The sequence below is a fragment of the Gopherus evgoodei genome, chromosome 2 (assembly GCF_007399415.2).
Source record: "Gopherus evgoodei ecotype Sinaloan lineage chromosome 2, rGopEvg1_v1.p, whole genome shotgun sequence".
Classification (NCBI taxonomy): Eukaryota; Metazoa; Chordata; order Testudines; family Testudinidae; genus Gopherus; species Gopherus evgoodei.
The window spans coordinates 17,813,919-17,931,478 of NC_044323.1; the positions used below are offsets into that span (position 1 = coordinate 17,813,919).

Consider the following 117,560-nt stretch of genomic DNA (forward strand, 5'->3'; position numbering starts at 1 on the left):
TTTTAGAATTGGATTCTTATAATCAAGAACATTGCACTATTCTGTGTTCTCACTTAATTGTCATGATGGCAACTGCAAGCCTAGTGACAAAAATGGACAGAGGCTGCACTAGCAGAACTTTTCAGTGACAACTGTTAACTGTTACAAGGTTAGTGTAAATTGTGGAACCTGTCTGTCAAATTTTTGCTCATGGCAAGTAACTAAATATAAATGATAATATTTTCATTGTGTTCTGTCTGTTAGAAATGTACTTCTCTACCTTGGGTATTAAACAACCTGCCTCCAACAAAATCCAGAATAAAGGATTCCATTCACTTGTAAATATCACCCTTTCCTACCCTCTTCCCTCAGAAAGACGGGTATTCACCTTTAAGTCAGAAGAGTCAAAGAAAAGCTTCTTCCAAAGCAAATGCAAAGTCCCTTGTGCTTGGCCAGTAGAGAGCATTTGGTAAGTTTTTACCTTTTCTGAGCCTATTGGCACCACACTTGTATAATCACAGCGGTGCCTACTTGTCTTGTAATAGCTAAGTGCCTGTGCATTAGTATTTCCATTAACCCCTCAGCTTTCTGGGATTTATGAACTTTGCGTCATCAAAATTCACAATTGACTCAGTCAGTTCTACAAGTCCCATTAGGGAGAAAATTATGTTATTAAACAAAAACTAGCTGGGAAATTGTATTGTCCAGTGTTGATGGCAGGGAACTGTGAGCCAGTCAACCTGAGTTTTTTCTAGTCACAGGCACTGATTCATTAGTCCTCTCAACACAAGGGATATTGTCCACAAATTTATCAACTTTCTTAAATTAGTTCAACTCTCGTGATTGCAAAGCTGCGAGCATTACTGTAGACAGCCACCTATAGTGTGACTGTAGGTAAGTAATTTAAACTTTGTCCATTAGTTTCTCCATCTGTAAAACGGGCTAACACTGATCCACCTCATACACTCGTTGTGAGAATTAATTAGTGGATGTAAAGTGCATTTGTATCCCTGGATTAAAGTGACTCCATCAATGCACAAAAGTGAGCAAATGTTATTTATTTATAAAATGTAAACAAGCATATTTGGTCATTTTTAGATCACAGGAGCATGTCAAAATAGATGTCTGAACTTTCATAAATGACATTTTAATTTTCAAAGTCCTTTATATGCCCTTGGTAATCAAAATAATTTTCTTTGTACATAGAGATTTGATAGCCCTTAAAACTATAATGATTTTGAAACTTTTTTCCTAGATATATTTTCCTAGATCTGCTCTAGGAATTATTTTGGGGAAGTTCTATGGCCTGTGTTACACAGGAGGTCAGACTAGATGATCACAATGGTTCTTTTTGGCCATGGAATCTGCAAATCTATAGAACTTTGGACAAATTTTAAATATCACTTATTTTGTTTAGATAAGTAGCCATTAGGCATGTATAGTAACTTATTTTTAACAAAACAAAATACAAAAAATATCTATAGGCTAAAAATACCTTGCAGAGCACTTTAGATGGCATTTTTTTATTTGTGATCCTCAACTCACTTTACAAGCACTAATGAATAAAGCTTATTAACACTATAGTGAGGTATGTAAGTATTGGATTTCCCATCAAATAGATGGGGAAATGGAAGCACTGATAGGTAATTAGACTGATTCTCACTTACACTAAGGATTTTTTACACTGCTCTAGTAGTGAAAATGAGCCTTAAAAGTGAATTTACAATGCTAGAGTGGTGTAAAAAGGCCCTAGTATAAATGAGAATGTGACTTGAGGAAAAAGAGCCCTAGAACAGTGTTCCCCAAACTTTTTCATCTGACGGTGCCAGACGATGAGCCACGGAGGACCGTGGTGGCAGAAGAGCATCCACTGAAATGCCACTGACAAGTGGCAATGTCAATAGGCTTCATTGCCGACAAGCAGCGTCATTCAGAGGCATCGCCGCCGAAACGCCGCCAAAAATGCCACCCCTGGATGTAGCTGCTTGTCAGAGGCATTTTGGTGGATGCTCGTCCACCGGCCAGTAGGCGGGCGCACTTCGATGACCTGGCGGGTGCCATGGCACCCGCAGGCACCACGTTGGGGACCCCTGCCCTAGAATAACAAAGTAACCACTAGTCCACAGTACTTTCCATTATGTTTAATCTTACCTAGTATAGCACACACCACATTAACTGGTAAAAGTGAACAAGGGGCGAGAGGTTTGTTGCAGATAATTCTTCAAAAAAAATTAACATTTTGCATTCTACCCTATTTTTCTTATCCAAGTTTCATTTGCCCAGATTTTAGATACTTCCAAACTATATGTGCATGACCCTGCTCCATTTTAATTCTACTGATTTCAGTTGGATAATGTACAACTTACAGTGGTGTGAGAACAGAATCATGTCTTGTATATTTAAATGGAATGCTAGGGCCATATCCTGCAAACACTTAAACACATGAGTAAAGAAAGGCACCAGGTTAAGCATCTGAAGGATCAGAGCCTAGTACAACCATTGGGAGGGGAGCTTTAGGTTTATTAGAAACTGGGGAACCTTTAGGGAAAGGAGGAGCCTACACAGGAAGGATGGGTTCCACCTAAACCAGAATGAAACCAGATTGCTGACATATAAAATTAAAAAGATCATAGAATAGATTTTAAATGAAGGGCTGGGGAAAAGCCAATAGGTATGGAAGAGCACACGGTTTGGACAGAGACACCCCTTAGGAGAGAATTTATTAAAGGGGATACTTATATCCTAGTAAAAAAGAAATGATAGGAGTTGATAAAGTACAGGTAGGAGCTGAGGAAAAACTGTCTAATGAAAAAGAGTCCTATTCAATGATATCACATGAAGGAAGTGTACTAAATATTGGCACATTTTATAAATGCTTGTATACCTGTGCTAGAACTCTACATACTAAGATGGGTGAACTGAAATGCTGGGTATTAATTGAGAATATTAATATAATAAGCATCACAGAAACTTGGTAGAATGATTATAATCAATGGGACATAGTAATACCAAGGTATAAAATATGTAGGAATGACAGAGTAGCTTGTGCTGGTGGAGGGAGTAGCACTATATGTAAGGAAAGCAAAAAGTCAAATATAGTAAATATCTTAAGTGAATCAAACTGGCTAAATCAATCATGCATAGTGTGATGCTGGCAGACCAGATCCCCATGTCTCAACTGAACACTAACAAATACATAGCTGGAATCAATCTGGCTCACCTGTGTGTTAGTTTTGTTAAAATGGATATTAGAATGATAAAAATGTGTTTAGACTTTACTGAATGCTTGTAAGTTTCTGCATGCCTTAACCTCACTTATAACGTCTGTATCCCATATTGTAAGGTAATATTTGAGCTGTTGTATTGTGAACCTCTGTGATTGCATAAATCACCAGACAGGAGAGAGACATTAATTAGTGTGAAGGGGTGATCTTCAACAGAAAGCGTTACATTCTTCACAAAAGGAACGGTCCATTGATACCAGATGTTGCAACTGGACTTTCCATATGTACAAGAGGACAAAACACATTTGTTGTTCTCTCCTCCTTCTGAAGATGAGTCATGCAAGTGGAGCTCAGAGCACAATGCCGGAGGGGGATAAAATATCCAAACAAAAGGGACTAGGTATCTCTAAGCTGCTTGGACTCTAGAGGGCAAAGAGTTTCTAGGCTTAAGCAAGAGATCCTTTGTGCTTAGCCTGAGTTAGTCCAAAAGGACATATAGAGCTGGCTAATTCTAGAAGCTTCTATTACCCTTTGAAACTTAAGATTGTAACTCATTCATGTATACGTGTTTACATGCTTTAACCTTGTTAAAAAATCTCGTTTCCTTTTCCTATTTAATACACCTTTAAATAGTTTGTTTTAAGATTGGCTACAAGTGTTGTTTTTGGAGTGAGATTTAAGGGGCACGTGACTTAGGGTAAGTGACTGGTCCTTTGGGACTGGGAGTAACCTGAATATTACTGTGATTCTTGGTGTGAGGGCCAGCTATCACAAAGGTAAGTTCACCTGGATGGCAAGAAAGATCAGAGTACCCAAGGGGACTGTCCGTGACTCCATATTAAGGTTGTAATAGTGCCTGAGGAGTTTATACTTGATAACAGATTGGTGACATCTAAAGTATAGACCTCACAACCAGTTTAGGATTTATGCCCAGGTTCCTAGCAGTCTGTTTTGAGGTTAGTATTCATGCTCTTCAGTCACTGCAGGCAGTGTTACAGATAGAAATTCCATGCTTGAATAATAAGAGTATAGCAGTAGGAATATACTACTGAGCACCTAATCAGGATGGTGATTGTGAAATGCTCAGAGAGATTAGAGAGCCTACAAAACCAGAAAACCCAATAATAATGGAGAATTTAAACTATCGCCATATTGACTGGGTACATGTCACCTCAGGATCGGATGCAGAGATTAAATTTCTAAATGTCATTAATGACTGCTTTTTGGAGCAGCTAGTCGTGGAATCCACAAGTGGAGAGCGCATTCTTGATTAAGTCCTAAACGTAGCACACAATCTGGTCTATATAGCTGATCTGTTTGGTTACAGCAACCATAATGTAATTAAATTTAACATCCTTCTGGGGGGGAAATACCAAAGAAACCCACCATAGTGGTATTTCTCTTCAAAAAGAGAAACTACACAAAAATGAGGGGGCTAGTTAAATGGAAATTAAAAGGAACATTCACATGAGTGAAATGCCTGCAAATTGCATGGAAACTTTAAAAAACTCCACCATACTAGCTGCTCAGACTAAATGTATACCCCCCAAACAAATAAATAAATAAACAGTATGAGGACCAAAAAATGTCACTATGGTAAACAGCAGAGTAAAAGATGCAGTCAACAGCAAAAAGGCATCCTTTAAAAATTGAATATCAAATTCCACAAAGGAAAATAGAAAGGAGCATAAAATCTGGCAAGTCAAGTTTAAAAGTATAATCAGGCAGGCCAAAAAATATTTGAAGAACAACTAGTAAAAGACACAAAAACAGCAATTTTTTAAAGTACATCAGAAGCAGGAAGCCTGCCAAACAGTCAGTGGGGCCACTCAATGATCAAGGCGTAAAAGAATAGACCCATCAATGTCACTTAGCCAAGATGGTCAGGGATGTAATCCAATGCTCTGAGAGTCCCTAAACCTCTGACTAGCAAAAGCTGGGATGGAACACTCGATAGCTGCCCTGTTCTGTTCATTCCCTCTGAAGCATCTGGCATAGTCCACCGTTGGAAGACAAGATACTAGGCTAGATGGACTATTAGTCTGACCTAATATGGCCAGTTCACCCTCCCTAAATTTGTGAATGCTTATCTGAATCCAAAATGACCAAGTTACATCTGAGGCTGAATTTGTTATCCAGCTGTGCAGTGTTTATCATAATATCTATTCTCCCTTAGAAGCACACATACCTCAACTGCTGTCTGTAGCTCCAGTTACCCTCTTCCATATAAAAACCAGTGGGAGAGGGCTGGCCAAAGGATAAGCTGACATCCTCCCCCTTCTGCCCAGGGAGCTGATGCTGCATCACTGACATCCTCCCCCTTCTGCCCAGGGAGCAAGAGCTGCACATGGAGGCTTCCCTCCACATGCGGATCTTGAGGGACAGGGCCAGCTTTAGCAATTTCGCTGCCCCAAGCACGGCGGCACGCTGCGGGGGGCGCTCTGCCGCTCGCCGGTCCTGCGGCTCTGGTGGACCTCCCTCAGGCGTTTCTGCGGAGGGTCTGATGGTCCCGCGGCTCTGGTGGAGCTGCAGCAGGCGTGTCTGCAGGAGGTCCACCGGAGCCGCATGCCACCCTCCCAGCAACCGGCAGAGCGCCCCTCGCGGCGTGCCGCCCCAAGCACGCGCTTGGCGCGCTGTGGCCTAGAGCTGGCCCTGTTGAGGGATCAGGCTGGAGGGAGGGAGATCTAACAACAGACTGAAAATGCTTTCATAATAATGGTGCATAAATTAGATTTACCAGTGGGAAAGCTCTCACTTGCATTCTAACAAGCATATTTCTAATATACACAAGAGCTGCTATGCTAAGATTATGATACAAATGCATCCTAACAAATAATTATAAAATGCTTTTACAAACATATCAAAGTGTCTAGAAAACTACAGCAGTCATAAAATTTTAATTATTTAAAAAAAAAATTTTTTTAGCACATTACATGCTGGTTTATTGGCTGTGTAAATGTTTTAAATTCTCACTAAAACATTGGGGATAATATCTATATTTGGCGACAAATAAAAAAGCAGCTGTGGAAAGGACTTTTTGAGATGATCCTTTTTTTCTGTAGGGAAATATTTCAATAATAACCCGGTTCATATAGTCAAATTCATATAGTCAAATTATTCATATAAGTTCATATAGCCAAATTGTGGAGTTCTGACTCATGTTGGTTGTCACTAAGGATATTTTTACATTTGCTATTATTTTAGAAAATGGTGAATGGTGTATTTCTTATTATCAATTTTTTCATCATGATGTGTTAAGATCAAGTTTGGATGGAAATTAAAATTCAATTAAAAATGTACAGAAGTAACATTTCTTTATTAAAAAAAAAACTACCTTAAATGTGTTGGACACATAAGGGGGAAAAGTTTTTCAAAATATATTTTGCATTTAAAACTAAATGATTAATTAAACAAAGGAAGTATTTGGTATTGATGAGAGGTGAAGACCTCATAGAAGAACTGGTTGTAGAGGACAGCCTTGGTTCGAGTGATCATGACAGGCCGACCCACAACATTTTGGCACCTGAGGCAGGGAGCTCAAATGACACTCCCATGCCCCCTCACTTGGGCCAAAACTTTGTAAGGTCTCAATTCTGCCTTTCTCCTGTTCTACTCCTCTCATAGTACTGCTTTACTACCTACCCCAATAAAGGATAACTAGCAACTTAAAATGCCTTGTTCAAAAATTTTAAGTAACAGATTAGCAGAGACCCTGGTTGTTTTTTTTTTGCCTTGCTCTGCAGCATGGGGCAGAGGACACCTATAGGTTTAAATCAGTGTAAATTCTTGATCCCCTGTAGTTTGAAATCTTTAAATCATGATTTGAGGATGTCAGTAACTCAGCCAGAGGTTAGGAGTTTATTTCAGGAGTGGGTGGGTGAGATTCTGTGGACTGCAATGTGCAGGAGGTCAGACTAGATAATCTTGATGGTCTTTTCTGACCTTAAAGTCTATGAGTCTGTAATTAGTGAATTTAATTGATTATAACTGGCCACTACACATGTCCTTCAAGATATTAGAATTAGTAGATCTCATCCTCTCTCGCCTAATTTTTATTCATTGATTGGATGAAAAAAACAAAGTCTCCTGATTTTTCAACTCCCAATTGCTTTCTTAACACTGAATAAACTGAACTAGTTGAATAAATTGAAACGAAGAAAATATTCTCTTTGCACCTGCGAAAGAGGCTACTGCAGTCAAAAGCTGGTTTAGCATCACACTCTGGTTGCAGGTGCTTATCCAGTAATTTCTTCCAGTTCAGTGGTTTGACTTTTAAAATAGGGCAGGAAATGTGTACTGATTGTTTTTTGTATTTAATTTCAATGATTTTAATAGATTATAATAAGTTTAGGCCTTAACATAGGTTGTCACTTTCAAATTTAATTTTAAACAGATTTATTTAAAAAAATAAACCCATAGCTAGTTTATATTAAAGAAACTGTGATTAAATTTAAAAAAATAGATTTGTAATTAAAAAAATATTCAATTTTTTATCCACCCTGCTGCACAATCTGGCTGATAATAAGTATTTTCAAGCAAGAGATATTGCTTATTTATATATACGTTGACTGTATAAATATACAAAAATATATACTGATATTGTACAGTTTACTCCTCTCAAAAAGAAAACTAAACATTAACAGTAATGGACCAGGTTTTGATATACTTCCTCATGGTGAATAGTACTTTACTCAGAAACAGGCAATGCGACAACCCATGAAGTTTGACACTACTATGTTTGGGTAAGGGTATCAAAAACTGGTCCAATAATTATGCAGTTTCAATAATCAGATAATGGAATGTGAAAAGGGATTGGGGGAGAAGTTAGATTTTTAAAAAAGAAATCAGATGTAACATAGGGTGGCACTAGAAAAATCGGTCTAGAGCAGGACTGCTCACTTGGGGGTCTCTCCCCCATTCACTGAAACCAATACAAGTATTTCCATTGGATTCAACGCACATTTTGATTAGGTCCTTGGGGCTTACTTCTGCTCCCATAGAAGTCATTCAGAGTTTTATTGTTTTGAAGACAATGAGTGAAAAATTAATCTTAGACTCATCAGCTGTAATTTACAGAATGATTCTTTATTATGGGATACACACCAGTGGTGTAGCTAGAAATAGAAATTAGGGTGGGCCCCAAATTATGGTGGATGGGCAATGACCAAAGGTCTGCTGTTACAGCAAATCATGATTTAAGACAATTAAATCCCAAATTAATTAAATATTGCCCCAGTACATCCATTTAATACAGTTTAAGTAGACAAAAAAATAGATTTTACATAAATTTTCAGTAAAAGTATTTTAAAAAGCTAAACAGGCAGCATCACCAAACCATCAAAAACATAGTAATTTTACCCATGCCTGCCAGTGGTTACACCCCTGATAGACACTCTTGAGAAGAGAAAGAAGAGAAATGTTAGTCTTTCTCTGTCTCTTTTTCTCTCTCTTTCTCCTTGTGATATTGATAATAATTTCTCATCCAATTATGAGCTTTAAGAGGCATGAAGAAGTGGATGGTTATCTGAAAAACATCCATGCCATTTTTATTTTCCAAAAGTGAAATTACCAGAAAGCTGAGCCAAAAAGTTACACTTTTATTTATATTCCCAGACAAAAAACTCCACCTCAATGTAGCAGTTTTTCTTAGGGTGCAGGGAGAGAGTGATCTGGATTTATTTTTTTTTAATTTTAAAATTTCCTACATGGACCCTAAACAAGCAACCCAGTGAGAGTTCTACCATGGATATTTCCAATGATTTGAAGATATGTAATTGTAATCTTTATATATTTTATTTTAAATTTTAAGGACATATTAATCAGTTCAGCAGAGCATCGCAAAGCAGCTGAAATGTACTGATGAATCTGCTCATTAATAACAATGGATAGATTCCTTCAGAAGCCCATGTTACCTATACTTTATCATTTTAACTATATGGAAAGTTTGAAGAGTCTATATTATATTCCATTGTTAAAATAATTCAAGTCAAAGTAAAGGCTGATAAAAATATGAAATATTTTAAATGACACATTTCAGTTAATAAGCTACAAAAGGTCCTGTGGCACCTTATAGACTAACAGACGTTTTGGAGCATAAGCTTTCGTGGGTGAATACTTACTTCGTCAGATGCATCTGATGAAGTGAGTATTCACCCTAGAAAGCTAGTGCTCCAAAACGTCTGTTAGTCTATAAGGTGCTACAGTACCTTTTGTCGCTTTTTACAGATACAGACTAACACGACTACCCCTCTGATATTTCAGGTAATTTAACTCATAAGTTAATTAGAAAATTTACTTCTACAGTCGCAGAACATTCATTATATACTCAAAGATTAAGTGTAGTAAGTTTGAGGAGGAGATGTATTTTTCATGCATAAAAAGAAGTTGCTTTAAGTGCAAAATGCAACTCAGCCTGAGTTAATGGAGTCACAACTGGTGCCTCTATAACAAAGAGTCTTGTATTACTGGTAATACTTTAATAAATGTTTGAAAGCCAAATGCTGCAATATTGTGCTTATGCTGGAGAAGCAGAAAGTGAACTTGACTATAAACAAAAACTGTCCAAGCTAAGTGAAGTGCAAAAAGTAAACAATCAGTATAAATGCTGTAAAGTCTTTTCAGTTTTTAAAAATTCCCCCAGTTTTCAGAAGCTAAAATGTTATTACTATAGGAAAGGAAATTTTGTTTAAAAAGAACCCTGACAGTGTCCTTGTGTTCAATGGGGTAGAAAATCTGATATATGAGGAAAGATCTTGTATATCAAGTTTCCTTCTGGAGCAGATTTACACAGCACAGATCCAAACACCTGACATAGGATCTTGCAATTAAAGCTTTGGCATAACTTTAACCATTAGGGGATGATTTCTAAAGAATCTTCAGTCCCAAATAACATTTATTATTCTGTAATATACTTTTCCAACATGATATACCTTATCCATGATGCTGGGACCACTATGTCAGGTAGGACTTTTAAAAACTGTTATTCTGGACTGCAAAGTTAAGAGGTCAGGTAATTTAACTAGTGTTGCTTCCCTCATAATTTTTACCCCCTTTTACATTCTGTCACCAATTCCAGTTAGAAATGCATTTAGTTTCCTTTAGAATTCCATTTACTCTCACTTTGTTAAACTGTAAACACTATAGTTCGATTTAACAGTAGGATGGTGTAGTGAGGTTATACTTTGCTAGACCATCATTATGTCTTTAAAAATAGATTACTTCCTATTTACTAGTATAGAGTGAAATACACTTCCTTCAGCTTTTTCGGCACATTTTTTCTGACTCTATCTTTCCAGCGTCAGTCCCACGCTCGTGCCAATATAATAAAATAAATTTATAAAAATAAGAAAATCAATCGATTACATTTGTTAAACAGAACTAAAATGATACATACAGTGGAAAACCTCATGACCTTCTATTATGTATATCTGCCTACCATTAATCACAATCTTTATCAGTTGTCATGCCTCCTTGCGCCACTTTTTACTTAACTTAGGACTTGATCCTGCAACATTTACTCTTGTATTAATTCCATAGATTCATAGTTCATAGACTCTAGGACTGGAAGGGACCTTGAGAGGTCATCGAACCAGTCCCCTGCCCTCATGGCAGGACCAAATACTGTCTAGACCATCCCGGATAGATGTTTATCTAACCTACTCTTAAATATCTCCAGAGATGGAGATTCCATAACCTCCCTAGGCAATTTATTCCAATGTTTAACTACCCTGACAGTTAGGAACTTTTTCCTAATGTCCAGCCTAAATCTCTCTTGCTACAGTTTAAGCCCATTGCTTCTTGTTCTATCATTGGAGGCTAAGGTGAACAAGTTTTCTCCCTCCTCCTGATGACACTCTTTTAGATACCTGAAAACTGCTATCATGTGTCCGTCCCTAATGCAGGTTCGGTGACTTTTTTAATTGAGAGAGGAAAATTAAGACCAGACAAATGTAAACCTCAAAACACCACATGGCCGTTTATTAACAGGGAGAAAAATCACAACTTGGGCTGGGGAGGAGCACTTTACCAACTAACAGTACTAGTGGAACAAAATATTTACACAACCTGAAGCAATCTATTTACATTCATTAACAAGAAACCAAATGATTCAAAATTAACTGCTCTTTAAAAATTAAGCAAACGAATACACCAAATAAAATAAACTGCATGCACACTAGCCAAATACTATTATCAAATACACCAGTTAACTTCAATAGCAGTTATTACAAAGACTCAGTTTTTATATACCATATATACACAACTTTACATCAGATACCAATATATGCAGTTCTGTACCAAATAAGAGAGGGGAAAAAAGAGGAGACTAAGCAAAGCACAGACAGAAAAATTAGAAAGCAAGTACCGTATTCCAGGCACAGCTGACCAGCAGAACAGACACCAGAAGCATACCGAATCCGTAGAAGAAAACGTTGAAAAAGCAATAAAACGACACGTCCCGAGCCGGCTATATCCGGAGGAGACCCCTGACCAAAGGGTTGATCAGGTCCTTTAGTCAGTACGTGGATACTCCTGCAGATCCTGGCACGAGGCATGGTTTTATTCAAAGGCCCTTTTTACACTTGTCAGGATCTGTTTGGTCCCTAGCTCCTACGCCCTTCAGGTTCCGAGCTGTTGACCCCTACATAGATAGAATTTGCACACGGCACACTAGAAGTTGCTAGAAGCTGCACCCAGCACACTAGCATAGTTTTGCACACAACCCTAACCTGACTGTTTGAACTGAACTACGATTGGTCAGATTGGATCCCTTTGCTCACGGCACACTGGTGTTATGCACACAGCACTAACCTGACCCCTGGGTTACCAGGCAGAAGAGCAGGAGACTGCACACGACACTAGCCTGACCCCTAGGTGACCAGGAAAAAGAGCGGGAAAATGCACATGGCACTCTAATGTTGCACACCGCACCACGGTGTTGCACACAGTACCAGTGTGACCTTTGGATGACCGACAATTGGCCATACAGACACCATGTTGGAATAAAGACCTTAGGGCTGCAACATCATGTTCCCTCTCAGTCTTCTCTTTTCCAAACTAAACAAACCCAATTCTTTCAGCCTTCCTTTGTAGGTCATGTTCTCAAGACCTTTAATCATTCTTGTTGCTCTTCTCTGAACCCTCTCCAATTTCTTGACATCTTTCTTGAAATGCAGTGCCCAGAACAGGACACAATACTCCAGTTGAGGCCTAACCAGTGCAGAGTAGAGCGGAAGAATGACTTCTTGTGTCTTGCTCACAACACACCTGTTAATGCATCCCAGAATCACGTTTGCTTTTTTTGCAACAGCATCACACTTCCAGGGGATCTACTGATGACTGCAATATCTTATCTTCAAGTGGCCTGTGCACAGCATATCTAGAAGATCATCTAAAGCTCCAGGGTGAGGAATGTGATCAACAACTCTGTTCCTCGCACACAATGGAACTTTCTATCATAAGGGTAAAGCTTATCTGTGTGACAGACATAGCTTTCTTGGTGGCTAGTCTGACACTGTGGAAAGAACTTTTTGCCTTCTCTAACACAAACACATAGCAGCATGTACATTTTAAATAAACAAAAAACAAAAGAAAACAGTACCAAAACAGAACACTACAACTCCCTCCCCTTCCTTCAGGGAGAGGATCAGAGAAAGAACACACCACACATGGCAAACATTAGTCACGTTGTTTAATGCACTATTGGAAAGCACTAAGGCCCAGATCCACAAAGCTACTTTGGTACTCAAATTGCAGTTTTAGGATCCACTGCAATCCACAAAACTCCAGTTCAGCTGCCATCTAACTCTGTAGGCATCTACATTCACGTGATGCCAAAGTTTTCAGGGTAAATGTACCTCGGCACCTAAATTTCTGCCTCTAGGCATATGCACGGTTACCTCATTCTTGGCATCTGGATGCCTATCTCCAAGCTAAGCCTCAGTGTGATCCACAAACTGGGGGAAGATAGGCAGAGGAGCACCTATCTTGCCTTTAGAGCCCAAGTCAGTAGGTGGGCTCAGAGACGGCATACCAGAACAGATCCCATTCAAAATGTGGCTGGAAGAGTAGGTGCCAACCTTGTAATTTTTAGTCCAATGGTTAAAGCACTCACCTGGAATGTGGGAAACTTGGATTCAATTCCCTCCTCTGGGAACAGGGGTCTCCCACATCCCAGGTGAGTGTTCTAATCACTTGGCTAAACGTTACAAGGTGGGCATCATCACCGCCTTCTCCAGCCATTTTGTGTGAAGAGAGGCAGGCACCTAACTCATTCTCACAAGAAATGACTTAGGTGTCTAAGCTGCCTGACTCCAGGAGAGGGCTTCCTTTTTGTAGATCCCAGGCAGTGACAGGTGCCTCCCAGCAGCCCAAACTTAGGTGCCTAACTCTTTGAGAAGAAAGGAGCTCAAGACACAGCCCTCTCATCAGCATCTCCCATTGTCTAGCTTAGGCAGCTCCCTGCCTAGTGTGCTAGCTTTTGTGGATTGCATTCTAAGATGCCCCCTTGCCCCACACATTGTATAGAAGCCTAGGAACCTAATTCAGGCTTTGTGGATTGCATTGTCGTTCCAGTGATTTTCTAGGCATCCAAAGTTTTGGCATTGGAATGCTTAGCGTCGCAACAGCTAAGCCCCTTTACATAAGAACATAAGACCGGCCATAATGGGTCAGACCAAAGATCCATCAAGCCCAGTATCCTGTGCTCTGATAATGGCCAATGCCAGGTTCCCTAGAGGGAATGAACAGAACAAGTAATCATCGAGTCATCCATTCCCATTCTGAGCTTCTGGCAGACAGAGGCTAGGGACACCATCCCTGCCCATGCTGGCTAATAGCTACTGATGGACCTATCCTCCATGAATTTATCTTTCTCTTTTTTGAACCTGGATATAGTGTTGGCCTTCACCACATCCTCTGGCAAAGAGTTCCACAGAGTGACTGTGCATTTGTGTGAAGAAATACTTCCTTTTGTTTGTTTTAAACCTGCTGCCTATTAATTTCATTTGGTGACCTCTAGTTCTTGTGTTATGAGGAGTAAATAATACTTCCCTATATACTTTCTCCATACCAGTCATGATTTTATAGACCTTTATCATATTCCCCCTTAGTTGTCTCTTTTCCAATCTGAAAAGTCCAAATCTTATTAATCTCTCCTCATACAGAATCCGTACTATACCCCTGAACCTTTTCCAATTCCAATATATCTTTTTTGAGATAGAGAGACCACCAAGGACAGCAACTGTGAGTGGGGTGCAGAGAAGGGACAGGCATGTTAAAGGGACTATTGGGTTGCTGGACTCTAGAACCTGAGAGGGAAAGGACACTGCCCAATTCATGGTTCATGTTTATGAATCCTAGTTGAGGTGTTTTCCTAAATTAATGCTGAGTTACTTCCCTCCTTAAAAGTTTTTCTCTTATTAAAAGTTTTTGCTACACTCAGACTCTGTGCTTGCGAGAAGGGAAGTATTGCCTCTTAGTTGCACCCAGGGGATGCTGTGTAATTGTCCCAGGTCACTAGGTGGGGGCTTGAGCCAGTTTGTGTTGTATTGGCGAACCCGGCCCTAGATACCAAACCCTGCCCTTCTTGTTGCCGACTCTACCTGGCAGAAAACTGACCATTTCTTCCTACTCTCTGTTTCCTATCTTTTAACCAGTTACCAGTCCATGAGAGGACCTTCCCTCTGTGGAGCTGGACCTGAGGTGAAAGTAAAATTGAAAACTTACCGGTACAGGGGCTGGCTCTTCCCCCGTCCCCAGGGCCTCAGGCAGAAGGGGTGGGGCTGGGGATCAGCATCCCCTAGCCATCCCATCTCTGCTACCTGGTCTGCACCGCCTGGGGCTCCAGAGGCAATTTAAAGGGCCGGGGTCCTTTGCCACGGTAGCACTTTAAGAACCTTGTTTTAAGGACCCTGCTTTAAGTGCTGCCACAGCAGAGCTTTAACATTGTTCCCCCTTTTGCGCTCCCCTGTTGGCGGCCGTGCCTCTAGGCAGTGCTGTAAAATAAGGTGGTAGGAGCTGGTACTGGCAGCCACTTTGTACCGGTATGCCGTATTGGCCCATGCCACCTTACTTTCACGCCTAAGATACTATGGTAAGAAGGGTGGTATAAGAACTTGAATAGAAGAGAACTCTTGTGTGGGTAAGCACACCTAGGCTCCAGTCCCCCGCAGCCCTGCGCTGGTCACACCCTGAGCTCTGGTGCCCCCCATCCTTGCGTCTGTCACACTCTGAGCTCTGGTCCCCTCAGCTCTGCACCAATTCAACTGAATGCCCAGTTGAAAAGGAACCCTGGCGGCTTTGGTCAGCGGCACAGTGAGGGCCAGGGCTAAGGCAGGCTCCATTCCTGCTGTAGCGGCACATGGATCCCAGAAGTGGCTGCCAGGTCCTTGCAGTCCCCAGGTGCATGGGCGGCCAGGGAGGCTCTGTATGCTGCCCTCGTGCCCGCAGGCACCGTCCAAGCAGCTCCCATTGGTTGCAGTTCCCGGCCAATGGGAGCTGTGGGGGAGGCACCCGCAGACACAAGTGACTGCTTCCTGGGAACAGTGGTAAATGCTGCTGGGACCCTGCACCCTGAACTCCCTCCTGCACCCCAATGCCCTGCCCCAGCCCAGACCTCTCACCCCCACTCCAAACCCCTCATCCCCAGCCCCACCTCAGAGCCTGCACCCTCAGCCAGAGCCCTCAGCCCCTCCCTCACCTCAACCCCCTGCCTCAGACAGGTGAAAGTGAGAGAGAGTGGGGGAGAGCAAGCGAGGAGGGTGGGATTGGCTCTTGGAGAAGGGGTGGGGCAGGAGTGTTCAGTTTTGTGCCATTAGAAAATTGGCAACCTTGCACCGGTCCCACTCTGAGTTCTGGTACCCCCAGCTCTGCGCTGGTCCCACCCCAAGTGCCTGTCACACCCTGAGCTCTGGTCCTCTCAGGCCTGCACCGGTCCCACCCTGAGCTCTGGTCCTCCCCAGTCCTGTGCCACTCCCACCCTGAGCTCTGGTCCCCCCAGCCCTGCATTGGTCCCACCCTGAGCTCTGGTCCCTCCCAGCCCTGCACCGGTCCCACCCTGAGCTCTGGTGCCCCCAGTCCTGTGCCAGTCCCACCCTGAGCTCTGGTCCTCTCAGCTCTGCGCCAGTCCCACCCTGAGCTCTGGTGCCCCCAGCCCTGCATTGGTCCCACCCTGAGCTCTGGTCCTCTCAGCTCTGTGCCAGTCCCACCCTGAGCTCTGGTCCCCCCCAGTCCTGTGCTGGTCCCACCCTGAGCTCTGGTCCCCCCAGCCCTGCATTGGTCCCACCCTGAACTCTGGTCTCTCCCAGTCCTGTGCAGGTCCCACCCTGAGCTCTGGTCCCCCCAGCCCTGTATTGGTCCCACCCTGAGCTCTGGTCATCTCAGCCCTGCGCCGGTCACACCCTGAGCTCTGGTACCCCCCAGTCCTGTGCCAGTCCCATCCTGAGCTCTGGTCCCCCCAGCCCTGTATTGGTCCCACCCTGAGCTCTGGTCCTCCTAGCCCTGCGCCGGTCACACCCTGAGCTCTTGTCCCCCCCAGTCCTGCACCGGTCCCACTCTGAGTTCTGGTCCCCCCAGCTCTGCACCGGTCCCACCCTGAGCTCTGGTCCCCCAGTCCTGGCCAGTCCCACCCTGAGCTCTGGTCCCCCCAGTCCTGTGCCAGTCACATCCTGAGCTCTGGTCCCCTCAGCTCTGCGCCGGGCCCACCCTGAGCTCTGGTCCCTCCCAGCCTTGCGCTGGTCTCACCCTGAGCTCTGGTCCCCTCAGCTCTGCACTGCTCCTGCCCTGAGCTATGATCCCCTCAGCTCCCTCCCCATGGTTTCCTACTGCCAGCATGGTGCCAGCTCCCTCATCTATAATTCCTCTCAGCCCAGACCCATGCCCCACCTTCCTGGTGCCTCCTGGTCCCCCTCACTCCCTTCCCCCATGTTTGATCCTGTTTCATGGTAGGGGATGGGGATGGAGCTGCTGGGCAGAAGGCTGGCAGTTTGTCTCCCCGTGGTCCAGCCTTAGCCACTTTGGTGTGGGAGGGAGAGCTGAGCCATCTGCCCAGCTGGGGGAGGTAGAGTAGCCCCTAATGCAGGAGGCTGCATTGCACCTTCCACCTCCCTGACCAGCTGCCAATCAACCAGCTGTTCAGTGGGAGAGTGGCAGAGCCCTGAGCACAGCTGGTCAGAGCAGCAGCCTTAGATTCCTTCTCTGGTTCTGCTGCCTCCCTTCTTCCTCTGCAGATGGGGGCTGAAAATTGGGGTGAGGTGGTGGGGGAAATTACACCCATGATCTCCCGTCTCCATTCACATTTGCTCTATCTCTCTGTCTGTCTTCTCTTCTCCCCTTCACTCACACATACATGCAGTGACATCTCCGGGTATGTCTTCACTATGGAGTTAACTGTTACTCCAGTGTGGACCCAACGTCCTGCCCCTTTCTACCCTTCCTCCCCCAAACTTCTGACCTGAGTTTGGTGGTGCTTTCAACCCTGCACAGCTGGCTTTCCGAGATCCGAGGGTAAAACCCAATGGAGGTGTTCACTCAAGCACTTTGCAGCGAAGATATCAGCTGAAGCACTTGAGTGCTGATTAGTCCTCCACTGCCTTCCCAAATTCCCTTCCCCTTCCTGTGCCCTGAAGGTTAGGCAAATTCTCCCACAATTCACTGGAAAAGACTCAGAGCAGCTCAGTTTACTTCAGCACAAAGAACCATGGAATATGCTGCCAGAAATCATAGTGACACAGGCAGGTGAGCGCAGCACCAGTGAGGTTACAGTAACTCCAGTTGGGTTTTGTAGTGTGACTGCTCAGATCTAGACTTGGCTAGATGCTCAGACCTGTGTGCCAAATGCCCAGGTTAACTCTTCAGCGAAGACACGCCTTAAGTCTGTTCCTTCTCAAAACCCAAACCAGGCTTCATTTTACCCCCCACCTCATTCCATCTCCACAAACACCAGACAGGATGCTTCAGACTTCTCCCCTGCTTCGTCCTCCCACTCAGTTGTCTCTTGTTTTTTCCGGTCCGGGTACTAGTGCCAACTGCATGTAATTCTGTCTGACCCTGCTACCTTGGTGCTTGATTGTTGCATGTATCTCCTGTCTATTCTTTCCTGTTCTCCTGTTGCAGGTGAACATGCTACCATGCTATGCATTATGGACCATTTCAGATGGTGTCTCATGATGCATGGCATAGTGTGCTCTGTGCAAACAAGAGGGAACAGCAAAGGACAGACAGGTCTAGGGATTAAGTACGCTGCCATCCTGTCTCATCCAATTCTTACTTCCCTGGCCACACATGTATCTATTTGCAGGGGCCCTTCATGGAGCCATAGATCCAGGCTTTGTAGGTCCATGGGCACCTTCCAAAACCAGGGGTCTGGATACATCTTAATCTATCTCTGTTCACTGATCAGTCCTGCCAGACTCTGAATTATTTTTATTGTTCTTCTCTTAATAATTTTCAGACTGTCCCTATCTTTTTATGTGGTGCCATAATTAAATACCAAAGGTGCCATTGCAGCAGAGCCATACACCGAGGGTTCATTACCTTCATGGTCTGTGATGTGATCTCTTCAGTCCAAGATCAAATCGACCTTTTTCTCAAGGCAAACTCATGTCTAATTTACTCTTTACTATCATCTCTAAATCTCTAAGTGATTTGCTGAATAAGGATGACTATAGTAAAGCATGTGTTCAAGTGCTGCATTGAACTAGGGCTTCAGGCCTCAATTCTGCAGCTTACCATACGAAAAAGGTACCATGTGTTTTTACAGAGCCTCTCTGCAGTCAGTGGAGTTCTGTGTAAGTACAGGGGTTCACCTGCACATTGTAAATTGCAAGATTTGGCCTAAATCACGACCTAACATCAATCCTTTAATATGCCACTCAACATTTCTCCAAAGTCAGTACATTGTAGGGTTGCCAGTCCTCCAGGAGCCCCCAAGAATTAGAGATTAATTTTAATTAAAGATTATGCCATGTGATGAAACCTCCAGACTGTGGCCAACCAAAGTTCGCAATCCTGGTACATTGCCATTCATCACTTCTCATTGTTTACAATAATTTTCCCATCCATTGTTTATTGCATAGTTAATCTCAATTAATTTTAAGAGTAATATTTTGAGAGGTTGCAGTAAATGTTCTACTAAAATCCAATTGTGCAGTCCTTAGTTGTGCTGGTAAACATTTATTCATACAAGTAGGCCCATTTGCTTGGATGGTGATACTTTAATTCACTCATTTTTAATTCTACAGAAAGGAAATCAAGTTTGCCTGGCAAGATTTGTTCTTCATAAATCCATAGTGTTTATCTGTAATACTGTCTGGTAAGTGCCTGATCCTGCACCCATTGAAGCAGGTGAAAAGACTCCCATTGACTCTCACTGACATTGGATCAGGCTTTAAGAACTTGATAACACAGTAAAATTGACCAGAACGGCTATTATGGAATAAACTAAACCACAACAGGTATTCTGGAACTGCTGTCTGTGTGGGGACTGTATTCCAGAATAAAAATAATTTTATTTAAGAATAATTATTACACTCACAGAGCACATTAATCATTGCAGAATAAAATTACCTTTATTCTGGAATAGCGTGTTTACAAGTGGAGCTATTCTGGAATAGCTACTGAAGAACAGTTTACTCCACAATATTTATTCTGGTCAATTTCCTTTTATAAACATGCCCTTAGCAGTGTTTTTCTTTTAATATTTGTTCCATTATATGATTATTTTAACAGATACAGTATAAAAATTAAGCTCACGGGATGACAATTATGAAAACCGTTCTTTTCTTTTTGTCAGTGTTGGTAACACACTGGTTTTTTCTAATCTTCCCGGAGATCCTCAGTTCTCCCAATAATTGTTAACATTTTGGAGATTTGTTAGCTAATTCCACTATCACCATAGGAGAGGAATGCAATCCAGATTGTTAACTTCTATATGTTCACATTTTCCAAAACTGCACTTTTGTTTGTGAATATCTATTCACATTTTTAAATTAATCCACTTCAACCATGTTCACTTTCTGCACATATTCCAGTGAATAAGTTTGCTTGTAGGAATATTTATGAAACAGCAAATTTTAGGCATATATGAGTGAGTATTCTAGGAAAGCAAAAGTGAGTGCAAATGTGAGTATACACATTGGCAGCCTGATTCTAAGAGTTATGCTCTTCAGTCAGGTAATAGATCAAATTTTATATTTCTGTGTGTTCACTGAAAACTAATTAGGACCACTTGCAATAAAGTGATCATGAACAGTATACGACGCACAAAGAACTCAGAGTTTTCTTGCCAAATTTTTAATAATGAATATATTTTAGATAAATGCAAACATCTCTGATAATCTTAAGAAACCCAACCAAACAAAAAGGAAAAATTAGTTGAATAAATAACTAGATTTAAAAGTTTCCAAGTGTTCTTCTTTTCTTTGATAGTAATTATTTTAAATCTTCATTCCATCCTACTTCAATTATCCAAACTTCTTTCCTTTTTCTTATTAAAGACAGATTTAAAAAAGAAGTTCAGTAGCTCTGCCATTTTTTAGTCACCACTAACTTATTTCCTCTCCTTATTCATTAATGGCCTAATGTCTCTCCAGAATTTCTTTTTCCTTTGATATAGGTTTAAAAGCCATTTTCAACCTCTTTGGCTAGCTTTTAACTTCTCTTTCGCCCACCCTTACTATTTTCCTATAATCCTTAACCAAACTGGAATATGCTAGTTTGATTTCCTTCCACGCCCCCTCTTGCCTTACCATTTCAAGTACAGTCTTTTTTTAATTAAAAAAAAATTAAAAGCCTCAGATCTTTGAACAGTCCCTTATGAAGCCACGTTGGCTGTTTCTTGTCCTCTCTGTTCTTTATTTTTAGAAGAACTGTAGCTTTTGCAGCTTAATTGTGGGTTCTTATAAGATTCCCCCTGCTTCTTCTCGCTCTGGGGACTCATACAGTATTCCTCATCTCCAGTCTGCTGCTTTTTTAAAAAAATACAATGTGTACCATATATGGTTTTGGTTTTTTTTAAGACTTTCTTATTCTTACTTTGGACAATACCTTTTGGTAATATAAATTTACTCTGCTGGCATATACTTGTGGACAGATTTTTTGCTGTCCGTTGGACAGACTATTTGCTTCTGCTACCAAAGCTGCTTTTATCATCTTCCTTATATTGCTGGATTAAAGATTGTTGTTCAGAAAGGACAAGGAGATAGTAATACTTTTATTATTTTCAACACTGATTAATTCTTTATATTCCCGCAAGTGTGCGAAAAAGACGGCTCTTGATACAAAGTGCTGTGGCCAAAGTTCTTACACATTTTACATTAATGAATCATATTACTCCACTTTTGAAATCAAAGACCAGATCCACAGCTGGAGTAAATCAGTGAAGTCTATTGATTTCAATGTTGCTAGGCTAATTTACACAAGCCCAGGATCTGTCTTGAAGTTGCTAATGAAGTGTGAAACTCATCTCAAAGCTGGTAATATTGGCACTTCCAGATGCGAATTTCCTGATGGCTTGATTTTTATCATTTATCATTTCAACATTTAGAAATGTTGAGGTCTTCAGTGTTTTAGAACTTATGGCTTGTATTTATGGACTCAATTCTCAGTTTCTAGTCTATTCAAATTAATCTGTTTCAGTTGAAATAAGATGAATTTGTTCAAATAAAAGAGGCAGAAACAACAATATGAATTGTGTTTGGATTGTAGCGCACCCCATTCATTTTTGGTACTGCTGCTCCACAACTATTTTCAACAATTATTTCTGTTCTTAGGTTTTCTCCTTTATTCGCATATATCTACTGTTACCTTTTTAGCTCTTTTGTTCTGGCATCTGTAAAACCCTCCTCGCCTGGTGGTGGGACTGAAATACTATAATGTGTGGAACTCCCTTTTAAGGTAGGCATTTTAAAAAGGAAGGTTCAGAATATTTCTCTGCTCACTGTTCTTGTCTTCCAACTGCTTGCATTCCTGTTATGGGTTTTTTCACATTGGTTAGAAATTTATTTGGATTTGTTATAATTTGTTTTACTTGATTTGGTTAATTTTAAATGATGATCTAGTTCCTCAGTTGGTGTAAATTGATTAGTTCTGTTGGAGTCAATGAAGTTATGCCAATTTACACCAGTTGAGTGTGGCCTAATGAGTTTAATACCAGTTTTTTACATTTTCACTTTTTTAATCTTACTGGCCTGGCTGTTTTAACACCAGCTCTCATCCCTTTATCTTTGGGAGTTTTGCCCTGCAGTTTTTGGTGAGCTGCCTTTTATGTCAGTAGACTTTGGACATTTATTTGTTCATTCTTGATAGACAATCTTTAGCAGTGCTGAGATTCATTTCCTCTTGTCATGACAATTGTTTGGACTGTTTGCCACTTACCGCTTGGATGATTTTTTTTCTCTCTCTCTCTGCTGCCTGTAATTCCTCGGTTGCCTTTCAGCATTTTGGCTGCTAGTCATTGGCTGAGACACGTACCAACAACTTGCTGTTTTGAGTTATTCTTTGGTGAGATTTTCCTCTGCATTTTCAGCATTTTTTCTGCCATTTGTTCTTGCATTTCTCCACTGGTGTCTGGAGTTCTGTTACAGAGAGTCAGTGTCATGTGGGCTACCTCATTATTGACTTTCAGTCCTTCACGACTTTTATTTTGTTTCATTCGGTGTTAGCATTAGCTGGCAACTGAATAAAAAGCCCTATTCAGGTTACGGCTGTCGTCTGTGGTACTGAAGGGCTCCATTCCCTGGTCTGGGTAAAAGTCTTTCATTTAAAAGAAATACCAGTAGAGAGGTTGAAGTAACATCACGGCTAATGCCTCTAATGTTTCCCTTTTACCTTTTATTTCTGGTACAAGAAAGGTAGGAATGAAATGACAGTATGTTTGCCAAGGATTCACACAGGCAATACTGATGATTACATGACATTTAGCAGATGCAGTTTTTAATTTGAACTAATAATACAATCACAGCAAAATTATGGAAAAATCAGCCTTTCTATAATCAAAACACCAACATGTTAGTGTTTGGTTTTGTTTGTTTAGTTTTAGTTTTAGTAAAAAGTTGAAATCCCTCACTCAGTTGAAAAATGCTTTGGGTGACTAAATGACACAAAAGTCTAAAGGTTGGATTCTCCTAAGTACCTAAGTGACTTAGGAACACAAGTTGCATACTCACATATGTAACTTCCCTCATATGAACATTCTCTTTGTATTCAGGATAAAGTTACTTCTGTGCATATGTGGTTCAGTACCCGGCCCTAAGGCGATTTCTTCTTACTGAAAATATACTGAGATGAGTGATTTTTCTGACAATTAATTTCAAATCATGCAGCTGCAATGTCTGTTTTCACCTATATAAGCAGAAACTTTCTACCTATCTGTCACGGAGTGTGGGGGAGTCAGGGCCCTGCACCCCCTACTTCCTGCGATTCACCGTGACTCTCAGCCAGCCAGTAAAATAGAAGGTTTATTAGACAATCGGAACACAGTCCCAAACAGGGCTTGTAGGTACAGCCAGGACCCCTCAGCCAGGTCCCTCTGGGGGCAAGGATCTTAGACCCCAGACTTGGGGTTCCCTGCATCCTCCCAGCCAGCTCAAACAAACCAAAAAGCCCTCCAGCAGGCTCTCTCCCCCTTCTTTCCTCCCCCTCTCCCTTCCTCCACTTTCCTCGGGCAAAGGTGTTGACTTGGTCCACTCCCTACCTGGCTCAGGTTACAGGCTCAGGTACCATTCCTCACCTACAGTCATCCCCTGCTCTCCCAATCCCCCATGCAGACAGCCTCAGTAAAACTAAATGACATTCCCAGTCAATCCGCCCCACTCACTACTGCGTCACACTGTCTATCTAGGTCCTTATGTGGCTCATATCACTGTAGTATTTGAGTACCTTGAAAACATCAAAGGATTTATCCACACAACAGCCTTATAGGTAGGGAAGTACTATTAGCTCCATTTCACAGAGGGGGAAATGAAGGAACAGAAAAGTTAAGTGACTTGCCTGAGATCACCCAGGAGGTCTGTGGCAGGGCTAGAAAATGACTAGACCTCTCCTGAGTCCCAGACCAATGCTAGTTTTTGATGATTATTTTTCTGTTTCTCTAGGGCCTGCTTCCATCTGCAGAAGAACAAGCCTTACTGTGTCCTAGCATGACTAGTTTTCAATGCCACCAACTGAGCAGACTACCAAAAAAAGCACACATCCACCTCGGCAAAAGTGCTGGCATGTGAGTTCCAAAGGGTCTGAGAGTGAGGATAAATTTCTAGACGTTGCTCTCAGAAAATCAAAGTTATCACTGGAGAAGTTAGAGGTAGACAAGAATACTAGATCTATTAGATCAGCCATCTCACTGCAAGTGCAGAATTGTCCCTTACACTAAACTACACTGTTTGTGGAAGACCAAAAAAGCAGAAGCAGCACTTACAGGGTTTCTGTCAGAACAAAGCGCATATCAGAAAAGCAATTGTGAGAGTGGAGCAGATGGTTTAGAGCCCCTAAAGTGGCCAACGTCACTGCTGAGGGAACAAGTTCAGCATCACTTCACTTGAGTTAGTGGGGGTGGTTAGGGTGGCTACCATGGAGACTGGTGTGGGATGGCTGCTGGGCCTGCCAAGGATTCCCAAGGTGCAGTAACCAACAGCCACAATCCAGCAAGAAGGAGAAGCTGAAGGAAGAAGTAACAGACTGTCCACTAAAGAAGTCACAGCTCCAGCTCCAATGACTGAGAAAAGAAGAATGACAAAGTCTATGCTGTGGGCTGTCGTTCAGAAGATCACAAAGGTGGTTTGTCTTCAAATGTTGGGCATAGCTGAGGACAGATGGCATGGGGAGCTAGCTCAATATTGCCAATGCTTGTGACAAAAGGGGAACAGTAGCATCAAGGGATTCAACTGAAGGGGCAAATGGACAGCAAGAGTCTACGGTGCTGTACAAGAGGTTCCTGCCCTAAAGAACTTACAATTTAAGTTTAAAAAAGAGGCATGTGCATACAACAGACAGAGGGAGTGCAAGATAACTATGGGACAAAACTGATCAACATGATAAGCTGTGGTCACAGCACATCAGCTGTATATTAGTGGGTTTTTTGTAGGCATCATGGAAGAGGAGAGTTCTAAGCTGGAATCTGAAGAACAATGAGGTGGCCTTGCTGATATTTATGGGATGCTGTTCCATGCATGAGCTCCAGAATAACCATACTGTGATACACCCACTGATAAACCCATGGACAATGTTTGCTTTAGGTGAGACTCCCTATGCATAAGTAGAGAAAGTTCCACATTAGCCTGTCCCTTGGGTTTTTAGGGGTGGTTACACATGGAATGCAAAGTAGGTGTCAGTGCATCCTGCCCCACAGCTGGGAGTGTCCACAATGAGAGTTTTAATTCAAGTATCTGGGACTGGAGGTGGCCAGATCATACAAGATATTAGAGCTGCTGTGCTGAGGGAGGTGGCAGCATGTAGTCTGAATGGTACCGATAATCCAGCAACTAACAGTATGGGCATGTCTCATCATTGGAGAAAACTGAAGCAGATCTGCAGTGGTCAGTAGTCTGGAAAGTGAGGCAGTGAAGAAGTGGGTGTTGAATATATGGATGCTCCCACTGTAGTTCCACTTGCTGGAATGGACCAGAAAGGAGGGAAATGTGGACTTCTAGGATGATTTTCTTGATGCACCACAGAATGATAATGAAGAGCACAAGACTGATAAAGATGGGATGCTTTGCTCAGAAAAGTGGTGATGGAGCAACTGGATAGCTGGATGTCTGCAAATCTTATTTGTGTAACTGGGCTGTGTGAAGAATATTCCGTTAGGTGCAAAGCAAAATTCCAGCATAAAGATCTCAGTGGTAGATGGGGTGAGATGGTTGCTGGCTAAGGTATGATAAGGAGTATCAGCTGTGCACAGTAGCTGGCTCCAGCATGTCCTGTTAGTATTTTTGGCTAGCCCAGAAAGTCTGGCCTTTTGTCTTGGAAATGGATCGCTCCACGATCCATAGATATCTTTGCTTTTGGTACCTCCATACTGGACTTCCAACAGGAAGCTTCAGCTGGTGCAGAATATGTCTGCCTGTCTTTTATAGGATGGGCTAACATGGGCACAACACCAGTGCTGTGTTCTGCTTCTCAATTTCACTTCTAGTTTCAGTTCACAATGCAGGTTATTCATTGATAAAGGACTGGATTCTCTGAGATCTGGCAATCTCAGAAACTGATTCTCTCCTCCTACCCCATTGCAGTAATCACAGCCAGCTGGAATGCTCTTGCTGTTGTCTCTAGTGGTGAGCTTCCTGAGGTTGATGGCATGGTACCCTCACTGGAGAAGCCCAGCACTGGCAATCATTCTTTGATGCCAGGTAGAATCCAATTTGGATAACTTTTAGGATAGCACAAAAGAGGAATTAATTCACTGTAGACCAAATTCCTAGGTGTTGTAACTGATTTACTCTGCTGCTTTCAATAACACTACCCCAATTTACACAAGCTGAGCATCCAGCCCTCAGTTTTACTTAATATGTTCCAACAGATAGGGCTATTTATCTTGTCGATGAATGTAGGAGTTGGAGATAGCTGGGTCTGAGTGACAATAGACAGCAATGGTTGCTTGTAGTAAATTTTGAAGCATGCACCTAAATATCAGAGAGAGGTGCAATATAAATGAATAATTAAAAGCATTTCCTGTGGCAAGAAAGCGAATACTCAGAGCTGTGGTGACAATGGATGGCTCTACTTGACCTGCAAGGCACACACCCAACACACGGCAGATACTATGCAGACTGTTGGTTCCCTTCTAGCCATCAACCCAAAAGACACAGGACAGTTGCTGTGCTGGGTGTTCACTGAGAGGTGATGTTTTCATCCTCTCTTTAGCCTACAATTAAATGTGAATGTTCACACCATAGCAAGTGACTGTATGCACATGTGTCACAGGAGATCTGTTGTCCAAAGGGACAGTCTATAGCCGCGTTAGAGAATGGAGTGGGACATAATTCAAGAGCTGGAATGCTGGAAGGAAATGTTCTGTCCCAGTAGTGGTTCTATCATTACATTTTAGGTCGTGCTGTATGGATTATACAGCAACCTACGAGTACATTTGATCATTATAGACTTTCCTGACGCAACATGTAGTTGTGCTGTTCCTGGAGCAAGTAGGGAACAAATTATGATGGAGAGTCTCAAGTCCTTACCTGCTCCCCCTGTGCTCTGGGCAGGAAGCAGGTTGCTTCACCTTTTCATGGCATAATTTCCCACTGTGCTCTGGACAGCATCTCAGGCCAATTAGCGGCAAAGCCATGTCTTCTCTAACCCTAATATTTGCAGTGGGAAGCAGCCACTGCCTTTCCCCTTACCCTTCTTGGCTGGAGTCTTAATGTGACTGGGGCTAAATAAAGGAGGAGTTACTCCCCTGTGTTTTTGAGTAAGGGGTGTGATGATCTAGCCCTAAGGGAGTTAGGGATGACACTTCAAAATATGTAACACAGAAAACGTCCTATTGAGGAGTATTTTAGAGTACAGTCCTGGAGTCTGACACAAAGTTAACTAAGGTGTGAGCTCCATGAAAGTAGCTCACAAATAATAGGTATTAAAGGAGGGTTTAATTATTGGAAGCACTGCTTGTATGTCAGCTATGAAGCTCCCAGTGACTTTAGTGGGAGTCAGACGGCTAAAAGGTCTACTTCCAGCTTCAAAAACCTACTCCCAAATTCTAAACCATAATACACCAGACCCTTGCCTATGACAGAGGAACACATGGGAGGTTAGAAGGGGAGGGAATGCACATGCCCACATACAAAGGAGGCATAATCCCTCATCCTTGGGCTGCTGTATACAGGGATGGTCTCCCAGCGGAAATTGTACTACTGAGAGCTACTCTAATTTATGTTGGCTACTAAGTTCTGGAGGGTCCCAAAACCCACAACCAGGGATCAGTGCAGTGTGTAAGTCTCAGCCTTGTCCAATTTCTTCCAGCCATGTTTTCCTGTGGCAGCATCAGGCTAGGAGGTGGCAAGAACCACAGCATCACCGACAGTATCAGAAAACTGGGGAATAACTAGAGAGCCAAGGTGGGTGAAGTAATATCTTTTACTGGACCAGCTTCTGTTGGTGAGAGAGACAAACTTTCAAGCTTCTTTAGCTCTGTGGAAGCTCGAAAACTTGTCTTTCAGACTCTCACCAATGGATGTTGGTCCAATAAAAGATATTACCTCACCCACCTTGTCTCTCTAATATCCTGGGACTGACACAGCTATAACGACATTGTATGTATTACCAGTAAATTGGTTTGAGTAGATCCCTCACCTCTGGAAAAGGAATGCACCGTCTGTGCTGAGACGTGACATTCTGGAGAGCAGTGACCTTTGGGGCCACATAGGGTGACCAGACATCCCGATAAAATCAAGACTGTCCTGATTTTTAGGATTTTGTCCCGCATCCCAACCAGAGTACAGTCGGGATGCCATTTGTCCCGATATTTTGTTTCCTGGTCTTCGGCGGCAATTTGGCGGAGAGTCCTTCAATTGTGGATGGTCTTCGGCGGTATTTCGGTGGTGCATGCTTCTGTCTTTGGCGGCAAGGTTTATTATCCACAGTCGAAATACCGCTGAAGACCGTCCGTGACTGAAGGGCTCTCCGCCAAATTGCCTCCAAACTCCTGGACAGGTGAGTGTAAAAAAAACAAAAACGCACCCCCTGCGGTGGTCCCGATATTTTCCCCTTAACATCTGGTCACCCTAGGGCCACACAATCTCCCTTCATACAATGGAATATTTGATGCTAGGTTTTAAAAGGCTCCAACCCCACCTGACTTACTTATCAGAATTCAGTAGAGTCTCCAAAGCAGTGAGGAAGCATGGGTCCGTACTGACAATCTACTTAATTATCATCCATATAGATCCCCATCTCCACAAGATTAATTTGCAGTAACAACCTCAAAAGGACTGAGCATTGTCAATGAAACACAGATTGCAAAACTGCTCTCCTAGAGTGGGACCCAGGTTCCATTGCTAAGGTGAGTGTAATGTTAAAATCTAGCCTTATATGTGTCTGCGAGAGAGAGATGCCCCAGACATGCTTTGGACTTAGTAAAAGTGATCTAAGGTACTGTGATACCTGTAAGATTATGAACAGGATTATATGCAAAGTCTGATTTACATATAAAATCCCTCAGAAATCTCTGTCCATCTCTCTTTCCCACCTTGGACTTCCCTCTGGGCTTATGTCAAAATGGCACAAGCTCTGGGAGACTTGAATTAATTGTATCATGGTACTATTTAAGACCTATTTTAACATCTAGACTATGCAACCTAGCTTCTCCTGGTAGTGTATGGTATAGGGCAAAACAGAGGGAGATTTACGGATTGAGTCAGATGGAAGTTAGAAATCACCTTAGTCAGGAATTTGGGGTGTGGACATAATGCTGTCTTGTTCTTGTCAAAACACTATATAGGGAGGAGTTAGCCATAAAGGCTTGGATCTCACAAATTCTCTTAACTGATGCAATATCTGTTGAAAATGGCAGGTAATATGAGATGCTTTTCCTTAAAATGATTTAAAATGGCAATTCCATCTTTTCCCATAAATACCACATTAAAGTCCAAGAAGCTAATGACTCATGGGAATATATGAATTAGTCCTTTCAAGAACCTCCTGCTTAAGAGTGCAAAGGATGGTATATTAATATAACTGTCAGATGCATCTTGTCTGAAGTCAACAACAGTCAGGAGTAATAACAAATATCCCACAGGCAAAGAGAATGTTGAAGTCAGTGGAGCACTCCCACTGTTAAGACACTCATATCAGAATCCTTTTCCTCTTTTAGACATAAGACTTTCTTGTGAAAGGCTTCAGATTTTCCAAAAGGATCTGTGGAACTTCCCAGGAACAAGTAAAGTTGGAAACATGCCATGAACCATACAGTGAGGCTGATGGATTTCAGATCTGGATGAAGTAATTGGTCCTCATATCTGTTATATGAGATCCAGAAGAGTTGGAAGTTCTGATGCCAGGTTTGCGAGACTTGAGAACCAGAACTGACTAGCCCAAGTAAAATATCACAGGAATTCTGTCCTGTCAGATTATTCTAAGATTCCAGTTTAGTAAAGACATGGGAGGTCTTGGTTACACTAAAGGGAAAAGTCGATCTAAGCTATGCAATTTGAGTTATGTGAATAGTGTAACTCAGATTGACATAGCTTAGATCTACTTACAATGGGGTCCACACTATGCAACATCAATGGGAGATGCTCTCCCTTTGACTCCCCTTACTCTTCTTGAGCAGGTGGAGTACAGGAGTCGACATGAGAGTGATTGACAGTTGATTTAGTGGGTCTTTACTAGACGCGCTAAATCAACCGCCAATGCATCGATCGCTGCAGTGTCAATCCTCCAGTAAGTGTAGACAAGCCTGGAGCAAAGGGACATAAGAATTCTTGCCTCCAATCCAGAAGGATGATGTCCATCAAGAAACTAGGATCGCTGATGTTCTAGAGCAGAACTGAAAGTACGCTATGTACTCCTTCCTGGAAAAGAGATCTAGTTAAGTTATTCTCCATCTCTGAAAGAAAGACATAGCCAGTGTCCAAGAGAGATGACTCATGCTGTGCACTGTAGTTCTAGCTCAGTTTATCAGCCAAGTTGTTGTCCTTGCCAGGAAATGCTAGAGAGATGATTTGATGCTGGATGCATCTTTCCGTAAACTGGACAGCTTCCTGGCACAGAGACAAGCCTGCTCTTGAAGACTATTGGAAGATATTGCACATTACCTGGGAGTGGTCTGTAAAGAACTGTACTGACTTGTTACCAATCTGAGGTAGGGAAACCCTGAAAGCCCAATGAACTGCCTTCACCCGATGAACTTGTTTTTCAATAAATTTGAATTGTGAGATGGTTTAAGAGGGCTCCCAGTGTCTATCTGAAGCATGTCACATTCACTTCCAGTGGCAGAGAAGGCCTGAGTCCTTCCAAACAGAGAGACTCAAATCACCTGGGGTATGGTTTAAAGAAACTGCCTGTTGTCTTGCTGAGGCTGATGTGCTTCCTTGAAGCAGGTCTGCAAAGTTCTCATTCTGAATCTGGCAAATGATGATATGCAAGTGGAGGAAGCAATGAGATTCAGAAGTCTCAGGAAGACTTGTTTAGCATTTGGATGCTCAATTATTACAGAGTATACAGAAAATTGGTCTCTTGTTAGTAATCAGTTGCAGATCTTGGGCCCAATTCTTCTGTCACATGGTATAAATCAAGAGTAAATCCACTGAAGTCAATAGTGTTACACTGATATGAAACTGGTGTCAGGGAGAGGAGAATCAGGTTTCTAATATCTAGAAGAGACATTATGAGTAAGGCTGTGAGTTTGTCATGGAGATCACAGAAGTCATGAATTCCAGACTTGTGCAGCAGCTGAGTGGCTGGACCACGGGCCACCTGAGCAGCTCGGGCAGCCCCTGGGCCACTTCACCCCTCTCCCCCAGAAGCAGCAGGAGTTTGGGGGTGTGTGGGAGGTGGCTTAGGTTGGGGGTTGGGGCACAGGAGGGGGTGAGGGCTACATGCAGCATTTACCTTGGAGGGGGAGTCCCTGAAAGCGGTGACATGTCCCTCCCTCAGCTCCTAGCTCCACGTGGTGCCTCTGCCCACAGGCACTGCCTCTGCAGCTCCCATTGGTTGCAGTTCCCGGCCAATGGGAGCTGCGAAGACTCAGGGGCAGTGTGCGGAGCTAGGAGCTGAGGGAGGGACATGTTGTTGCTTCTGGAGAGCCAAAAGGAACCCAGTAGGGGCAGGGCCAGCTCCAGCTTTTTTGCCGCCCCAAGTGGTGAAGAAAAGAAAAAGAAAAAGAAAAACCCAACTGAGTGTCACTGAAGAGGAAGGGAAGGAGTGAAGGACCCGCTGCCAAATTGCCGTCTCAGACTGAAGCTGAGGAATTGAGCTGCCGCTGAAATGCCGCTGAAGAGGAAGCGAAGGATTGAAGGACTCGCTGCTGAATTGTCACTGGAGACCTGAATGTGCCACCCCAATAACAGACAGAGTGCCGCCCCTTTCTATTGGCCACCCCAGGCACCTGTCCCCCCACTCCATCCTGGGTGACTAATATCCCAAAGTGTTCAGAGGGGTAATTTTTGGAGCACTACTGACTTGCATAGAGTGGGAGCAGGAGCAGGAGGAGGAGGTCAGCTCACACAAACACATACTGTAGAGTGGGTTCATGCAGATTGCATCCTTGGAACCCAGCCACTTGGTGTGAAACCAGAGTCACTAGCTTTGGAGGAATCAAGGCACTTGAATCTGACACATGTCCCATGTGTTGGTCTCTACAGGTCTGAGAAAAATCTCAGCACTGAGTACTCTTTAAAGCTGTTTCTCTTTCAATCTGAATGAGAACAGGAAGAATGCTCTGATCTATGGCACTTCTCTTCAGGCACCATAGCCTCTGATTCCTGAGAGTGCACAGGGTCAGCAGCTAACTTGGATCCATCTCACTTCTCTCTCAGGCCTTGTCTACACTACTCAGTTTTGTTGAAAAAACTCAGGTTTCATCAACAAATCAGTGGAGATGTACACACTGCAATGCTACTTCTGTTGACAAAACTCTCCTGCTTTGCCAACAAAATAAAACCACCTGCATAAGAGACATAGAGCTTTTTGCAGCAAAGTTATATTGACAGTGTTAGTGTAGACATTGTGCTTGGTTATGTCACTGTAAATGGCATCCAGAAGGTGTCCCACAATGCCCGTCCTGACCACACTGGTCAGCAGTTTGAACTCCGTTGCTCTGGACCCAGGTACAAAGGCATCCACTCTTCCCCCATTAAAGACCCAGGAGTTTCTGAAATTCCACTTCCTGTTTGCTTGGTGTGGAGGGCTCCAATCACATCTTCCCAGCTCACCCTGGTGGAACCACGCAGCAAACGCTCTCCCTCTTGGAGCACATCTGAGTTGTTGGACCTGCTGGCACTGTGGGGAGAGGAGGCCATGAAGTCCCAGCTCCCTTCCAGCCATAGGAACTTTGATACCTACAGTCAGATTTCTTGTGGCTTGTTGGATAAGGGTTATGAACAAGACACACATTGGTGCCATGTGAAGATAAAGGAGCTGAGACAGGGATACCAGAAGGCAAGGGAGGCAAACTGTCGCTTTGGTGCTGTGCCAAAGACCTGCTCCTCCTATAAGGAGCTGGATGCCACCCTTGGTGGTGACCCCACCTCCATCACCAATAGCCTGTGGAAACTTCAGCAGGGCTGGAGACAAGAGACAGTGGACTCAATCCCAAGGACGAAGTTGGAGGACAGTGTGAAGCACATGGCAGGGTCATCCAGTGGCATGGCAAGTCAGGATCTCTTTTCCACTCCAGAAGGGTCTAGCCAGTCCCAGCAGTCTGCCTTTGGTGTGCATGATGCAGGCGAGGAAAGCCCTGGTAAGTGCTTTTTTTGAGTTAATGCTGCTTGGCTATATGAGGTAGAGCAGTCCTTTGCTCTGTATGTTCTACAAGAGGGTGAAGGGACAGAAACGTACAAGACTAGCTGTTTTTGGGTGTATTCCATGTTCCTTTGTGCATCTAAGCAGTGTGGCGGAACAGTGTGTTAATGCACACTGAGATTTCATGGGAAGCCTCCTGAGAAATCTCTAGGAAACTTTCCTGGAGGTACTCGCCAATCCTCTGCTGAAGATTTCTTGGCAGATCTGATTTGTTCCTTCCCCCATTTTAGAAAACTTTCCCACACCAATCAGCAATCACTTGTGCAGGGATCAAAGTAGCAGACAGGCGAGCAGCATAGGGGCTGGGTCTGAAGCCACATGCATGCAGGAGACGAACCCTGGTATCCTTGCTTACCCTCAGGAATGAGATATCAACGTCAATGACCCCCCCACCTGTGGAAAATGGTGGCAAAATTTACAGTATTGTACCTTGTCGCCTGCAGTGATCCTCTTAAAAAAACACCTAGACCCTTTGCCCCCTCTTGAGTGCTCACTTGCACCCCCACCCCAGACTCACCATTTTTAGGGTGTTTTCCAAGATGTGTGCTTGCCAAGGGACAGTGAAAAAATGATTCATATGTAAAAAGAGGTGTATTTTACTATAATGATTCAGTGCTGTGCCTGCACTTACAATCATTCTTCTGTGTATTTTTTATTGTCTTTCTGCAGATGTGGCCTTCAGGGGAACCCCCTACACATCGACAGAGTGTTTCCGCCAGATAAGGAAGTGACCAGGTCAGAGTCATGTTCCGAGACATGCTCCAATCCTTAGAGGCCGAAAAAAGAGAACATAGGGAGTGGAGAGAGACTCTGAAGGAAAAATTTAAAATAGAAGGGCAGGACAGAAATGAGAGTGAAGAGTGCATGGTAAACAGTCAGGAGTGGATGGTAAAAGCGATGGAGGAGCAAACAGAGTCCCTAATCATGCTCCAGGCAGAAAACATGCATGCTTGTCTCCCACCCCTGCAGCTGATACAGAACTGCTTTCCCTGCCCTCGCCAAACTCCTCCCACACATTCCTTGCAACTTCCCGGAATGTCTCAATACCCCATTCACTCCACCCCTTCAGACAGCTTCCAAAATGATAGCTGGACTTACACACAGCTATGAGAGCCTACATTGCCCTGCCTTCTTATCTCCCTTCCCACCAAGCCTTTTGTGTGTCTTGTTAATTGGTGTTTAATAAAAATAAACTCTCCGAAAGATAACCAATCTTTATTTGTCTCCTACACATGGTGGTTGTTGGTGGTAGTAATACATAGTGGCAATTTGTTCGTTTGCTGACTAGAAATCCCATTCTGAAATCATCACAATTTTCATGCAAGTCGGCAAGTTAACAAAGCATGGCCGAGTGCTGTATGGAAAGACCCATAAGTGGTGCTCATTGTCAAAATGTTGCCTTAAAGTCTCCCTGATTTCAATAGCCCCCCATTGTGCCCCTCTAATAGCCCTGGTATATGTCTGCTCAAATTCAGCAGCCAGGTGATCCACCACCATGCTCTACTCTGGGGACAACTTTTCACCTTTAGCCTCACAAATACTATGGAATGTGCAGCAGGCTGCTATGACCACAGGAATATTTTCCTTATTTAGGTCTAAACTGCCATAAAGGCAGTACCAGTGTGCTTTTAATCTACCAAAGGTACATTCAGCACCTGCTCAGCCTATTGTTGAAGCACTTCTTGCTGCTGTCCAGGTTTCCCATGTAAGGCTTCATAAGTCATGGGAGTAAGGGGTACACTGAGTCTCCCAGGAACCCTATGGGCATTTCAACATCCCCCACTGGAATCTTCAAAGAAAATCCCTGTTTGGAGCTTTCTGTGCAGGCCAGTGTTCCTGAAGATCATAGAATATCAGGGTTGGAAGAGACTGCTGGAGATCATCTAGTCCAACCCCCTACTCAATGCAGGACCAATCCCCAGCTATTATTTTAGCCCCAGATCCCTAAATGGCCCCCTCAAGGATTGAGCTCACAACCCTGGGTTTAGTAGGCCAAGGCTCAAACCACTGAGCTATCCCTTCCTTGGAATGTGTGCTTCATGTACCTTCTTGGACCACCCAGTGTTAATTTTAGTGAAACACCCACTATGACCCATAAGTACCTGCAGTGCCATAGAGGAGTAACCCTTTCTATTGAGGTACTCCATCACAAGATGGACTGGGGCCAAAATTGGAATATGCGTGCCATCTATCACCCCTCTGCAGATAGGGAATCCCATTGCCACAACGTCATCCGTTATTTCACACACATTGCCAAGAGTGAGTCCTTCATAGCAGGATGCAATTAATGGCCCTGTATGCTTGTGTTACTGTAGCCCCAATAATCATCTTCCAGACTCCAAGCTGATTCACGACCGATCAGTAACAGTATGGAGTCACCAGCTTCCACACAGCAATGGCCACACGCTTCTCCACTGAGAGGGGCACTCTCATTTTGGTCTCCTTGCACCGCAGTGCTGGGGTGAGCTCTGCACACCGTTCCAGGAAAGTGGCTTTCCACATCTGAAAGTTCTGCAGCCGGTGATCATCATTCCAGACCTACATAATGATGCAATCCCACCACTCAGTGCTTGTTTTCCGAGTACAGAAGTGGTGGTCCATCATGTTCAGCTGCTCTGTGAATGCCAAAAATAATCTGGTGTTGTTTCTTTCCATGGCACACAGCCAGGCAGGCACCTTTGATTCCTGTTCAGATTGGGAGCTCATGATATACTGCAGGACCATCTGCGATGTGTTCATAACAGTGACCACAACAGAAGAGAGCAGTACAGGAGCCATCCTTTTGGACACAGATGGTAGGTGCACAGTAAACAAGGGCCATTGAAAAATGATGCAAAACGCAGTCGGAAGCCCACGGAATGCTGGGACAGAGCAAACTGCATCACAGGAAATTGAGCCCACACCCATGATGCGCTGTGATCCACTCTGCCTTCCTACCACTCCTAGCTGCAGAATCTGGCAAGTAGCAAAGCGGGATAGCTACCCACAGTGCACTGCTCTCACTGTCGATGCTAGAGCACCAACTGTGGACTCGCTCTGCCGACAGAAGGAGCATTGTGTGAACATGCAATGTAATTATACCGGTTTTTGATTGTCGGATAACTTTTGTGTAGTGTAGACAAGGCCTCACTCTCACTTGTGCTGGATCTAAGTCACGTCTTCACCTCCTCTGAGTCTATTTAACAGCCTCTTCATTGAGGTAGCTATTGGTGCAGAAACTCTTGAGAAAACTGCCTTAAAGTGGGAGCATAGTCAGCAACTGTGCCTGAAGAACCTCCTCCACCAGGAAAAGCTGCAGCTTTCTCATACCTTGCAGGCTTGAGGTGCAAAGTATACACAGGCCTTCAGTGTATGTCCCTCTTCTAAAAACAAAAGGCAGCAGATGTGCTGAGCTGTGTCAGGCATTGCAGCATAGACACAGTTTGCAGCCTGAGCACTTTAGAGCCCATCACAGGGCAATAGAAGCAAAACTATGGGAAAGACAATGGGAATCCAAACAGTGGATAAAATATTAGGAGTGGAATCAGACAAATCATGTAGTACAATGCCACTAACTGTCACAGAGAGTCACAGAGTTAGTGATGGATGGAGTGGCCTCCAGGTAACTTGGGCCAGTCTTATCAAGGACTCTGAAAAGGAAGACTGAAGCCTTGAATTTGGTGTAGCATTGTGCAGGGAATCAGTAAAGGAAGAGTTTCATAAGGCTAATGTTCTCCTGGCTGCCTGTAATGCTGAGCAGATGGGGTGCTGTGTTCTGGTCAAACCTAGGTAGCTGGAGGCCATGAATGTGTGCATTATTCCGACTAAGTCATTTTAAGCAATGTGGTGCAGTGGGTAGGGCACTAGACTAGGAGTCAGGAGAAATGGGTTATATTCTCATTTCTTCCACTGAATCACGGTGTGACTCTGCCTTTGAGTGCCTTGGTTTCTCCATCTTTGTAAAGTGCTTTGATAGCCTCAGATGAAAAGCATAAGATGAATGCTATGGATCATATAAAGATGACATGGGGCCACAAGCTGCCAAAACTCTTGAATTTCTCCAATGGCCTAGGGTGGGTTTACAAACCCAGGCCTTAAAAAAAGGGCCAATTCCCGTCTCCAGAACTGTATGGACACCTCATTGTTCTCCCACCTCTTACATTTTTATCTTGGTTCCAATGTTGAGCTGCAGAGGGGGGTGTTACCACAGTTCATACTTAGTAAGCAGCCAGATGCCAGACCCAATGATTCGGGATGTATGTAAACCAAGACTGTGAGGGAGAAGTGTCATGCTGCTGCTTTCCGGGGCTTGTAGAGGAATGGGGCAGGGCACTGTAAGCAGGGATTTGATGGACTAGAATTAAAACCATGGGATTGGACAGAGGAAGATCTTTGGACGGACAAGGTCTACCAACCTGAGGCAGCTCAGTTTTATATTCTGAAAATTTGGCGAAAGAGGGGAATTAGGAGGGGTAACTCATACTTTGGTGTATTCATTTTCAAAGCCTAATATGAAGTATGACCTTATCTCTCCCTACCTTCAGCTATTTAAGTACAAAGCACCTGGGGGCTCCCACAGGGCTTTCTGGTGCTCTTTGCATGCATCAGTTTAAACATAAAATCTGCTCGTACTCTGTTTCCTTTGTTAGCCAATGCTTTGTCTGAGCCTAACAAGATAACTGTGGTGTTTTTCCTCAGGGATCCATATTGACTGAGCCAAATGGAGGAGAGCGCTGCTCAAGGGCACTACAACACTGAGAGAAAGACCACGTCCTACATGCCAAGGACAAACCTGCACACAGAAAACAATTCTAAGTGGGCATCGACAGCAGCCCTCCTTTGGCTTGCCAAGAGTGGGGCTGTATCTGTACCTCTCCTATCCGTTCTCATAGCCATCTGAATGTGTCAGACAAAACCTTCAAATACACTAGCAGCAGTCATACATTTCATGGACTGTGAATTATACTGGCTCGTTTATCTTCCAGAGGAGCCTAGAACTCTGTCTTGATGGGGGTGTGTTCCCTGCTGATAAACATGTTAGCTTAAACACAATTGAAATACCCCATTAAAATGCAAGCAAGCATGTTTGGAGCCCTGTCCTTTCATATCGGGAGAACCTAGGCTATAACACAGCCAGCTAACACGGTTTCAGATGTGTTACCGTAACACACTTGAAAAGCCCCGCTAAGATGTAGGACATTGTTTGAGCATTGAGACATAATTTAAGGTGGTAAAGCAAGTTAAAACACTAGACCTTGAGTTCTTGGGTAGCAGTGAACATGCAGTTGGTAGCTGCTCTTGATCTTAAGTGTATGTTTGTCTAAAAGACAAAGCCATATAATTCATGTTCTCTGTTCAGGACAGGAAGGATGGTTGTGCCAATTTTCAAATTGCCAACTTTCAAATTGCACGAAACTGAACACCTTTGCTCCTCTACCCTGCCTCTTCCCCAAGGCTCTGCCTCTGCCCTGCCACTTCTCTGAGATCCCACTCACTCCAGCCCCCCTCCCTCCGTTGCTCAGTCTCCCGCACCCTCACTCACTTTCACTGGGCTGGGGCAGGACGTTGGAGTGCGGGCTCTGGGCTGGGGCTGAGGGGTTTGAGGTGCAGGAGGGAGCTCCAGTCTGGAGCCAAGGGATTTGGAGTGCGGGAGTGGGCTCAGGGCTGGCGTACAGGAGGGAGTGTTGGGTGCAGGCTCCAGGAGGGAATTTGGATGCAGGAAGGGGCTCAGGGCTGGGGTAGCGGGTTGGGGTGTGGGAGGCAGTTTGGGGTGCTGGCTCCATGAGGGATTTTGGGTGTAGGAGGGGGTTCCAATCTGGAGCAGAGAGTTGGGGTGCAGGTGAGGAGCGCAGCCTCTGGGATGGAGTTAGGGTATGGGAAGGGGTTCTGACCTGGGGCAAGGAGTTGGGTTGTGGGAGATGGGTCAGGGTGCAGGCTCCAACTGGGCAGCATTTACCACAGATGGCTCCCAGTCAGTGGCTCAGCAGGGCTAAGGCAAGCTCCCTGCCTACCTGGCTCTGTGATGCTCCCAGAAGTGGCTGGCATGTCTGGTCACTATGCGGAGACATGGCCAGGTGACTCTGCATGATGCCCGCACCCACAGGTGCTGCCCCCACAGCTCCCATTCGCTGCTGTTCCTGGCCAATGGGAGCTGCGGAGATGGCATTGGGGGCAGGGGCAGCACATGGAGTTTCCCTGATTGCCCCAGTGTGTAGGGATTGCAGGGACATGCCAGGAGCTGCGCGGAGCCAGGACAGGGACAGAACCTGCCTTAGCCCCTCTGCGCGGCCACTGGACTTTCAATGGCCCAGTCAGTGATGCTGACCAGAGCTGCAGTCCCTTTTCAACCAGGCAGTCTGGTCGAAAACCAAACACCTGGCAACCCTAGTTGTGTGGTTAAGGCTCAAGACTAAGGCCTGGTTTACACCTAACCCTAGCTACATCGCTTAGGGGTAAGAAAAGATGTAGTTAAGCCCGAGCATAGTCACACTAGGTCGATGGACAAATTTTCCTATCGACATAGCTACCACCTCTGGAGAGAATGGATTAAATACAGCAATGGAAAAAAACCCTCCTTTGCTGTAGCCTGTGTCTACACTAGAGTGCTATAGGGCACAGCTGCAGCACTATAGCTGAGCTGCTGTAATATCTGTAGTGCAGACAAGTCCTACAACTCAGAAGTCCTGGGTTCAATTCCCAGCTTTGCTTGTGACTTCAGGGAAGTCACTTAACCTTACCGAGGTCCCTAGCTATAAAAATACTGCTATTCCCACATTTTCATTGTCTACTGAGATTGTAAACTTTTTGGGACTGAGATCATCTCTTACCCAAGCACAAGGAGATCCTGATTCTGGTTAGAACCTATAGTCACAACTGTAATACAATTAATAATGATGACAAGAGCATATATTATACACATTAAACATGAGGTATTTTGGTTATTGTGTGAGAAACTTTACTCAGTGCTTCTCCTTTATTTTACACGGCTCTAGCCAGCTATTACCCCCTCATTTTTATGTGTCCCAAATTCACACTGAAAACTATTTGCCTATATTTGGCTCTATTAAATAGTAAGTTGCTGTAATTGGGTGTTTACTACTGAACAGTTGACAGAGTTTTAGATTTATTTGGCCCTCACCACAGATCTGAGCAGTGGCATCTCTGTGCTGCTTCAATGCTTATGTGACATCAAAACTGGCTGGAGTTCAATTCCAATAGACCAGAGGTTCTCATTAGCAGAAAATGCAATTGATCAACTCCCTCGCTCACGCAAAAAAAGAAGAAAAAAGCCAAATACAGACACTAGTATTCAGTCCCTGCTAGACACTGAGTCATTCTGAACTCTCACCTTTCTTTCCTATTGCATTTAATATGAGAGTGAAGAATTTTTACCACTTGAGAAACAACCGTATTGAAATCTTTTCTTTCTTTCTTCATTAATGCCCGTGTAACCTCAAGAGTTGTTATGATTCTTTATTGGCTGCCCTTCCAGAATGTGGGCTAAGGAAACGTTAGCTGATTTAGCATGCTGCTATAAGGTCAGCTAGCAATATCAAATGGCATGAACACGCTGGATATACACCCATCTGCTCCTCTCCCACCAAACCAGCTTCTCATAAAGTTTGAAAGTGATATTAATATTTAACTTTTAACTCACAGGATCCTTCATGGTGTCAGCTCTGCTTAATTAGCTGACATTTAGCTCCCTGTATTCCACAGCACACACCTAAGATTCCTTAGGTACTCGTTTATTAACATTCCCCAAAGTAGATTGGAGCAGGCAATTCCCAGACTCTTTATCAATTGCTCCTGAAGGCTATGGAGTTCATTGCTGAGTGCCATTAGATCAGACAATTCTGTAAATATATTTAAAGGCATGAAGATGTCCTTGTTTTCAAAAGCTTTGTAAGCAGTTTAAATGAGATTTGTGAATTGTTATTTTAAACACAAAGCCTTCTTGAGATGCTCCTCAGGAAAGTCAGTGTATTAACCTAGGTTGTATTATACACAATTCTGCTGTTAATCAACATTTTTACAGCAATATGTGATCCTATAACACTGCTCAGGCACTTAGGTCCGTGAAAGCCATTAAGTGTGGCAACTCCATCTTGTATTTATTTTCTAACCCCCTTGCTCTCTCCTTACTGAAAGCCCCCCCTGCATCTTTTGTATGATCTCATGACGTTCTGGATTAGACACTTTAGGGTGTATGCTATTTTTTAAATTTACATTTTGCTCACAATAGAAGAACATAGCAAGGTAATTTGATCATTTTTCCTCTCATGCCCTTTTCTAACCTCTTGGGAAAAGGCTGTCTCCTATTCCATCCCCTCCTCCCCTAGGTGAAAGCTACAATTCTGAGCAGTGCCCACCTTACCTGGCTCAGTGGTATAATTCAAGTAAATCTTACTTGATGTATATCTGGATTTACCTTCAACAGCAGCATATTAATGTAGGAGCAGTTATTAGAGACTAACATAGCTTAAGCTATCTAGCAACTGAATAATCTTAATACTAATTATCTACTTAGCTACCATAACAAAATATGCTGCATAGAAATGTGTATAATATAATTGCAGAGCATTTCATACAGCTCACTATGTAAGAGCCATTAATAGCATTTAATTAAATTTAGATTTGGATGCCCTAATTTGTGATAAACTTAATGTGCGTTAGGAATACCATACAAGTTAATATTTTCCTCAGAATATTTTGACATAATTACACCTTATGTCAATAAAATACCAAAATACTGCAGACTAACAGGCATTTTCTAAAACTGTATTTTGATGAAGCTATTATATGTGTAAACAAAAGTCAGACCACAGAGACACATATGAATAGAAAATATGACTAGTTACTGAACAGCCTTGTTTTTAGGGCTTATCTTAGAAAATAATGTATTGATCTTTCCCATTTGCCACCTTGGTTCAATTCCACTTTCCATTCCTAAGTGAAATGAATGTAGTGGTTTCAGCTCATTCATAGCAAACAGTAATCCACATTAAAACTAAAATCTGTCACTGCAAATTTGTTCTTTGCTGGGTAGACTTGACACGGAGAATGAAATAAACCATGCAAAAGCAAATGTATAACTTTAATGGTGTCATCATCACTTTAACAAAAACTTGGGGCCCAGAACCCCAGTTGGGTCAAATGGACATAGATCCATTTGAAGTCAGTAGAACTACCCTCAATTACACTAGCTGAGAAACTGGCCCTGGATTCTTCCAAACAATCTCTATGTTTTTGTTGAACTAATAAGAGGCCAGATTCTTCATGCAGTCATACTTGTAGAACCCACTGACTTCATGACTGTAGGATGATATAAATAAGGATGGAATAGGGTTTAAAAAAGAAAAGTATCAGGATTCCACTTCCCCTGAGTTTTGAGTGAATATTCATGTATTGGAAAAGTAAGAACCTATCAGAGCTGTATACCAAAATTCCTATTTAGAACAGTGGATTACTTTTTATTAGCTAACTATTAAATAAGCAGCAATATTTCACTTGGCACTAAGATATCATGGTGAGCAGTGTGGTAAAAATACCTAGATAGATGGAATCCCAAGTACACTCAGGATGTCTTTTACGTAATATGTTAATTTATAAAAGGCAAAATGCATGCAGTATTTTATTAGGCACAACACTTCTCACTGAACAATAATTAAGATGCTTTAGAGAAAGCCTCAAAGATTAAGTACATTTCTCAGTACCTAGTAATTGCAGTAACAAAACAGTACTAGCATGAGATGAAAATTCACACAAAAGTCTTTCCCAAGATGGTCACAGAAGATATTGGGTGTGATCCACTACTGTGTTACTCCATTTTTACAGTAGAGCAACTGGACTGATTTCAGTGGAGTTATGCTAGCGTAAAACTGGAGTGATGTGGTGGTGACTGTGGCCTACATTATATAACCAACATACTAAAGTATTGATATGAAAGGCTCCCAATATTGTTTTCACTGTGAAATAGAAAAACAGGGTTCAAATGTGCAGAAAGATTCTTTATTGAAGGGTCACATACTGGTACTACCTTCTAGATGCAGCAGAAATCACACTGACCTCAGTGGTTATGTGCAAGGATTGAAGACGGCATATGGCCGTTGATGAATAGTAAAACACTCCAGACGGATAGTCAGAATTTCATTCATAACCTGTAAATACACGGCACTATCACAAAAGATTCTCAGTGCTTAGGCAAGAAAGTATAATGCAGCATCAAAGTTTTAAAGGGGCATGAAAAAAAAGTCTGAAAATATTTATTACAAGCAACACCTACGATTAATGTAATTGAGAAAGATTTGAGGAAAATATTTCCTCTGTTCCTCTACTCCATCCCTCAATTTGTTTACTTTATTTTAAAAGAAGTGCTGTCAAATACCTAATCTGTTGGTTTGTATCTCCTGTATAATCAGTTTCCTTTGCTTTTTGTATGGGTCTTTCACACATTAATGGAGAGAGAAATAAATTCTTATTTATTTATTTAAGAGAGAGGAAAGTGTGATTGTCAAATCCCCCAAACTGGCAGGGTAGCTAGAAGGTACTATTTTAAACCACTTCTGACTATTTTTTTAAAATAGATGAGATTCCACATGGACTGTGTGTCTCTTTATTATAATATATTAACACATTTCTTTTTAAAAACACACTCGGAACCAAATTCTGCCCTTACCATCCCCTCAAAAAAATCAATAGGATTGCATGGAGTGTAAACAAGGGAGGAATTCGACCCTTTCAATTTAATTTTATTCTCAAATATGGCTAGGCGGCCTTTTTCTTACTGTATGAGTCTAAATGAAATTAACTGGAAAACTAACTGTTTATGGTTCATATTCAGAGTGTTTGCTAAGCAAATCAGTTTATTATGTCCTCAACCTGGTAAAAGTTGACCAATTTTGCACTTTTGTTGAATAACATAATAGAAATGTAGTTTAAAGTTTAATGTAACTTTTTTGCTCTCGATGGAATGTTTATATATACATGCAAGCTTATAGTTCAACTATATTATTGAAAAATGAGAAATGTTCTTTAACTATGGAAAATGTTTCCCATTTACATAGTACTATCGCTTTGCTGTATTCAAACTGTAACTCTTGCTAATCTGTTCCATAACACTGAACTGTCAATAGGAGATGGCAGAAAATATTTCACATTTAAAAAAAAAAAGTAGAACACTTTTAAAGAACATTAAATCATGCAACATATCCCATAACTGTATGGGGCCAGATCCTCAGCTGGTGTAAATCACCATAGCTCTATTGGCTGCAGTGGAGCTATGCCAATTTACCCCATTTGAGGATTTGTGCCTGGCTTTATAAATACTCCATTTCGTAAACTTCAATGTTTGTAAATAAGCTTAAGAAAGAAACTTTCACAGACACTAATACTTTCTTTCAGTCACTATGCATGATTTGTTTGCATAATACTGCATGCCGGTTTATATACCTTAGATGGTAGTCAAATTGCAACTATGGTGACATAAATTTTTAAGAACTCTTTTTAAGTTAAAACAATCTCTTTTTCCTCTGAACATTCCACTGAACCTTCATAATGTTTTGGATGAGCTATCCTGGTAATTTCAAAAACACAACTAAGTTGTTCAGTCTTTCAATATAATATTTTCACATGATATTTGAGACTTAACCAAATATTCTCATACAGCGTCCTATTGGGAATATTCCACACACTAAACTCCAATTTACAACCATTGGTGTTCTGTGTGTGGAACGACTGCACAATGAGCTGATGTATTTTTAATAATCAAAGACAAATAACTTTAAGCAGAATTTTTCAGAAAGTGAACAAAAGATTTTGATAGCTAGATTATCAATATATCCCATAGCTATTGGACTAGACAATTTTATGATAAAATATTGAGAAATATAAAGAAATACTTTGTGTTAGTAAATACCTTGCACTAAAAACAAATTACTAGATGCATTTTACCTGTGTGGAGCATATTAAGGGTACTTCCATGTTTCTTCATTCGAAAAGCTGGTTTAAAATCTGAATGCCATTACAGTAATTAAGTATCAGAGGGTAGCCGTGTTAGTCTGGATCTGTAAAAGCAGCAAAGAATCCTGTGGCACCTTATAGACTAACAGACGTTTTGGAGCATGAGCTTTCGTGGGTGAAGTGGGTATTCACCCACGAAAGCTCATGCTCCAAAACGTCTGTTAGTCTATAAGGTGCCACAGGATTCTTTGCTGCTATTACAGTAATTATTAATGTTAAATAAGATCACATTTTAATATCTTTTGATTGCAGACTTTCTGAACACTTACAGAGTGCATCAGTAGTGCTTTGCCACCAGATTAAATATTTCAATGCTTGTTCAACTTTTCATTGTACATAAAGTTCTGAAATTTAGGATTGGAAATTTTAAGGGAATGGCTTGTTTTAAAGAAATCATGTGTGCTTCATTAGCTTATATAATTTATAAGGGAAAGCATAAATATTTGGAAAGATTCTCACTTTCATCCATAAAGAGAATATAAAGCTAACAAGTACTCAGAACTATTTTGTAGTGAAATTTGCTCATGTATATTTGGAAGTACACTGGAATCAACCATTTGTTATAACAGAGGACAAATGCACAAGAACAGTAATAGGTTTACTTAAATTGTATAAGGTATTTGCTTCAGTTAAACAAGAGCCATAATTTTCACACTCAAGTAGTACTTTTTTTTTTTTACAATCAGACACTGGTTTTGTCAAAATTAACATGGCATGAATATCTTGAGACGTCAATTGTTTTACCTATAGAAATGGTCAACAATTCATTACATGTTAAACCTAAGATCCTTGCCAAAACCATGCAAACTTCAGTTTAAATATTTTAATATGAAAACATAAAAGGAAATAAACAAAGAGAAACTTACTCACATGTAAAAATATAAATGTAAAAAACAAAAGACATTACAGGGGCAAAAAAGGCAGAGAATCACTATTTGATTACACGGGAAGATTTTTTTGTGGTTGTCATCTTACTTGACTCTGTAAAATTCATAGTTTATCGATGCTATGGCTCAGTGTGAGTAGCAGATTCTTCACAAAGACCTGAGGAGAAAAAGAGTTACATATCGTTATAAATGTTTTAAACAGTTACATTTTGCTAAAAACACAAAACTTTTGAATAAATGACAATAAACCAGTGATAAGTGGGTGTCTGAAGGATAATACTGAGGCTTTGATACCAAGCCTGTATTTTTCCTGGATACCGATGATCCATCCCTCTTTAACACAGAGCAACCAGGCTTTTTACAAAGTACTGTAAAACTACCAGGCTTTGGCCCCTGGTTTTCAGATATGTTAAGTTAAAGTATTTTAGAGGCCAACACTTCTGTTACATGGTATGAATATGAGCCATGCAAATGTATGTGGGGTGGCATCTTTGCAAAATGTTTTAAATGCTATGAAATAAGCTGTGTGTTCCTCGTAATTCAACTGTTATCCCATTATGAGCTATGCAACCCTTAATTATCACATCACAAAAACATAGATGCATATTTTAGTGAAATACATATTTAAACACTTCAGACTCAGGAAATGCCCAAGGTTTCCACACACACTGAGCACACAGATTTCAATCCGTTCTCCAGCTATTTCCATGTACTTGCTGAAGTTGACTGAAGTTACATGTGGATCTCTGAGGGTAGAACTGGACATATTATGTCCTAAAGTTACATTGAGCAACATTAGTCATAGTAGAAAATTTCACTACTATGCAATGTGAAGAGTTTGGGTTAATATGAAATGTAATTTGTGTATCACCTGACTTCTGAGGGTTTAATTGTAACCTTAAGGTTACATTAAAATATGGTTCGAATTAATTTTTTTTAAAAGTAAAAGGAGATTATGGCCCCAATTTTGCAATAAGATCTGCCAGCATGTACCCTTCTATCTCTGTAAAGTGTTACTGAAGTCTGTGCTAACAGATTCCGTTGCAGGAAAGGAGCCTAAAACATAAGTCTCTGTATTGACTGTGAATTTCCATTGCTGCATGGTCAAAAACAAACAAACAAACAAACAAAAGTGAAACTATGGAATTCCACAGTGAAATATCAACACAATATCACATCCATATAACCAATGTCTGTGCTTTATTTCATAACCCAGTAAACAGTATCATAACACTTAACCTAGTAGAAATGTAACATGCCACACATACACAAAAGAGGTATTTTCATTGCTTATCACTGTTACATTTTTTAGCTTTGGCAAACTGTCCTGGAGTTTAGTTCTCAGTGAGAACTAGCAACCTAGAAAGTATCAACTTGCAAAACACAACTGTTTGAGTAGTACAACTGCAGAAAAAGTCTTTTTAAAGAAGAAAAGGGTTCCCCCCCTTGCATAACTCAAAAATGGGTGAATAGAATCTGCTCAAAATTTCATAATTAGTAAATGAATAATTAAAGATCACCTTTGGGATGAGACCAAGAATGGAAAATTTCAGCCAAAAAGAATAATTTTGCAGCATTATGAGCACGTAAAAAAAGGATTGTAATAGAAGTCTCACTGTCACTTTAATGATAGCTTTCACTGCTAGTGCTTGTATTGTTTTCCACTGACAAAACAACTGACACTAGACTATACACTAATATAATCCACTGTTGGCTAGTTTCCTATTTCTCATTGGTTTAAATGCACTCTATCATAATTCAGTACAAAATCTGAATTAGAAACAACTGATATGCCAGTGTTCCAGAATTATCACTCTGTGTGTGGTGGGGGGGGGAGCAGGGTATGAAAACTTTTGGACAACACTTTTTAATTCAGGATACATCAGTCTGACTTTATTTATCAAACATGTTATAATTTGATTGACCTTCCTGTTTGTAGCCTGAAAAAAAAAGGTAATGTGTTTGAGAACTAACTCCTAGACTCTCAGGCATGTGACAAATCGTGGAATATCTAAAGGCATGTCTCAGCACTTTTGATCGCTTGTCTATGGAAAGGGCAGCATAGAGATTTTTTTTGTGTGATCAAAGAATAGGTGTGACAGAAAACAGATCTATGATTACAAATATCAAACACTTTGATCTTTCTAAAACACTTCACTGAAATTTTTCCATTCCTTAATCGAACAAGAAACACCTGCATATAACATCTAGAATAGAGATGTGACTAAAAAAAGAAGTACTAAACATGTCTTGTGAGTAGTTTCTTCTCAGTGTGCATGACTCCTATTAGCATCATGTTTATGCATTGAGAGGATACTGTGCCCTTTAATATTTTACCTTAGCATGGATTAGTAGGGCTATATTGGGTTATACTGATCATAAGACGTTTGTTATAGGTTACCAGCATAAGTCACATTCACATCCTTTGCTTTTAACAAATTAACATTATGGAGGTTAAACCATCTATTTTGATTTTCCTTTAAGATGAAATGCATAACAGTAAAATCAATTATTTGCCCATAGCAAAACTTTATATAAAGTTTGTCCATGTTGGTCACTCTGGTATGATAATTTTTGCACCCACGATGTTTAAAATGGTATCTTGAATTCACACATACAACTATGGATGCAAAGTGCCAAAAGTTGACAGTAAGAACAGAAGTCTATAATATTACTTTAATTTTACATATGAATGAAGTATACTATTGTAATATAGACAAAAGTCACTTTTAATTCTTATCAGCTGTACTCCTTTGTAAGTTGTGTATAAGGGTTTTATACTTGACACACATCTTTACACAATGATTTTCAGAGAATTGCAATTTCCATTTTCTCAGGAGTTTGATGCCAAATTCCACGGAAAATTCAGACACACATTTTCCTACCACTCAGGTATCACCCTTTTCGTCAACCAGCTGCTAGCCGCAAGATTATTTGTGGCATCTTGCTTTCACTGAATTTCACTGATGTGTAATAAATACCTTTTTATCCCTTTTCATGGCTTATTATATTAATTAATTTAAAAAATTGTGCATAGTGGCTTTTAAAAAAAAGTCTTCTTATGAGTTATCGATTTTCTTTTTCCTTTAACATAATGACTTTATTTTCTTGTAAAATCAGATCATACAAAGAATGGCAGATTAATTTATTTCCCTCTGCTTTTCTTCACAGTGTTAGAGAGGTTTTCTTTTTAGCGTGGCTATGGTTTTTGCAGCTTCTTGAATTTGCAATGGCAGCTATTTGCATTGTTTTGCTTATTAAATGGCACCTTATTTGTCTGTGCTAATTGCTGGTAAGAGTAAAGAGTACAAAACTTTTTCTCCCTTCTGCAAAGAATTTTTGCTATTTCCTCAGTCACGCAAGTTCCAAGCCCTGCTCTCCCTACTCATGTAGACAGCCATCTACTTCAATGGGGATGCTCATATGAGTAAGACTAACATGTAACAATGAGAATCTTTTCCACTGTAAATTAGGGAATTGTTTTATCAAAGTTATAATGAATATGTGCAGAAAATATGGTCATACAGTTGAGTTTAAGCCCAACAAAATGATTGTAAAAAAAAAAATTAGGGCATCTTGTTAATGAAGAAAGATATTTCAATAGGTTGGTTTTAAGTGAAAATATTTTCTGTGCAACTTAGCCTATTATCTAAGGTGTAGAAAACAGCAAAGTTATTTTACACCAGGTTTACAGGCAATTGTGACAACAGCCAGCAAGGTGAAGAAAGCTACCCAACTTATTTATTTACGAAAAGCATATTCATTATTGTTTTTCTACACTGTCCTTTCAAGGTCTTTATTTTTACCTCTAAATTGCCTTTTTCTTTAACAAGCACAACAGCAAAAACAATACTGTACATTTTGAAGGAGCTGAGGTGTTTTGAGAATTATTTGTGCTAATCTCTTCATCTACTGATTATTAAGACCAAATATAGCTCTATAACTATAGCATAAATTATTTTTTTAAATGTACACATTATTGGAAAATTCTGTTTTTTAAATGATTTGTCTGTATGGTTGATAAAAAGAACTTTAAACTTTATAATAATGGATTTTTCCCGCCCTCTAGATTGAACTTTTTCAGCATATGTTAAAATACACACTAACATGAACAAATTCTATATTCTTATTTCTATTAACTTCTATCAAATCAGCTTTTGTACTTTTATTGTATGTGCTACATATTAAAGACTTTGAACCTTTAAACACATACTAATATTACATACATTGATTCTAAGATCAATATTTCAATGCATATTCTATCATTTTTCAGTATAAAAAGCACATCCAAAAAGGATGGTCCTGCCACATTTATAATTTTACGATACGATATGCATTCAGTGATGTGCTTCTTGGTTTTAAAAATGATTACATAAAATAAAATCACATTGAAAACATGACCGACAAATAGCATAACGTATGAATTTTCTTAAAAAATAAACTAAATGTTATTTATCACGGCATGTTTTTCCTAGTTTCAAAGTTTTAAGAGGCATTACATTTTTGAGAGGAATATATTTGACATAGGAATGCCAATGTATTTAAATGCATTTTTTCTAACAAACATCTATAGCATGCCAGCAGTTTTAAAGTTTTAAGCAGAACTCCCCACTGATGTCAATGAAGAGTTCTGTTCACAAATTGATGGCTACATGTTAATTCTAGCTTGTAACATGAACTATGAGCAATAAACAATTAAACTTAAAAAAAGAGTCCCCATCCCCCCACCCCTCGATTTCATTGCAAGAGGTTATTTTCGTTCCTTGCTTTGGGATGGCAAAACAAATACACAGAGTAAAAATGTGCTGACCGTGTAACACTAGGAGAAAAACACCCTTCATTACATGCAGAATGCTGAAATTATGCTACGTTCAAATGTGCAAAAGAATTAAAAACGGATGTTAAAATCTTTCTTTTAAAAGAATCATTTAAAAAATAGTTATGTAGTGCTGTTGCTTATTCAGTTAACACTTCTCCTGCAAAGCGGTTTGTTGCACCCAAAGCAGTACACTAGGTTTCGGGGTGGAGGGAGGGAGAAAAAAATGCTGTAGAGAGAGCACATGTTACATCAGACACAGTACCTGATTTTTCACTGCATAGCTTGTCAGCTAGATAGTCTGCCTCCTGGGTGATAAGTGAGAAAATTTCATCTTCATACTCTTCTATAATACTTTCACAGTGTAAGACTAAAACAGGAACATATATATTATATATACATACACATACACACAGAGACAGTACCACTCCAGCAATGAAATAAACAAGATTGCTAACCAGAACTGTAAAGTAAGACAGTGGACAGGGGAACCTTATTTGGGTTTGCACTTCCTGTTTTGTACAAACAAATGATTGCCTGTTAATTTTCAAAATATTCCTTAAGATTTAACTATACGCTCTCTCTGGTTGTCTTTTTAAAAATACACTAACTAGGATAAGAAATCTCTTACAGATCACATTTACTTGCTTTTGAAAGAACACCTTTCAATGTCAGTCACTATATTCATGGAATAGTCACTCAAAAGTTAAATTAAATAATAATCCATTTCATGTTATTACACTAGTATTCACAACATGCAGATAAATAAAGCTCTCTGATCAAACTAATGCATCTTTGGTTTCACTACAGATAACAAAATTGACTTTAATCTACCAAATGGTCTCTTTTCAATGTTTTAAATATTTTAAAGACTATCAGTAATTTGACTTCACTTATAGAAAATGGATTTCTGATGTTTTGAACAGGGTTCAACACTACTGCTGAGGCAGAGTCTTGGTGGAGTGTGTCTAAAGAGACATTTTGTTCAGAAGAGCTGTATTATCTGGAGTTATCTTTTGGCAATCCTGAGCACAAATTAGGAAGGGCAGAAAGTACTTTCCCAAAAGCCCAGACTACGGTTTAATCATTAAACAAGGGTAGAAGCCCCATGAAATGGATTGCAATTAAAAAAAAAATACACCAAGGAAAACTCTGATTTAAATAAAGAAGTCATAACTCTACTACCAAAAAAAAAAAATAATCTCTTGTATTTCTCGAAAAATTAGCTCTAGAATGTGCCATTGCAAGAATACGATTTTTTTGCTGTTTTAAGTCAACATTTCACAGCACTCGACATCTTTGAAACTCAGCCATTAACTTTACTTCTCAGTGAAAATGCAAGTCACTAAATGTGCACGCTGGCTTAATTTCATGGATTTAATAGTCTCACAACATTGCTTTTGTGGTGTACTGAATACATGTGGAATCACATGCAGCATAACACTGCCCTAGACACTCTTTTATATATTGTGTGTTTCCTGACACTAGAAAGATACTTAATGCATAAACAAAACAAAATTATATGATGTACCTGGCACCTAAACATTTGTTTAACTCAGCCTAAGCCAGCATTCTTGATTAGCTCACAGAAATTTGTCTCCATTCAACAAGGCCTAAAGAAAAGATGACACTCCTACTGCCTCTGTAATCCAACTATAAATATTAAAATTACAATAGTATTAATTTGGATTTTTACCCAACACAATAACTCCCTATTTCCTGCACAGAAATTAACAAATATACTTCCTTAGTAACACTGATTTGTATTTAATCACTTACAAAAATTCCCCAAGTAAAACATCATTTGAATTGTTCCAGTTTGGGAAATTTGTACCATGTAAACTGAGAACACACAGTATAATCCATGGGTAACTCTTGCAACTAAAATGCCATCTGTTTCTAAATAACATTATAAACCACATTATTATTATAAAACACTTAATGCGATACTGTGACAAGCAAATACAGAGCATATAAGAATATATTATTAAAATAATTTACTGTATGCACGAATTTAGTACATGAAGCTATATTTATCATACAGTGAAGAGTATACACTAGTAATACTTCAACATACAATGTTACCAATTTGTTATGTTAGCTTACCGCAAATTTCAAAGGTTTGTAAGCATCAGAATAAAAACAGAATTTTTTAAAATCTGCATAGATGTTCTCATCTTTCCTAGGAGCAAATCTCTTGAACGTCCTTTTTTCGGGTTGAGGATCCACTTGCAGCTGGTAATCATTCAGTCTATCACATATATTTTCCATACTTCCGTTAAGTAGGTCTCTGACTTTGCTAAAGGAACCTAGTGGGGGAGGAAAATGGAATTTTCTTTTCTTATTATACATAGTACCAAAAATAACTTTAAGAGATTGTATCTCTATAGACTGATGTGTCATAGACAGTGAAAAAGAATCAGTGCATATCTCTTAATCTGCATAATTGTTGACCCATATTATATTACACACATAGTTAAAAATGTCAGCTAAAGCTAAGGTGACACTGAAAAATAAAACATTTACTCTTGCATAAAACATCCCCTTACACTGAACCAATTCTAGAATGCAGTTATCAGATTTTAATTTGTAAACATATTGTCATTCAAAAAGACATATACCATGCAGCAAATAAATAGAGACCATAGACTACAGTTGATATTTTATCGACATAACCATGAAAGATTTCTTAAGTCACTTTGTTTCTTTAGCTGAAGTAGAGTTCTAGAAAGTCTTTTGCTTTCACTTGGTCTGTCTTAGTTGCTGTTCGTCAACTCAGATGCAGCTGTTTAATACCTCCCAGGGGTTTTGTGAAGAAAATAATAGCTTACAAAATTTAACTTCTCCCAGGTTCTACTATTTCAGCTTTATTTTCGAACAGCTGGTCCATGTCTTTGTCCATTCCTTTTCCTTCAGAATTAAGCAAGAATTCAGCAGAAACATTTAGACACTACCTACATACTTAGTGAGAGTCTCAAAAGCTAGTGATCCCAGGGTCAAAGAGCACCCCTAGCCCTTGGTAACGGGGACAAAAAACTTCTCTCCCGTCTAGACAGGTCAAGGTGCAAGATGCTCCTATCTCTGTTGCTTCTTCCGGAAGGGGGCGTGAACTGAAGCCAAGTGCACAGTAAACAACAGAGCTGCATCCCTGGACCTTTAGAAGATTTTTCTCTCCACCCTCTGCTGATCAAAGTAGGAAGTTTTCATGACAACCATAGTCAAAGGGGCTGAATCACAAATGAACTCGATTTCTGCAATGTTTATATATCCCGTCTCTATTGTCTCTTTTCAGACACAGTATGAACCCTTCCGGTCTCAATGATTACATTACAGAAGCACTTTCACATGTGTGCTTCATTTACACAAAGGGTTTCCTTGCTTCACCACCATCTGGCCACAGATCAGATAAATAGAGGCAGGAGAATTAAAATTAAAGCCTAAAGGTTTTTCTTCTTCTTAAACTAGGTCCTATTATGAAATCCTCCTCCCCCAACCTCATTCTGGATGTAGAATCTACTTTTTTATGAAACTTGGAAAAAGCAAAAAGGGCATGAGGCAAACACTGTATTTTTTTTAAAAAGTCAGTTTTTAGTTTAAAAAATCTACATGTGTATCCTATTTTACAGTAAGGTTTAGTTGCATTTTGCTATGAAAATTATTTTATTAATTTCAATATTAACATTTAAAAAGCAAATGTGTATCATAAAGGAAGGAAAGCTAATGGCAGCAAAACATGGTTCCTGAAAGACTATTTGGATTATGAATTCCAATCTCAAGTGATTTTTTTCGCCATCTATTAGAAGTTGAGGATAACAAGACAACACGGCACATGGATATATCTGACTGCCTCTTCCAAATAATATGCAAAAAAGAAAAACTGAATTTGCAAATAAAATAGAACTTTTACAAATCCTCTTGCAAAAGACAAAAAATTTGACATCATAGACCAAATGCTCTTCCAGTGTAACTTCCACTAAGGTCAATGAGGTTATACCGAAAATGTATCTGACTCAATGTGCTTTCAGTAACAATAAGCTATTACTATGCTACACACACACACACACACACACACACACACACACCCACCCACCTCTAAACCTACTTGCAGGACAGTAAATCAAACCAGCTCACTAACAGGGGGGATTTTTAATGGATTTACTAACTATATTTATTTGCAGATAAAAAGAGATCTACTCTGTTGTCCTAATACAAGCAAGACTGTATTTTAAGTTCTGAAAAAGAGATCTATTCATAGTCCAACTGCTGTTCAAGAATTCACTCACATACTAACACTCTTCCTCATCCCCTTCCTGTCAGTAACTCCCGATCCAATCACAAAAGCTAACAGTGGCTTAGCAAGAGTATATATCATGAGTGGCAAGTACTGTATAAGAACATAGAGAAAGAGACTATTACTATATGCTGAAAACAAACCATGTATGCATTAAAAAATTCTTCTGAAATACACTGAACGAAAATCAAACTTCACAATGCATGTAACAGCAGCTACAGATCAAATTCCCTGGATACTTTGTGTACAGGGGTTAACACTTATGAAAGGAATTTTTGCAACCTGTTTATTCTTATGTTTATACACCATTTTTGCTCTCATTTCCACCACCTATTATATTTCCCATAATGTTCTCAGAAGCCAATATATGAACTGCATCTTCTTAACCTCCCTTTGTATTTCAGTATGTTGTCTTATTATATTTAGGAAAATAATTTTAGGAGTAGCATATTCATGAAGTAGATTAATAAAATCATATTTATAAGAACTTTGCTTTAAAATGGTTACATCTGATTTTTTCTTGTCAAGTTAATAAAAATTATACTTAACATGTGATCTCCAAATAACTTTATTTTTTCACATAACTATTAGTTTGTCTGGAATCAGACTCTCAGTCCCTGCAAACTATATTGAATGGAGTGTGCAAATATATGGGAAACCCTTACACATGATAGATGTATGTATCTATTCATTTCTGGTGTCTACTTATTAGCTTTTGGATAGTGAGCTTTTATTAAAACCAAGTACAACTTGAATTTAAAAGAATATAAAAGATTTTTTTAAAATATACTCAGGAGTTATACCTGACCCCCAAAAGTTGAGTGTTCTTTTAAAAAGTGTTTTAATAATAAGAGCAATAAGTATTTGGACAAGTAGCAGAAAACTAAAGCCTTTCTTTCTATACGGTGAAGATTTTGAATAGTACTTGTCAATAAAGCAACTCCTATTGTGATCGTACCGGAGATGTGGGCCTCCTCCCCGAAAAAGCTGTCTCAGAGATACTAACCTCATTAAAATATGAATGAAAAGACAGCCATCATTGTAATGGGACAAAGCCATTTTACCCTGCACCAAACTTTATCTGTCATTTTTTGTAAAAATATAAATATGATACCCAGCAAATTAGTCATTAGATTTGATGTGCATATTGATGATAGAATGCATGAATTATTTTAATTTTTCAGATAAATCACAGCCTCTGATCATTCTAAATGTTTGATTTTTTGGTTAATTATTTCATAATCCTTTGATTCTTCATATTATTTGAAGTGTTTAAAGAGAATAAAAGATACTCTTTAATTTTTTTTAAAAAGTTCACTGAAACTTTGGTGTTTATTTTTGTTTCCCAGAATATTTCAGCCAATTTCACAAGACAGCTAGAGAATTAATTACAGACTACTATGGCAATACCTTAGTAACAGTCAGTTACAGGATGTTCATATGCCAGTTCATTACTATGTCTCTGTTAATCTCATCATAAATGTCTTGCTTGATAGATACCACAACCAGCCACAACAAGAATACAATTGCATTATGGTGTGTGATAAGAGATATAAAAATGTAACTGCAATATATATGCATTTTCAAAAACAATCAAGTATTTTTCAATAAAACAGTACATATTTGGTTATATTTTAAAAGAACAGAGAGCCAGAACTGATCATATGCAAAGTTTTATATTTTATTGGAAATTGTTTCAAATAATTTTTAAACACGTATTTTAAAACATTTCATGTAGTTTAATCACTATCTTTTCATCCACAAAGTGTTCAAATCATTTTTGATATTAGTTAAAAGTCAATATTTAGAAGTGAAAATCCAAACCTCCTTTGCTTTAGGCTAAAACAGGAGAAACATGAATGCTGAGCTACTCTAAAGGCTGATGGGATATGTAATTAGCTATTATGTTAATTGAATCCACTGTGAGTTTGTTGTATGAGATTTCTTCATATAATATGCAAATAGCTTTTAAGGTTGAGTTTTATTAGACAATACAATTAGAAATCATCTAAAGGAGTGAATTCTAATGAAGCATAATAAAGGTTTGTAAAAATATCTGTTTGCTACATGAGCAGACCATCTGAGCTTAATCAATAAAAGAAACTGTATTGTGTAGCGGAACATTAAAAGAAACTTTTAAGAATTAACCTTTCCAGTATCCATTCATAACAAAATCTACTTTAAAAGCAGGAGAAAAGCATGTTATTAAGGAAAGAGGTGAAATTCTTGTAATATGGGAGCAAGTCATTCTGTTAATCAGACAATTGGAATATTGTTTACTCAAAAATAAAAAGCAGCTCTCAGCTGTGATGTCAATTGTGTTCGTATAGATACACTTTAAGTGAAGTATTCCATGAGCAAAGTTAGCCATTATTATTGCTATTAAAGACGTGATCCAAGCAGATGTATATACATTAGCTTTTGTAGTGTAACTAATCAGCGTAACTTCACTTTCAGTAAGATTCTCCAGCATTTTAATATCTGGCATTAAGAACTTTCTGACAAAGGAAGAAATTCACACTAGGGTATTCCACAGCAAGTCACAAACTCAACAGTTGCATTCCTTTTCATTTACGGCCAGCTCCAAATATTAAACTGGTTTAGTTAATGCCAGAATTCAAAATGTGTGTGATCTCTGGTCTAATGCAGGCTATTCAAACTTTAACTAGTGCCCGGAAAAAATATTGCTCAACTCCTAACCATAACTGAATATCATAATAATAGTAATATATGTCACTCTCCTATGGTAGCCAAAGAGTAGCGTGGGTTTGGGTTCTTTTTAAACATTTAAAAATGGTTACTAGCAACCCACTAAGAAAAAGCAGAAGCATAATGGCAGCCGAAGCTCCACCCATACAAAAAGAAATATTCTCCCAATGAGTACACTGCCACTTCAATTCATGGACAGAAGTGAAAGAGGACTTCAAAATATGATTAACCGACTCATTCATCATCTGTTTCTTCTGGAATAGGCTTAGTTTTACTGGTCTGTGTCGGAAAGCCTATGTTCCTAAAAGGAAAAAGTTCTCAAATACAAATAAATAAATAAATAAATAAATAAATAAAATTAAAAAGGTAACTTTTTTTGAAAAGGCAACATTGTGCAGATGGCATGATAAACCTATCATACCCACGTATATAGCTGATATGAACATAAGCCTATAATTGCAGTTAATTAACGCTTCTTTAATCTAGTCCCTTAAAAACCTGCAGGGGCAAGCGTTTGTTACTCTGAATAATACGAAGCCCTCATCACTATAGAAAAAGGATCACCTCATACACACCTCTTCTTCAGCTGAAATACAGTTTGCTCAAATACCCATTTTCCTAAGTTTTGCTCTAAACCATTAACTGGTTGCTTACCATCTCTAATGGGCATCCAAACACTACTCAGTGTGCCTAAAGTAACAACCAAGCAACCCAAACAAACCATCCTATCAAAACACAAACTTTATTTACACTCCCACTTTCATTTTCTCCTTAAAATTTAACACCTTCTTTAAAAGAATGTTGAGCTGCCCTAGCACAGCCTTCAGAAATCAGGTACACGCTCCTGAGCGTTCGTGTTACTTAAGTGTCAGAGGGGGATGTCACCTATTCAATATTTCTACTAGTCACTGATAAGCCCCTTACAGAACAAGCCCAGGATGAGTCTGCTTTGTATAAATTAAATCATTCTGTTAGCTGAATGCAAAGTGTTCAGCAACTACTAGCAAAGGATATCCCTTCCACTGCACGGCACAGAGGGAATCTAACCCACCCAAATACGCCTAGGAAGCAGGTGAAGAGGAGACCATGTGGCTATTCATTCTCCTCTCTCACCTCTCCTGAGACTATAAAAGCCCCTTTGATGAACACCACATGGTTGAGACTGCAAATGATTTTGGGTGTGTCTGTCTGAAGGCAGAGAATGAGTACTGTTCATTTCCTTGCCAAACTAGGGAAGACATAACTGCACTAATTTGGGTTCTGTATATGGCTTCTATCCATGCAGATAATGTAACTATACAGTCACAGTCAGGTCACTAATTATTCTAATTGAGCTGTGCTGCTAGTAATAGGAATGAGCCAAAGAACACACAGGACCAGCCTTGTACAGGAATATCCTGATATCCATGGAATTAGCACCAGGATTTCTTGTGTATCCCCCTCAAACTCTTCTTAGTCCAAATATGCTCCCGTCTCTGAGTAGCCACTAAGATTTTCTCTCCCCAGAGTTAGTACTTTGTAAATTGTGTAACGAATTTTCCAAATAACTATTCCACTTCCATGCACATTTGGGTGCAGAGGGATGATGGTGCCCAAATAAAAGAGCAAGACGTCAGAAGTGGGGAAGCGTCTGTTTTTGATGTTCTATTAATGGAATGATTTTAAAGCAACAGCATCTGTACAGACAATGGATTCATGACTCCAGCACAGTAAACTATGTAAATAAAGAGAAATCCCAAAGGAAATTTCGACTAGGTTTATACATGACAGTGAATAAAGTTTTCTAATCAGCTGAAAGTTTATGTGCTTCCCAGATTTCCTTTCTTGAAGCTCAAGAAACAACAACTATCCCTCCCCCATATTCTGTCTCCAGAAATACAGACCCTTGATTATTCTCCCATATCAATCAGGAGTAATTCCATTGAAGTCAATGGAGTTACACTGGCATAACAGAGAAAATTAGGCATTGTCTATAGTCAGAGTTGCCCTCTTTAAATTGTTTTTTAAGCTGGTTTAGTTAAACTGATGTAAAACACAGTGAAGACAATTCAATTTTAACCAAATGTATATCAATTTAGTTTATCAATTCCTTACCAAATTAAGTTAAATTGATACCGTAGATTTGAAACCAGATTAAGAGTGTCCACATTGTGTTTTGCAGTGATTTAACCAAAATGGTTTAAAAATCACACCCTTAGTAAAAGTGATGTAACTCTGAATACAGACAAGGCCTAGGTGAATCAGATCCCCAGCACCATGCAAATGTTCATTCTTTCCTGGATTCTTTCAAGATATTGCCACCTTTCAATTTCCTTGTCACAGAATCATTTCAGAAGGTCACTAGAACAGCCTAAACTAATGCTGTGATTTTTAAGAATATGACCAGGGACTGAACATTAACCACCTAAAATCTCTCCCTAGAACCAGACATTTTTAAGTTAAAGATGCTGGTTGTTGGAATTACCATGAACATCTGCCATGTTTGTGGCAGAAGAGCAGCCTTCTCCCACATGGTAGATGCCACTTCCGACTCCTTGTGAAAAATGTGGAAATGAATGGTCAACTATACCACATCAGGAATTGTCTCCACAGATGTGGAGCCAAATACACCAAGTCCTCCCAAAGCACACTCATTATGCAAAGAGGCCAGCTGGTCACATATCTGACAAACAAGCCAGAACACTTTGTATGGCTTGTGGGTAAGAACACAGACAGCTGAAAGGAGCGGGGATGAAAGGTTTGCTGACATTCTACTCAACCTCAACCATTCTTTATTCACAGAAAATAATGGTTAACTGCAGGAGACTTGGCTCATGACCCCATTCATCTATCCAGCTAGGTTCGCTCAGCTCAGGAGAGATAGAAGGCAACACACCGTGGGCCACTCTGCCATTGAATGTACTTTTGGATGGTTGAAATCTTGCTTCAGGTGACTGGACAGAACAGGCTGGGGAGGAAGCAAGGAGAACAGACGCACTCCCAGTGTTACCTGGCAAGGGGCTCTCCTAGCTATTCCAAGCTGCACAGGGTTGCAATCTAATGGATTCTATTTCCCCAGCAATACACTTTCCTTACTGAAGAAAGACACCCTACCTAAGCAACACGAGAGCCAGAGCTTGCCACAGTTAGTCTCCTGTGAATCTCTGGAGCAAAGAGCATCCTCTGCAGCACTACTCTTACAACTAGAACGATTAAACGCAAAGTCCAGACCAAGATTTCTGTATGCACCCTTCCTGGGTAGAGGAAAGGCATCAGGAGTTCAAAATGATTGTAACTGTATAAAAACACATAACATCTACAGCCAGAAGAGGAGGAGACATTAAAACAGCTCTAATTCTCTTGTTATGCTTCTCCTGACTGATGACAATTTAGACTCTGATTCAGCAAAACAGCACAGCATGGGCTGAAACTGAAGTATGTGAGTGGACCCATTGACTTCAATGGGATTTAAGCAGGTACTGAAGTGTTTTGCTGAATTGGGGCCTTGCTGGCCTCATTCTTCAATCTAGCACATTGTTACTTTAGCTTCTCAGCTTGGAACTGCTGGGAGAATGCCTCAGTAAAGGGCAACTAAGGACCCTTGCTAAAGAAAGATGGACAGGATGTGCAGAAGTGGGCTTAAAGTCACCTTCATACCGTGCTGCTCAGCCATGCTGAGTGAGCGTCAGCACAGCTCAAGATTGGGACTTCACTGTCCAAAAAACACGGTTGCAAGGAATTAACGTACTGCACTTCCTTACGTCACTCAGTTGAACACAAGCATATGTTGAAGCTGACAGTCCTTCCAGCTTTCCTTTTCGCAAAAGATATTTAAAAAATTCTTACATTTCAGTATGGATTTTGCCCTTTTAAAAAAAAATTAAGCACTACTATCAAGTTTTAGGCCTGTTTCCTAGCCTACAATAATGCTACCTACATCTATGAGGCAAATCAAATCAAAGCAACTACAAATTTCATTTAAATATAAACATTCTGAGTTAAACTTGCCTTCCTCATGAGTTTCCGCCAACTAATTTAGCCATGTGGAGAAATGGGATCTGTTGATAAATAAACATTACAAGCTAGTTCTATACAGACTTATCAGCTATCACTTAACAGAGACAAAGAGGATTATCACCACAGCTGTCAGGAAAGACGGCCTCTTTACTACACTGACAGGTACCAAAGGTCATGTTCTTATGACAGTCTTTTGGGACTACCCACATTTCTCCAAAAGAATTAACCCACATTCTGAAGAAAGTTTAAACAGGACATATAAAATAACAGCATACAGGTAAGTTCACATTTTCAAACTGAAGCACACATAGTTGCATGGACATCAAGTACTTGTGCATGCACGAGAATGTGGAAATCTACACCGGGAACTGTGCATGTCTAACTTTGAAAATATGGCCAACTATAGATGCACAAACATACAGAAATAGAATACATCCAATGCTCAATGAGATGGTTGTAACAGTGACACTCAACTCATAACAGCTAAAGAGACTTTGATATTGAACAATCATAAATAATTAAACCTTTCAAATACACAATGAACGTGACAAGCTTGTTATGAAGTAGCATGTATAGAATATCTCCAGTAGAATAACTTTCTGAAAGCTTCAGCATCAAAGCAGATATACCTGTGCAAATATGGGTTTAGTCCCTCTGCCTGACCGTGTCTCTGATGTTTTTTTCCCCCAACTGCCATTTCTCCTCCCCAAAGTGACTGCCACATTAACGTCAGATACATTGCCCAACAATTGACACAGGCATCAGAAGAGACTCCCATTCAGAGCTATAAAGACCTGTGAGCTGAGTATCTCTGGTTTGAAACATAAGTAGAACCTCAGAGTTACAAACACCAGAGTTATGAACTGACTGGTCAACCACACACCTCATTTGGAACCCGAAGTACTCAATCAGGCATCAGCTGAGACACACACACACAAAAAGCAAACCTAGTACAGTGCTGTGTTAAACATAAACTACTAAAACTAAGGGAAAGTTTAAAAAAAGATTTGACAAGGTAAGGAAACTGTTTCTGTGCTTGTTCCATTTAAATTAAGATGGTTAAAAGCAGCATTTTTCTTCTGCATAGCAAAGTTTCAAAGCTGTATTAGGTCAATGTTCAGCTGTAAACTTTTGAAAGAACCATAAAGTTTTGTTCAGAGTTGCGAACATTTCAGAGTTACACCCAACCTCCATTCCCGAGGTGTTCGTAACGCTGAGCTTCTACTGTAGATTAAAAATGTTACACATTTCATTTCCAATTGACAAAAAAAATGACACTTTTTGTGCATGATATCAAAATTGCAAGCCTGAGAAAATCATAGATTAATCAAAAGATATTCTGATGATTATTGTAGATTTAAACAGAAGGCATTACAGAACTTTTTGAAGTAAACAAAGTAATTTTACTTGTAAGTTGTAAGTTATCTTTTGCATCCCAACTCCACTAATCTGGAATTGATGGATATTTCCTTTCCAAATAGGATTGACAGGCAGCAGTGACCAATGAGGAATCTTGAAATGTTTTGGCACCAACTGGAAGACAGCCATTTCAATCTTTACTTCCTTCAGTATTATATTTTCAGAAAACCTCCCAAGCCTTCTTAGCTGGCAACATACAAGGGAAATTTTAGTAACACACACAAACACTATGTTACCTAATTTGCAGTATGGCCAAAATGTTTTTTTTTCTAAATGGTGCCTAAAGTTAGCCTCCAAAATCAATAGCAAGACTTTCAAATGCCCCAACTTCAATGGGAGATGCTGAGTGCTCAGCACATTTGAAAACCATCACTTAAGTGCCTAAATATAATTTTAGGAACCTAATCGGGAGTTGGTCTGGGGTCTTATATGCCTTTTAATTTCTTACTATGTTTGAATTTCTTTTAAGTCTGACCTTAACTCTGAAGTTCCTGGATTTGCAATGCTTGGCTTTGGGATAATTACAATATCCCTGTAATGTTTTCTTAAGTTACTGATACATAGTCTCAATATTAAATCCATTTTAATACATTTTTTCTCTAGGAATTTCCTTAGTTTTAAAAAATTATTTTAAAAGTCATAAACAAGTGATAAACAAGAGAGCCAAAGAGAATGCTATGATGAGATATTTTGAATTCTTCCTCTTCCCCTTATCCCATCACCTGGAGTTATGTCATCGTGCAAGCATCCACCATCTTCTTCTGTCCAAGGCCTCCTTACAATCTTCTTTGATTCAATCCATCCATTGCTTCCTCAGCATCTCCCTCCTACCATGCTGTTTTCACCAGGTCCTCTTCGTTCATCCTCTGCATGTGTCTAAATTCGCTTCCCAGATTTAGTCAGCCACATTAGCCTTTTTGACTGCCATCCTAATACTTTCATTTCAAAATTTGTTTCTTTGTGTAACTCCTATTGTGGTGCAAAAACATCTCATTTCCAGCACCTGTAGGCATTGAATATGCTGTTTCTTTATCGTCCGTGGTTCTGCACCATACAGCACTATGGGCACATCACTGTTCTATACTATCAGCCTGTTGGTTCTCAAGCTACTTCTCTATCCCTAGCCAAATTACAAACATGGCATCTGTGGTTCCTCATCTTTTCCTAAAGTTGAACTGTTTTTGTTTGAAAAGGGGTTCCACCATTCTCCTAGTCCTAGTATCCAGGATACATTCCAGTATCTTCATTCCATGCAACAGCAGCTTTATCATTCAATAATTTCCACATTCACTTTAACCATTCTGCTCCTCCATTTTATGCCTCTCTTGTCCAAGACTTTCACCAGGTTTGTGGTCACTTCATCAGGTCCCAATACCTAACTGTTCTTAATTTCCTGGACTACTTTTTCAGGAATCACATTAGGATCACAGGTTGGCAATTCTGTCCTAAAACAGTTCATCTCATTTAATACACTCTCAAAGTTTTGTTTCCAACTTTCTTTCACTTGTTTGGGTGTTACTAGAAGTCTCTTCAAACATCATTTACAAACAGCATTACAATATCATCCTCCTTCCCTTGCAGCTCATTTTTGTAATGCTATAGCTTTTTGCCAGCCAGCTGAGGATCATTTACAAGCTCAGGATACAAGTTGTCTAGAGCAGTGGTTCTCAAAGTAGGGCTGCCGCTTGTTCAGGGAAAGCCCCTGGCAGGCCGGGCCAGTTTGTTTACCTGCCACATCCACAGGTTTGGCCAATTGCGGTTCCCACTGGCCATGGTTCACCGCTCCAGGCCAATGGGGGCTGCAGGAAGGGCGGCCAGTACGTCCCTTGGCCCACTCCACTTCCCACAGCCCCCATTGGCCTGAAGCGGTGAATCGCGGCCAGTGGGAGCAGCGATCGGCCGAACCTGCTGACGTGGCAGGTAAACAAATCAGCCTGGCCTGCCAGGGGCTTTCCCTAAACAAGAGGCGGACCTAGTTTGAGAACCACTGGTCTAGGGCATTGTTTTTGGCCTTCTTCGCTGCCTGCTTGGAAGCTCACTTTGCTTCTTTGTATTCATTTTCATTTACACTCAATGGCTTCATTGCTTTTTCTCTATGGACCATTTTCTTATTTCAGATTGTTACTTGCACTTCTTCAATCCACCACCACTCCTCTTTTTCCTTGGTTTTCCCCATCTGCATCATCCACAAGCCTCTTCCACTTCTGCAATCCATGTTCTTTTGAGGTGGTTCCATCCCTCTTCAGCCAATGCTAAATCTGTTTCTGGATATTTATCCTGTACTGTTCGCACAAACTTCTCTGTCATGCTTCCTCTTAATTTTATGTACTTTAATCTTCCTTCTTTTGAGCTTAGCTCCCTCCTTGTCCAACACTCTACCACAGTCTTTGCCACAAGAGGTTGGCATTACAGTGCTACCATCTCACTAGGTTTCACTTTGCAGTTGATAACGCCACAGAGATTTCCTAAGAACATAAGAGTGGCCATACTGGGTCAGACTAAAGGTCCATCTAGCCCAATATCCTGTCTTCCAACAGTGGCCAATGCCAGGTGTTTCAGAGGGAATGTACCAAACATCAAGTGATCCATCCCCTGTCGCCAATTCCCAGTTTCTGGCAAACAGAGGATAGAAACACCATCCCTGACCATCCCGGCTAACAACCATTGATGAATCTACCCTCCATGAACTTATCTAGTTCTTTTTTGGACCCTGTTATAGTCTCGGCCTTCACAACATCCTCTGGAAAGGAGTTCCACAGGATGACTGTGCATTGCGTGAAAAAATACTTCCTTTTGTTTGTTTTAAACCTGCTGCCTATTAATTTCATTTGGTGACCCCCAAGTTCTTGTGTTATGAGAAGGAGTAAATAACACTTCTTTATTTACTTTCTCCACACCCATCATGATTTTATAGACCTCTATCATATCCCCCTTAGTCATCGCTTTTCCAAGCTGAAAAGTCCCAGTCTTTTTAATTTCTCCTCATACGGAAGCTGTTCCATACCTCTAAATCATTTGCTGCCCTTGTGTGTACCTTTTCCAATACAAAAATATCTTTTTTGAGATGAGGCGACCAGACCTGCATGCAGAATTCAAGATGTGAGCCTACCATGGATATATATCTAGAGGCAATATGGTATTTTTCTTATTATCTATCCCTTTTCTAATGATTCTGAACAGTCTAAGGGAGGCAGAGCTTGCCTAAAAGTGGTGGGACCAGAGCCTCTAACTCCTGCCCCTCTTCTTCCACCCAAGGTCCTACCCCCAGTCAAGCCAGAAGTCGAGTGAGACAGGAGCCATGGACCCTCCACCTGCCTTTTACAGCCTCAGGAACAACTCTGACATCATAATCAAAAAGGCTGACAAAGGAGGCGCTGTTGTCATCATGAATAAATTGGAATATGACCAAGAGGCTGCTAGACAGCTCTCTAACACCACATTCTACAGGCCATTATCCTCTGATCCCACTGAGGATTACCTAAAGAAACTACACCATCTGCTAAAAAAACTCCCTGACAAAGCATACATGCCTAGAACCCCGACCAGCAGCACTGCTATGGGTACCCGCATGGCCCCACAGTATGCTAACATTTTTATGGCCAACTTAGAAAAACACTTCCTTAGCTCTTGTCCCCTAACGCCCCTACTCTACTTGCTCTACATTGATGACATCTTCATCATCTGGACCCATGGAAAAGAAGCCCATGAGGAATTCCACCATGATTTCAATAATTTCCTTCCCACCATCAACCTCAACCTAGATCAATCCACCCAAGCGGTCCATTTCCTGGACACTACTGTGCTAATAAGCGATGGTCACATAAATATCACCCTACACCGGAAACCTGCTGACCGCTCTACTTACCTACATGCCTCCAGCTTCCATCCAGGACACACCACACGATCCATTGTCTACAGCCAAGCTCTTAAGGTACAACTACATTTGCACCAATACCTCAAACAGAGACAAGCACCTACAAGATCTCAATCAAGTATTCTTAAAACTACAATACCTACCTGCTGAAGTGAAAAAACAGATTGACAGAGCCAGACAAATACCCAGAAGTCACCTCCTACAAGACAGGCCCAACAAAGAAAATAACAGAACACTATTAGTTGTCACCTTCAGCCCCCAACTAAAACCTCTCCAGTGCATCATCAAAGATCTACAACCTATCCTGAAAGATGATCCCTCATTTTCACAGACCTTGGGAGACAGGTCAGTCATCGCTTACAGACAGCCCCCCAACCTGAAGCAAATACTCACCAGCAAACACACACCACTGAACAAAAACACTGACCCAGGAACCTATCCTTGCAACAAAGCCTGATGCCAACTCTATCCACATATCTATTCAAGTGACACCATCAGAGGACCTAATCACATCAGCCATGCCATCAGAGGCTCTTTCACCTGCACATCTACCAATGTGATATATGCCATTATGTGCCAGCAATGCCCCTCTGCCAGTACATTAGCCAAACCGGACAGTCTCTACGCAAAAGAATAAATGGACACAAATCTGACATCAGGAATCATAACATTCAAAAACCAGTAGGAGAACACTTTAACCAGTCTGGTCACTCAATAACAGACCCGATGGTGGCAATTTTGCAACAGAAAAGCTTCAAAAACAGACTCCAACGAGAAACTGCTGAACTTGAATTGATATGCAAACTAGATACAATCAACTTAGGCTTGAACAGAGACTGGGAATGGCTGAGCCATTACAAACATTGAATCTGTCTCTGCATGTAAGTATTCTCACACTTCTTATCAAACTATCTGTACTGGGCTACCTTGATTATCACTTCAAAAGTTTTTTCTCATACTTAATTGGCCTCTCAGAGGCCACCTTTTCATGCGCTCTTTATGTGTATATATATATATATATATCCTTGCTATATATTCCATTATGTGCATCCGAAGAAGTGGGCTATAGCCCACGAAAGCTTATGCTCAAATAAATTTGTTAGTCTCTAAGGTGCCACAACTACTCCTGTTCTTTTTACAATTGTTGTGTCTATCTTAATTAAGCATAGAGTTTATGGCCAGAAGGGACCACTAATCATTTTAATTTCTTGATGTATTGCCTATATGCAAGATTTTAGTTTATTTTAACTATATAGAAAATTTGAGAAATCTGTATTATTCCATTGTTAAGATTGTTCAGGACAAAGAAAAGACAGACAGTGGTAAAAAAGTGTTGAAAGAGACAGTTTTTAATTCATTTTAATTGATAAGCCAGTTAGATTTACTTGTAAATTCTTGGAAAATTCATTCTGTAACCAAAAAGAGTAAGTGCTACAGGTTTGGGAAGGATACACTGGATTTTTCACATCAAATACCAAACAAAGAGGTTGAATACCTGCTTTAAATGCAAAATGGAACCCAATCTTAGCTATGGAGTCACAACCAGCACTTTCATAATGTAATTAAAGTATCTTTGTGAACTGGTATAGGAGTAATATTTAGTCCATGTTCTTACAGTAGCTTTGGCTCTAAGTTTAGTCTAATTAGAGAACTTGGAATTATGTTGCTCAGTAGAAAAAGATTATTATTTGAATGTGCTTATATACTACTGCAATGGCTACTAGAGAGAAACAGATGATATTTAGATAGCTTGGAATTGTTAACATGTCCATGATTTTGCAGAATGTATATGGGTTTATGAAAAACCAATGTTTTTACTACACTGGTATAAATAAAAGTAGAGTATTAAGTTTTTTATATACCATTCCCAGAGAAACTATGTGAAGAACAAATAAGGTTCATTTAGACATTGTAGTTATTGCTAGTGTTATATTACAGAGGCAAAGATAAGGTTGGCTGGGTGTTACTCATTGAGAATGTTTCTCAATTAGCTCCTTTGTGAGTTGGGAGTTCAGTATCTTTTATTAATTTTAGCTTGTTATTTGCCTAGTTTTTAATGTTTGTGGGGTTTATGTATTTTATGTTTAATAGTAAATCTTGCTCTTTAGTTGCGCCTAACTACTTTAACTGTCACATAATTAAGGGGGCTTTTTTTGAATTTTCTTAGAGTTTTTCTAACTCTCTGATTTAATTTGATGCCAGGGTCATGCTATGGTCTTTGAAAAGCTGGACATGTTCTACAGTGAATGCTTGAGTGTCAATTCAAGCTTTCTCTGTCAGGTGTGCAATGTTATTCCTGGATCAGCTATGATAGTTTTACCAGCTCCCTGCCCCTTCTCCATCCATTTCTCCAACCGCACACTTGGTCCCCCCGCCATCATTCCTCATTGCCCAGATGCAGCCTTATTCCAGGGTTCAGTATGAACCAGCCCCTCCCATTGGGTCTCTTTATGTCTGTCGCCAGTTCACTGTGTAGAAGGGAAATTCTACTCCACCGGACCTTGGCAGGTCTGCCAACTGCTAAAGATGCCTGCATCTCCGAGCACAGGGTCTTCCCCTCATTCTGACCCCTACAGCCCCATATCAATTCAATGCTCCACCAAGAGCCACCCAGCTCTGCCACCCTCAAATTCTGGTGCAGGTAAGCACTTAAAACTTTAGGCTGAGATTTTCAAAGGGATTCAATGGGATTGGGTGCCTAATCCCACAGGCCCCTTTGAAAATTCCAGATATATATGCTAATTGGTTAGTAATAAAAATGTGAATGACCCATCTGATAAACTACTTGAATCACCATGGTGTTGCTGGAAATTCAATCTTCAAAGCTTAATTTATAATTGTATAAAATTCCTGTGTGAAAACTGCCCTATTCTCCAGTGGGTAGAAACTAAAATACCCTATGGGAAATTTGGAGTCCTCAAAGATTTCCTGTGATGAAGAAAGAATGGCCAAAGAATCATGAGACACTGTTGTGAAATTTAGAACATGTCTAATTTCAGATGGAGTATCATATGACTGTGTTTTTTCTTTTAATCTTCTAGTTTCTAAATTCCCAGGATAAACTCCCGTCTAAACTATTTTACACATACACACATCCAGACAAATCATTTGGATGCACTCCTTAAATATGCCTGAGATTGTAGGCATCCTCGATCAGGCACTTTCTTTTTGTTCTGTTTGTACAGCACCAAGCACAGGTGGCTCTGATCTATGATTGAGACCCTCGGCACTGCCACAATGCAAACAGCAGATACTATCCTGATTGGACCTCCTTAGTAGCCACTTCAGGAGGGATGTTACAAACACTGCAGAAGAACAGAATTCTCAAGAACAAATCACAGTGATTCGCAGCTAATCAAAAGGTCCTGGTCTCCCTGGCAGTTGGTATGTGGCTTCATTTATAGGGGTCTATGCCTTAAGCAGAAGAGTCAGTGAAATGCCTGGAGTTCTGGAAGTTTCCTAAGGGAGGGACACAAGTACTCACACAGAAAGAGGACTGGGACTCAGGAGATCTAGGTTCTGTCACTGACCTGCTGGGTGAATTTGGGCAAGTAGCTTAATCTCTTGCCTCTGTTTTCCCATAAAAATGTCCATGAATGGCTATTTGAATATTAGACTCTCAATATTTCCACAATCAATGTAGTATCTATGCCCCTGTGTAGAAGGTCATGTCAGAGCTGTTTTCTTCTACTTTTAAATTGATTTCCTGGTGATTGGAAGATGTAAGAAAACAATCAGTCAGATTTTGTATTAAGTGCATCTAAAAATAAAGCATGTCCTTACTATTTAGTGTCTAGGAGGACGTAGTTGGGAATAGCAACACCTATAATAACACACACACATATTTCTGTATATTAAACTGTATCATGATCTCAGACTACATTCTTAGACCCACCCGCCTTCTTGCTGGAAAGTATCAGTAAAATGGTACCTCCCAATGACGGAGACTAGAGCAGTCACACTTTGGGGAATATGGAAAGTGACAAGAATTTCTATGAAGAGGTTTAAAAATACATTGTATGTGTATATATGTCATAATATATAAAGGCCTCAACAAGGGATCACTCAAAACTGTGCTAAACACCGCACACACGCACACACACTCCTTGCTCAAACAACAAGACATAAGAGATGGCTATAACAGACAGAGGGGAACACTTACTAAATTAGCTGTATCTTAAATAGCAACCACTGTAGTTTTCCCTTAAAAGTTTTCCTAGCCCTATTATTTTCTTCATTTTTTTTTGTTTGCTTTTCAACATATCCAGTTATCCCCCTGTGGGGGAAATGAACTGCTTCCTTCTAACTGGAGTCAACATTATTTCTTCCCTGTAGTCAATTTTAACCTCTCAGCTGTACAGAGCAGTGCTTTCTGCAGTGTGCTAGGAGAGATCTCAGTGGTGAGTTTCAGAGATACAGCCATGCCTTTGAGACTACCCTTGGGCTTGCTGTAAATTGTGTCTCTAAAGAGAAACAGAGCCTTCACTTCCATTACTCTATGCAAAGCATTAAAGATACAGCTGCACACTGGATGCTGATATATAAATTAATTTTAAAAGTGCTATTTAAAATCATGTATGGGTTATGACCTTAGGGCACCAAAGCAAGAAAACAACTGTAGGTTCTCCATCTGCACCTCACATTGTCACGTCTACATGGTACAAAACTACCTTAGCTGGGCAACCCAGCTTTCCAGATGAAGATGGGTGACTATGGCTGCCTTCAGATCTTGTCATTGCTTTTTCTCAACGTGATAAGGGAGGCTCTATACTAGCCTGCAAAAATCCACTGAGGTCCCTGTCCACCATTACCAGCAGGGGAGCAAGCGCATATGAATCTCTTGTTCAACAGCATGTTGCACTATTAGAATGCTGGCCAAGTCTTTCATTTTATTATTTCCAGGCAACATTTTGCAAATAACTTCCCTCCCTACCATATTTCTATCAAGCATGTAAAACAAAATGGAAAAGAATATTTCAAAAAAAAGCATTCCATTTTTCCTGATACTGAGGAGGAGGCACCTTTAGCACAGAAGACAGGTCAGTGGACCCAATAACTATTGGCTATTATTATTAGTAGCATATATTCACGGCACTGTGAAGACAACTGTCCACTAGTGCCTAGACTAAGAGTAATGAATGCATTAGAATTGTGGCCTACAGGATGTCACATAGATCCAGGTCTCAAGAAGTGAAAAGGTGTACCTAACCCCTTTCTCTTGATGCTTTTAGCATAATCATAAGACTGAGAAATAGTAACGCCCAAGATACTTTTTAGTATCTTTAGCGCTCCTGAATGACTATGTATATCTATGAAGAAAACAGTGAAAATGGGTGTGTCCTGGTGGATCTGAGATCTTGCTGTTCAATTGTTCTGATTTGCAGGACAATCCTATGAAGGCAAGCTGAGAAATCAAACATCCATTTCAGTCCAGCTTTTGCGAGGGTGGGACAGTGATTCTTCAGACCTGAAAGGTTCAGACCATTTTGATGGTGTTTGTGAAAGCAGCTTCAGATTTAACAGGCTGATTTTTGGGGGGAGAGGGTTTAAGAGTGCAGGATAAGTGGCATATAAGGCCCAAAGAGCCTATTTTATCTAATTTAAGGAAATATATTGGAGAACTGCTCCTTTTTTAAACAGAAGTTAAATTTTTAAATGCCTCAGTTCCACACTTTCACTTGCAGTTAACCCAGTCCAAATGGAAGTTTTTTGGGGGTGGCAAAAATTTTCTTCTTCAGAAGGGGAATTGTTTTAAGGGAACAGTCCTTAAAGTCTAAAATACGCTTCTGCAGGTGGCTTATGCAAATGCATTGTATTAGTGCAGTTCATGGCTTTATGTCCACAGGGTTAGATTGTGACTCCAGGTACAACCAAACAGTGGTATATACACTGCACCACTTCAGAGGGATTCTGATTGGGAGACACCTCTTTGAGGTCATAATTCTCTCCTGCTTCCTCCTTGCTGGCCTAAAGCAGCAGGAAACTACCATGTGCTCCATGCATCCTTTTCTTTCACATCAGCTTTGCTGCACTGGGCAGGAGGGCTAGAGGGTGGGTGGTTTGGAGCCAACGATCCTCCCATTCTCTGCCCACCTGCTCCATGGTGGGTATGCCTGCTTACTCCACTGTTCCTGGATTCCATGTCTGGGTAGCCCATTCAGAGGAGTAAGGAATTATGGTGTTCTCACTCCCTTGAACAACCATGTAGCCCAAGTCTCAACTTAACTCACAGCCACTGGACTCCATCAAGGAGTAAAGATTTAATTGAAAAAAGAACTTGGACCTTCTGCAGCAATCAGTGCAGCATTACTGTAATAGCCGTTAAATACACCTCTCTTCAGTTCATGCAGAACTATATTTCAAAGGTTTAACCTTGAAAATCAAATGTCGTGGTAGCCACAATAATTGTATAAATGTGTGACTCTCACACAAGCTGATCACACAGCCATAGTCTACTTTGGAAAGTTCGTCTCTTCCCAGCTATGTGGGACGATGAAAGGTTGGGCAACAAGAAAGCCACAGAGTCTGCTGCAGAGCAGTCTCCAAAAATAATTAACATATAAGCTGTCACTTATCTTGCCCCCGCAACCCCCAACACTTTGGGACTCCCACACACATTCACCAAAAGTTGCCTTGAAATGTGACTTACGTGGAAGTAAATAGGATGTGCTTGTTCTCCTGCCACTTCTTCATATTCCAATCTATTTCCCATAGAAAGGAATAACAGGGACGTGATCAAAGTATATAAAATAATGACTGGATTAGAGAAGGTAACTTGGAAGCTTCTGTCCTCTCTGTCTCTCAACAGAAGAACAAGGGACCTTTCACTGGGCAGCTGCCCTCTGAGATCTTTTATTAAACACACCAACCAACGTAAAAACAAACACATTCCCAACAACAGAACAGAAATATCAGAATACACAGCATAGGGAGGTCAAAACAGATCGAACTGATGCCAGAGAGTACAACCCACCCCTCCCTTTCCTCCACTCCCTTGAAAGGAGAGCACCAGCACTGATGACTTGCCACATCCTCCAGTACAGTCCTTTTGACGTCAAAAGTCCAATTAAGCCAAAAGTCATCCACGACTAGTAGTCCTTGGTCATCCCCAGAACAAGTGCTCCATTCCTTCAGAAAGAGTTCATTGCATGGTGCTCAAGATTCCACTTCCTGGGTCCTCCCAGTAGCCGGTCACAAGTCTGGCTTCTCGATACACAAAAATGGGTCCCTCCATGGCAAACAAAAGACAATCGTAGTCAACAGCAATAGCAGTATCCTCACAGTCACTCCACAATATTGATACCCTGGACTCCTAATACTGGTCTCTGTGACAGCTAGAGTAACTACAATGAACTATATTCTTGGTCCAGCATGATTTCCCCCACCCAACACAACAATCTCTTTCCAATTTCTGCCATGTCATGAGCTAAAACACTCTCCAACATCCTCTTACTCCTTCACTGATTTTCCCCAAACAAATTCCCAAAGGTTTCTGAGCCCATAAACCAGGCTTCTCCCCCATCTTAAAAGGAAAGAGGCTGGATGCAAACCCAACCATACTAAACTTGGATGTCCTGCCACCACTTTCTCTTCTTTTCCTGAAAGTGCTTCCTCTCTGCATGCCTCAATCCCCCCGCCTCCTGCCTCCCTGCTCCAGCTCCTTTTGGGTGATCTGCATCAACTTCTCCAAGGAAGCCTATGTCAGAAATCTCTTCTGAGACACCATCTCCCACCTTAACAAAAACGAGGAGTCTAGTGGCATGTTAAAGACTAACAAATGTATTTGTGCATAAGCTTTCATGGTAAAAAACCCACTTCTTCAGATGCATGGAGTGTTCCATGCATCTGAAGAAGTGGGTTTTTTACCCATGAAAGCTTATGCACAAATACATTTGTTAGTCTTTAAGGTGCCACCGGACTCCTTGTTGTTTTTGTGGATACAGACTAACACGGCTACCCCTCTGATACTTGACATCTCCCACCTTGCCTTCCAGAGAAATTTGCATAAGACCATGCTGATGAGATAGAAAGTCTCACCCTCCCATTGCTGATAAGCCAAACCTGAGAAATCCCTGTATCCCCACTGGGCCCAATTTTGTCCTAGGGATGACTGGTATTTTAAGTACCCTCACAACCCTGCTTGCATCTTCCAAGCCTATGGGCATTCCACCAACAGATGTTCCATAGTCTCCATGACCCCCACCTCCATGACCTGCCCCCCACCCCTGACATTGCTCTTGCCTGGGGCACACCCATCTTATTTTTGCTAGATTTTCAGAGTTCCCTATCAGCCACTTTACCATTGCAAAACCTCCAGGCCATTTCTTTATATATAAATGGGCCCCTATGGGACTGTTAGAGCCTCAAAGCCCCCCAAAATGTCCAAATCACCTGTGCAACCAGCCAGCTACAGAAGCTCATAACTACTGATATATCCCCAGCCTAGTCTGTCCTTCCCTCACTTGCTCCCAACATATCCCCTATTTCTTTAAGTGCTGGAACACTGCAACCAGGTATTCAGGGAACTGGTTCTGTCTACTCTGTATTTGTTGATGCTGTTGCTTCCTGCTCCTCCTCCTACTGTTGTACGTCTCCGTCCTTGCCATGGCTTCATATACTTCCCCTCCCACCATTTTTCCAATGGTGCCCACCAACTGATGGGACAGTGTTGATGGCATTGAACCCAAACTTGAACCATATTCTGCATGCAACCTGGTTGATTGCGCAAGACCTGCTGCATCCTTTGCAGATAAAAATGGAAACTCATTGTCCTAAAATGTTCCTCTGGGTGTCTAACCCCCAAACCGCCATGTTCCATCAACTGACAGACACAAACTTCTTAATAAAAGGAAATGTCCTCCAATCCCAGAGGAAGAGAAGAAACAGCCTCCATCACTCTGCCTTTCAGTTGCACCAAGGTCAGCGTGTACATTCTGGGTAAGTGAAGGAAGAGCAGAAGCAGGTACTGATGAATCATTCATACTCTGTAGAAGATGGAAAGTATATATCAGCTCCTCCATCACTCTACCATCCACTCCACTACTCCAGGGCCCTCTCCCTAGACACACCTTCCAAGCAGAACTCTACCCCTAAGTTCTTCAGTACACCTTCCTGCTGTCTACTCTGCAGCCAAGGCAGGAAACCTGGACTGTCACCACCTTTGTCTCCCATCTCACCCAACCATAATGCCTCACTCTTCATCAGATTTAACCCAGCCCACCATGTTTGCTCATACTACCTGAAGCAAGTCCACTGCTTGTCACTCTCCTCATGGGTTGATACCACAACTGATAGGTCATCTATGAAAGCTAAAACTGCAGTGGAAATAAAACAACTCTGTCCCCCTCCTCACTCCGTCACCCGCTGCCAAGAGCCTAACCAGAGAATCCATGAGAACACATAGAGCAAAGGGCTCAAAGGACAGTGCTGCCTCTCTCCCCACCTCAGAGGAACATCCCTCTGTCCTAGCCAGCCATAAGTCAAAAGGTAACTAACAGTCCCCTTGTACAAGGACCACAGCAGGCTATAAAGGGGCGCAGAATCCCATAATGCAATAGCACATCCCACAGATACTCATCCTGCACCGAATCAAAGGCCTAGTTTTGATCCAAGGAATGTACATACTCACTCCAGGCTCCTGCTGCCCTTGCCTCAAACACCCCCCGAAGATCACACAACAAGTCCGCTAGCAGCCCTACCCTTGACAGCACTGGCCTGGACTGGATGGCTCAGCTCTGGACCCACCCCACCAAGCCACTTCAGGTGCACCTTTGCCAAGATCATACCACCCTACCAAGCTTCACTCTCTCCCTCCTATTCACCTACCAGCTCAGCAAAGAGGAAAATACCCCAGTTTTTGACTCTGAATCCTTAAACTTGGTGAGGAAGTGAAAAATCCAGGCCTCTTTCCCCTGTTTCACCTGGTCACTACCACTCATTACTTCCAATGACCTTGAGTTCAGTTTCCGAATCCTCTTCCCAAACCAAATGACCATCCTCCAACGCAGTAACCTGCACCAACAAATGATCCGATACCTCCAGTGCGACAGTCTAGAACCCTATATACTTCAGTCCCTTCTGTATGTACAGCCTATCAACTCTAGTTTTCCTTGCTCCTCTAAAAAAAAGTGTATATCCATCCCCCTTCATACCTCCTTGCTTCTGAGGTGTGGTCTCTAAATCCTCTTCCGAAAAACAACTTTCGGTTCAGCTTTTGGCACCAATATACATAGCAGAAGAACATCTGCTCCCCTGGTCTGTTGATGTCCCTTTCCATACACCTCACTTTTACACTATCCTGTGCCTGAACAGGAGAGTTAGTCCCCTCCAAAAATAACAATCTGAGAAGTAAAAAGAAAAGGAGTCACAGCCTCCAACAATAGCACGCTTTCTCTCCCTGAGTGAAAGTGTCTGTAAACGTTAATGAGCTCTTGAAGATGAAGAATACATTTAGACCAGCAGTTACACTTTCACCCACAGACCACATGGACCACTTTCCCCTCCAACTGGATAGGGCCTTTTGACAATCCATTGCAGAGAGTAATCGAGTATCCTGAATCAATAACACATCCAAGTGCTGCAGGTCTTGTAACACTGCCATCTTCCACACCTCTGTCCTTGGTGCTCCAATACTACTAGAGGGGGAGGAGAGAGATAGCTCAGTGGTTTGAGCCTTAGCCTGCTAAATGCAGGGTTGTGAGTTCAGTCATTGAGGGGCCCACTTAGGGATCTGGGGCAAAATCAGTACTTGGTCCTGCTAGTGAAGGCAAGAGGTTGGACTTGATGACCTTCCAGTTCTATGAGATAGGTATATCTCCATATATTATTATTTGTTCACATGCAAAGTCCTCATCAACAGAGGGCCCAGCTTCCCAGTCTGCCTATGTGGGTTGTGGGATCCTCCCATACAATCAAAAGACACCATCAGGAGCACTCAAAAGAAATTTAATAGGCCTCCCTCTAAAATCATGCACTTTTCCATCCCCCATCCTCAGTATCTCAAATCGCTTTCCTTTCTTCCCCCTTTAGATCTCTTTAATCCCTCCGCACTTCTTGCTCTGAGCTTTCTCATTGGGGTTCCCATCTCCAAGGCTTTTGAACAACAAAGGCACAGGGGAGACAATGTGCCAGTGGCACAAAACTCTCCTGTGGCTGGCGAATGAGAGTCAGTGGATGTGATTCCATTACTGAGCACAAACTATTTCCAAGGATCAAGCCAGATGTCACCGCCAACTCCCTCAGGCTCTTCCTCCAACCATCCCCAGACTTCTTATCCTCCTTTGTCCCTCTTCTGCTGACCTAACAACACTGCCACATTTCCAGCCCTTTCCCCAATATGCACCACCAATTCTAGAGCCTCTCTTGTCACGATGAGGGTGCTGTATGCATCTGCATCTCCAGCCAGTTCCTGAGCCGCTATCTCTTCTGACCAGTTGTCCAGAAGAGGGAATTTATTGCCCAACTCTGTAGTTAAGGAAACAGGTCCTGGAAGAAGAGATGTAAAACAATCCAGGGTCCCTAGCCTCAGAGGATCCACTTCACCCCTGATATCCCACCACCCAATCAAGATCCTTTGTATGATAAGGGTCTCTTGGTGATGCCCCTCATTAAGAGCAGATGGTGGAATTGCCTGCACTTGGGATGGAGGGGGAAACATCATCAGAGGAATAATCAACAGAGAATGGCCTGAAGAGAGCAGTCCAGAGGTCAAGAGAAGAGAGGTAGCCCCTTCCTCCCCACCAGCCTAACCTGGCATCCGGAGCCATTATTGGGGTTCTACCCAAAGACCTCTCTCCCTGGGGATCACCACCTCCACCCATCTTACTGCTGTTCAGCAGTGAATCCTTCTTCGCCAGCTCCTCATCTCTCCCTCTAGGAACCTCCATTTCTCCTTTCTCCCTCTCTGCCTCTGAGTTTTGCTCTTCTATCGCATAGAATTATAGAAGATTATGGTTGGAAGAGACCTCAGGAGGGACTTCTGAGGAGAGCTGGAGTTCACCAAGAAAGGGAACACAGGAAAGAGACTTCTAGAGGGTAGAGGTTCTGCAAGGGAAAAGCTATGAGTACCTGAACCCCTGGGGAGCCTTAGCCCCAGCAAAAGGACCTTATCAGACAAAGGCTGGCTGTCCGATTGCAAAGGAATAACACACAACTCCAGAAAAAGCTGCAGTGGTTTGATTTCTGAGAGTGGGGCTGGAGTGCAAAGATCACTGGTGATGGCAAGAGACCCAACCCCAGAGGGTGCCAGCATTGAGAGGGCCTTGCTGGATGGCGGAAATGGATTAACTCAGGTGGGGCAGACAGACTAAGATTAACTCATCCCTCCAGCTGAGATGAAGGCTTGCTTGGGTGTCTGTTCAGCCTTTGGTTAAATAAATTAGACCCCGGAGAGACACTGTTCACTATATAAGAAAAGAACATCGCACTGAAAGCCCATTAGGGGAACCTGAGGCAGGGGTACACTTACCTTTCCATGCCATGGCATTGACACCAGCCTTGACACAAGGGGGTGCTCCGAGGTGAGTACCCACCAAAACATGGCTCTTCAAGGAAATTTAAAGATGGCAAATTCTAAATGATAATAGGAAGTAGTTTTTCCACAGACTATGGAAATCGTTGCTACAGGATATTGCTGAGACCAAGAACTTGGCAAGATTAAAAATGAGATATAAACAACATCCAGAGTTATACTAATTAATGCTAATACATTTTTTTGAAAGAGCAAGACCTTCCAGGAGGCAGATTATCCCATATCCAATTACCGTGTGGTGGGTTTGTCCCCACCTTCTTCTTGCAGCATCTGATGCTGGCCTTTTTGGTACCAGGATAATGGATTAGATGGTGCATAGGTCTGACCCAGTAAGGCAATTCCTATGTTCCTAAAGGAAAGTCCTTTTCAAAAACTAGAATACACCATATAGCCTGGAATACAGCCCTGAAGCTGACATCTTATTAAGATGAAAGGGATTTGGGAGATGTCAGTGGTGAGCAATAGAAGCATATGTACACTATCACTTAATTTATTGGCATTAGTATGGATTTGGTAGATGGTAAATCATGTAAAGCAAACTCTTTTTTATCTGACTGTAAACTGGCTGCTGTCCTAGCAGAGATTTTTATGACAACTGTTAGTAATCTTTTTATAAATTGTAGAAGAGAGGAGCTGTCAGTTTCCTTCCTATTCCAAGCCTGTATGCTTACGACTTCAATCTCCTACACAGAATATTTTCAAATATACTATTTTATTTTTTTAAAAGTGCCGTTCATACCGTCCATTGTGCAACTCCATCATCTCAGATAATATCTGAAAATAAATGCACACTCCTTTCTAATCTATGCTGATAATTTGAGGACTTTTCCCTCCCTCTGAATGAACTTGTGAGATCTACTGAAGTGTCTCCAAATCACATTCCCACTTATTTCACTATCCATGAAAAATAGACAAGACTCTTGCCATTTTTAAGATGCTTTAAGTCTGCAGTCCAGGGTAATTCCAGGATTAACATGCCAGCACAGGGATTCTGAAAGGTTTTCATTAAGTCTATCACAACATGCTTCTGTTTCGCCCACTGTTATATATCGTCCTCCATCACATTCTCAATGTACAACGCAGGCCTTTCCTGGTGCCATTATAAGGCTCTTTGACTATGATACAAGTAACCCTTATCGCCTTTTGCGATAAAATAATTCCTTACTGTTTATTTGATGTCTAGGAGCTAGATCTGCCCCACTGGATGTTTTGCTGCTTAAAGACTAAAACAATCAAATCAGGCAGATGCAGCAAGTGAGTAATAAGAACTTCATGCCAAAGAGATGACGCTACAAACTGCATGCCATGGTTTACAATAATAAACACAGGAAATGAAACGCCCCAGAGACTCTCATAAGAAATGGGAAGCGATTTAATACTCTGAAATTTCTGGATCTAAACATCCAGGTGAGAAGTTAACATTTATCTTCATTAATCTATGTTGCTCAACAATGCCCCCAGGAAAAGATATGAGAGGAGGTAAGGCACATGTCTGAGAATCCCAAAGTCACAGGCTGCAATAACAATCAGGAGAAATTCACACAGCCGCATAAGGGCTGCAGAAGGCCACCAACAAAGCAGAACATGGAGGGTCAACGACATGAGGGGCAGACAGCACATGTGCACCCAGGGAGTCTCACAAGAAACATTTTGGTGGCCTCGGAGGGCTGCCACCAACTCTTGCTGGTGGCCACTCTGATAATTTTTCCTAAAATACTTAATTAACTTTAGGAAAAACAAATAAATATGCACATATACACGTCCAAATCATTGTAATTTATTTATAGAGGTTTTTATTGCAGACTCAATAATAAAAATAATGTACAGTTATTTCTGTTCTTTACTGGACCTAAACAGAATGGAAACAAAAAATATGCCTTGCATGTTCTGGTCTTTGTTGTTGTCATTTCTTTCGCTTTTTTTTTTTCCGACTCGCAGCTAGTAAGTCTGTTTCTGTGAAAAGTGATATTTTCATCTTTGTTAACACTGCTTTGCCCCCCCACCCCACCCCAATCACCACCCCAGAGGTTCTGGCTGCACAAAAAGCCGCTGGTGGCCGCATGAGGCCACCGAGGCAGCATTTGAGAAATGTGGTAGGTCTCATTATACCATTACTGTCAGGTTTTGTTCTGCTCTTCATTTTATGCAAAATGTTTAATGAGCTCTAGTTAAATGAGTTGCAAATTAACCATAAACTTAAGTTCAAACACACCCTGCCCCAAGCAGTGGTTGGAGAGTAGGTTATAGAACTTAGCTTTGCCTGTAGGAGGTAGGTAGATGGGTGCTTGATGGTGACAGGTGGGGTAGCTGGGATAGTCTGAGTGGGAAGCTTTTGGGGCTGTTAATATTGATCCTGAGGAGATAGGTGGGTGCTGGGGTTGCTAATGGTGGTGGCACTATCTGCTGGGAGCATCAGATGAGGGCAGGGGGTGGAGCCCAGGATATTAAAGCCCTTTGTGTGCGGCTACCCCCACAGCCACCACCTCCCAGATCAGCTGCCTGTTCCACACCCATGTCCAGCAGGAGGAGCAGAGAGAGAGGAGGCGAAAGGAAGCCAGTTCTATAGATGCCACAGCAGCATCTAGGGGCCAACAGACAGAACTGTAGGCAACCCTTTGCTTTCTTCCCACAGCCCAGCTGGATGCATGACAATCCAGCTGAGATGTTGGACTGCATGACAGAGCTGGCAAATGTACGACACTCTAGTGCTGACTCTTCGGTATCACTTCCAGGTTATTACTAACCACCTACCTACCATGCTTGCCTCACTGTTGTACCTCATGGGCTTGCCTTTATTATATATTCACTGCCTTGCCTTTATTTAGCTGCTTTCATTATACTACACTGTAAGGCAAGAAACCTACAGAATAATGTAAGACATTAGCTGAAGCATAAGTCTGCATAAGGGTGGTTAAGTCAGCTGTAATCCTTGGCATAGATCAACAGTTACCTTTAGATTTTAGAAACTAAGAAGAGCTTGCTCAATGATAGGAGGCTGTAAGTGCTACTGCAAGGAACATGGAAGTAATTACCACAAATCCATTTAAGCAAGGCGTATCAGATACGGTCATGAGCTGAAATGGTAGTTCACGTATCAAAAGTCTAACCTATAGAAGGACACCTCAACATTAGTAAGGGGAGGAAATACTAATAAAGAAGAGTGGAGAAACCTCTGCTGAATATGCGTTAGACATGGTAGCAGCAGCATAACATATTATAAAAGTGACATCCCAAGCTGTGGGCAGTAGGCGACAGACAAATGTATCCCTTTGGAGGTGCCAGAAAGATGGCCACTGGTGAAGATGAGGATGGTGACAGTGATAAGAAAGATTTCAGGCTGTTCTGCAAGGAATGGTGTAAGTTTGATGTTCAGACGTACATTCTATAATATCTCTATCTACCATGCTGAGTTAGACTGTTTGTGACTGTGCTAAATGTATTAATAGATTATTTGTAAATATAGAGGAGTTCCTAAAGTGTGAGTGTTGCAACTGTGCACATCAGGGTTCCCAACTACATAGTAATTTTAATAATATGGGGCCTGAACTTGGGACAAGAATCTCTCTACCCTCACAATGATAACTGGGGGGTTCTTACACATAACCTACAGATCAGGCTACACTGTGCAGACAACTCCATCACCTGATATGGTGTCAGCAGTAGCCTCCTACAGCCACAGATAAGGGAAAGCAAGAATAAGCAAGGGAGGCTCCTCTGCTGTAAGGAGAGGAGCTGTTTGCCTTGCCCCACCTCAGGCTGCAGGAGGAGAGAAAACAGATCAGGCTCATACAGGGTCTTCAGTGGCACTTCGGCAGTGGGTCCTTCAGTGCCACCGAAGACCTGGAGTGAATGAAGGACCCACCGCCGAAGTGCCGCAGAAGACTTGGAGCACTGCCCAGTGAGTACAAGCCCCACGTGTTTTTTTACGTGTGTTTTTTCTTTTTCTTTTTTTAGTCATCCCTGCTGGGGCCCCGTCGAAACTGTTTGAATTGGGCCCCGCACTTCCTTAGGCCGACCCTGCTCATATGTATCCCTACACTAGGATGACCAAATGTCCCGATTTTATAGGGACAGTTTTGATATTTGGGGCTTTGTCTTATATAGGCGCCTATCACCCCCACCCCCGTCCCGATTTTTCACACTTCCTGTCTGGTCACCCTACACCACACAAGCCCCTGTGGAGGAACTCAAGGTTACATTTCACTCGTTTAATGGGGTAGTTAAATTATGGACTTTGCACCAGCCAGTGGAATAATCTATTTGTTGTCATTTAGGGTCCATGAGAATGATTACACCTCATCCAACTCCACTTCGAACCCGGATGGTGCTGCATGGAGTAGTTCTTGCAATAGCAGACCTCCTTTGTGAGATAGAGTGATCTGAAGATCCAAGATGGAAACTTCTGGCCTTATAAAATGGAGGCATGATGACCTTCTGTGAATGTCAACTTTAATATACGACAGAGTAGACTAATTTTTCAACATGTGGAGATGTAGTATTGAGAATGCTTTCTGTCTCATGAATGAATAAGTATGTTCTGTAAAAAGGGTCTTTATGATTAATCAGTCTAATCTCTTTGGCATCATCTGGATCTGCATTCACCATATGCAATTTGGTGCTACAATTTCTATCATGTATTTAATATTTTAACCTAGCAATATTGCTACTGAAATGTAAATACCTACAAGAGATATCACTGCTCATTTTCAGTATATAAGCTGTGATTGCCTGCTGGCACTGTGAAGGAATTCTCCACCTACTTACCTGACACATATACAGGACAATGCATATTTGGCAGAATGCATTACTTTTCTTTTAATCTCAAGCATCAGATATATAAACCACTGCCAAAAGTAGGATTACCAGAGTAAATGGTCTGCTCTCATACTGCCCCATGCCTAGTTTCCCAACCTTTCTTCACAATTTAGATCTGAAGTCAAATTAAGTTATAAATCAACGTAAATCAAACATAAATATGAATGACTATGTAAAGACTGGAATTTCTGATGTCTAAATGACTAGAAGTAACTACACAGTTGATATCAACAGGAAAATCCTCTTTAATGTGGGATATCATACAACATATAGAACAAGCCAAGGACAAAGACAGTTAGCTGCATGTTAACCAGAACAAACGAACAAAACCACAATTCTATCTTTGTGAGATTTGGTGAAGTGACACGGCTCCAGAATTCAGAACTAAGCAAAAGAAGGGGGAGGAGGAAGAATTTCCAAAGACTAACTGAGATTTGGCAGGTTCTTTTATTCACCCAAGTAAGGGATCTTCTATGGAAAGAAATTACACCATTTTAATTAAATCAGTTTCAAAATCAGCAACTGAATTAAGCTAATTTGATTTCAGCCACTGTTAAACCAATTTAAGTGAAGTGTGATTCAACTCCCTAGGTTAGGCACTCTTAAACCAATTTAAGAGGGTCCACATGAGGGAGTTGTATCATTTTAAAGCTAAATTAATTTAGAAACTGATCTGGTTAAATTGGTGTGTTTTCTGTGTGCACACACACCAGGCCTAAGACTAAGGCCTTGGCTACACTTGCAGGTGTGCAGCGCTGGGAGTTACAGCTGTCTTCGTACAGCTGTGTAGGGAAAGCGCTGGAGTGTGGCCACACTGACAGCTACCAGCGCTGCAGTGTGGCCACATTTGTAGCATTTGCAGCGCTGTTGGGAGTGGTGCATTATGGGCAGCTATCCCACAGAGCACTTTGTCCCATTTTGGCGCCATGGGTTGTGGGAAGGGGACGGAAGGGTGCGGGTCATTCTGCTTCCTGTCCCAACGCCCCGTGATGCATCGCTTCACATTCCAGCAGTCCCTGTTTTTCCATCCACATTTGGAGCCATTGTGACTCTCCCAATGGTTTCTGTGCAGCGCGATTTCTGTGGGAAATGGAGCCTGAACTGCTGAGGAATATGCTGTCGAGTCTCGCCAGTACATCACGTTTGGCAGTTGAGCTATTCCTTAAGCTCCAAAGTGATGAGGAGTCCGATGATGATAGCGAGTCGCCTGACGCGTACGACACGACATTGCTTGTGGCATTCACGGAAATGCTCAGCACCGTGGAATGCCCCTTTTGGGCTCGGGAAACAAGCACTGAGTGGTGGGATCACATCATCATGGAAGTCTGGGATGACGAGCAGTGGCTGCAGAACTTTCGGATGAGAAAAGCCACTTTCATGGGACTATGTGCTGAGCTCGCCCCCCATCCTGCGGCGCAAGGACACAAGATTGAGAGCTGCCCTGCCGGTGGAGAAGCAGGTGGCTATTGCAATCTGGAAGCTGGCAACTCCAGACAGCTACTGATCAGTCGGGAACCAGTTTGGAGTGGGAAAGTCAATCGTTGGGATCGTTTTGATGCAAGTTTGCAGGGCCATTAATCGCATCCTGCTAAGAAGAACCGTGACTCTGGGGAACATGCAGGACATTGTGGATGGCTTTGCACAAATGGGTTTCTCTAACTGTGGAGGGGCGATAGATGGGATGCATATTCCTATTCTGACACCACCCCACCTAGCATCCAAGTACGTTAATCAGAAGGGATATTTCCTTATGGTTCTCCAGGTGCTTGTGGATCACCTTGGGCATTTCATTGACATTAACACAGGCTGGCCTGGAAAGGTGCATGATGCACTCATCTTTCGGAACACTGGCCAGGCAGGAACTTTTTTCCCAGACCGGAAGATCACAGTAGGGGACGCTGAAATGCCAATTGTGATCCTTGGAGACCCCGCTTACCTTTTAATGCCTTGGCTCATGAAACCGTATACAGGGAAGCTTGACAGGAGCAAGGACTGGTTCAACTACAGGCTGAGCTGGTGCCGAATGAGTGTGGAGTGTGCTTTTGGCCATTTAAAAGGATGCTTGTGATCTCTGTATGGAAAGCTAGACTTCGGGGAAAGCAGCATCCCTGCGGTTATATCCGCGTGCTGTACCCTCCATAATATTTGTGAAGGGAAGGGTGAAACATTCAGTCAGGAATGGGCCTCCGAGGTTCAACACCTGGAGGCTGAATTTGCACAGACAGAGAGCAGGGCTACTAGAGAGGCCCAGCACAGTGCTTCAAGGATTAGGGATGCCTTGAGGGAGGAATTTGAGGCTGAAAACCAACAGTAATGTTTGGTGCCTTGCACGAGAGTGAAGTGCAGTGGTTACAATGTTAGTAGGAATCTGTTTTTCCTAAGCTGATTTGCAGTGCCTGTTTCTTTCCTCGGCTAAGGTATCTTTGACTTTCTGCAATAATAAAGACTGTTTGCAAAGCCAAGAATTCATTTATTGAAAAGAAAATAACTTTATTGACAGACACACAACATTTTGGGAACCTAAAAGGACAGGGGGGTGCGGTGGGGAACTGTACAGTCACAGGTTTGAATATGTCCTGTCTGGAGTGCTGTGCAATGACTGCTGCATGTCAGGATGCCTATACTGCATGGTGATGGGGGTTGAGCGCAGAGGGTAAGGGTCATAGTTCTCAGGGCTGGTTGGTGAATGTACAGGTGTTGGAGGCAGCTGATGGAGGTAAGAACCTGGATGCTGGGGAAGAGGGTTGGAGCTGACATTGGGGCACAAGGGAAAGAGCTTTGGGACGGGGTGGGGCGGCGCGGTAGTGCTCTGCCTGCATGGTTACCAGAGCCAGCTTTAGCAATTTCTCCACCCCAAGCACGGCAGCACGCCGTGGGGGGCGCTCTGCTGCTCGCCGGTCCCGCGGCTCTGGTGGACCTCCCGCAGGCGTTCCTGCGGAGGGTCTGATGGTCCTGCGGCTCCAGTGGAGCTGCCGCAGGCGTGTCTGCGGGAGGTCCACCGGAGCCATGGGACCAGCGGACAGTCTGCAGAAACGCCTGCAGCAGGTCCACCGGAGCCACCTGCCACCCTCCCACCAACCGCCAGAGCACCCCCCACGGCATGCTGCCCCAAGCACGCGCTTGGCGCGCTGCGGCTTGGAGCCAGCCCTGATGGTTACGAGCACCTGGATAGAGTCTGCTTGGCACGCCAGGATGCTTATCAGCTGCTTTGTGCTTTTCTTCCTGGCCGCTGCGTTTCTCTGGCAGATCCTGCTTTCCCTTTCCCTCCAGTCCTGTAGTTTACCGGGAACCTGCTCCTCTGCTTGTCCTTCACCAAGTACCGGCTGCTGCAACTGGCTACCTTCCTCCTGGCTTGAGAAGAGCTCTTGGCTGCATGCCTCCTGGGACTCCGGGGTGTCTCCCCCCAACCCCAGTACCCTCACTCTCAGTTTCCTCCTCCCTCCTCCTCCTCCCCCCTTCCCCACTCTGAAGTGTCCATCGTGGTCCTCGGATTGGCGGTGTGTCACCCCCAAGTATCACGTCCAGCTTCTTGTAAAAACGGCAGGTCGTGGGGGCAGCACCAAAGCAACGGTTTCCCTCGCGGGCTTTGCAATAGGCACTCCGCAGCTCCTTCACTTTAACCCTGCACTGCACCACGTCCCGGTCATGGCCCCTTTCCAGCATGGCCCTTGATATCTGCCTATAGGTATTGTAATTCCTACTGCTGGAGCGCAGCTGGGACTGCACAGCTTCCTCTCCCCAAACACTGATGAGGTCCAGCAGCTCGCCATTGCTCCAGGCTGGGACTCGTTTGGCACGTGGAGGCATGGTCACCTGGAAAGATTCACTGATTGCACTCCACACCTGGCTGAGCAAACAGGAAGGGGATTTTAAAAATTCCCAGCGCATTTAAAGGGCGGGTCTCCTGAGGCCAGGGCAGTAGAGTTTGAACTGATGAGCAGAGTGGCTGAGCAGTCATTCTGGGATACTTCTGAATACCTCTGGAGGCCAATAACAGCACTTTTGGTGGCCACACTGGCGGAGCAGTGCTGCATCACCAGCGCTGCAATCGTTATTCCCCAGGCAGAGATGGAGTACATGCAGCGCTGTAGCCAGGGAGATACAGCGCTGTATGTGCCTTGCAAGTGTGGACGGTGAGTAAGTTGCAGCGCTGTAAAGCCACCACCAGCGCTGCAACTCTCCAGTGTAGCCAAGCCCTAACTTCTACTCTGTCATGTTTGAAGAAAGACCTATCAGAAATAGTCTGTATTTTATTTTTAAAATCCAGGTCTGCATCGAGCTGGTTCAAACTTTTCTAAATTCAAAATGTCAATGTTTTTCTCTAACTATTAAATTTTTTAGATAAAAATGGGAGAATATGTTTGTGAAAATGTCCTTTTTTGATCAGCTGTAGTCAGACATGACAATCATTTGGGCTCCTTAGCCCTACTGACTTTCAATGAAACCTACAATTTGTCTACATGGCAAATTAGTGTGTGACAAGCCAGGGAGTGAACCTACAGTGCACTAGCTTGCCACACATTAAGGGCTTGTCTACACTTGAAACACTACAGTGGCACAGGCACTGCCTCTTGGGGAGGTGGATTACCTACACACAGCTGTAGTGCTGAGCTGAGTTGCTCTAGCACTTCACCGTAGGCACTACCTATGCTGATGGGACAGCTTCTCCCATTGGTGTAGGTAATCCACCTCCCCAAGAGGCAGTGGCTAGACTGATGCAAGAATTCTTCCATTGACCTAGAATGTCTACACAGGGGGTCAGTTCCACTTAACTATGTTGCTCAGGGATGTAGCTGGGTCAGCCAAACTTTTTAGCGCAGGCCATGCCTAACTGGTGACCCAGACCTGCTACTGAGCACTGTAAATTCCATAGTGTGCTCTGACATGCTGCTGTTTTAAATGGGAGTATGTCAAAACATTCACGGAACTTACAGTGCATGGAGGAAGGGTCCACAGGGTGGGCTAGTGCATTGTAGATTCACACTCTGGCTGGCCGCGCACTAACCTGTTTAGATAAAGCCCTTTGGGTCCTCAGTCCCTCTTTTGAAAATGGGACTTAGACACTTTTGAAAATGTTATCTAGGGTCAATTCATACTCAAGTATAAATATTATGGATCCGTTTGCCATTGACTAATTGTCATATGCATTACACTAATTACGTTAAAATGGATTACTAACTCGGCTGCTACTCTGAACACTAAAATGGATATACCTCTGTAAAGCTTATGGCTGGGGTCCTCAAACGGGGCTAAAAGGGGGGGCACCCAACTCTCATGAAAAGTCAATTGAATTTGAGCTTCTAACTCCCTTATGCCCTCTTTCAAGATCTCAGCCTGTATCAAAAACTAATTCTGCTACCAAACCATCTAATGTATCTGTCCTTGGAAAGCATTTCCTCCTCCAGTATCCAAAATTTATGATGCTACAGGCTACACTCATCTGTTTGCCTCCAGAAGGTTTGTATTGAAACAATGGCAAGCTGTCTACAGGCTGGGGTTAGGGGAAACATTGTTTATGAAGAGCAAACAACAGCAATTTAAACAGTCAGTTTTGAGACTAGTTGACAGGCAAAATAAGCGAATGTTTACTTCTGAAGAAATCAATGTCACAAAATAACGTTTAAACAAACGATGAAAGGTTGGTTAATGAACCTTTCTGTTACATTAGAGAGCAGGGATTGAGAACATGGATTTTATTAAAGATATGTGGACTTTTAATATTAAGGGAGGGGGAAAAATCACTCACCCACTTTAAGATTGTTACTAATGACTAAACACGGCAATGTTAGCTGCAGTCAGATCTGCTTAGCTCATCCAAAGATTTGTGTTCCTAGAACAGTCATCTATTTTATGTTATATAAAAAGATATGCAACTAATGCCATCTCTTATTCTTTGAAGTGTCATATAAGCAGATCCTTCTCGCTCAAAGTGAGAAGACACAGGAAGTTACTCTAAAGACACATCATGGCTAGTATTAGTGGGCAATTCTGATACTGGGTACACCAATGTAAATCTGACCTAACATACAAGATGCAGCACAGTCCAGTGGATAAGGTGGTGCCCTGGTACCCAGAAAGTCCGCATTCTAGGCTTAATTCTGCTTGTGATTATGGACAAAACTCGACACCTCTATTTCTATTCCTATTGTGAGTATGTCTTGTCTATTTAGCTTGTAAGCTTTGTGGGAAGGAAATCTCTCTCACTGTGTGTTTATATAGTACCTACCACAGTCTGGCTCTGAGTTAGAGTTGAGGCTTCTAAACACGACTGTACTATAAATAAAGTTATTGGTATTGCATTGTGATCAGAATCAGCTCTCATCTTCAGCAATGTACATGATCTCTGGGGCCCTGTCCAGAAAGCTTCATACCCATTCAATCCTGAGCTGACTTGATAAGTCATAGGCCAGCTCAGTCTTCTCCTCCAGCAGCAGAACTGGAGGGAACACAATTAATTCCCTGATCCCTCACGCTGGCAGCTTGGGAGCCTACATATTGTAAGGCCAGGGCTGAGAAGCATCATTGGGAGTGGGCACTGACATAAATGAGCAGCAAGCCTTCATCTTTACAACAGGGCCATTCTGTGGGAAAACAACTCTTCTGAAAACTCATCCTAGGATATTCATTCAATGTTTCAGCTGGCTGAATATTCCCAAGGGCTTTTTGTTTATGCTATTTTCTATTATTTATCCAGTGCCACCCAGTACGCTCCCCACTGCAGGAAGACATGGTCCTAACCCTAAAACTTTACAGTCTAAGGTCTTGTCTACACTTAAAATGCTACAGTGGCACAGCTACACCACTGCAGTTATACTGCTGTAGGGCTTCAGCGTAGGCAGTACCTATGCTGGTGGAGGTGTACTCCCATCTGTGCAGTTAATTCACCTCCCTGAGGTTGATTAGGGATAGCTAGGGTGACAGAGGTTTTCTTCCATCGCCCTATCACTGTCTACACAGAGACCTAGGTTGGCTTAACAACGCTGCTTAAGGGTGTGGATTTCAAGGGTCTGGTCTTGCAAAGCATTCAGAATCCTCGACTTCCACTGCAGTCAACAGGAGTTGAATTCATTTAGTATCTTCAAACAGGCTCGAAGGAAGGTAATAGATACACTTCAGATGCAGAGTACAAAAGCTGATTAGATAGATGTAAGTCTCTAGACTATATATATATATATATATAGTATGTGTAGCACTGACTTATTTCTGTCAAGATTAACAGTGGAATAATACTGCTCGAAACTTTAAAAAGCCAAAATTGTAGGTATTGAAAAAAAGAAAATACCTCAATTTGAAGCCTAAAGATTACTTTGGGTCCCAAAGGAAACAGAAGCAATTTAGTGTCTGATACCCTTAGCAAGAAAAAGGTTTGAAGATTAAGACCAACTGCTGTTTGGATAAGTGGTTGGTAATTGCACATATCAGCAATTATGTACTGTCAGATCATTTTCCTGTTACCTTACCCCTCTCTTGTGTCCCGTCAGGGCTTATTCGGAATGACCCCACGTCAATAGTCCTCTTCGGATTCACCTTCCTAATGTCATCCAGTAGCTCATCGCCCAGTGCCTTGCAAGCTAAATAGGAAGAAAGAAAACTCATTGTCACAAGAGAAACCCTATCAGCCTATCTGAGGGGGGGGTTCATTTGCAGGGGGCAGCTAAATGCTGACAGTATATTAATGAGGTGCAAGTGCGTGCGTGCTCGCGCACACACACTCCTTACCTAGCCTGAAATAAGCCTTGTGTCCCAGGGATAGCGGTTGCGTGCGTTTGGAGAGAGGTGGTGCTACGGGGATCCATTCATTTGTTTATCATTTAAACAAAATACTTTCGCACAGCCATAGCCAAGGAGGGAAGGCAGCACCATCTGGCAAACAAACTCATATTAAACTGCACTTTGCTAAAAATGCTTCTGTTTTGTTTCCAAGAAGTACCCCTCAAGCTACTACAGCACCGTGGTCAGCTTGTGTCAGTGGAAATGGTGAGTGAGTGTACAGAAAGGTGATCTTTTTATGAGACACAGGGCTGTCATCTCTGGCAGGGGTGAGTTAGTAGTGATGGGAGAAGGGAGTCAATCCCCAAAAGGAGGAAGTCTCTCCAACAATCCCTTCAGTTTAGCAACAGAGCTAACAGTTCAGCGCACCACAGAAAATGGGACAACTTGTCCCTCAGACTTGGGTCAACTCCTCACCCACACCTCATCATATGCTTAAGTGCACCACATACATCTTTTCTCATTCTGTTTATTCACTAGTAATAACAAATTAAAGAAGAAAAGCACCGGAAAAATAGATGAAATATTAGCAGAACTGTTCATAAACTGTATTCAAAAGTATAAACACACACTGTAACATTTTGGCACCATGAAATATTTTGTTTGCTTGCCTGGGTACAACCTACAGGCAGGAGATAGTCACTTACAAAGATTCTTAGAAAGAAACAAAGGCAGAACAGACTTTATTGGTGGTATGTGCATAAGAACAAAAGAACGGCCGTACCGGGTCAGACCAAAGGTCCATCTAGCCCAGTATCTGTTCACCGACAGTGGCCAATGCCAGGTGCCCCAGAGGGAGTGAACCTAACAGGCAATGATCAGGTGATCTCTCTCCTGCCATCCATCTCCATTCTCTGACAAACAGAGGCTAGGGACACCATTCCTTACCCATCCTGGCTAATAGCCATTTATGGACTTCACCACCATGAATTTATCCAGTTCTCTTTTAAACACTGTTATAGTCCTAGACTTCACAACCTCCTCAGGTAAGGAGTTATTTCAGCATGAACTGCACCACAGCTGGCAGTAAGCATTTTATTCAAGCCCTAACTGCTATATAATCAAATAGCCAAAAATTATAACACTATTTGTAATAGCACCATCTGTTGATTTCCCACGACATTGCGCACACAACTTGATTTCAGGAGAAACACCATATGTTTGTTCAAAATTTGGCCTTTGTAAAAACAAACTTTATAAAAAGCCATTTTAAAAATATCCCAATGGAAACAGCTGTTTTTAAGCAATTAGTGTTCACCTACAGTGTTTGCAACCCAAACATTGCATTACTGAGGACATGAGAGTGAAAATGACTTCATTGATTTTCACTGTCCAAGCTGACAGAAATGCAGAAAGTAAACAAAAAGCATCAAAACCGAGAAATAAATTATTTTTTTTAATCGGTCAGTTTCAATAAGTAACTTATGGTAAGTAACACAAATGAAGAAAGGTGTACACTTATCAAATGTGATTTTAAAGCATCCTCGTTCCTTTAATATATTTTTACATGAAAGAGGTAGCCAATGCTTTATTAGTATTATTATTGATTATTTTTATTATTGCAGCACCTAGGAGCCCCAGTCACGGACCAGGGTCCCGTTGTGCTAGGTGCTGTACAAACAGAGAACAAAAAGGCATCTCTTCCTCCAAAGACTTTACAGTCTACTTAGACTGTAGGTAGAGAACTTGCTCTGTAAACCTGGGAGTGAATCAAGCCGAGATGGCCATCCACTGAGAGGCAAAGATCACAGGCCTGTCTTGCTAAAATGGAATTCAGTGTCAAATCTCTTACTGATTTCAATGGGGAAAAGACTGGGCCTAACCTTATAATTGGAGTACCAGGACTGGAGAACATCAACATGAAGCAGTATGTCTGTGCGCAGCAGGTGACACAGCGCCTAGGTGCTTGCTGCCAGCAGACTGCTGCTGGCACAGGACGCAGGGAGGAATGAATGATGAGACCCACTCAGTGTTTCAGGACAGCACAGTATAACCCCAGAGAAGGGGAGGATGTAGCAGCTGAGGGTTGCATAGTTGTCATGCACTGCACAGAGTGCTGGCTGGCTGGGGAGGTGCAAGTGCAAGTGTTCTGTATGTGTATAGGAGGCCAAGAAATGATGGGGAAAACTTTTGGTAAGTCTAAGCCAACTTCCCCTATACCAAATGGCCAGGTTTTATCACCATCACTATCAGTATGACCTCTGCCCATTTTTGGAGGGTGGTGGGAGAATGAGAAACACTGATGAGAGAAAAACACTAACATAAATAAACCAAACCAGATGACAGTATTAGGAGTCTATTTGACCAGATATCGTTCTACAGTTTACTCTTCAAATCTTTCCCAATTACAGTTACAGAGAGATTGGCACAAGCCTCAAAATTTGCTCAGATCTGGATTCAGAATAGGGGCGCTGGGTTTGGATTCAGTCTGATCTTCTCTGGTAGCAACTTCCACAGCCAGGGTCCTGCCACTGAGAATCTTCTGCCTCAGTGCCTGACAGAATAGCCCTGGGTCTCCCCGGCTGTACCATTCTAGTGAAGCACAGTTGGCCTAAGGATAGTGGACAATAAGGTAGTCTCTGAGACAGTCCCTCCCAATCCATTAGGGCCTTTGCAGGTTAAGGCCAGGCCTTTGAATTCTTTTCTGAAACCGACTGGTAGCCAGCACAGTTCACAAAACACAGGTGATACAGTTAGGATGACCAGATAGCAATTATGAAAAAACAGGACGGGGGGGGGGGTAATAGGCACCTATATAAGAAAAAGTCCCAAAAACCAGGACTGTCCCTTTCAAAACAGGACATCTGGTCACCCTAGATACAGTCATGTTTGCCTGTCATGCTTGTGAGGAGGGCTGCCCCAGATTTCCCCCCTACACCACATCTTCCCTCACCCCCGTAATTTTTTTAATTTTTTTTTTTTGGTAGTTGTTGCATTCAGTCCCAAATAGACTGAACTGGATCATCCCACTGGGTGGTGATGAAAGAATGGCTTCCATGAGCCCTGTCCTTGTCCGAGTTTCCTAGCTAGTCAGACTCTGCATCTTTCAGAAGGGGAATACCATCTGTTCCAATACAAGCACCTTTTCTCCCTCACAGAAGTAACTGATTTCCCAATCAAGTGTCAAAAGAGAACAAAATCTGTTCCAACTAAGCTCATATGTTCACTGCCTGAGGGAAGCCTCTGGCTTATTTGGCACTGGGTGTACTAACAGAAGAGTAACTATTTTGCTAGCTAATCAAGTTAGGCAGGAGTTACAACTCCTGTGGGCTGAATGGTGCTCCTTACACTGTAGATCAAGTGGGTCAGATCTTGCTCTCAGATGTACTGGTGTAAACCCACAGTAACGCCAGTGAAGTCAATAAAGTTACTCTGGATTTACACTGGTGTGAATTAGAGCAGAATATGGCTCAGTTTCTCAAAAAATGCTACATTCTTACCCAGCCCACCATGGACTTTTATCAATGGAATGGAGCCAATGATTGTATTACCTATTAAAAGAAGCACAAAGGAATATAGAACTACAAATGCCTTAAGACCCCATAGTCCCATCCATGAACAATGGGAACCCCTCCCTGAGGACTCTGCAGACCTAGAGCTGGCTCTCCAAATTCTCTCCTTCCCAAACTTGCAAGGGGAGTAGCTCTGTTAACCTGCCTTCCCTCACTGTCAAACCTCCCCTTTTAAAGTGGGGCTCAAGAAGCAGCTACTGTGGGGGCAACTGGAAACAAGGCCTCTACAGAAAAGTCAGAAGGAATTAGGAAGGAGGACTGGTAGCAGGACAGAGGCCAGGAAAATCCCAGGGAATCCAAGGGAGCAGAATCCATCACTTCCGCATAAGAGAGGAAGGGGCCCCGTTCTGCAGGGTACTCGGTGCCTCTTCCGGTGGAATTGAAGGCACTCATCACCTCTCAAGGGGAGCTCTGAACATTGCAAGACTGGACTTCAAGCTATTTTCAAGAGTCAAACTGAGGCTGAGCATAGAGATCAGCCCTGTATTTAAGGATTCATCACACTGCCAAGATAACTATGTTCCACAAAAAAACTGTGTGCGGATTAATACAATTCACAAATTAGTTAACCCAGCATAGACCCATCAGGACCGATGAAGATTTGAGACCCCACATTCAGACCGCCTCACAGCCTTCCCCTCCCCCCCAGAAATTGCATGGAAGCAGGAAATGAATTGGAAAGGTTGAAAGGAGGCCAGCAAGTCAATAATTGAGTACTCCAGGCCAGATAGGAAACCAAAGCAGAGACAAGAATCCCCAAATACTGGCGAGTTAGCACTGGTTGCAGTCTGGAAAGGATCTTAAAATAACAGGGATTCCTGGAGACATAATAAACACGTCTCTAAGTTGTCATCTTGAACGGAAAGTAATTGCCAAGATGTCTGACTGACTTACTGCTAAAACTAAATATGTAGTTCTGTAACTTGTTGTCAGCTATATCTCCACAGGTTTATGATTTTCCAGGAAGGCACACCAGAAATAAAAGCAAATGTCCATAAGAAATTACACATCTTGATCTTCAACTTTAATTGTTGGCAACGGGTTGAAAAAACATTTTAAAAAAGTTACGTAACTGAGTTCCAGATCAAGACATTTTATCTTGGAATTCATCAGTCTCTTGTGCATATATAAAACAAACTCCCCTGGCTGATGCATATACAGTTACAACTCCATTGTGAGTTTCAGGGAAGACTCAACTCTTGATTTCCTGAACTCAAGTCTGAATACGACACAGTCCATGAAGTTTCAATTTTCCAGATACTTAAGAATTTCCTCAGTTCCTTGTATAAGCACAGAGCCTGATTCTTCCCCTTGCGTCTATCCGTTTTACAGACTTGTAACACCATTACTGAGCAACAGTTACTCCTGATTTATCCAGTGCCAGTGAGAAGAGAAACAGGCTCACAGTTAGGTATTAGAATCTTCCTGTTCCCACTTCCTGCAGCCTCCCTTAGCCCCAAATGTTTACACCCTCTGACTCCACATAGGCTCTCCAACTGGTGGTTCTTATTGCCTGCTGAACACTCCTCTTTCAAAGCATCTCCTCAGTTCATGCTGAGTTCTCCTCCAAACTGTAACAAAAATACTCTCTGGGTCAGATATTTGTAATATGGAGCACATTAAATGATCAAAAGCTGGCTAATTTAGATGTTTGAAAATGTAATTGTAAACAGGGAATCAAAAGCAAATGGGTGTGTTTTTAGCCAGATCCCGCAGGGATTGGTTCTTGGCCCTATGATATTTGACATTTTTATGACTGACTTGGAAAAAAACATAAAATTAATCCCTGATAAAGTCTGCAGGTGACACAAAAATTGGGGGAGTGTTGACTAATGAAGAGGATCGGTTACTGATTCAGAGCAATCTGGATTGCTTGGTAAGCTGGGTGCATGCAAACAATATGCATTTCGGTGTAGTCAAATGTAAATGTGTACATCTTGGAACAAAGACTGTAAGCCATACTTACAAGATGGGGGACTCGATCATCAGAAGCAGTGACATTGAAAAAGGTTTGGGGGTCATGGTGAATAATCATCTGACCATGAGCTCCCAGTGGCATGTTATGGTCAAAAGGGCTAATGAAATCCTTGGATGTATAAACAGGAGAAGCCTGAGCAGGAGTAGGGAGTTGTTTTACCTCTATAATTGGCACTGGTGTGACTGATGCTGGAATACTGTGTCCAGCTCTGGTGCCCACAATTCAAAGAGGATGTTGATAATTGGAGAGGGTTCAGAGAAGAGCCCTGAGAATGATTAAAGGATTAGAAAACATGCCTTATACACCTCTACCCCGATATAACGCTGTCCTTGGGAGCCAAAATCTTACCATGTTATAGATGAAACCTCGTTATATCGAACTTGCTTTGATCCGCTGGAGTGCGCATCCCTGCCCCCTCCCTCTCCTCCAGAACGCTGCTTTACTGTGTTATATCTGAATTCGTGTTATATAGGGTCACGTTATATCAGGGTAGAGATGTACTTATACTCCCGGAGCTCAAATCTATTCATCTTAACTAGGCTTTATCTACATTACAGACCTTACAGTGGCACAGCTGTACCGCTGCAGCCGCTCTGCCGTAAGGTCTCCTGTGTATCCGCTTTATGCTGATGGGAGAGAGCTCTTCCACCGGCATAATTAAACCACCCCCAATGAGCAGCGGTAGCTATGTTGGCAGAAGAGTATCTCTTGCTGACATAGTGCTGTCCATACCCATGCTTTTGTCAGTGAAACGTAAGTTGGTCAGAGTTATTTTTTCCCTGACCGACAAAAGTTTTGCCAACAAATGTGCTAGTGTAGACAAAGCCTAAGAGAAGGTTAAGGTTGAATACAATCTACAAAGTACCTCCAAATATTTAATAATGGGCTCTTCAGTCCAGCAGAGAAAGGTCTAACACAATCCAATGGCTGGAAGTTGAAGCTAGAAAAAAAGGTGTAAATTATTAACACTGAGAGTAGTTAATTATTGGAGTAACTTAACAAGGACTGTGGTGGATTTTCCAGCTCTAGACATTTTAAAATCAAGATAGTATGTTTTTCTGAAAGATCTGCTCTAGGAATTTTGGGGAAGATCTATGGCCTGTGTTACACAGGAGGACAGACTAGATGATCATAGTTGTCCCTTCTGGTCTTGGAATCTATGAATCTATGAACTTTTATTTTTGTATTATGTTTAAGAGTGCCCACTGAGAGCCCACAATCAATGGGTTACATCCAAGTCAATGATAGGCTCATCACCTAAGGATCGGGCTCATTGGGAGTACATACACATCTGCATTGATCAAGATGACCAAGAAGCAGCGTCTTCACAAACCAAAATAAATTCCTTTCTTTCCCTCCACTCCTGAATTCTAAGCAAACCTTAAGCCTGGAAACAGAATAACCTGGCAGCATGCACTGAAAGTTACCAAATCTAGGAAGAGAAGGGGAAGTGAGTTTCAGAGTAGAGGACCTCTGCTTCCAGGCTGCTCCTGCTTACTGTGAGGCTGTTAGCTGAAGTGCCTGAGCTAAGCTTATCACAACTGCCATGGTACCAGAGAAGGAGAGGGGCAGCCTCAAAGTAGCCAGAATTCCCCATGTTGTCTTTGGATCCCTCTGCTGGAGGAAGCAGCAGAATGAAAGCTCCCATGCACAGAATGTTTTGGAACTCTGCCTTTAGCCTATCTGTCCCACATCAGGAGCCGACAGGCCTGCCTGCAAACAGGATTGGGGGTGGGGAGGAGGAGTCTACTTGTAAGAAGAAAAAAAAACTACAGAGTAAATGGAAGGAATCATTTATGGCCTGTACAGCCAGTGGGGCTTGAGTGTGGGGTGTGGAGTTGACAATCCCAAGCCATACTGGCTGAAGGCATTATGCCTGCAAAGGGCAGAAGGTTCTGTGGATTTGGAGAAGTGCAGTCAGAGGTGGCACTGAGTACACGTCTAAACCGTGGAGTGTGCTCTCCCCAGTACCTTCAGGCACTATCAGGTGCAAAGGGACCAGACGAAAGCCATGCCCTCACCTCTGCTGGGGTGACAGTACTTCTCACAGTGCTGCTTAGCCACAGTCTCTGTTACATGGTCTGACTCATGCTAAAGTCAAAGGGAACAGTATCCAAATAACTGACTAGAGAATCTGGTCCAGGAACAGAAACCTGCAGTATCATGGCAGGGGAGGCAGGGGCTCCCAGTACTCTGTTGACCATCTAGCACTCATAAGAGTGGCCATACTGATGTTATACCAATTATATTAGACCAGCAAAAAAAACCAGCAGGATCTTTTTAAAGGGGACAAGACAAAGATGCCACATTTATTATGATAACAATTTATGACTAATAACTAATATCTTAATTCTTATACACACACATTATACCTAATACCTATATACACACACACACACACACACACACACACACACACACACACACACACACACACATCCATCAGATGTTCTGCATAGTTACCAGTCCTGAAGATAGCTTAAGTTCATAGCTTGATTTTGTAGCTTGGGTTTGTAGCTTGTGGCGGCTAACTGGCCAGGAAAGCCAGGCACAAGGACAAGCTGGATCTCTGTTGGGCAGGCACTGATGTTCTTCCATGTTGGCAGCAGAATGTTACCCAGAGTCTCTCATCTCACCTTTCTTTTTTTATAGGATTTTAGTTTGGATTCAAAGTCTATAGGTCTTGCTGTGTCACGCTGCCTCTGGGTTTAGATTGATCACCCATCAATTGCAGGCGTGACTTTCAGCCTTGAACCTGGCTTTGATCTTCCTTCTGTTGTTCTGTTGTCCTTTTCTTTTTAGGGTGGATGCTTCTTACTTTATTTAGGGCTGTTGTCTAGGTCTTCAGCCATTGGTATTTGAACTTTATCTCATCAGGACAGGCTGATCAATAGACATCCCATAGGCAGAACGCAATAACAGTTCTATCAGTTTGTAGGAAGGAAACATGAAGAAGCTTTTAGTCTATAGCCAGGGTTATTAAAGATCTTATTTTAAGTACACCTTTACCTCGATATAACGCTGTCCTTGGGAGCCAAAAAATCTTACTGCGTTATAGGTGAAACCACGTTATATCGAACTTGATTTGATCTGCCGAAGCACGCAGCCCCATCCCCCCAGAGCACTGCTTTACCATGTTATATCCGAAATCGTGTTATATCGGGTGGCGTTATATCGGGGTAGAGGTGTAGCTGTGAACCAGTCAGAGAGCTGAGTTAGAGTATAATCATATTTTAATCTGATCTTTTAAATATATAATTTGTATAACTAGGGCCGGCTCCAGGCACCAGCCCAGCAAGCAGGTGCTTGGGGCGGCCAACGAGAAAGGGTGGCAGGTCTGGATCTTCAGTGGCAAGTCCCTCAGTCCCTCTCAGAGGGAAGGACCTGCCGCCGATTTGCTGCCGAAGAATAAAAAGCTGATAGCTGTTTGGTTTTTTTGTCCGACACTTGGGGTGGCAAAAACACTGGAGCCGGCCCTGTGTATAGCAGTAGTACCTAGATCCCATTGTGCTAAGCATTGTCCAAACAATAGTAATTCATGTCCCCCAAACATCTTCCATTCTAGCGAGGCTAGAATGGAGGATGGGAAGGCAGGAATATTATCATCCCTATTTTACAAGTGGGAAACTGAAGCACAAACAGATTAAGAGATTTGCCTAAAGTCACACTGTGAATGGGTGGCAGAGTCAGGTATTGAACTTCTATCTCCCAAGTCCCAGTCCACTGCCTTAATCATGGGACCCTCCTTCCTCTCTCTGTCTCTAAATATAGATATACAGCACTTGAGAATTCCCCCAAGCTGAGCCAATTTCCAGCTCAGAGTGAATTTGTGAAGCTGAGTTATAAATCTTCCTCCTCCTCCAAACCAGGCACAATATGTGTTTTTTTAATGGAAACCTTCCACTGAACTATCACACTGTGAACACGGCACATACACACACACATATATATATTATATGAAGCGACTGTGTCTAATATATGCTCAAGATAGAAGTTTGAGATGTCAGAACGTTTTATCTGAAACAAGCAGACATTCAAGCACAAGAGGATAACTTCAAACCTATCTACTACTAATCTATCCAACTCCAAGCTCTAGGTAGATAGAGAAATCAAGCAGAAGCTAAAGTTGCTGAAGGAATGCAAAATGATTTCTGCAGGCAAAAAGAACAGGGTGTCCCTGTAAGTACTACTAAACCCAATTTGAGAGAGAAACTGGGAAATTGCTTACTCTCGGGTCTCCTGCCCTCACATGCACAACTGTGAGCTAAGTAACATGCTCCGATGAGGCAGTCAAAACATGTGCCTCAAGGGGTTCATACAGCATACAATACCTTCTTTCAGTCAGCTTCTCTTTCTCCCAAACTGACCTCATTTTCTTTAGTTAAAAAGAAAGAAAATTATAGCACAAGACATAGGAAGAAGAATAGGAGGTTGCAGCACTACAGAACCAGTGCCTCAACTCATGCAAATCCGAATAGCTCTATTGACTTCCAGGGAGCTTCTAGTTTACACAAGCTCAGGACCTAACCCAGAGTTTTGCACACCTCTGAGTTTGATCTCGTACCATGGAAAATCAGGAATAACTCTGCTGATTTAAAAGCCGTGTAAGCGAGACCACAGTCAGATTTACTAGACAGTAAATGCCTTTCTCCAAAGTTATATTTGTTATTAAGTATCCTCAGTCTTGGAGATTGCAAAACCATAAGGATATTTCCATTAATTTATGTATTCACATCCAATAGATGACAAAAGGGAAATCAATTATTGAAGACAGGAATAGCATTTTTAGAAAACTTTATTTATTTATTTATTTATTTTTACACCCAGGAAATGCTATATTATACATGATACTGATTTTTTAATATTTTCATAATTAGAATCCCACATCCCTTATGTATTAATATATCAGGTATTAACATTAAGCTATTTAACATTCTTAGAGAATAAAATGAGAAATGTGTCTGAAATCGATAACTTTGTAACCGCTCCTGCTCCCACTGAACTCAGTGGAAAACTCACATTGACTTCAATGGAAATAGAGTTAAGAATCCAACTATGTACTAGCTGTCTGTTACAGTTATGGTACCAGGTCTTTTCAGAAAATTAAAGGCTTGTCAAGATTATTAGTATTATTTAGTCCTTTTGGTGTTGATGTCTTTTCCTAGAACTATACTATGCATTGCAGGTGAAATTCATTCCTGTGCAAAGGGCCAGCACAAGGCCTATTCAATACTTGAATCTCATGTAACCCTTCAAAATAAGGTGTAAATGGTGCTATCCATAGGTCCTTTGCCCTAGATTTTAATTAACCCAGGGCTTTCCTTTTGGGGTTCTCCATCTCATTCACTGGATTCCAGTTCTCCTTCTGGCTATTAGAGGGATAATGACACAGAGTTGGATGTTTCCACATTTGATTCTTCAATGATATGCAATAGATACCACTGCAAAGTGTTCTGCTGTGGTTTTTTCCTTAATAATATCTAATAGGATGTACATTATCTCACACACAAATTTCTGTATGCAGATGACATGTTTTATATGAGATGTTTAAAAGGTCCTTTTCCCATTGGCATCAAGTGCCATTTGGGTTTATTTTTATCTCGCTCATGTTGCTCCATAGCCAACATGCATGCTCTATTTATTAAACTACAGGCAGCATTAAAAAAATATTACTTTAGCTTGAGAAGAGATTTGCTCTCAGGTGACATCTTCCAATACAACTGATTATTTATGCATATATATTGTATGCATGCATGCATACATACACACATACACATGCTTTTCCCCATTGGTCTTTTGGGAGAATTTACCATCTATACCTAAGAACTGTATTATTCTGTATATGATAGAAAGTCAGTCAAAAATGTATTTGCTCTGCAAATTAAAGCATTGAGCATTTCAGTTTCCTGGTTTCTTTTTACCCATGTTTACATTTTTATATTATACTGCAGATTTGTAGTGTACACTTTGGCTGTACTTGGTCAAACGCTGTCACTTGTTCCCTTAAAATACACCTTTAATCTTGGCTATTCCTTTTGTACATCAGAGTGCAAAATTCCTGCCTAAAAGACACTGTGGCAATATAGACATGTCACTATTGGGGAAATCCAATGTATCTACCTTAAAAAAAAATGTTATGTGGTTCAGAACACGGCCATTGGGAACTGCGGATAGCAGTGCCTGTGGATGGTCAATGTAAACAAACTGTCTTGCAGCCTACCAGCAGATTACCCTGATGGGCCACATGCAGCCTACAGAGTGCCCACCACGGCCTTATAATCACTTAAATCTATCTTTTGTAGTTAATACATTTGTTCTTGTAACAGAGGGGTAGCTGTGTCAGTCTGGATCTGTAAAAGCAGCAAAGAGTCCTGTGGCACTTTATAGACTAACAGAAGTTTTGGAGCATGAGCTTTCGTGGGTGGATACCCACTTCATCGGATGCATTTGTTCTTGCTTCATCTAAAACCAATGTGTGGGAATCATAACTCAGGGGGAGAAAGCTGTTGCATGTTCCTCTCCACATTAAAAGAAGGGGCAAATTTTATGAGCTTGCGCTGTATAATTCCCTATGCAGCCCAAGATGGTATAATTTTGGGTTTATACTCCAGAGGAGGTGTGTGCCTTAAGAACTGGGAGGTGCCCTAACTGAAGCCTTCCCATGCAGGGGATGATTAAAGATCGTGCCTGCATGTAACTGCAGTTGGGTGTGTCCCTACCTGTATATATGCTGATGACAGTGCAGGCTAGAGAGGACTTTGCAGCATGTCACAACAGTACAGTGTAAAAGGGAGCCCAGGCTGGGTCACCAGGGCTCAGTGGTACCCCAGTTCCAGGTGGCACTCAGGGTGGGAATCCATTGTAGCCTCTACTTTTAGGTACTCTGAGTATCTAACGTGAGACATCTTGGGCCTGAAACTCACAAATCTGAGCACCCCAGACTCCAAATGAAGTCAACTAGAGCAGCTGGTGCCCAGAAGTTCTGAAAACCAGACTCAGGACTACATGCTCTCAAGGAACTTGAAAGCTGTGATCCTTTGGAAGGAAAGTCAAGAAATCCACAGCAGAAGGGAAGATGCACATACTCACACAACATATCAGGCACAGTGACCTTCACAACATGGCAATAATGTATGAAGTAAACAAAAATGGAGCCCATACAATTGAATTGGAAAAGGGTAAACCAGTTGGACTAGACACAGCATAAGCTTCATCTCAGAAGAAAAACACCATCATTGAAAGATAGAAGGGAGGCTGGGTAATGAACCTTCATAATAGCTGCACATGGGAACTTCCTTCTCCGCACTTGTTTATGGGCTGTTCTAGCATTGAGCTAGTTCAGTGGTTTTCAACCTGTGGTACGTGGACTCCTAGGGATTCTCAGACTACGTCTAAGGGGTCTACAAAAAGTTGTCATTACAGGGGTCCTGGAACCATTTTTATACTTGGGGTGTTGATGATGGAAACCATGTATTGGGCATTTGTCATTACTACTTCAAGCCAGAGAGTGTGGCAGCACTCCCAAAACCCCTAGTTCCAGCACCACTGTGGACCATCTAGTCTGTCGACCACCAGGGGTCCACAGATGACAGACTATATCTAAGATTTCCAAAGGGGTCCACACCTCCATTCAAAATTTTTTAGGTGTCTACAAATGGAAAAAGGTTGAAAAACACTGAAGCTAGTTAATCCGGAAGTATAAGCAGATCTAACTTCAGTCAATGGTAGCATGCCATTCTAGAAAAGCATGTGCTTTTGGTGAGCACCACAAATGCATGCGAGAGCAAAGTTGCTCTCAAAACTCTCCCCAAAATGCCCTTGACTGCCAGGCACACATAAAGGAAAAGAGCCTATTACTGCTAAAAACTAATAGAGTTTTTCCTTTAGCTAAAGCAAAAGAGGGCTTATGCTTTTTGTATTGAAGGTCACAGGTCCAACCCTGCTGACGATCAGTAGTGGGAGAAATAAAATAACAAACAAAAAGTCAAAAAGGGATAAGAAAAGTGGCTACTGGCCACATTATGAGGATTAGAGATGGTAATAAAAAAAAAAGTCCATGAAAATATTTCGGTCAAAACTTCAAAAAATTTCAGCCAGCTTCATTGATAATACAATTTGTAATAACACTTTATTTATTTTTGTTCAGAGATTTAGACTATCCCCAATTCCCCTCAACCATGCCTTTATTATTAGTCTGCTTATCTTCCAAAAAGATCATTTAAACTATACTTCTATGTGGAATGCGATCCTTAGCAGTGTAGGGCTTTGCAATTATCCAGTTCTGAATGAACTTGTTGTTAAAACATTTTTTTAAGTCTAATGAAAACATTAGATCAATTCCTAGCAGCAATAGTTGTCATTAAATCAATAACCTGTGTAAGTCCATTATACTGATATTTGACACAAGCTTCTGAAAGTCTGCTAACAATGGAGCCATACTGAAGTATGCCCTCGACTAAGCATATTTCAGACAAGATAAAAATCTGTTAACTCTACAGTATCTAAAACTTACCAATAAAATAAGCAGCTCAGTGAAATGTTACTGTATCTTCTACTAAGATCACCATCGTTGTATGGGGTTTGGAACCAGACCATTCCTTGGGGGTAGAGTGGAATTCTCCTCTATCACAGCTATGTTGTAGCATCAGCTAGAAAAGCTTTCTGATTATTTAACCACCTGGCTCACAAAGCACATATAGCGATTTCATAACAAAAATGCAGCTAAGCTTGGAGGGCCTGCTCCTACTCCCATTTAAATCAATGGGAGTTTTGTCATTGATTTCAGTGGGAGCAAGATCTTTCCTTAAGTCCCTGGAAAAGGAAAGTTCTTACAAAAGAAAAAGAGAATCTGTGTGTGCAAGTGTAGTAGCTGTCAGGATCAAGAAGCAAAACAAGACTGATTTCCTCATACAAAAGCAGACTTTATTTTGGTAGGTCCCTTGTAAATACCATCACACTACAAATGTCAAAATTATTTAAAGATCTAGGGCTCTTATGCAATACACATTTTAATGTCTCACTTGTGGGCTGTAAATATGGCTTCTATCCTCTTGTGGACTCCTATGGGAGGGTTCAAAAAGGATCTCATTCTCTATTACTACAGAGTTTTGAGTCATTTCAATAGAATCCTACAGGTTTAATCACTGTTAAAAACTATGGAATTTTACAAGCTTGGTTCCACAAGGCTAGAATGAATGGCTAGTTAGAGGGAAAGGAGAGTGTCAGGGAACAATAACTCAATGTGGCACTTATCCTAATTTCCCAGGTCATTAATTCTGAGCAGTAACAATTTCCCCTCTGAATGTTTTTGTTTTTTTAATGCAAGGTGAAAGTGGGGAGTGTGTATGCACAGCAGGTGAAAGGGAAGTGAAACTAATGGTAGGATACCAACTTTATCAGCCATGCTGCCAGAGCTGAAGAAGACAGTCCAGGGAGCCTGAAGGAGGGTGAATCTGGGTTCTATGTTGAGATCCAGCCATCTCTGGTGTCTCTGCTTTCCTCTCCTTTCTCAGACTGTCATCTCACTAAGACTGCACTGCCATAGGTCTCAGCTCCCAGCAGGGACCAAGAGCCTGCCGAAGAGTTAGGCACATTCTGAGACAAGTCCTCCCTTTCCCACATACTAAAGCAAAAGGTGTCTACGTTAGGGTTTGTCTACACTAGGAATTTTTACCGAAAATTTCCCACCAGTGGAAGCATTAGTGTAGATAAGGCTCCTGCAGTCAGCAGGGTATTTAATACCTTGTCCTTTAGATTTGCTCCAAGCAGGGTTAGACACCAGTGCTAAAAAGCCAAGTAGCCAGTCTATACTAGAGCTCCCTCTATTGTTACCATCAGTAGAACTACACTCATGGTAGCAATGATGGGAACTTTTGCCAAAACCCTAGTGTAGACATAACCTCTGGGACAAAGGCCAATATCATTTACTGACTATGCAATTACCATAATGTCTAGCAAACAGGGTCACATGTGGCAAACTAACTCCTCTAGACATCAAACTTTAGACTTATTCTGGCTGAAGCATCTTAGATACTTTATTAATTATTCTTTAACAAATGGTGAGTTTAGGGGATTTTTATATCTGGAAGATTACCTACTAATACTCTACTGAACAGGTTCTATAATGAGAACATACCGTAAGTCTTCAGCAGACAATATTCTTCGTTTCAGAATATGGTAGGACTGTTCCAATTTGACCGAACTGAAAACCAGCTTAGAAAATAGAAACCACCTCAAATTCAGAAAGGAAGATGAAGGATGAAAAGAGGACAGTATGCAGTCTTCTGGGAATGAAAAACCAGAGAAGGGATGAGAGGGAAGTGAAGGGGGATGATCTTGTTTATTCTAAGGAAAATATGTTTTTTTTCCCCCCTCTATCATTTGGAATCTTTAAATCAAGACGGGATATCTTTCTAAAATATACATTCTAGTTCAATCATAAGTTATGTGGCCGGAAGTGTGGAAGTTCAGGAACAGTGGCTGAGAATTTGTAACAGTACAAATAATATAGTACAAGTAGCCAGAAAAAGACATTTATTTTAAGTTTCAAATCTGATAACCATTTGTTTGATCCCAACAAATAAATAAATTTATCAGCCACAGAGCAGAATATTGCAACACAATCAGACTACTTAGAGACCAGGTACAGGCTGTCCTCCGATCCCAGTTTAAAATCTCAAATACTTTTTTATAAGACCTCTGACTCAAGCAATAAGCATGAAAGGATTCCAGTTAATCAGATGCGTATTTCCTTATTTAACTGTAACATCAGAAAGTAAGCTTGCAGTACGTTCTTAAGAGATAGAATCTTTATTTAATTACAAGTTTGTTTATTTGTTTGTTTCAAAAAGGCTATATTGTTGGTTAAGTAACTGTACTGAGTTTTTTGTATATGATTAAAGAGAGTGGTAAGATGTTCTCTCCTTCACTTTCTGTCCTGGACAATTCTGCAGCATGCCAGTGTTTAAGAACTGCCATATTCTACCTCAGAGGGGGCTGCACATCAGTCTTGTTTGAAGGTACACCTCTACCTCGATATAACATTGTCCTCAGGAACCAAAAAAATCTTACTGTGTTATAGGTGAAACCGCGTTATACTGAACTTGCTTTGATCCGCTGGAGTGCGCAGCCCCGCCTCCCCAGAGCACTGTTTTACCCCGTTATATCCGAATTCGTGTTATATCGGGTTGCATTATATCAAGGTGGAGGTGAATTTCTTTTAAATCTAGATTGGTTTCTAGGCCACTATTAGATGTTTTGAGAAGAAAATTACTACATAAACTTCTCAGGACAGGGGTGCTGGAACAATCTGTATAGCAGGGGTGCTGAGAGCCATTGAACCAAACTGTAAACCCTGGATCTGATGGAAACCACTTCAAACCAGGGTGTGTGGCAACACCCCTAGTTCCAGCATCTATGACTCAGGAATTATATATTTCATACTGGATGGCTGCTTGAGATGGGGATCACGTCTTTCTGTACTGGGCTGTAAAACACCCAGCACAGCTTTGTATGTCATAAAAAAGTAAATAAAAATAAAAGATATTTCCAATATTATCTATAAAAGAAATTACCTCACCTACCTTGCTCTCATAAATAAGTAATCAGACAAACGACATTAAAAAAAAACAACTTTGAGGTTGCAAAGTTTAACGCTCAGAAGTTAGGAAATGCCAGAATGAAGAGACCCATGAAGGAGGCTGTTTTCTGTAGAACCCATAGCTCTTTGTTGCAGAAGTTGGAAGGTGTTGAGTGAATGAGGCAGGCGATTATAGGAAAAGGAAGAATGGTCTCATGGTTTAAGCAGCTGAATGCTGCCCTGGAGAACTGGATTCTATCCCTGCTTCTGCCAGAGAGTTCTTGCATGATGCTAGGCAAGTCACTTAAACCTATCTGTTCATGGGTGGCCACTGTGTGCTCCTCATTTTCTGCATGTTCAACATGAGACCCTGGGGTCTGATTAGCAGAAGTACTGATCTCTCCAAACTGCAAATGAGGTCAATGGGAGCTGTGCTTGGAACACATAAAGAGCTATATAATGCTAAGTATTCTGAATAATGAGCTCCTAGACACCTACATTGGCCACTCAAAATTAGTGGATACTTCTGACCTTAATCTTTCCATGCATCAGTTCCCCATGTGTAAAATGGGGATAATACCAACCCCTCACCTCACTTCCACTCAAGGGTGTTCGAAACTTCCCAAAAGTGATCTGAAAGCAGCCTCCTGCCTATGTCCCCACTGCCTGGACTCCCCGCCCAGGGCAGGTGGAGGGCCCTGCTCCCCACAGCTGTCCTTGTGGTTCTGTCCCCAACCTGGCTCTGGCCAGTGGGTGGGACCTTGGAGATACAGTCTGGCCATAAGACAAGACCCGCACAGGGCCAGGCTGTTGCGGGGAGCTGCAGTGGACCTTCCATTGCCCGTGGTGGGATGGGGTAGCCTGAGAAGAGCAGTCCCTGGTCCATGTACCCGCCTTCCAAGCCCTTCACCCTAGGGCAGTTGGAGGGTTCCCAGCTCCTCACAGCTGCCTGAGCAGCTCTTACCATGGCTGGGCTGTGGCTCCAAACCCCCCCACCTCCTGCCCTGAGCCAAGTCAGGGACAAAGCCACACGGGCAGCTGTGGGGAGCTGGCACAGAGTCACTGACCCACCACTTCCACCTACCCTGGGCTGGGCGGGGAGTCTGGGGAGTGGGGACATGAGCAGAGGACTGCTTTTGGGGTCCATGCAGCTCCCACAACTGCCTGGGCTCCCTGGTTGGGCTCCACCAGCCGCTGGCCTGGCCGGGCGGTGAGGCCTCAGTGGGGAAGAGGAGGGGAAGGAGGTGGGGTCTGCCCTGGCAAAAAAGTAAGGGCTTTGGCCCATGGGATCCCCTTGTTCCAGCACCACTGCTTCCATTCCTGATCTGTCTCTTATCCCAGCTGCATTTCAGACAGCTTCCTCTGCCTCAATATCTGAGTGCCAGCGGTGGGATCACTGAGAGCATAGCTGAGAGTCTCCCTGCTCTCGTTCCAGTGCCCAGCATTACAGTGATTCATAGCAGTCAGGTCAGCAACTGTAGGGAAAGTCCTGCTCAGCCCCTGCAGCCCTCAGTTGGGGCATGCTCAGTGCAATTGCTGGAGAATTTAGTTGCCAAAGTAACAAGTCTTAACTGAGCGCATGTGAACAGCAGTTTTTCAAAGATGTACAATTTGACCTTCTTAAAAAAACAACAAAACAGGAGCAGCAAAAGGCATATCCCTGAAACCAGGGTAAACCTCAGAGGCTCAGAGCTAAATGTCAAGTTGTCACGGAGTCCCCAGGCGATGCTCTGGAACTGCTCCCCACCAAGCCAGTCAGGACTTTGGGGAGCCTCCTCTCCCTTGGAGCAGACTTGTTCAGGGCAAGAAGCTCACACGGCTTCACCTCCTGGGTCTCTCCTTGGAGCATTCAGCATCCTCTGCCCCTCCGTGCGCTTCCCACAGCGAGTCCACCCCAGCGGGGTCCTGGGGAAGCCACCGGGTTCTGCACCCCCACTTTGCAGTCAGACGTGACTCTCAGCCAGCCAGTAAAACAGAGGTTTATTCGATGATAGGAACAGGGTCTAAAACAGAGCTTGTAGATACAGCGAACCAGACCCCTCGGCTGGGTCCATTCTGGGGGGCAGTGAGCCAGACCCCCAGGTCTGCCCTCCACCCTTGACCCCAGCCAGCTCCAGACTAACAACCCCTCCCAGCCCCTCCTCTCTCCTCAGCCCCTTTCCCGGGCCAGGAGGTCACCTGATCCCTTTGTCTCCAACATCTTCAGCTGGCACCTTTGCAGGGGAGGGACCCAGGCCATCAGTTGCTAAGAGACAGAGTGTCAGGCATTTAGGTGCACTGGCCCTTTGTTCTGCCAGATACTTAAGAACTGCCTAGGGTACACTGAGGCACCAACACAATATTCAGAGAAAACATTAAGAACTTTCCCAGTTCGTCACACAAGTTCCCACTGTAAAGCATGGGGGCATTAAATCTTCTCAATGAAAAGGCTGTAAAAAAATTTAACATAGGCAAAACCCTTTTTTCCCCCCAATCTCATTTCTAGAAACAATGGAACCATTTTTGCTGAAATTTTCCCCAAACTTTCAGCCTGAGGCAGGCATCTGACATGGAAAATTTCAGCCCAAACAGTGAAAGTTTGGCAAAGTTATAAGGAACTGAAAAACAGGATTAGTGGGAAGGGTCGGGAAACATTAATTATAGGTGACAGTGCCAGTTCTGCCTGTAATAGGCAGCCCAAATATATTCCCACCCAGTTAAAATGATACAACTATCACAAAGTTAAAAACAAACAGTTCTTGGAACAAAGAGGTTATTGGGCTTAACTAGATCTAATATTGGCTGACAGGTACTAATGCCTCAGGTCCCAATTTCTTGAATCACTGTTCATCTGTAGGCCGTTTCAGTCACTGCTCAGCCTGGCACCCTGGTTCTTTCTGCTGCTTGCAGAGAATGCAGGGTGGTATCTCTCAAAACTGTTGTGCTTGCATCACCCAAGGCTTTGTCAAGGGATCCTGGGACTGAGATATGGCTGCATCTGAAGCCCCAGCATTCATGAGGGAGGATTTATTTCAATATGTTGTTGAAACGATCTGATGTCAGGTTATTTGTCTCAGGGGGACACATGTTTCTTGTAGTTTGTTAAGCCATCTGTTAAGAAATTCAGCCACTTGTCTCTCTGCTATGAGTCCACAGATGGAGAGTTTTTCCCCTTGTGTGCACTACTGTCAATATATGCCAAAGCCTTGTTATTTGGAGCCAGGTGGAATCACCAACGAGATAAGAGAGCTTTGGATGAAAGGTGCGCTATGGGTAGCCCTGTATACAGGCAATACTCATGAACAAAGCCAGGCTCTCTCTGCCTAGTGAAGTGGCTTTTTAAATGCCTCCATGCTACATCTCAAGCATGTCAGCTCTTTCTTCCTGCACAGCACCAAACTGCAATTTCAGGAGGAGCTGCTCCTGAGACACTGTTTTCAGAAGCGCCAATTTAGATCTGTAATAGACAGGTAGAGCTGCTGCAGAATGCAGGGACATCGGCATGTTTGCAAGGAAAGGTTGTATGATTTAAAGGGCTAGGGAGGGGATCGGATGGCTGAAGGAAGTGACAAGAGGCTGTGGAGCCTCTCTTATCTAGGCTACTGGTTTGAATCTCTTCTAGGCTGGCAGTGACTGAAGCATTGCTGCCAGATGATAGCTGTTTGGTGACTTGCGTGCCAGGACCAGGGTTCTATACAGGTACAGAAAAATATGAAATTCTAACAATTCAGAGTCTCCCTGTAGAGATTCTGCTGCCTTCAACAGGATCTAACAGGGCCGGTGCAACCATTTAGGTAAACTAGGCGGCCGCCTAGGGTGCCTAGTGGTTGGGGGCGCCTAAAAGCCCCCTCAGGCTAGGAGATGGAGGTGATCTGGGGGGGGGGGCACGCGGAGAGGGTTGCCTGCAATAACGGGGGGGGAGGGGCGCACAGACGAACCTCTCCCTGCCCCAGCTCACCTCCACTCTCTGCCTCCTCGGCTGAGCACACAGCCCAGCTCTAAGTCTCCTCCAATCAGCACCGCAAGCCTGGGTGGGGAGGAGAATTAGAGCAGTGCCGGCGTGCTCAGTGGAGGAGGTGGAGCCGAGGTGAGCTGCGGTGGGCTACCCAGGCAGGGTTAGCTTCCGTGGGGGAAGTCTCCCCAGGCAGGGTTAGCTGCCGTGGTGGAGGGGGGGAAGGGGGAAGTTTCCCCAGGGAGGGTTAGCTACCAGGGGAGGTGTGGGGGAACGAGGGAAGTCTCCCCAGGCAGGGTTAGTTGCCATGGGGGGACAGGGGGGGAAGTCTCCCCAGGCAAGGTTAGTTGCCATGGGGGGAAAGGGGGAGAGAGGGGTTAGCTGTCGTGGTGGGGGGGTAACTGCTGGGGGGGCCTCCCAGGGTGGGGGGCTGAGTTAGCTGCCGTGGGGGGGCGGGGTTAGCTGGGGGGGGCAAGGTGGAAGTTTCACCTAGGGCGCGAAACTTCCTTGCACCAGCCCTGGGATCTAAGCTAGCACTTTGTTAAAAATGAAGATTCTAATCCTGACTGCAAAGAAAACGGAGTCTGCAGAGAGATAAATATAGCACTAAGAGAGGTACTAAAATCCCCCAGTCACTTTAAAGGGTTATTAGCTCTAAGTGTCAATAATATTACTTTTGCATGGCTGATTCTCACACCATAAACACCCAGCTAACATCTCCCCAGTGCGGCTGGGTGCATCCATCACATCCCGGGGTGGGGTTCCTTAGTAAGGATGTTGTATAGAAAAGTGCAGTTTGGTCTGAATGGTCTCCCTTCCTTTCACCATATCTTAGACAGGGAGGTTTAGCCACCATAGAACATTTTTTAATGTACAAGAAAATGGCCATCCTCTTCCTGCCCTGGAGCACCATGGGGACTGTAGCCCTTCATGAAATTTCCCAGGTGGACTGGCCCTTTAAAAGGGTCTTGGTATCCTCCTGGAAGAAGAGACTCAGCAGCTACCAGCAGGAGGCAGCAAAATTGCTGGACCTCCCTCCGTATGGCAGAGACAAGATTTTGAGAGTGATGAGTGCTCAGGAAAGTTGGTCAGAAAATGCACAAAAACCAGAAACAAACATTTCTAAAAAAAAAAGGAATGTTAGCAAAATTCCCCCCATCCTGGCTCCATTTCCTGACCATCTCTAGAACTCAGCACCTCTGGAAATCACACTGCTTTTATAGTGGTCCTGTATTTAAAGTGCCTACGTATGGCACCTACGTTTGAAAACTTTGGCAGAGTTTTTATCTGTGAAATGTCAGAGTACAAGAATGCAAAAAATCCCAACCCAAACCAACCAACCACTAACCTCCACAAAACACCTCTTGATCTCACTCTCCCTCCACATTGTTACTGGATAAGGTTAGTAGCAGGAGCAACGCCAAATGAAGCAGAACCATTCCCATAGTCTCTACCTAAGGAAACAAGCAATAATCATCCTCAGCACTTCTATAGGCAGCTTTTTATTAGGCCCAATTCTGAAGGTGATCAGCCCCTCACAAAATCAGATCCCTATATCTTTAAACATGGTACAAATATTGAGCAAGGCATGCAATGAGATGCCTGCAAACTGACACTTCAGTAGGATAGTGGGGGTGGATAGGAGTACAGGGGTCCTTCCACATTGCTGGATTGAAGCCTAACTGACCAAGTGAAAAGAAAAAAAAAAAGTCCCACACTTTTCAGTATAACATTACAGTTTATAAAAAGAAGTCCCAAGTTACAGAAATCATCGCTATTTCTGCCAAAATTTAAATATACAGAGGTATGTAAACAGAAGTAACATTTTAAAATACAGATATTTAATTATATTTGTACATTGTTATGTCTCTAAAACATATAAAACTCTATAGCTAAAGCAGCTTAGGGCATACCAGGGGACACAGGAGTGGGAGGCCTTACATAGGGCAATACTTCAATTTTAGTTTTAAAAAAGTGACGGAAGCATGGGTAGCAGGTATAATAGGTCTTTGCCTTCCCTGGCAGCCGCCCCTGAGGGACATCTGGACTACGGTGGCCACGCCCCTTCCCTGAGGCCTCCCCGCCCACTGCCTGATGCTACTGCTGCCTGCCTACCCGCACTCCACCTCCCCCGCCTCCAGGTCCCCGCTGCTCGCCACATCGCTTCTCCCTGGGGGCGGGGGAGTGAGGACAGATGCTGCTAGCAAGCAGCAGGTGGGGGCATCTGATGGGGAAGTGAGGTGGCTTAGCTGGGCACTGGTGCCACTGCTCAGCACTCGAGCAGGAGGGAGCAGCTCGGCTCAGCCCAACACTCTGGCAGGGTGCAGAGAGTAACTCGACTCAGCCCAGTGCTGAGCGAGGGCAGCTCAGCCTGGTGCTTGGGCAAGAACAGTGCAGTGCTCCGGGGGGGTGGAGACACAACTTGACTCAGCCTGGCGGCTCAGCCCAGCTCTGAGAGTGGCCTAGTGTGTTGCTTGGCCTAGTGCTAGGGTTGGGGGGACTGTCCCAGGGTGGTGGCTGTCCCACTTGTGGGGACCATTGACAACTTTGGCATCCAGACAGTTGTCAAAGCAGTGCCAACGGGATTTTAATCTGCCAAATGCACATCCCACCACCACCCTACAGCTACTGAGCATGTAGTTGAACCTTCTTTTGCCAAGCCCTCTGAAATCAGATCATGGTTTCATAGGCCATGCCGAAAAGGGAGTATGTGGGGCCCCCTAAAATAACAGTGGGGACAGTGATTTCATTCATAACAATGCCAGTTGGTGGGAATAATATCCCAGTTAGACCATGAAGGTAGAGGACTGATCTCAGGAAAACTCTGGCATCATGCACCTGGCCAGTAGATCCCATATTTGTGTCCATGAACCTGCCTCTGTGGTGAACTAGGGCCTACATAATGATGGAGTAGGACCCTTTTCAGTTTATGTACTCGTACTCCTTGTGGAGGACAACCTATAGGCACATAAGCGCTAGCTGCAGCGCAGGTGGGAAAGCCCAATCTCTCAAATCTGGCAGTTAAATCAGGAACGTTGTTTTCTCCTGCCACCTTTGGGTAAATCATAGTCCTCATTGCTGCACAAAGTCCACTACCAGAACCCCTGCAGTTGACTTGCCAGCACCAAACTGGTTACCCAAGGACCTGTAGCAGTCTGGGGTCGCCAGCTTCCAGAAGGCCATAGTAATTTGTATCTGGACCAGCATGGCCTCTCTTGTGCATGTGCCCTGATGTTGGAGGGTTGGAGAAATTCCTGGAACTGTGTGATCAACTCTGTGCTTCTTCGTGCAGAAGTTTTGGACCCACGGTTGGTCATCCTAGGTCCATATGATGATGTGATCCCACCAGTCTGTGCTCGTGGCCCTGCTCCAGAAGCAGCCATCTACACAACGGGGAATCTGTAGTTATGGAAACAGGCATGAGCAGCATCAGCTGGGTCACGGCTGCCGTGTCTGTATCCCATCCAAGAGGTATCTTCAATAGGACAAAAACTGCCACCACAACATGCATCTCACAGAGGCATTGCCTGATTCCTAAAAGAGGAGGGAAAGCATGAGCAGGAGTTTTTCCACTGGTGCTGAATCCATGTCACTGACTCTAGTTGCAGGGAGCATGCAAACCCCAAAATGGCTTGGCCGGATGTATTGGTGGGCTAAGAGCACTTCCAGTCAAGTGCTGTGGGCTGGACAGACAAGTGTTCCCACAATACACCGTGAACCAAGACCTAAAGTAGCTACAATTAGCAAGTGTGCTAAGAGCCCTGGGATGTGCCCCCAGAACCAGCCAACTCAGACTCATATC

The 117,560-nt window shown here is 42.3% G+C and overlaps 1 protein-coding gene across 1 annotated transcript; it reads right to left on the bottom strand.

Moving 5' to 3' along the window:
- Positions 1 to 45,618: 45,618 nt before the first annotated feature.
- Positions 45,619 to 115,203, bottom strand: CNPY1 (canopy FGF signaling regulator 1). Its single transcript, XM_030549297.1, is given in 8 exon segments — positions 45,619 to 45,644; positions 46,363 to 46,397; positions 46,629 to 46,697; positions 51,622 to 51,726; positions 53,459 to 53,626; positions 53,629 to 53,665; positions 92,445 to 92,560; positions 115,107 to 115,203. Coding segments are annotated over 6 exon segments (561 nt in total). The 3' UTR covers positions 45,619 to 45,644; positions 46,363 to 46,397; positions 46,629 to 46,659.
- Positions 115,204 to 117,560: the final 2,357 nt, after the last annotated feature.